This window comes from Corythoichthys intestinalis, chromosome 11 (genome assembly GCF_030265065.1).
Source record: "Corythoichthys intestinalis isolate RoL2023-P3 chromosome 11, ASM3026506v1, whole genome shotgun sequence".
Taxonomy (NCBI): Eukaryota; Metazoa; Chordata; class Actinopteri; order Syngnathiformes; family Syngnathidae; genus Corythoichthys; species Corythoichthys intestinalis.
In genome coordinates, this window is record NC_080405.1 from 8110010 (window position 1) to 8224818 (window position 114809).

General features: G+C 39.5%; 3 protein-coding genes across 5 annotated transcripts in view; 2 read left to right on the forward strand and 1 right to left on the reverse strand.

Annotated features, from left to right (window-relative positions):
* Positions 1-4382, forward strand: part of LOC130924430 (triple functional domain protein-like) — a 16828-nt gene extending 12446 nt beyond the window's left edge. Inside the window, exons 8-12 of the mRNA XM_057850998.1 lie at positions 52-163; positions 249-439; positions 513-599; positions 2202-2344; positions 4228-4382. Of these exons, the coding sequence (XP_057706981.1) occupies positions 52-163; positions 249-439; positions 513-599; positions 2202-2344; positions 4228-4240 (546 nt within the window). The 3' untranslated portion in view covers positions 4241-4382. The remainder of the gene's footprint in view (positions 1-51; positions 164-248; positions 440-512; positions 600-2201; positions 2345-4227) is intronic.
* A 20269-nt stretch (positions 4383-24651) lies between these two features.
* LOC130924457 (uncharacterized) lies at positions 24652-61797 on the reverse strand. 2 transcript variants are annotated; one of them, XM_057851055.1, is made up of 11 exons: positions 61660-61797; positions 61309-61363; positions 43711-43725; positions 43495-43625; positions 43283-43418; positions 38886-39170; positions 38450-38788; positions 31734-31915; positions 28505-28606; positions 28302-28424; positions 24652-25599 (listed from the first exon to the last, which is right to left on the reverse strand). In XM_057851055.1, exons 2-11 carry the CDS (start codon positions 61358-61360, stop codon positions 25384-25386), a joined length of 1581 nt encoding a protein of 526 aa, XP_057707038.1. In that variant the 5' UTR covers positions 61361-61363; positions 61660-61797; the 3' UTR covers positions 24652-25383. The 2 variants fall into 2 exon arrangements, with proteins under 2 accessions (XP_057707038.1, XP_057707039.1); XM_057851056.1 differs by having other exon boundaries at positions 43711-43811; positions 61660-61730.
* An 8839-nt stretch (positions 61798-70636) lies between these two features.
* Positions 70637-105416, forward strand: LOC130924167 (uncharacterized). Of its 2 annotated transcripts, XM_057850570.1 has the most exons (11): positions 70637-70728; positions 70822-70864; positions 76887-77029; positions 78968-79097; positions 85304-85573; positions 85714-86028; positions 86098-86258; positions 86328-86471; positions 91219-91269; positions 98087-98291; positions 98382-105416. In XM_057850570.1, the coding sequence occupies exons 2-10, from the start codon at positions 70825-70827 to the stop codon at positions 98258-98260; spliced, it is 1428 nt and encodes a 475-aa protein (XP_057706553.1). In that variant the 5' UTR covers positions 70637-70728; positions 70822-70824; the 3' UTR covers positions 98261-98291; positions 98382-105416. The 2 variants fall into 2 exon arrangements, with proteins under 2 accessions (XP_057706553.1, XP_057706552.1); XM_057850569.1 differs by lacking the exons at positions 70637-70728; positions 70822-70864 and adding an exon at positions 75524-76708.
* The last annotated feature ends 9393 nt before the right edge of the window (positions 105417-114809 follow it).

A 114809-nucleotide genomic window follows, 5' to 3' on the forward strand; every position in this document is an offset into this window, starting at 1 on the left:
TGTGGTAACAATGTCTTAATGCATTTTTAAGTGTATTTTCACTTATTTTAGAATCTCCTCGAGTGCTGCGAAGATGGGAAAGGAGTACTCAAGGAAGCTTTGGAGGTGACTCTCAGCATCCCTAAGAGAGCCAACGATGCCATTCATTGGTCCGTGCTAGAAGGTAATTTAACATGGGCAAGATGGTTGAAAATGCACTTGTTTTTTAGGCATAGTTTGTTTACATGACCTATTCTCTCCTCTGTCAGGTTTTGATGAGAGCGTTGAATCCCAAGGTGAGCTGCTCCAACAGGAGTCATTCAAAATGTGGGATTCAAAATTACCATTTTGCCGGGGGAAGAATATACACCTCTTTCTCCTAAAAAAGTCTTTAGTAGTCTGCAAGGTAGTCAGGGATGCCAAAGCCATGACAAAGTACATATGCAAGAGGAAACTCAACGTGAGTTATCTTTTACTTACTTTTTACCTATGCAATATTCTCAATAAACATGATAATTTAATTTCTTCCTTAGCCAACTGAGATAAAGCTGACAGAACACCACACGGGAGACCCTGTGAAGTTTATTCTTTGGATATCGAGCAAAAGAATTGTTCTTAAGGTAAGACATTCTTTCTTCTTTTCCTTAAAACAAAGTGAGATTCCCACACAAATTACAAGCAGGTTTTTGTAAGCCACTTTGACACAATGCCGAGCATTTGTGTCCACCTTGCGTTATTTTTTTTTTCTCTCTTTAGTTAGTTATTCTCTCGAATATGTTACTTTTAGCCTTGGCTATATGTCGTTTTCATTACGAATAAAAGTTAAACAAGTATTGGAACCAAAGAAAACAAAATCATATGTTAAAACTCCACCGAATAAGAGATGCTAACGTGGTTTGTTCAGACTTGTGGAAAAAGACGAATCATAGACTTCACTATCAGTTGACGGGACACATGGCTCAGGGTCGATCTGGAGGGGGCCTATTTTCAAAAATTTAAAATTCAAATATTTTCAAAACCAAAGCTGCCAGCGACCTAAAACCAAAACACGCACCTCCCTAAGGCATATATGAGTCTCCATGAGCAGCGACATCAAAAAATTCAAAGCCGTTCCTTAATAAAATCCTGATTATTTATTATTCGAGCATAACAAAATTTAAAATGTCTATAAAATTCTCAAATTTTACGCTAGATGCACAAAAATCCCCAAATGCAGAGATAATCCCTATATTTTCAGGCTCAACAGCAATATTTAAAATAATCCCCTATATTTTCAGGCTCAACAGCAATATTTAACATATATAGGTTTTTGCCCTAAATAGCAATTTAAATTTTTCAACAGCTAAGAAATCACTCGATTTTCAAATCAGTAACTTAATACTTGAGGAAAGCATGCAGAATCATCTTAATTTTACTCAACAAAAGCATAATTAGCATTTTTCTATATACAATCGCCACTTATTTAGGTTGAATTCCGCAATTGTGTAGAGATACAAAATCCAACATAGCGGCCATCACAAAACAAAGAGCTTTTTAAGTTAAAACTTTTGTAAATAAATGCTTAAATTGTGGAATTTTTACAGATATGAATGTGAAACAGTCTAGATTCTTGGTCAAAAGCAAAAAACGTGCAGTTATCGTTCATTTTACATAAACATTTCAAGCAAATGTTATGGTATTGTATAATCCAATTTGGCGGCCGTCACAAAACAGAGCTTTTGAAGTTGAAAATTCTTGTAAATAAATGCTTAAATCGCAGAATTTCTATAGATATGAACGTAAAGCAGTCTAGATTCTTGGTTAAAAGCAAAACAAAAACAGGCAGTCATCTTTCATTTTACCTAAATATTTCAAGCCAAAATTACACAAATTTTATCCGTTGATTTTTTTTTCACAACGTTTCAAAGTGCATGCATGGTGCTATTTCATATAATAATTACCTTGAATCCTAGACCAAATCACTCTTGAGACACTCCTGCCTGCTTGTATGAAGTAAAACCTCAGTCCTATTTCCACCTAAATCCAGCGTTAGAACGCAGCGTGTGTTTAAGGTTATCACAGTGAAAGCCAACTCAACGTTCTGCCTGAGTCGGCCACCTACGGGAAGGCGTGGTGGAATGTCTGTGGGCGTTATCTTGTCAACTGATGGTGGGGTCTATGGACTATGGAGTGTTTAAATTCCAAATGGCCTTCTAACCTTCGACTTTCCTCTTTCACAATAGGCGTCAACTATTCAAATCAAGCTGGACTGGATCGAGCATATCCATAAGCTAAACAAGGAACACACCCGCCACCTGACAGGGACACTCAAAGAGCCGATCAGTGTTCCTAAAGCCATCACAGCAAAGCTCTGCAAGAGCAAAAGGTAATCAGGGAAACTTCTACAACCCCTAGCAAAAAGTATGGAATCACCAGTCTTGGACGAGCACTCACTCAGACATTTTATTATGTAAATTATACTCAGATAAAAAGCTTGGAAAAATAATGAATTAATTTAAAAGTGCAACTCTTTAGCATTCAGAAACACTAAAAGAAATGAATAAAAAACATTGTGGTGGTCAGTAAATGTTATTTTTATAGAGCAAGTGCAGGGAAATATATATAGAATCACTTTATTCTGAGGAAACAAAATAATGGAATCATGAGAAACAAAGAAATAGCAATCAAAACACATCTCTAGTATTTAGTAGCGCCACCTCTGGCTTTTATGACAGCTTGCAGTCTCTGAGGCATGGACTTGAGGAGTATTCTTCATCAATTTGGTACCAACTCTCTTTGATTGCAGTTGCCAGATCATCCTTGTAGGTCGGAGCCTTGCTGTGGACCATTTTTTTCAATTTCCACCACAGATTTTCAATAGGGTTGAGATCTGGGTTATTTGCAGGCTATGACATTGAATGGATGAGTCTTTCTCCAATGAATGCTTTAACAGTTTTAGCTCTGTGGTATGATGCATTGTCATCTTGGAAAATGACATATTTTCAATTGAAGGGTTAAGGAAGCTGTCTAAAATTTCAATGTAAACTTGTGCATTTATTGAAGATTTAACCCAAGTGCCTTTGCCTGAAATGCAGCCCCATATCATCAAGGACTGAGGGAATTTTGATGTTTTCTTCAGGCAGTTATGTTTGTAAAACTCACTGGAACAGCACCAAACCAAAGTTCCAGCATCATCACCTTGTCAACAGCTGGAACTTTTGTTTGGTGCTGTTCCTTGATAATATGGGGTTGCATGTCAGGCAAAGGCACTGGGGAGATGCCTGTGGTTAAATCTTCAATAAATGCACAAGTTTACGTACATTGAAATTTTAGACAGCTATCTTAGCCCTTCAATTGAAAATATGTTTGTCATTTTCCAAGATGACAATGCATCATGCCACGGAGCTAAAACTGTTAAAGCATTCCTTGGAGAAAGACTCATCCCGTCAATGTCATGGCCCGCAAATAGCCCAGATCTCAACCCTATTGAAAACCTGTGGTGGAAATGGAAAAAAATGGTCCTCAGCAAGGCTTCGACCTGCAAGGATAATCTGGCAACTGCAATCAAACAGAGTTGGCACCGAATTGATAAAAAATACTCATCAAGTCCATGCCTCAGAGACTGCAAGCTGTCATAAAAGCCAGACGTGGTGCTACTAAATACTAAAGATGTGTTTTGATTGTTATGTCTTTGTTTGTTTGTTTCGTATGATTCCATACTTTTTTCCTCAGAATAGAGTGATTCCATATATATTTTCCTGCACTTGCTCTATAAAAGTAACATTTACTGACCACCACAATGTTTTTATTCATTTCTTTTAGTCTTTCTGAATGCTAAAGAGTTGCACTTTTGAACTAATTCATTATTTTTTAAAGATTTTTATCTAAGTTTGTTCTACATGATAAAATGTCTGCGTGAGTGCTCGTCAGAGATTGGGGATTTCATACTTTTTGCTAGGGGTTGTATACAATTCTGTGGTTTCTTGGTTTAAAAAAGTTGAAAAAGTGCCGCATTGATAAATGAGTGACTTGACTTAAAGGTTTTTCAAAACACAAGCCATTGTTTTGCCATTTATTTATTATAGACTTGAGGGTGTATGTTAGAGACATTTGTGCAGTGAATTTAACCCAATTTAGACTGCCACAAACAGTCCACAATTCTTTAAAAAAAAAAAAAAAAAACATAAGCAAAACATGTGACTTACATCTCTGATATTGAGCAAGAAAATATTAAAAACAGAATTGTTGTGTTTTGTTTTTTTTTTCTAGGTCAAGGGTGTGAACTGCAGTGGCTTCGAGTATTCCATCAAAGTGGCTCGGCGTCTGTTTTTCTTGTACTTTTTGCAACATTTGTTTATATGATTTCTTGTACATATTGTATATAATTATGTATTTGGTCAAATAAAATGTCATTGTTATTTGCACAGATTGTTTTTGGCCTTCTTTGTAATTTAAAATACAGAACATGTTATTGTGTGGGCATGAATTGGGAAAAGATATCAGAATATAGTTCTTAAAATTTGTTTTAGTTTTTTTTATTGATGCATTTGAAACCACTTTACAGAAATTTGTAATACATCACCGCGCTTTATACTGAAAATTTTCCAGGTTTTGATCTTTCATATAAAAAGACATACAGTGTTGGACCAAAGTATTGGCACCCCTGCAATTCCGTCAGAAAATTGCTCAATTTCTCCCAGAAAATGATTGCAATTACAAATGCTTTGGTAGTAATATCTTCATGTATTTTGCTTGCAATGAAAAAACACAAAAGAGAATGAAAACAAAAAATTAGATCATTATTGTTTTACACAAAACTCCAGAAAACCTCAGCCTAATACTTGGCAGCTCAACCTTTAGACAAAATAACTGCAAACAATCGCTTCTGGTATCCATTTCTTAAAATGCTCTGCTAGAATTTTAGACCATTCTTCTTTGGCCAACTGCTCCAGGTCTCTGAGATTTGAAGGGTGCCTTCTCCAAACTGCCATTTTCAGATCTCTCCACAGGATTCAGGTCTGGACTAATTGCTGGTCACTTTAGAAGTCTCCAGTGCTTTCTCTCAAACCATTCTATACTCCTTTTTGAAGTGTGTTTTGGGTCAATGTCCTGCTGGAAGACCCATGACCTCTGAGGGAGACCCAGCTTTCTCACACTGGGCCCTACATTATGCTGCAAAATTTGTTGGTAGTCTTCAGACTTCATAATGCCGTGCACATGGTCAAACAGTCCAGTGCCAGAGGAAGCAAAGCAACCCCAAAACATCAGGGAATCTCCACCATGTTTGACTGTGGGGACCTTGTTCTTTTCTTTGAAGGCCTCGCTTTTTTTTCTGTAAACTTTATGCTGATGCCTTTTCCCCAAAAGCTCTACTTTTGTCTTATCTGACCGGAGAACATTCTTCCAAAACAATTTTGGCTTTCTCAGGTAAGTTTTGGCAAACTCCAGTCAGGCTTTTTTATGTCTCTGCGTCAGAAGTGGGGTCTTCCCGGGTATTCTACCATAGAGTGCGTTTTCATTCAGATGCCGACGGATAGTATGGGTTGACACTGTTGTACCCTCGGACTGCAGGGCAGCTTGGACTTGTTTGGATGTTAGTCGAAGTTCTTTATCCACCATCCGCACAACCTTTCGTTGAAATCTCTCGTCAATTTTTCTTTTCCGTCCACATCTAGGGAGGTTAGCCACAGTGCCATGGGCTTTACACTTATTGATGACACTGCGCACGGTAGACACAGGAACATTCAGGTCTTTGGAGATGGACTTGTAGCCTTGAGATTGGCCATGCTTCCTCACAATTTTGCTTCTCAAGTCCTCAGACAGTTCTTTGGTCTTCTTTCTTTTCTCCATGCTCAATATGGTACACACAAGGACAGCTGACAGAGGTTGAGTAAACTTGAATCCATTTTAACTGGCTGCAAGTGTGATTTAATTATTGCTACCACCTGTAATGTGCCACAGGTAAGTAACATGTGCTGTTAATTACAAAAATTAGAGAAGCATCACATGATTTTTCAAAGGGTGTCAATACTTTTGTCTGGCCAATTTTGGAGTTTAGTGTAAAATGATAATGATTTTTTTCCCCATTCTCTATTGTGTTTTTTCATTGCATCCAAAATAAATGAAGATATTACTACCAAAGCATTTGTACCGTATTTTTCGGACTATAAGTCGCACCTGAGTATAAGTCGCACCAGCCCAAAACTGCGCAATGAAGAGGCAAAAAACAACAACATATAAGTTGCACCGGAGCATAAATCGCATTTTGGGGGGAAATTACTTGATAAAATCCAACACATAGAACATATATCATCTTGAAAGGCAATTTAAAATAAAAATACAACAGAGAACAACATGCTGAATAAGTATACAGTATGATAATGTTACATGATGCATGAACAACGAAATGCGATCGTGGCCGGTATGTTAACGTAACATCGCTATTAAGAGTTATTCAGATAACTATAGCATATTCAGTTTTGCTCTCGTTAAAATGTAAAAAGTTTTGTGCAACTGCTTTACATCGGATATGCATTCCATTAATTTAGTGAGAGCAGTTTGTACGTTGGTTCTCAGGCAAAGGCAAATTTACTTACTGTATATAGCGCAATTCAACACAAGGCAATTCAAAGTGCTTTACATCACATTAAGATCATAAAAATAACATTAAATCAATAGAATGTAAAAACAAAGACAATCGAAACAGGAAATAAAATGACACATATTAATCGCATTTAATCACGAATAGAATAAAAAAATAAAGATAAAAAAATACTACTACGCCTTCCTTTGAGGGAGCAGAGTCTGGGGACTGTGAGGTGGGCTCTTCGATCTCCGGGGTTGAAGTCACTGAGGCGGTTGGTAAGCTCCTCGGTGGCACGGCCCCAGGGGTAGATGAGATCCGCCCGGAGTTCCTAAAGGCTCTGGATGTTGTAGGGCTGTCATGGCTGACACGCCTCTACAACATTGCGTGGACATCAGGGACAGTGCCTCTGGATTGGCAGACCGGGGTGGTGGTCCCCCTTTTTAAAAAGGGGGACCGGAGGGTGTGTTCCAATTATAGAGGGATCACACTCCTCAGCCTCCCCGGTAAAGTCTATTCAGGGGTGCTGGAGAGGAGGGTCCGTCGGGAAGTCGAATCTCAGATTCAGGAGGAGCAGTGTGGTTTTCGTCCCGGCCGTGGAACAGTGGATCAGCTCTACACCCTCGGCAGGGTCCCCGAGGGTGCATGGGAGTTCGCCCAACCAGTCCACATGTGTTTTGTGGATTTGGAGAAGGCGTTCGACCGTGTGCCTAGGGGAGTCCTGTGGAGGGTGCCCCGGGAGTACGGGGTACCGAGCCCCTTGGTAAGGGCTGTTCGGTCCCTGTACGACCGGTGTCAGAGTCTGGTCCGCATTGCCGGCAGTAAGTCGAATTCGTTCCCAGTGAGGATTGGACTCCGCCAAGGCTGCCCTTTGTCACCAATTCTGTTCAGAATTTATATGGGCAGAATTTCTAGGCGCAGCCGAAGCGTTGAGGGTATCCGGTTTGGTGGCCTCAGCATTGCATCTCTGCTTTTCTCAGATGATGTGGTGCTGTTGTCATCAAGCCTTGACCTCCAACTCTCACTGGGGCGGTTCGCGGCCGAGTGTGAAGCGGTTGGGATGAAGATCAGCACCTCCAAATCCGAGACCATGGTCCTCAGCCGGAAAAGGGTGGAGTGCCCTCTCCGGGTCGGGGATGAGATCCTGCCCCAAGTGGAGGAGTTCAAGTATCTTGGGGTCTTGTTCACGAGTGAGGGTAGGAGGGAGCGGGAGGTGGATCGGTGCAGCGTCTGCAGTGATGCGGACTCTGCACCGGTCCGTTGTGGTGAAGAAGGAGCTGAGCCAAAAGGCGAAGCTCTCGATTTACCGGTCGATCTACGTTCCTACCCTCACCTATGGTCACGAGCTGTGGGTCGTGACCGAAAGAACAAGATCCCGGATACAAGCGGGCGAAATGAGTTTCCTCCGCAGGGTGTCCGGGCTCTCCCTTAGAGATAGGGTGAGAAGCTCGGTCATCCGGGAGGGGCTTGGTGTCGAGCTGCTACTCCTCCGCGTTGAGAGGAGCCAGTTGAGGTGGCTCAGGCATCTGGTTCGGATGCCTCCTGGACGCCTCCCTGGAGAGGTGTTCCGGGCATGTCTCACCGGCAGGAGGCCCCGGGGTCGACCCTGGACACGCTGGAGAGACTGTGTCGCTCGGCTGGCCTGGGAACGCCTTGGAATCCCGCCGGAGGAGCTGGCTGAAGTGGCTGGGGAGAGGGAAGTCTGGGCTTCCATGCTAAAGCTGCTGCCCCCGCGGCCCGACCACGGACTAAGCGGAAGATAATGGATGGGTGGATACTACTACTACAAATAATAATTGAAATCAGCAATGGAGACAAAGCACAAGAGGAATAGTAAGCAAATTGTTCGAAATACAGTATACAGACAGTTATGGATATGCAGTCAGTGCTAAACAAAAGCGTTTTTAGCCCTGATTTAAAGGAGATAACAGTTTAAGAATACTTCAGACCTTCAGGTAACTTGTTCCAAAGGTGAGGAGCATAATAACTAAATGCTGCCTCACCCTGCTTGGTTCTTGTTCTTGGAACATACAGGAGACCGGTTTCAGACGACCTTAGGGGTTTGGATGTTTCATAGGACTCTAACAAATCAAGCATGTATTTTGGTCCAAGGCCCTTAAGTGTTTTGTAGACAAGCAGTCGTATTTTATAGTCTATCCTTTGACTCACTGGAGGCCAATGTAACAATTTCAAAACCTGTGTCATGCGGTCCAGTTTCCTTGTATTTGTGAGGACTCTGGCTGCAGCGTTCTGTACTAGCTGCAGCTTCCTGACTGATTTTTTATCAAGACCTGTAAATATACCGTTGCAATTGTCCACTCTGCTGAAAATGAATGCATGCATAACTTTTTCCATGTCTTGTTGAGTCAGAAGCCCCTCAATTCTGGCTATATTTTTTAGGTAGTAATAAGAAAGATTTAGTGACGGACTTTAGATGGATGGAATTTTAGGTCTGAGTCAATAATTACGCCAAGGTTTCTGACTTGATTTGTAACTGTAAGTGACATTGTGCTAAGGTGCCTGCATATCTTTGACCTTTCCTTTTTTGGCCCAAAAATGATCACTTCTGTCTTCTCCACATTTAACTGGAGAAAATTCTGGCACATCCATTCATTTAATGAATGCATTTACTCAGGGAGACTAAGGGACTATAATTATGTGGGGAAACAGAAATGTAGACTTGTGTGTCATCTGCATGGGGCTGATAGGAGATGTAATACTGTTCCATAATCTGAGTTTGGGGAAGTATATAGATGTTAAATAAGAGTAGTCCAAGACTTGACCCCTTGAGGGACTCCACACGTGAATATGGTTAATTATGACTGATGGTTTCCGATTGACACAAAGAAATCCCTATCATGTAAATAAGATGTGAACCACTTAAGAACAGTGTCAGTAAGCCCTACCCACTGTTCCAATCTGCTGAGTAGTATGTTGGGGCAGATACAGCTGCAGGTCATCAGCATAAAAATGAAAAGAGATATTATGTTTTTATAAAAATTCATAAAATCCTAAAGGTAGGAGATAAAGTGCAAAGAGAACAGGCCCTAAAATCGAGCCTTGTGGCACCCCGCAAGACAGAGAAGTTTGTGAGGAGGAAAATTCCCCAATCATTCCTGAGAAGATCCAATGTTCCAGTTACGATTTAAACCATTGTAGAGCATTACCAAGGATACTTATGAAGTAGTAGTGGGAACCTCTTGGTACCTCACGATACGATACAATTTGCGATACAAAGCTCACGATAACGATGATCTGACGGTAAAACGATTATCAATACATTGGTCAGGAAATCATTCTCGGATATTCTACAAACAACTAATAAACAGAAAAACAAGCTTCTGCTGTGAATTGGAATGACTTAATCATTAGTAGACGTCCAATCCATTTGAACTGGGAGGGTGGCAGTGAATGAACATCCGTTCATTCGCTGCCATCCCTCTGTGCCTGTGGCTGGTAGTGGTAGCCATGGGCGGAGTTTGACTTTTGGGGCAGGGGGGGCACATCATGTTGATGACCCCAAAACGCACTGTCAGCAATAAAATTAATTTACAAGAATATTTATAATAATAAGTTGACAATGAGCGTTATTTGTTTCCCATCATTCTTGAGAGGAATTCTAAATCAGGCTGTTTAGGCAATACTTTTCACCAAGATTGTCAACCATTGAATATGGTACGCCCGCCGGTGTCGTGCCAGTGTAGTTACCCCAGTCAAAAATTGTATCCCCCTGGGCAGAGCCATATGGAGATAGATTTGTGTCTTTATGATTCAATCAAAACAAAGTTGCTTCAATCAAAATATATATTTTCAATCAAAAAAGTCGCTTCAATTAAAAAAAAAAAAAAAAAATGTGTTTGAGTGCAAAAATAAATTTGAAAGTTTAAAAAAAGGATGTGAAAGCTATTTTTCTTTGATTGATTTTTGGGGGGGGATTGAACCAACTTTTTTGATTGAAGTAATGTGGATTTGTGTTTGGGCCACATTTTGGCTAGGACGTTTTTGTCTTTATTATTCAATCAAAAAATAAGTTGCTTCAAAAAATATATATTTTCAAAAAGAAAAATCACTTCAGTCAAAATAAGAAAAAATTCAATCATAGAAAACATTTTTGAATGCGAAAAAATATTTGAGATTGATAAATTTGCATTTGAACACTTAATTTTTCATTGAAAAAGTTTTATTTGATTTAAGCAATCCTTTTTGTGTTCGGGCCATATTATGGGTAGGACATTTGTGTCTAAATCATTCAATCCCCCAAAAAGTTGCTTCAATCAAAAAAAATATTTTCAATCAAAGAAAAAAATCATTTGAAAAATAAAATTGCCCTCTCCTAATTTTTTAAATTTTTTTTTAAAAAATTATATGCAAAGTAAATGACCGTCTAAGGTGCTAGTCACATGATCTGTTCGAAAAATAATTTTGACCCATTATAAAAATGTATTTTGTTGTTCATTTCATTCATTTTTGTTGCAGTTATATTGCTTTACAACTTTTATATATATAGGAGTCATTTTCATGCAATGACACTTTTCGGCCACCGGGGGGGACTGCCCCCCCTTAAAATCCGCTTATGGTGGTAGCCAATGCCAGGCAATGAGGTAAATTTGGGCCATTTAAGGTCATTTACCTGTTAATTTTCAGTTACCTCCTGTTGATTTGGGGGTATTTTATGGGTCTCCTCCTGTTTATTTTGAGTTACAGAACAGGAAATGACCTGGGAATCACCCAAATGAATAGACAGTGACTCAAACTCATCAGAAAATGACCTGTAAATGCCCTAAAATGAACAGCAAGTGACCTGTAAATGCCATGAAAATCGGACAGAATTATGGTGGAAGATTTTGGTAGCAACTTGTTGGTTCATTTTTATTTTTAATTTTGGACATTGACACCTTTTCAAAACGGTATCTCGACTCTTGGCAGGGGCATATCGATAACCTTTTGGGGTACAAAGTATCACGATATATCACTAGGGTTGTTCGGATCATGTTTTTTTGCTCCCGATCCGATCCTGATCGTTTTAGTTTGAGTATCTGCCGATCCCGATATTTCCCGATCCGATTGCTTTTTTTTGCTCCCGATTCAATTCCAATCATTCCCGATAATTTTTCCCGATCATATACATTTTGGCAATGCATTAAGAAAAAAATGAATAAAACTCGGACGAATATACACATTCAACATACAGTACATAAGTACTGTATTTGTTTATTATGACAATAAATCCTCAAGATGGTGTTTACATTATTAACATTCTTTCTGTGAGAGGGATCCACGGATAGAAAGACTTGTGACTTTGTATATTGTGACTAAATATAGACCCTACTCACCAACGTCACAGAATGACGTGTCGCTGTATCCGGCCGCCATATTGTCCGTCATTGTTTATCCGTATTCTCAATGGTTTCAATTTGTCGTGCAATTTATAGCGCAATTCATGGAAGCCCCGGTGCTTTCAGACGCTGTAAACTCATTGGATGCGTTGCATAAAAGGCGTTATGTGGAAAAGCTTCAGTCTATCCATTCGCCAGATCCATATTTGATGCCTAAATCGATATTTTTTGACCCGCTGTCTTCGCCGTTTCTGCCTGACATCTGCTACCCTGATATCTACAACTGTCTTATCCACAGAAACTCAGCCTATTCTCACGAAACTTTGAAAAACTCTAAGAGCAGCACTCTAAGCAACATTACCCCGTGTGACTCTTTACTTCCAATTTTCTAAAATGGTGACAATCAAAAAAAAAAAAAAAAAAAAAAAAGTTGACTGCGATGGCCAACGCTTCAAGGATAGGTGGATATTGGACTATTTTTTCAATAAAATACGCAACAACTGTCTCTGCCTCATTTGCAAAGAGACAGTCGCTGTTTTCAAAGAGTTCGATGTGACGCGATATGAGCAAACAAGACACGCTGACATGTACGACAACATTACAAGGAAGATACTGAAGGAGAAACGATATCGTCATCGCACACACCATATAATTGTTTGCATTAGTCTAACACATATATAGTCTAACACATACATATGGTACAGGTTTTCGTAGGCACCGTCTAACTGTTTGCATTAGGCTAACACACGTAATATAATTAATCAGGAAATAGTATCATTTTCATATTTACGGTAGGACTACACTACTAATATAAAATAAATAGCACACCATAGTTTAATGAGAAGAAATAGAAGAGATACACAATGCCGTCTTATAACAAGAGTGACGCACCAACTCGGGTAATCTGCTCTCCCAGCAAACTCCAAGGACAAAGCGCTTTGTCCTAAAACAAGTACAACCAGCCTGGGCAGCAAAGTTGATAGCGGGCGTCCCAATCCGCGCACGAACCTAAGCCGCCCAAAACCGGCCACAGCGGGGGCGGCCCAAAAGCAACGCCCAGAAACGCCTTCGACAAGACCCGCATCAGCAAAGACTTCAAAAAGACTGGACACTGAGATAAGACAGATTTCTTCTGCTCGGAAACATGTAGCCTTGTTTTGGATCCAGAATTGTCCCTCCGTCGTCTGTTTTTGCCTTGTTTTTGACCATTGTGGACGAATAAATTGTCAACCTGTTTTCGGCGAGTGTTCTTCAAGCTTTTGAAACATGGAGTCAGTGTGCAAAGGGTTAACACAGGAACGCGCGGAGTTTGGCTTCCTCCTGGCCTGGCTCTTCGGGGGCGTCGAGTGGCGGAGCACATTTCCGTTTTGTTGCCGGCCTCCCCGTGGGGTTTGGGCTGGGAGCACTAAATTCCTTCAGTTGGCGACCCTACGTGATGGTTTGACGACGTGATAGGCCCAGACGACGGAGGGGATGGACGAACGGCTGCGGAAGAGTCAACTGGAGCCCTTTTAGGTGCACCGCTAAAAGTCGAAAAGGTAAAAATACGTTTTGTCATAATTTAAGGCGGGTGAAAGTTGACTTGAAGCGACCTTCGACCATTTTGTGTTTTGTCTAGCGGTGAATGTTGCATTCTGGCATATGGGGAATTAGTTTGGTAACAGTAGTCTTAACACTAGAGGGGTATTTTATAGATTTGTGCATGAAGTACAACATCCATTGCGTAGTTTAGGCTGGGCGAAAGATAGATAAAAAAAAGAAAATCAAAAAAACACAAAAAAACTTTAAAAAAAAACAAAAATAATTTTAAAAAAAAAGTAAAATAAAAGGACAAGTTAGGTTAGGAAGCGTGGTGTCCTCTGGAATCCGATTAAATTGCGAGAGACGGCAATTGAGAAGGGGTTGTGAGTCGCCCCCTCCCTCCCCAAACCCCAACCTTCCCTTCCAAATGCTGGTTGGCGTCTGGGCGACACAATCACCGGATTGTTGTTGTTTCCCGATTTGATTTGGTGGGACACACGTAATATAAGTTAGGTTAGGTAGCGTGGTGTCCTCTGGAAGCCGATTAAATTGCGAGAGACGGCAATTGAGAAGGGGTTGTGAGTCGCCCCCTCCCTCCCCAAACCCTAACCTTCCCTTCCAAATGCTGGTTGGCGTCTGGGCGACACAATCACCGGATTGTTGTTGTTTTCCCGATTTGATCTGGTGGGACACACGTAATATATACATGCGCATGTATGCATATACATATAAATATATGTGTATGGGATAGATATGGGCATATATATGGAATTGTAGATTAGATTGTAGATTAGTGCGTGACAACCCCCTCCGAGTGTTAGTAGGATCGCGAGGGATCGGCAGTTGCAAGCTCATTGTGACTGTTGGTTTCCGATCTGACAAGGGGGCTGTGGCCCGCAGTATGTGTATGCATATATATTAAGCTTGAGAACGATAAACCGATACGACCGGATATCCGGTTTTCCAGGTGAGAGATACAGATGTATCGATAGTAAAGTTACCATTCGACAGTAGTTAGCCATTAAATATTCAGTGAACCGATAATAGAGATAGAATTCGGCTATCGCGAGCACAAGAATCGGCTTCTAATGCCTAGTTCAATGCATTGCTTAATATGATAATTTAGCTTTTACTTCATATGCTGCGCTTGTGTCTTTCAGTGAATAGCACAAGTGCGCAACATTCTCCACATAGCGCACACTTAGATCGAGACCGCACGCAGGATATAATATGGACAAGCACTACTCACAGTCGTGGTTGCCAGAACTTCCCGTGCATTTCGGCAGAACCGCTACTAGTCGCCGTCATTACCCGATCGTCACGGAAGTGTCATAACAACGCGAGAGCTAACGAAACCACTGTAACGCACGCTCCGTTGCAATTTCTTCACAGCCCAAAACGAAACTAGTAGTGGCAATGAAGCAACATGCTAAAACAATGGACAGTCTAAACACCGACGGCAGCGACGTGCTGTGATTGATTTTCAACGCACCCAGGAAAACAAAAGTCGGACTTTGAAGTGATGAAGGCAGCCAGATCTGTTCGCATGGGACAGAGCTTGTGTGAAGTGTGGAGTGGTACAGAAATCGTGAGTTTTAACCCTGAAAAATAACCCACTACAATGCTGGAAAGGGTAGCATATTGCTTCCACGAAACGCAGTCTGCTTAAACATGAACATGTGGATTAGTTGATCTTGCTCAAGAAAAATCTGCCCTTCAAAAAAGATATGGTCAGTGATGAGCAATAAAAAATGAGGAAGCACAGGCATAAGTGAATGACTTTGCTGTGTATTAGGTTCAGGTAATGATTACTGACCTGTCTAAAATGCCATGTTTTTATTCCTCCAATTATACTAGTCGTAAAGCATAATTTATTATTTATTTATGTTAACACTAGCAGGTTTAATTTTTTTTCATGAGCTGCTGCATATAATTAATATTTTTTGTGTGTAAGATATTTACAGTGAAAGTTTGCACTTAAATTACTTACCTCTTGTGTTAAAAACACCAGGAAATACAGTAATTGAATTACTGCACTTTATTGTTATCTGTGACTGGAGTTTTATTGTATTATCAATCCCATCCAACAAAATGACAGTCATATAGTAAGCCTTATTTTTTTTCTCATAAAAAGATAAAACATAATATTGGTATGAAATTTTGTTAATTTTGCTATTAAAAAATGTGGTCTTTTTTATATTTTTAAAATACTGTACGAGCACACACAACAAATGTTTACTATCGTATCGTTTTCACTCTGTATCGAACCGTATCGTTCTTAAACTGTATCGAATCGTATCGAATCGCTCGGCCTTAAAAATATATCGTTTTTTAATCGAATCGTAACCTGTGTATCTAGATACATATCGAATCGGCTTCATGCCAGAGATTCCCAACCCTAATATATATATATGTGATTAATTGCGCATATATATTTATATGGATAGACATATACTTGTCCAAAGGAAGTGAATTGACTGGCGAGGCAGCGTCAGGCCGGGTCAAATTCGCCGGGACTGGAACGTGGCGGTTCCCCACCTCGTGTCTGACGAGGCGGAGGATTGTGAGCTGGGTGGCGGCGCCCTAGGGAGTGGTCCCTCCTTAAAAGGTGGGTGCAAGACCCGTCGGGAGGCACACTGTGGCGTCTTGAGCCACCTTTTGTGGCTCACGAGGGCCCCAGGTTCCTACGACAAAACACGATAGGTTAAGGCCGCGCTTGGAGTGACACCCAGCAGCAGAGAGAGCCTCGAGAGAATTTGCTGTGGTAGCAAAAACATGGCCATGAGTAGATTCGCCCAGCGGAAATATAGGTTAGGGACCCGGGATGGATGGTTGTACAAAGGCACTAAGATTGACCATGACAAAAAAAAAGACAATTAAAATGGGGAAGCCGGGGTGGACTGCCACTGTTGTTGTTCCACTGTTAAGTTGCTATGGTGTCGTGTAGTCTCTTGTTAAAGTAAGTGGACGTTTTGTTTTGCTTAGTGTCGTTCGAAATGAAGCCGAAAAAATAGGAAGCGCCCCTGCTAACGTTCTGGGAGACAGCCGTTGGCATGGCGCATGGAGTTGGGCAATCTGATTAGAAAAGAACACTGTGTTCAAGATAAGGAGTGCGGGCCGGCGGCGGCCCCTATTTGCAACATGGGGTCCTCGACGGCATCCGCTGGGTTTTTTGCCAAAATTGATTTTAAGGGGAGGCTAGAATTGAAGCTGGGAATTTTCCAGTCCTTGTTTAACAATTTAAGATAAAATTGAAAGCCAAATAGGGACAACATGTAAAAAATTCCCAAAAAATCAGTAGATCTGATTAGAAAAGGAACACAGTGTTCAAAATGAGGTGCGCGGGCCGATGGGCGGGAGGCCCCTCTTGCTCTTGTTCAGGCCAAGCAGAGCAAGGAGGGCTGAAGTCCCTGGATGTTTGGTAAAGTTATAGATTAAAAAAAAAAAAAAAAAAAAAAAGCTTTTCCTAACAAGATGTTTTTTACTCACAAAAGAATGTAGAGAAACAAAAGAATATTAAAGTGATGCGTTCAACCACGAACTTACAATTATTAGAATAACAAACATGCAAACAGAACAAGCAAAGAACACCTTAAAGTTAGTAACGGGGAATTGATATCATGGCTCGCTTCTAGTATAACGAATAGTTTGAAATTGAATTTTTAGGGGATTCGAGCATGATGAATATGGGGAAAGTGTCACTGTTGGATCACATGTTGATAGAATTGGCTGTCGTGAATTCAGCTGGGATCCAAAGAACAACAGGATAACTTTATTGATTTTAGTTTTGATATAAGAAGACAATTAAAATTGAACTAATTTTTGCTGTTATGAAAATAGAGTAGGAAATAAGTGGCCAACTTTGTCGAGACAGGCCATGACCAAAGTTAATTGACAAATTATCAAATAGGGTGCGACTATAAAACCTGTAACAATGCAATATAAGAATTGTAAATATTTGAGCTAATTGACATTCATAACACCCCTTAAAGTAACTAGAACATCTTTGAAAAAAAAAAAAAAAAGCAAATGGTTCTTTCATAACACTTATCACGATTCCAAATTTACATCGGAGATAACGTTCCCAGAATGAGATAAATTGTAAGTCTTATTAGTTTTTATTTTTATTTTAACTTGGATATTTGCTTTTCATTGTTGACCCTTGAAGGAAAAAATTTCATTTAGTATATTTTCTTTTCCTTTTGCACTTTCGTAAAACTGATTTTGGAGTTATTTTGTAGTTCCGTTTAATTTGGAGTCTATAGAAGCTAATTTAAGTTTGAGATGCCTTGCCTAAAGGGTTAAAGTTTAGGAAAGAGCAAAGTTTTAAAGTGGGTCATCTCAAGCTCAAGTCTCTGGTTGTTTTGGTAAAACAATAGATAAGACAGTCCTTCCCTAGCCACTATTGACTCCCGGAAGAATACGGAGGGAGAATCTCCTACATGTGTTAATTTTGATATACGGGACAATGGAAAAGTGGATTTAGGTTTTTAAAAAAGACTTGAAAATGCCAGATTTCACGAAAGCATAATCTTTTGGGTCACCTGCGGATAGAATGGGGCTATCCTTGCAAAAAATAAATCAAGAAATGAATAAAATAAAATAAAAAAGGGGAAAAGACATTTTCACCAATTTCATGATCGGGGATGAAAGGACAAGACCCATGTAGGTAAATTTTGTTGCTTTGAAATTATAGGGGAAATTAGCAACCAATTTTTTTTTTTTTTTTTTTTTTTTAGGAGAAGGACCACAGTAGAAATCGAATTAACAAATTACATAAGAGGGGAGGAATTAAAAAAGGGAGAACGTAAACAAACACGGGCATCGTGCCAAATGCAATTTATTATGCTGGGGAAATTGCTTATGTTAAAAGTTAAGAATAATACTCGACCGATACAACGATAATTAGATAGAATCTAGAGATGAGTTAATTTAATTTCAGAATACCTTTCTAAGTCTACTGCCTATAAATACAATTTCCCCAGTATAAGACAATTTTTATGTTTTCATTTTTGATTTTTGTTTTTGAGCTTTTGATAAATTACGCTCATGTGATATTTTTCCATTCCTTTGGACACCTTTATGGAACTGATTTTTTATTTTTAAGGACTTGAATAATCTTTCAAAAAAAAAAAAAAGGAGGAGTGGAGAAAGTGTGTTTTAGTTCCATGTCTGTGCTAACTGTATTTTTTTTTTTTTTTTTTTAGAATTTTTCTAAAAATTCTATTTATCTATTTCTATTCTTTTTCCATTTTTTATATAAAGTCAAACTGGTTGGCTTGCATTTATTCTATTGATCCTATTCACTGGGGGACCTAATTGTTTCACAAAAGGGGAGAAAGATACATATTTTGAACGACATAAGGAACAAAGGAAAAGGCATCACTTTCCAAGACATAAATATTGTAATTATTGCTAAGTGGCTTTGTTTTGGATCTGAATTGGACATGAGGGGTTTGTAAACTGGAAATGATAAGACATATAAATGTTTTTGTGTTGATTGTTGCATTGGTAACCATTGAACAGTTTAAACGTGTAGTAGACAACCACACACCGTAGTAATGAATGTTTAACTCCCATCTTTCGACAAAATGATTCCTTGTGACTAGGGTTGTTGACGATCAATATTATTTATCAAGCTTATTGGCAAAAAAAAAAAAAAAGAAGAGTTAGAATCTCAAATAATGGCATTTAGACCACCATAGGGGATAGTTTTTGATTTGGTCTAGATAATTGGGGTATCACACAAGTTGATGTAAATTGGGAATGATAACATGTACTGGGTATTCATAATGCACTTTGAGTAGTAGCTATGAGTGATATAGCCATGCTTACAATTGCAATTGTGGGCATGGCTAGAGGGGGTTAAGTGGGTCAAGATAACACCAACATTATTCCTGAAAGTTAATATGGATGCGGACAACTGTATATTTTTATTGACTTGTACAGTCTGTTCAACTCTAAACATACAGTACAGTTCTTAGGCCCAACAACCGTAAATTATTATAAACATAATACTATTCATAATCTCATCTAGACATATGGAGTTTCACACATTGCTTTAATAGCACGACACATATTAGGAGCACGCAGAGGCCATTACAACGATCTAAAGTTTTCCCTGACCACATTGTTTCCCAAAAGATTTCAAGGTTTAAGGATAATAATCTGTCACATCACATGTTGGAGTTTTGAGACGGGTGCTGTTGGGACGTTTCAGGCGGTAAGGTTACAAATAGGTCCAGTTATGATAAGTAAGTATGACAAATCGGCTATTCTTAAGTTTATCCTTATTTCTATTTATCGATCCCCTGAAACACCAGATGTGTATGTTGACAGGATGGGAGGACATTCACCCTGAACGCTAGCTGAGCTGGAGCTGGGTGTGACAAGCGGAGCCATCGCACCGGCACACGAACCACCGGTTGCGCGGGTGGGAGAAGGGATCGTCAATGGTTGGAGGATCAAAGGTTTGATTCCAGACCCCACCTATTCCCTCAGGGCTGTGACTGCGGTACCGCACGAGCCGTGAGCTGGTGGTTGTGTGAGAACAGGTGCTCACAAAATAATGGTTCATCGCCAAGGGACAGCCGTCACGACTGTCCCCACGGTTTTATACTCACCCCAGCTGACGATGCTGTGTTTCGTCGAGGTGAATGTTTTTCCGTCTTTTTGAGTTTGAGAGAGTATTTAAATGTTAGAGAGATTACCGTGCCTCAGACGTCTCGACAAGCAGTAGGCAAAAAAAACAAACTAAAACATGTAAGTACGTGACATATTTTAAGTACACCACAGTCCCAGATGTATTTGATTAAGATTCTTTACTTTTATTATTTTATTTTCACTTTCTAATGATTAACTTTCCTCTAGGTACCGCATTATATTTTAGACACCTTAAACTCATTATTTGGGTTCTACACAAAGGCAAAGTCGTTCTATGCTTTAATTAGGGAGTGTTTTAAAATATGTTGGAGGCTCTGTATTCTTTTGAGTTGAACAGATTACAGCTACACTAGGATCCACTCGGGGGGGGGGCAACCATGACGGATCCGGACTGGGAGAAAATAAACAAATTCCCATTCGACCCATGTACTAGGAAGCGACAATTGATTATAGAAATAAATAGGTTTAGTGTCATGGTCCCTGTCGCTATAGTGCTCTTGTTTATTTGTTCTTTTTTAATATTATTTTTCGCTAAAAGGTTTGGATTTTCTTTCCTTTTTCCCTTTTATTGATTTCACATGCGGATGTTGCTGTTAGAAATGTGGTGTGGAAAGGTGCCCCTGACGTTGTTGGTAAGTGGTGGGAATACACATTGTTTATGTAGTGGGGTTTATTTTTTCCGTCACATTTTTTCGATCTTTTGCAGTCACATTTGGGTTTTGTAATTCCTCGACACATGTCATATAAGTTCACTGGGTTGTTTTATATTTCCACAATCACCATAGATTCATTTTTGTTCTTGGGATTTTTGTTCAACGACTACTATTTTTTCGTTAGGTTCTAAATCATAGTACTCGGTAGATTTGTGCCGTTTTTAAATCCCAGTTTTTATTCTTTAGCCATATTTGTCATTTGGGGTGGAGAATATAACTTTTATTATTTTTATATATATACTTTTGATTAGGATATTTATTCATTTTTTGGTGAATGGGGCGGAATAAAGTTTTTCTTTAATTGGGGTGGAATAAAGTTTGCCTACAGGCGTCTGTGTCCATCATTTTCAACAACTGGTAAGGGGTGAAGACGTTTATTTCGAGTTTCGAGTTCATTGTGTCCAAATTTTTCTGTATTGCAACATTCCGCTTTTGTACAGTACCGCTTTTTCACCATTCTCTAGTCAATGGGGGAATGTTTTTGCTGTGTTATGTTTTTAGATGTAGTAGTTTGTCAGTGCTGTTCTTTTTCTTCATTTAAAAGCTGTTCTGAGATGTTTGACACACTGTTCCATTCCTTTTTCTTCAGGGCTGCGCACAGTTCCCTCTTACTACAGGTGGTGGTTGACCCTAACGTTACGGAAGTGAAAAGAGGGGCACTTAAATTTTAATTTACTGGACCAAATTTAACTCAGCACGGTTCTCACTTTTCCTAATTTAAAGGTTTTTATTCAATGGACCAAATTTAGCTTAGTGTGTCTCTCATTTTTCCTAACTAAAAATTAACTTTATTTTTATTTATGGGGCCAAATTTAACTGAATGTATATCTCATTTTTCCTAGCGACAGGACTAACTTGATGGGTAGCCCGTCTAATTGATCATGAAAAATCGGTTTCAATGCACCTGTACAAAGAAGGCACTGTGAGCTGATGCCTATAGCCACGGGACCAAAGACAACCAAGGATTAACCCTTTGAGGCGGTATCATATTGTTTTAAAGAGTACTTAACAGGAGTCCTGAGGGGGACAAATTTCGCACATCCCTGTTTAAACTGTTCATCAATTGCTACATTTCTTCCACCACTTGATAAAGCTAAGTTCTAAGGCCACATCCATGTTTTTACGATCCCCTGTCGGGGCTCGTGAGGGGGATTGAAGGAGAAACGATATCGTCATCGCACACACCATATAATTGTTTGCATTAGTCTAACACATATATAGTCTAACACATACATATGGTACAGGTTTTCGTAGGCACCGTCTAACTGTTTGCATTAGGCTAACACACGTAATATAATTAATCAGGAAATAGTATCATTTTCATATTTACGGTAGGACTACACTACTAATATAAAATAAATAGCACACCATAGTTTAATGAGAAGAAATAGAAGAGATACACAATGCCGTCTTATAACAAGAGTGACGCACCAACTCGGGTAATCTGCTCTCCCAGCAAACTCCAAGGACAAAGCGCTTTGTCCTAAAACAAGTACAACCAGCCTGGGCAGCAAAGTTGATAGCGGGCGTCCCAATCCGCGCACGAACCTAAGCTGCCCAAAACCGGCCACAGCAGGGGCGACCCAAAAGCAACGCCCAGAAACGCCTTCGACAAGACCCGCGTCAGCAAAGACTTCAAAAAGACTAGACACTGAGATAAGACAGTTTCTTCTGCTCGGAAACATGTAGCCTTGTTTTGGATCCAGAATTGTCCCTCCGTCGTCTGTTTTTGCCTTGTTTTTGACCATTGTGGACGAATAAATTGTCAACCTGTTTTCGGTGAGTGTTCTTCAAGCTTTTGAAACATGGAGTCAGTGTGCAAAGGGTTAACACAGGAACGCGCGGAGTTTGGCTTCCTCCTGGCCTGGCTCTTCGGGGGCGTCGAGCGGCGGAGCACATTTCCGTTTTGTTGCCGGCCTCCCCGTGGGGTTTGGGCTGGGAGGACTAAATTCCTTCAATACGCAGCGAGAAATTATAGCAACTTGAAGCTAGTTTAATTTCACAGCAGCAGTATTTCGCAAGAGCCCAAGTGTCGAAAGAGAACGCCAGACGAGACTATTGAAATTATGATAAAGCAAATGTGACACACCGAAGGGCTTGCTAAAATGTGTTTAAATATATTGTTCTACGTAAATCGGCCAAGGTACCCCCCACATTTTTACCACACCAAATCTGGCCCCCTTTGCAAAAAGTTTGGACACACCTGTTTAACTGATGATCCGGAGACGAGCCCAGCTTCTTTCACTTGGTACCAGCTAAATATTATTCAAAAAATAATGATGGCGGAAGAAATAAACATCTTGAATTTGAAACTGTATGTTCTCGGCGATTAGCCTCGCAATGATCTTAATTGTGCTTGTCAGCCCAAAACCCTCTAAATATATATTAAATGCATCTTACCAGATATAAAATGACTACTACATAATGTGGTGATTGTTTGGTGCCCAGTTTTCTCGTCGAATTGCAGCAGTCCATCTCGCTCTCCTCTCCCGGTCTCTCGGAATACGGTAGAACTTCAAGTCTATCCGTCTATCTTCTCTGTTACTGCAACCAACCGCCACACACGCCTTCACCATTTTGATTATTAATGTTAACGAGCAGAAAAACACGCCATAATAGGAGAAATTTACGTAGCGGTAATGCTTAAACCCGACGAACTGACGGACAATATGGCGCGGAGGCGTGGTTGTGACGTCATGTGAGTAGGGTCTATAGCCAACTAGTGTATTTGTTGAGCTAGCAGTAAATGATACTGTGGCCATGCCCAAATGCATGATGGGAAGTGGAAACATGACTGTGCGTAGTGCTACCAATTGATATATCTTCTCTGCGTTGAGAAATAACATAAGGTGTTAAGAAAAAGATCAATTGCTACCTTGCTTCCCCACATTGCCTCCCATGATATTTCTAATTGTAGGGAGAGGGATTGTAAGGCTTTAGCCAATTCATAAAAGGCTCCAAAGGCTGCCAAAATTCACTCTACTCATTTTATGCTGCCTTTTATTTCTCTATATAGGTAAATCGGCGGCATTACAGATTGAGCGCGACAATGCGTGAGTGGGTTGTGCAGCGCATGCATTAATTGCGTTAAATATTTTAACGTGATACATTTTAAAAAAAATTTATTACCACCGTTATTGGGATAAATCTGATAACCCTACCTTAAGCCTAAACTAAAGACTCTGGATGAGTGTAACATATTACGTCTGTAACGTTAAATACAATTAGAAAACGATTTAATTAAAAAAATATATATAAAAAAAAAGGCATGGCCGATATTTTTTTGCCGATTCCGATACTTTGAAAATGACGTGATCGGACCCGATCGATCGGCATCTATATATATATCACCATTTCGATATTTTGTCACAGCCCTACTATGAAGTGTTCTAAAGAAGATACAATGACTGTATGGTTGACTGTATCAAATTCTGCTGTGAGGTGTAGTAAAACAAGGATAGCTGGGTTTCCAATATCCACAGAAAGGGCAATGTCGTTGTGCACTTTTAACAGTGCTGACTCAGTGCTGTGTCTGGACCTGAAGCCTGATTGAAAGTTGTCAAGGGTGGCGTTTGTCTCTAAAAATGTTTGCAATTGAATAAAAACAACTTTTACTAAAACTTTGAAAAGGAAACACAAGTGGGAGACGGGTCTAAAATTGGACAGCACAGAGGAGTCGAGATTGGGTTATTTCAGAAGGGGTCTGACTACAGCCTGTTTGAAGGCAGCTGGGACAGAACCAGACTTGATCCGAGGCAACTAAAGACTTCCTTCAGCCTAGCTGGAATTACATCTAAGGGACAGTTATTGGGTTTCATGCCACTATTTCAGTGAGTGATGACAATGAAAGGAGATCAAATTGTTCAAAGACTGAGCAGTTCTGTAGGATCTAATAGCTATATATTTATTTTAAAAGGAATCATACATGATATAATACTGCAAAAATATTACAAGTTCAGCCATTTTTGTTATTTGAAGGGATTTGGAGGTCAATAGTTTGCTTTTGACAAGGTTTACAGGTTGTTTTGGTGTAATATTGATTTTTTGAAAAAGTTTTTTTTACATAACGTTAAAACAGTTGTACAGTGCCTCAATAATTATGATAAAATCACAATATTACATCACAGCCATTTAATAGGATTATTCTTTGCAGTTAGAAGAGGTTAACACGATGACAAGAATAAATGCCATTACTAAATTAGTACAGTAAGTCATTGTTCCCTTTTGCAAACACATATATCAAATTGCCTAATTTCTACTTATAGCCCTATATATGTGGCGAGCTCACTGAGCGCACACGCAAACACTCGGACAGATTCAGCAAATTTACAGTATACAGTGCATATCACGGTGGTCCTGAGGGTCTGGAGGTAGATAGCATCAGAGGACAGCGGAGACTTCAGAATCTCTGGGTGGAAAAAATGGATGAAGCAGGAAGGACAATATTCAGCTCATGCTGCAAAAATACCATTACACTGACAATAATGGCATGCAATATGGAGGTCAAACCACTGGAAGTACAACATAGGTTTCGTTGCAAAAGGCACAGGTGATTTTTTTTTCTTGTCTTGAATTTTGTCCACATGCTTCGCTGCCACCCCTCCATGCACTATAAGAAGTTCAGCTTCTCGGAAGTGTAGGTGCTGCAGGTTTCCGACGTATCTGTGTCTAGCGGCAGTGCGGTAAAATATTCATCGGTGTTGCTCCTTTTTTGAGCTGGTTCCTTCTGGATCTGGAATTGAACGCAACCTTCGGAGGACTGCAGACAATCTGATGCTCCTGCCACCGGAAACAAAATCCTCCTCTCGCCCTCATTAGATGTTTCCTGCAAATAGTTGATTTATGTACAGTTGTGGTCAAAAGTTTACATACACTTGTGAAGAACATAATGTCATGGCTCTCTTGAGTTTCCAGTTATTTCTACAACTCTGATTTTTCTCCGATAGAGTGATTGGAACAGATACTTCTTTGTAACAAAAAACATTCATGAAGTTTGGTTCTTTTATGACTTTATTATGGGTTAACAGAAAAAGTGATCAAATCTGCTGGTTCAAAAATATACATACAGCAACACGAATTAGCAATTTCTTGTGAGTGATTATTGACTTGAACAATCATTGACTTGAACAAGTCAGGAAAGTCACTTGGAGCCATTTCAAAGCAGCTGCAGGTCCCAAGAGCAACAGTGCAAACAATTGTTTGTAAGTATAAAGTGCATGGCACTGTTTTGTCACTGCCACGATCAGGAAGAAAACGCAAGCTGCTGAGAGAAAATTGGTCAGGAGGGTGAAGATTCAACCGAGAATCACCAAAAAGCAGATCTGCCAAGAATTAGAAGCTGCTGGAACACAGGTGTCAGTGTCCATAGTCAAGCGTGTTTCTCCATGGACTGAGAGGCTGCCGTGCAAGAAGGAAGCCCTTGCTCCAAAAGCGGCACCTTAAGGCTCGACTGAAGTTTGCTGCTGATCACATGGACAAAGATAAGACCTGGAGGAAAGTTCTGTGGTCAGACGAAAGAAAAATCGAGCTGTTTGGCCACAATGCCCACCAATATGTTTGGAGGAGAAAAGGTGAGGCCTTTAACCCCAAGTACACCATGCCTACCTTTAAGCACGGTGGTGGTAGTATTATGCTGTGGGGCTGTTTTGCTGCCAATGGAACTGGTGCTTTACAGAGAGTAAATGGGATAATGAAGAAGGAGAATTACCTTCAAATTCTTCAACATAGCCTAACGTCATCAGCCCGAAGATTGGGTCTTGGGCGCAGTTGGGTGTTCCAACAGGACAATGACCCCAAACACACATCAAAAGTGGTAATGGAATGGCTAAATCAGGCTAGAATTAAGGTTTTCGAATGGCCTTCCCAAAGTCCTGACTTAAACCCCATTGACAACTTGTGGACAATGCTGAAGAAACAAGTCCATGTCAGAAAGCCATCAAATTTAACTGAACGGCACCAATTCTGTCAAGAGGAGTGGTCAAAGATTCAACCAGAAGCTTGCCAGAAGCTTGTGGATGGCTAGCAAAAGCGCCTAATTGAAGTGAAAATGGCCAAGGGACATGTTACCAAATATTAGCGCTGCTGTATGTATATTTTTGACCCAGCAGATTTGATCACTTTTTCCTGGTCACCCATAATAAAGTCATAAAAGAACCAAACTTCATGAATGTTTTTTGTGACAAAGAAGTATCTGTTCCAATCACTCTATCAGAGAAAAATCAGAGTTGTAGAAATAACTGGAAACTCAAGAGAGCCATGACATTATGTTCTTCACAAGTGTATGTAAACTTTTGACCACAACTGTATAAAAGACATGGCTTTTTCCTGCAAATATCTAGCTTACATCTAGGGGTGTGCCATCTTAGGCACGCCACGATTCGATATGATTACGATTCAGGGTGCTACGATTCGATTTTTTGAACGATGATCCCGGTATTGACGATGATCACGGTTATCGCGATTATCACGATTATCGATGCATCATACATTACTGATAAATAAAGTAGCCAAACAAATTTCTGTTCATTATTTATTTAAAATATCCTTATGATTCAACAGGAACGATGGAAATATGCCCATACAACAAAAAGCTGCCCTTAAGCTGCTCTTTTATTTCTTTTATTTATATTTGACAAGAAAGTGCAAAATCATTAACCATTTTAAAGGGAGTACTTATTTCTCTCAATAATACAATAACATTTACACTGGTGGAATGAATTCCACATTTTCTGGACACAAACAAAGTGTCTTTAAAAATAAGACTTCTTTTAACCAATATACTTTGCTTTCACAGTGTTACCTCCCTTGTGTAACTCTTGGAGTGACAGGTGGGAATCACAACTGCTCTTGATCACTTTTAACTTGTGGCGTTTATTGCCGAGCACATAAAAAAACAACACCGCCACACACACACACTCATTACAGCGCGCATACTATTTCGCATGTTTGTAGTGTTACCGCTGTACTTAATCATGGTTTTACACGTTCTGCATATGAAATACACGTTAGAAAATTAGCTAATTAGCTTAGTGCTCGGCGCTAACTATTAACATCTAAAAAAAAAAACAACCATAAAGGCTAAACAGTACAAGACGGTTTGTGTACTCACCTCTTTTAGATGCACACAGGTCTTAGCAACACACTCAGGACATTTTTCAACTGAAATGCCTAAAAACTACTGCTGGACATCTGAAAGACAAGGAGCAATGAACTATCTCTCTTCCCCTCTCGCTCTAAAAAATAATTGGCGCAGGGTCGCGCTTCTGTCTCTGCCTGTTTCATGCACAAATTTATTTGCCAGTCTTTTAAAAAGGAGTAAATCTCTCTCCCAGTAACTGGGAGCATCCATCATAACGTTGTGCGTGCATCCGTTAATGGTGTCCGGGTGGCAGACGTGTCTTGAATTTCATTCCGCTACGAGCGGCTGTCATAAAGTTTTGAGTGAAAATCCTGGTTTTTGAACCTTTATGAATCGTAATCGAATCGTCACGTGTCGAATAATCGATTTTTTGGAACTCCTCTACTTACCTCAGTAGTAGAGTTGTGACAGGGGGAGCTCAAAGAAGTCGATCTTTGTCCATCATGATTTTCCAACCTCGCGTGAGCGGGAGAAAGCCGGGGAGGAGTTCCTACCATGACAGGAGTGTAACCCTGGAAAAACAAGCAGGCACGACAAGAAAAATGTGTGTATTTTGTTGTATCGTATATGTAAAGCGATAAAGCTTGCTTACAGTATGAACTGGACTGGCTCTCGGCGTCCATTTTCTCGGTGTCCCAAGCTGTTGACCGTGATTATAGTAACCTGCAGGCTGAGGGCTCGGCTGGCTGTAGTTCTACATGCAACACAAACAATAATCATGTTGCAATCGGGTAAAATATGTTAAGTGAACGATAACTCCCTCTTTCAAAATAGTACAATAGGAAGTTACTTTTACTTTGGCCGTATCCTCATCAGTGTTGTTTCCGTCATCGATGAAGACAACGAAAATATTTAGCCAACAAACACTTTTTTTCATGACGATCACGAGACGATGACAAGCTAAAAATGTGTTTTGGGAGACTAAAGCATAATAAGACGAATGCCAGTTTTCATCTGATGAGACGAGAACGAGACAAAAATGCGCAATAGTTTCCGTCATGTGTTCACAATGTTTGACATTTTACGTGTAGTTAGCCTCGATCGTAGCAGTGTCTTGTTGTTTCACTCGTGACAAGCTGTGCCCCCGACCCTTTCCCGACTCACCAGTGTGTCGTCGCCTGTCTCTAACCAGGCTTGCACACACAGTAAAATTTGTTTTCTTGGCCAGAGAGAATATGCAATGTTGCTTTAACCTTTATAGGTCTGTGCTGAGTGATCATCGTACACTGAATGTAACTTGTAGCGTTAGCATTAAGCTAGTGCTAACAGCGAGCGTCCTCTTAAACTCTCGGATCTTTTTACTCAAAGTTTGTGGCATCCAGGTGGGTATAATTAATTGAATATAATGTAGTTTTCTGGCTGAGTGTGTATTATCCAGGGTTCTTGTGCCCTTTTAAAAGTCAAATTTAATGCTTTTAAAGACATAGACATAATATCATTAAATGCCAAAACAAGTTTATTTCACTGGAAACACAGAGTTGCTGCCAAAGACTGGTGGTGTATTTCTCCTATCATGTGCAACTCGACGGCTTTGACCCCCCATTGTCCCAAACGAAAATGTCTTTTTGCAGACCTTTCGCTAGGGATGGGAACCTCTGGGTACCTCACGATACGATACAATTTGCGAAACGAGGCTCACGAGTACGATTATCCCAGGATATGGCGAAACAACAATTATCGATACATGGATTATTTTTTTACAGATGGACTAATAAACAGAAAAAAATAAGCTCTTTTCATCCTTCTGTTGTAAATTTGAATGGGTTTATGACTAGTAGACACGTATTTGGGAGGGTGACAGCAATGTTCATTTGCTGCCATCCCTCCCATTTCAAATGGATTGGACATCTATGGCCATCAGTGGCAGCCAATGCCAGGAGTTAATTTGGGGGGCATTTCACGCTATTTCCTGTCTATTTTCGGTCTATTTTCCTGTTGAAGTGTTTACAGGTCACATCCTGTTGATTTTGGTTCACTGAAAAGTAGGGGTGTAACGGTACACAAAAATCTCGGTTCGGTAGGTACCTCGATTTTGAGGGCACGGTTCAGTTCATTTTCGGTACAGTAAGAAAACAAAATGCAAAATATAAATGTGCTAGTTCTTTATTACACACTTTTGTGCTTTCAACAATAGGAACATTAGCCTATACAAAGATAGAATTCTGCTCAAAAAGTAGTGGGTATTTAAAGATAATCCAACAACAATTTGCCTTTCAGACCCTGCGTATTGGTCAGCTTTCTTTCTGAAAGAAAGAAGAAAAAAGGAGTCCTGTGCTAAAGAGAAAAGCAATCCCAATGACAAAGATTTTAACATGTATTTTACCAATGAAATGCCTCAATTAATCTTTTTTTTTCTTATGAACGGTTTTCAAAAGCTTTATTGGTGGATTTTCTCAAGTTAAAGCGCCACACATAAATTCATAAATTTAATTGTGTAAGCAGAATGTGTGTATTATTTTCATTATTTAATTACAGGTGTTTTAGCTCATTTCAATTTATTTGATTTAAATGGGCTATTATTTATTGTATTATGTGTTTATATTTTACAAATGTGATGTTGTATTCATTTATATTGTATATTTTATCTTGTATACCTTTAGTTCCTATGTGAATATTAGTTCCTACTTGTTTTGTTGTGGTAGGATGGTTTTATATTGAACACGGGGCCGTGTTGGTTATTATTATAGCAGAGAAGACTGCAGTAAATCAACAAAGACAAGTCAACTGTGCCCCGATCTACCACTAAGAGATCTGATGGACTCAAAAAGTAGGTTACGATTGCATATTAGTTTGAAAATCGACCGGATCCACCGTATTTTTACATGAGTGACTTCCGGCCCGATCCTAGCTACTGGTAGTAGTATTGACGCAGGAGGGCCGCGTCTCGCGTCAAATAATAAACTCTGCCGTTCTTTTCGCGTGCGTCGCGTTGAGCCGCTTCTGGGACGCATCTAACACGCGGCCGCACTGCGACTGGTGTGCATTGGCTGATTGTCTCTAACGCCCGTGTATCACTGCGTTCTCGCGGCGGCCACGTTGTCGCGCCGTTGACGTTTCTGGGTTATACTGTCCTACCGTGTTGGTCCTCATTATAGTAGAGAAGACGGAGTAAATATAATTTACACAAAGAAACTGTAACCCGATTGACTCACAGCCTCGAAAAGTAAGGGTTATATTAAGTCAGAAACTCGTTCGGTACGCGTCCGTTCCGAACCGAGCACCACGTACCGAAACGGTTCAATACTATTTTATGTACCGTTACACCCTTACTGAAAAGGAAATGACTCAAGAATGTGCCTAAATGAATAGTAAGTGATTCAAAATTTAACAGGAAGTAACCTGTAAATGCCTTAAAATGAACAGGACCTGTAAATGCCCACAAAAGACTGATAGTGAATGCTATGATTTTAGTGCCACTGACGGCGCTATAGACGTCCAATCCAGTGTTAGTTTCGTCAATGATGACGATAACGAAAATATTTTGTCAATGAACAATTTTGATGACGCGCTGTAAACATATCTGGGGATAGTAAATCCCCAAAACGCGGGACGGAGGCCAGTTGTTGTCTGAGGACACGCTAATGAGATGAAAATTCGCCATAGTTTCCATCATGAATTCACATTGTGTGATATTTTCTTATGTATGTGTATTTAGAACGCATCTAGCAGTGTTTGGTCGTGTCAGTCATGTGATGTGCTGTGCTGTGATGACGAAGACTAATAAGTATTATTGTCCAAAAGACTAAGACGAAAAGTAAAAGGGCTGCTAAAAACCACACTGATCCTTATTTAGTTCACCTTGATTATCTCAAAATGCCCACCTGGATGTTGACCCTCTGAGGCTGGGCTTGCGGTGTACGGTTTGTCCTGAGGCATGCGATGATCTGCGACAGACTGCAGTTGGGGTAGCGCTTCATGAACAGGATAAAACCAGCCAGTGACACAAACATGCCAGATGGGACAGTGATGGACTTCAGAAGAGCTCGCCATTTGCCTCCTCTTTCTGGTGAAATTACAGAGACGAGGTGGTTAGCAGAAGACAATAGGAACTGACCTTTCTCAAACCTCCTAAACAGCCATTGACCAACATATGTATGTCCTAGAGACCATTGTTAAGGGGATTGATCCGACAAACTCTCAGATGCCCTGTAACATATTTATGTCACACTGCTCTTGCCATAGTTGTGCGCTCCCTGTTGTTGTGGTATTACGGTAAAAAGAAACCTAAGTGATGAGTCGTGTGCACATGTGATGAGAAGCACACTGGATAAAGAAGTGCTGTTCCACTCAAGTCTCTTAAATATACTTAGACTGAGGAAGTACATAACACGCCCCATAATCTAACTGATTGATTTGGTGGTTTTGAGAACACCAAATGCCATAAAACTTTACGGAACAAAACAAAAAGGATCAACGTTCTGTGGACGTCAAAAATGGTGAAGCGATGCGAATATCTAAATCGGACACAAGGCACCATAGGTGTACAGTGGTACCACCACTTACGAACGTCTCCACAAGCACAATTTTCAGCTTAAGACAAACCTCAACAGGAAAAATGTTGCCTCTTGCTACGAATGAAATTTCAGGATACGAAACGCAAAAATACAGTATGGCTGATACTTGCAGCTACCAGAGTTTTGTGAACGTGAACGTAGATATCCCAGCGTTTTCTTCATTCGCCCCTTGTGTTCCGACAGCTTTAGATGAGTGCATTGACTTTTATTGTTGAGTATTTTTTTTTTACATTATGCACAACTCCGGTTTTATGTTTATTGTGCAATAATATAATTGTAACACATTTGTTACATGTTTTGATGCATTTTTATGCATTATAAAAGATTTATGTCTGAATTTTGGGGGTCTTGGAATGGACTGGAGCATTTACCTGAAAAGCCTCTCTCTACTTACAGAATTACAGAAAGTTACAAAACTTAATTCCAGAACCAATTAATTTCGTAAGTAGAGGTACAACTGTATATCAGTATGAATGCGGTTCTTTCCCTTCCCAAAGCCGAAAAAACAATAGGATTCCAATGGATTAAACAACGTCACTTTTAGCTAAATGTATAAACAAGCATAATGCGTTAAGCTAATGCGAGAGGCTAACTAGCGAGCAGTCTTGCCTAACTTGCATGTAGACGCAAGAACGTTCATAAAACTGGATATAGTTGTAGTTACTGTTACTGAATATTATATCTTACTAGGATGTTATTGCTATAACATCTAAGTATAGCCGTTTCATTAGTTAAAGTTAGTTAACGTCATGTCTTCGTTCACTGTCCTTCCAATGAGTGCACTAAACATTAAAGCGATTCTCTTTTGAAGGATTTGATTTAATTTCGTTTTTATTTTACATGTAACATTTTGTAAACGGACACCTTAGTATCCCAAACCATTGCTTTGCTGTAAGTGTTGAAACTGTATGCTTTTGCCTCGATAGCTTGCTACAAGTTTGAATATTTTCAATATAACCCTTGGCTACAAATTGTAAATCTTTTTGCTAAAATCTAGAGGATGTTGCACTGGTATTGTCCCCATAATGAATCACTTAAAGTTGCACAATATAGGATTTAAACTTCAATTATTCATGAAATGGCCATAATATTTCAATAGACATTTAAGAAACATGTTTTTTTGTAAATACTACTAAAACGGATCTCAATAGTTCAGTGGAAATGTTCCCATTTTAAAATACGATTTACGCGTCGTAAATTGTGTTCATCATCAGCAGATCAGGAGACCAGTTTCCAGTCTTCGTCTGGGTTGCCACAGCTCAGTAAACTAAGGCTGCGGCAACTTTGACAAACAGTGTGAATTATGAAAAAAACATCATTACGGATCTCAAACGAGTCAAAACAACAACAGAAGAAAAACAAGGATATGCATTCATTTGGCTTGGTTGTGCTACGTTATTTAGCATGTTGATCCTTTGACCGGTGCCATGGTATTTACCATGTCAATCCATTGATGGGGGCAAAGCTAGAGTCTTTACGAGTGTATACATTTAGTCGGTAATTGAAATTAAAATGAATGGCACAATTAAATGGATGCTGTGAAACGCTGAGAAAAGTAGCCCTCTCTCGCTTTGGTCATGGTGACATAAACTAACTTGGACCCCGTATCACGGCTCTTTTAGTCATCATGACGAAATGTTGGCATTATTACATTGAAAACATCTTGCATGAAAGCTACGATACACCGTAATTTTTGGAGTATACGCAACTACTTTTTTCCTTCATTTTGAGTCATGTGGCTTATAGTCCAGTGTGGCTTATTTGTTTATTTATTTGGATTATTAGGTAACACTTTATTTGTCAGCTGTGTCATAAGACCGTCATAATTTTGACATGGCGCTATCATGGGCATTACCGAATGCTTAAGACAGATGTCATTAGGTGTCATAAGGCAACTCCATTTATGTCCAGCTTGGATCTTTACATCCATTCAAAAGTGAGATAATTTGCCGGATAACACTAAATGACATCTGTTATAAGCATTCATTAATGCTCATGACAGTCTCATGTCATAATTATGATTGTCTAATGACAGTCTTATGGCGCCACTGTCAAATAAAGTGTCACCAAATACCATAACTATTAATTAATGAAACAACTGGAACAGTAACTGAAGAAATAATTAGCACAGAACATGAATTTTGATTGTTATTTACATCTATATGGCTGTGATGCATGCTCGGAGGCATGTTGGACAACAGTGTTGACAGCAGGTGGCACCAGAGGGAGCAGTGATGGCCAAATGAAGCTTCTTGAAGCAATTAAGCTTTGCAGCCAATTGATTCAAAGCTTCATGGTGGTTCATTTGGTCTTACGACAGCCGTATGATGCCGCTGTCAAATAAAGTGTTACCGGTTAAAATCTTTTGGTGTAAATATTCCATATTACAGTGAGGACAGCTGTGGCTTATACTCCAGTGCAGTTTATCTATGAACAAATGTCGTTTTCGTGTCAAATGGCGGCTTATAGTCATGTGCGCCTTATAATGCAAAAATTACGGTACCTTCTGCAGAGGACTCATCGCTTGCCAGTTTTTTCCCTACAGGCGCTCGAATGTGAAACGGTATTCTGGCAACCCGAACGGGGTGGACATTTTGTGCTAGTCAATATATTGATCTAGTTGCAGTACCATTTTTGGCCATCAATTTTAAATTGTGCACCTTTAAAACACTCCAGTATAAGTCTGCCTGCAATGACTGTGCTGTTGGAGTCACAAAGCTTGTTGGCAAGGCAACCGTAACTAAGGGGGTGAGGGGTTGTAAAAGGTGAATCATGTGATCGGGCGTTAGAAAGATGAGATCGGGTTTTTAAGATGTATTCATTTCTATTTCAAAAATGTTAGGGCTACAAAGCAACAAAATTATCAAAATATACAAGAATGTTGCTCAAAGAGACAAAAATGTTAGGTTTTCCTCTACGCAACATCGCAAAAAAAGCCGGAAACAGGGGAAGTGTAAGTAAACACTACTGGTAGGAAAACATTATGGTAGCTGTTGCGGGAAGCTAAAGGTAAGATACAGTGTATCATAAAAGTGAGTACACTCCTCGCATTTCTGCAGATATTTACTGTAAGTATATCTTTTCATGGGACAACACTGACAAAGTGACACTTTGACACAATGAAAAAAAGTCTGTGTATAGCTTATACGATAGAGTTCATTTATTTTCCCCTCAAAATAAAACTCAAAATATAGCCATTAATATCTAATCCCCTGGCAACTAAAGTTGCCAGGGGATTAGTGAAAGTTGTCAATATTAACATACAATATGTGAACTGTCAATATTTTGTGTGGCCACCACTATTATCCAGAACTGCTTTTACTCTCCTGGGCATGGAGTTGACCAGAGCTTCACAGGTTGCCACTAGAATGCTCTTCCACTCCTCCATGACGACGTTGCAGAGCTGCCGGATATTTGAGACTTTGCGCAACTCCAACGTCCGCTTGAGGATCCCCCAAAGATGTTCTATTGGGTTCAAGTCTGGAGACATGTTCGGCCAGTCCATCACCTTTACCCTCAGCCTCTTCAGTAAAGCAGTGGTCATCTTGGAGGTGTGTTTGGGGTCATTGTCATGCTGGAACACTGCCCTGCGGCCCAGTTTCTGGAGGGAGGGGATCATGCTCTGCTGCAGTATTTCACAGTACATGTTGGAGTTCATGTTTCCCTCAATGGAATGTAACTCTCCAACACCTGCAGCACTCATGCAGCTCCAGACCATGCTTGCTCCACCACCATGCGTGACTGTAGGCATGACACACTTATCTTTGTACTCCTCACGTGGTCGCCGCCAAACATGCTTGAGACCATCAGAACCAGACAAATTAATCTTCGTCTCATCAGACCATAGGGCATGGTTCCAGTAATCCATGTGCTTTGTTGACATGTCTTCAGCAAACTGTTTGCGGGCTTTCTTGTGTACCGTCTTCAGAAGGGGCTTCCTCCTGGGGTGACAGCCATGCACATAGGGCTGGGCGATATGGCCTTAAACATGTATCACGATAAATTGAGCAGATTTATCTCGATAACGATAAATGACGATAAATTCGCCCAAGCGGACTGTTATATAATTTGAAAATCTGAATCAATGCATGAAATACAGATTAACTTTTTCTTGTTGATTTATTTACCAGCATTCAATTTGATATACTCTATTTAACAATTGTACATGCAGTCTAAACATTAAGTTTATAAAAATGTATTGTAAGCAATAAGAATTCAAGTATGAACATTTATAACAGCGTGTATGACTTGAACAATGTACATTGTCAAAATCAATATGCCTGTGCAAACATGTAATTGTAACACAAATGACTTGCAGCTTGAACAATACACTTCAAAAAGACAACTTATTGTTAATGGCTGCTGTGACATAATTATTAAATACAAGTGTTTACTTTATGGTTTAAGGGTTTTTTTCCCCCCAGTGCATTTTTTTAATAAATGCACGTACAATAAAAATAGCTGGGGCCATTTCTCGGTCATTGTAAGTTTCGCCATTGGATTGTACTTTATGCTGAATGCTTTACCATCACAAAAGCTATCAGAGGAATCACACACAGACAGATACAAAATAACGCCACATAGTAATTGCTAGATGCAGTCCGTGCCCAATCCACTCATTAAGTTCAGCCGTTTCGACAAGGTTAGAGCCGCTATCCGACTCCATAACGTTCATTTGTAGCGTTAGCCGCTAGCTAGCGTTAGCCTGGCTACCAGTAGAAAGCACTGAAAGCACCATCTCCGGAAATCGTGAGAACAAAGGAGGACAGCGGGTGAAAGCCCGTTTGGATGCCAGCAAGAGTCAACTAAATGTCGGTTGAAAGTTTGGTGAACCTCCCTTAAGCCACACTCCATCACGTTTTGCTTGTAGCGTTAGCTGCTAGCGTTAGCTTACCGGGCTTTTGTTTGATTGGCTTCCTGATGATCACGTGACTCCCTACGTAAGCACATTCACTGCTTTCTTAAAGGGGAATGAACATAGACGAACAACACAGAATCAAAGCGGGATGAAAAGACTATATTTTCTTGTTTTACTAATTTACCGAATTTACCGACATGGTCAAAATTACGTCGGTCATCGTTAAGAATTTCGGTGACGGTAAATTTTCGGTTTACCGCCCTGCTCTACACACCAATTTGATGTTGAGTGCGGCTTATGGTCTGCCCCTCCCCACACCTCTTCAATCTCTGCAGCAATGCTGACAGTACTCCTGCGACGATCTTTCAAAGAAAGCATTTGGATGTGACGCTCAGCACGTGCGCTCAGCTTCTTTGGACAACCAACCCGAGGCCTGTTCTGAGTGGACCCTGCTCTTTTAAAATGCTGGATGATCTTAGCCACTGTGCTGCAGCTCAGTTTCAGGGTGTTGGCAATCTTCTTGTAGCCTTGGCCATCCTCATGTAGCGATACAATACGTCTTTTAATATCCTCAGAGAGTTCTTTGCCATGTGGTGCCATGTTGGAACTTTCAGTGACCAGTATGAGAGTGTGAGAGCTGCACTACAAATTTGAACACACCTGCTCCCTATGTACACTTGGACCTTGTAACACTAACACGTCATATGACATTTTGGAGGGAAAATGACAAGCAGTACTCAATTTGGACATTTAGGGATGTAGTTTCTAAGGGGTGTACTCACTTTTGTTGCCAGGGGTTTAGATATTAATGGCTATATTTTGAGTTAATTTGAAAGGAAAATAAATTAACTATTATACAGTATAAGCTGCACACAGACAAATTTTCATTGTGTAAAGTGTCATTTTGTCAGTGTTGTCCCATGAAAAGAAATACTTAAATATCAGCAGAAATGCGAGGGGTGTGCTCACTTTTGTGATACACTGTAGCATCACTAAGGGTGATGTTTGCAGTATTGAAATATTTGACATATGGAGGTGCTTTTTATATTGGACTGAGACTCGGTATCAACAGATCCTCAAAATCGGGTGCAAAAATATGTGATCGGGATATCCCTAGTAATAAATTATTTGTACTTTGTTACTGTTTGCCACGTGTGTTACTCACCTATCACCTGCAACAAGGTGGACGACACCAGGTTGCCATTTATGTCTCTGATCTCGTAGACGCCATCGTGTCTCGAGCTCAACCTCGCTATGACCACTTCATTGACAGAGCCGTTCCTGCTAACGGTGACCAGGCCCCTGTACCGTATGTCGTGGTCGGTTATGTGGCCCTCGCGCATTAACTGCACAGGACCGCGGGGAGGCTTGGAGTCAAAAGGACCCAACGAGGATTCATCGGGGTGTCGAGAAGGGGTAAAGATAAGGTAGGCACGTGGTACGGGTAGGAAGAGGGGGAGGATCAGAGACTCTTTGGTGAAGCGGGTCACGTTGAAAGTGTGTCCTATGCAGAAATGTGACAAAAGATTTTAAAACATTATCTGGTTAATCTTTTAAAACAATGACGATACGACTCATTCATTCTCTGAGTTGTCTCTCACCGCGGACAGTAAGGGTGCTGCGAGACAACGCTTTCCCCTCAACGTCCCTCACTGTGTAGTTGCCTTGGTCAGCTTGCGTCACTCTGTCGGCCACCCAGACCTTCTTATCTCGTAGCAGGCGGCCTCGGCCCACAACGCCGGTATCAGGGTCGGTCCTGTTCCACAGGACTATCGGCATCGCCTCAGACGGAGCGCCTCGGGGAGCAAACTCCAATACAAATCCATTCTCGGGGATACTGTGTTCATAGTTCTCGCCGTAGTTTCTGTGGTAGGACTTGATGCATTCTAATGTAGGGTGAAACGGTGATAGAAAAGAGACTTGAGTATGAGACGTGGGTGTTCTTGATGAAATGGTGGCACCTCAACATAGCATGATATACACATGCCACAAAGGTGATTTGAATGAAGCAAAGGGAAGGGGTTCGGGCTAATGTCGAATGTGCTGAAAATTTACTATTGCCTAAAAATATTACCATGGTGGAATGGTTTGTTGTTGTTGTTGTTGTTATTTTAAACCTGTCCTGTTCAGCTGTTTGACACGTAGAACTGAAGTCCGGTTGGTCTGAATAGTTTTAATGTTTCAAATTGAGAGTATGACATTCTCCCATTGTGATCATTCAACACCTCGTTTATTAGGAGAAAGCAGCGAACAGGAAGGGGTTATGGGGGAACAGAAGAAAAGAAACACAAGAAAAGAAAGAAAAGAAACACAACAACAAGAAATACATTGAACGCCTACACTATTAATATGTTGGTGCTATCGTCAGCTAGATGTATTTCCGGTTGACACCATGTGGGGGGCCTGTTGACCAGGGAAAGAAGGGGGGTGGCTCTATAAGCTAAGTGATTGGGAGGGGTAGAGTGTACACAAATCAGCTCTGTGATCTAGAACCCAGTAATCATGTGAATCCCTTGTGAGTGTAAGCTCGTTGGCAACCGACCCTACGCCGCACCACCGCCAATGCCGGCATCGGGACCCCCCACCCGAGCGCGCCCAATCACTTCCAGCCGCACGCGAGCCCCACCAAACGCGCGACTGCCACACAGACGAGCGGACACGCCAAGGACCACGGCCCCCACCCAGTCGGCCCAGGGAGGGAGGGTGGTCGGGGGGGGGGGGGGGGCTGCTCAGCCCATCCCTCCTCCCGCAGCTCAGCAAAGGAGCCATCGTAACCCACCCGGGACCCTGGGGGCCACCCGCGCTCCCATCAACCAGTCCTCAGGGATGAGAAGAGGGGACGCGCCTCATACACCACTCACCCCCAAACCAGTAGTGGAATGTAACGAACTAAAAGTAATTTGTGCTTGTACCTAAGTAGATTTTTGTGTATCCGTACTTTACTGGAGTACAAATATGAAGTGGTACTTTTTACTTTTACTTCACTACATTTTACAGCACGTATCTGTCCTTTTTACTCCACTACTTTTCAAACAGTCGCCTGCGTTACACGTTGTTTGTTTTCTCATTGTGAATTGATAGTTTCGCTTTCTTGCCTCCAATCGAGAAGCCCCATGTAACTATATCGTAAGTGAGCACTACAGGCAGCACCACGAGTACAAGTAAGATTAGGCAGGTGAACAAGATATTGACCAATAAAAACCACCACGCTCTTGTAGAGTAGGTGGCGCTATGCACGTAATAGTTGGTTGCAATCCGCTATTAAGCTAAGTTTTGGAGTTTTTGAGCTTGTTAACTTATGTTTACAGTCAATTTTTATTGCTTGTTTTTTCTATTCTGCATAGTCTTAAATAAAAATAAGCAGTCAATGAATTTTCTGGTTCTTTATCTGAATATTGACTCAGAACCCTGTATAAATATACAGTTGTGGTCAAAAGTTTACATACACTTGTGAAGAACATAATGTCATGGCTCTCTTGAGTTTCCAGTTATTTCTACAACTCTGATTTTTCTCCGATAGAGTGATTGGAACGGATACTTCTTTGTCACAAAAACATTCATGAAGTTTGGTTCTTTTATGACTTTATTATGGGTGAACAGAAAAAAGTGATCAAATCTGCTGGGTCAAAAATATACATACAGCAGCGCTAATATTTGGTAACATGTCCCTTGGCCATTTTCACTTCAATTAGGCGCTTTTGCTAGCCATCCACAAGCTTCTGGCAAGCTTCTGGTTGAATCTTTGACCACTCCTCTTGACAGAATTGGTGCAGTTCAGTTAAATTTGATGGCTTTCTGACATGGACTTGTTTCTTCAGCATTGTCCACAAGTTCTCAATGGGGTTTAAGTCAGGACTTTGGGAAGGCCATTCGAAAACCTTAATTCTAGCCTGATTTAGCCATTCCATTACCACTTTTGATGTGTTTTTGGGGTCATTGTCCTGTTGGAACACCCAACTGCGCCCAAGACCCAATCTTCGGGCTGATGACGTTAGGTTATCTTGAAGAATTTGAAGGTAATCCTCCTTCTTCATTATCCCATCTACTCTCTGTAAAGCACCAGTTCCATTGGCAGCAAAACAGCCCCACAGCATAATACTACCACCACCGTGCTTGACGGTAGGCATGGTGTACTTGAGGTTAAAGGCCTCACCTTTTCTCCTCCAAACATATTGCTGGGCATTGTGGCCAAACTGCTCGATTTTTGTTTCGTCTGACCACAGAACTTTCCTCCAGAAGGTCTTATCTTTGTCCATGTGATCAGCAGCAAACTTCAGTCGAGCCTTAAGGTGCCGCTTTTGGAGCAAGGACTTCCTTCTTGCACGGCAGCCTCTCAGTCCATGGAGATGCAAAACACGCTTGATTGTGGACACTGACACCTGTGTTCCAGCAGCTTCTAATTCTTGGCAGATCTGCTTTTTGGTGATTCTCGGTTGAATCTTCACCTTCCTGACCAATTTTCTCTCAGCATCAGGTTATAGATTGTGTTTTCTTCCTGATCGTGGCAGTGATAAAACAGTGCCATGCACTTTATACTTACAAACAATTGTTTGCACTGTTGCTCTTGGGACCTGCAGCTGCTTTGAAATGGCTCCAAGTGACGTTCCTGACTTGTTCAAGTCAATGATTCGCTATTTCAGATCCATGTATGTATATTTTTGACCCAGAAGATTTGATCACCTTTTCTGTTAACCCATAATAAAGTCATAAAAGAACCAAACTTCATGAATGTTTTTTGTGACAAAGAAGTATCCGTTCCAATCACTCTATCGGAGAAAAATCAGAGTTGTAGAAATAACTGGAAAGTCAAAAGAGCCATGACATTATGTTCTTCACAAGTGTATGTAAACTTTTGTAAACTTTATATATATATATATATATATATATATATGTATACAAAATACCAGATACACCCATCCCCGTGGCTCACTATACCCAGGTATGTAATAGCAACTCTCCTTGCATGCACTGCCAGCCGAGCCCAATTGAGTTTGCTGCTCCTAGGTGAAAGCTCCTATCACGCTGCTACAGAGGCGAGAAGCTGATACCTTTATTTTCATATTACATACATAGGCAGACACCATTACACAAAACCAATTGCCAGTACCGCGTGCAGCTATAGTGTGAAGGTGCGTTCACTGTACAGACGGTTTCTTTAGTAACTAACTGTTGTAAAGTAACTGTTTGTTCGTTGTTTGTTCAGTATGCACACTCAGCATACTGAACATGGACCAACAAGGCCAGAGTGAGGTCACTAGCCTGTGTCGTCGCTTGTGATGAAACACGCTAGGCTAATGTGGTGAGGCATGGGTTATGGACATCGGAGGGCTAATTACAAACATCGTGATTACCCATTGATTTCACCTGTTGTTGCCTTCTCCTTGTGTCTTGACCAATCCGCTGCCTCTTGTATCAACCACCTGTGTCTCGTTGTCTCATTACCCCATGTATCTATTAAGTTCCTAATGTACTGTCTGTTCTTGTTGGGTCTTTGTTTTTCCTTGTGTCGTTATCCTGCCAAAGACCTCGTGTTGATATTCCCAAGTAAATTACAATTCCTGGTCTTTTGTTTAATCCCCACTACTGTTGTTTGTACTTTGTTTTTGGTCAACTAACATTAAACGTTTTTAAGTTCATCGCTGCCCTGCCTTGCCTCCTGTGTTTTCCCTGCAAATGGCTCCTTCTTGCCCCCTGCGTCGTGACACTTTCGTACTTTTACTTGAGTAATTGTGTTTTTTAGACACTTTTACTTTTACTGACTTTTTTGCACATGTATCAGTACTTTTACTTAAGTAAAAAAAAAAATAGGAACTTCATCCACCACTGTGTATTACCTTGAAAAATATTGGTGTCAGTGAGTTTGATGTACACTCAGGACTACATGTAAAACTATTAATGGTAATTGTTAATGAATATTACCAATATACTGTAGAAGTCAGACAATACATCAATATGGAGAGCCATTGTCATAGCTAGAAAACAAAGAAAACTATCCAACCTGAAACTGTCAGACGAACAGTCTCATAGGTGAATCCAGAAGCCAGTTTGATAGAATAAAGACCCTGGTCGGCATGAGTCACATTTTTCAGGACCAGCATTTTATCTTTGGTCCACTCAAACCGAGGGTCATTCACCTAAAAAAAAAAAAAAAAGGGTATATTTGCTTTTTTTTCTAATCCACAAAAAAGCACAACTCGGTCTTGCCCTCACAATGGTCTTCTCGAGGAGCACCCGCCTCGGTCCTGCGGAATTCTGAGTAAAAGTCACGGTTCTAGATGTAGAAAAGACCGGTAAACGGAATTCTTGTCCGGCACAAACCATCTGGACTTCTTCTTTGTCACCTGTAAAAGTGGACAAGGTCGTCACAAAAATGTTTTCCCCATTTCCTAATAGAAATGAATTTGATGAACGCTTGTGTTGACTCACCTAGTACAACCCAACCTGTAAAGAAGCAAAATGATGTTTAGTGACCATACGTAAAGCACTAACCTGAAGTGTCATTCATCACTCTTTAAGACGTTGAGGGTCTACACAAACAAAATAGTAAATTAAAAACAATAATTATACACTAAATACCTCTAATAATTAAGGTACAAATTAGGGCTGTCAAACGATTAAAATTCTTAATCGTGTTAATCACAGCTTTAAAATTAATTAATCCTAATTAATTGCAATTCAAACCATCTCTAAAATATGCCATATTTTTCTTTAAATTGTTGTTGGAATGGAAATATAAGACACAAGACGGATATACTAGGGCTGTCAAAATTATTGCGTTAACGGGCGGTAATGAATTTTTTAAATTAATCACATTAAAATATTTGACACAATTAACGCACATGCCCCGCTCAAACAGATTACAATGACAGCACAGTGACATGTCCACTTGTTACTTGTGTTTTTTGTCTTATGGGTTTGAGCACAATGAGCATTGTGTAATTATTGACATCAACAATGGCGAGCTAGTTTATTTTTTGATCGAAAAGTTTACACATTTTATTAAAACGAAAACATTAAGAGGGGTTTTAATATAAAATTACTATAACTTGTACTAACATTTATCCTTTATGAACTACAAGTCTTTCTATCCATGGATCGCTTCAACAGAATGTTAATGTTAATGCCATCTTGTTGATTTATTGTTATAATAAACAAATACAGTATTTATGTACAGTATGTTGAATGTATATATCCGTCTTGTGTCTTATCTTTCCATTCCGACAATAATTTACAGAAAAATATGGCATATTTTATAGATGGTTTGAATTGCGATTAATTATGATTAATTAATTTATAAACTGTGATTAACTGGATTAAAAATTTTAATCGTTTCACAGCCCTAATATATACATTCAACATACTGTACATAAGTACTGTATTTGTTTATTATAACAATAAATCCACAAGATGGCTTTAACATTATTAACATTTTCTGTGTTAAAGGGATCCACGGATAGAAATACTTGTAGTTCTTAAAAGATAAATGTTAGTAAAACCTAATGTTTTCGTTCTAATAAAATTTGTAAAAATTTCAATCAAAAAATAAACTAGTAGCTCGCCATTGTTGATGTCGCCGAGCGGTGACATCAAATGGGCTCCCTGCCGTTCTTCCACAGTGTCTTTAACTACGTAAGGTAGTGATTGAAATACACCACAAGGTGTCAATGGCGAGTTTTAAATTACATAGAAATCAAGCCAATAGGTGTGTTTTGTCCCTCGACTGACGCCATAGTTCCCCGTTTACTGGTCCATCCACGGTCATTTGAGTGCTGACTTCACAACGTACGAGACCTCTGATAGTTTGTATATTGTGACTAATTATTGCCATCCAGTGTATTTGTTGACTTAAATGAAATGTTTAAATAGAGTTTGACCAAAGTCTGAGTAGGTTTTTATGTGTATTTTGCATAGATATTTTGATTGGGAATGCCAGTTCTCTTTGCATTGTTTCAAAGTCTGAGTAGGTTTTATGTGTATTTTGCATAGATATTTTGATTGGGAATGCCAGTTCTCTTTGCATTGTTTTTGTGAACACTATTTTTTGAGAGATAGGATTATTATTTTTGTTGTGCTTTCACTAAATGATACTTATGTTTGTTGTGAAGGAGTTGCCGAAGCTTATGCCAATAAACGGCGCGGTCCAATGAACGTCTGTGTCCACTGCCTTTCTCTGCCTCTTAGCTCTCAATGTGCAAAAAACAGCGTCATTGTAATCTGTATGAGGCAATGCATGAGAGGGTCATTCCGCGCATGCATTAAATGCGTAAAATATTTTAACGTGATTGATTAAAAAAAATTAATTACCGCCCATTAACGCGATAAATTTGACAGCACTAGTACAAATATGTGTTGTATCATATCTCGGTAATTGTAATTGCGAATAAATAGGTATTCTTAGCAAGCAGCTGCAGAGACATTTTGGAGGGCAGCTCATTTCTAAAATTAAGGGTGAAAAAAACTATGTGTTTACCCAATGTATAGTCTTGTCCTTGGGAGGAATACATGATATATACATATACAGTGCCTTGCAAAAGTATTCGGCCCCCTTGAATCTTGCAACTTTTACCCACATTTCAGGCTTCAAACATAAAGATATGAAATTTAATTTTTTTGTCAAGAATCAACAACAAGTGGGACACAATCGTGAAGTGGAACAACATTTATTGGATAATTTAAACTTTTTGTAATTCCAGACCTGAATCCAATCGAGAATCTGTGGAAAGAGCTGAAGACTGCTGTTCACAAACACTCTCCATCCAACCTCTCTGAGCTCGAGCTGTTTTGCAAGGAAGAATGGGCAAGAATGTCCGTCTCTCGATGTGCAAAACTGATAGAAACATACCCCAAGCGACTTGCAGCTGTAATTGGAGCAAAAGGTGGCGCTACAAAGTATTAACGCAAGGGGGCCGAATAATATTGCACGCCCCACTTTTCAGTTTTTTATTTGTTAAAAAAGTTTAAATTATCCAATAAATGTTGTTCCACTTCACGATTGTGTCCCACTTGTTGTTGATTCTTGACAAAAAATCAAATTTCATATCTTTATGTTTGAAGCCTGAAATGTGGCGAAAGGTTGCAAGATTCAAGGGGGCCGAATACTTTTGCAAGGCACTGTATATATATATATACAGTATATGTTTTTTTTTTTTTTTTTTATAATGATGAATAACCTGGACCTCTAGGGGCCAGGTTTGCGGGTCTAAAGGCTGCGTGGCTGGGCGAGGAGAGTGGCTAAAATATGATGCTACGGGAAGCTATAATATCGTACTTAAGTGGTAAAATCTCTCTGCGAGCAAAAAACTGCATACATTTCAAGTTAGAGCATTTGGATAGTAAGAGTATTTGGATATTTGGATCCTGGTGGAGGGTCCATGCGTCCCAAGTAACCAAGGAGCAAACTTAACCGACTAGACTACTATACCCGACTGCATGTCCAAAAACGGACCAATTGGCAGGCCTGGCTCAAACGGCCAATGGTTATGCGTCCTACGCAGACAATCGATAAGGGCGTTTTATTTATTCTACCTCACTATCCTTTTGCTACGCTACTTCTACTACTTTGTTAAATTCAGATTATCAGGAGGCTAGCATCAATAAAATGTGGAAATCATTTTACAGAGGTATAAAAAATGTATCTGAATCTGTTGGACTATCTCACATTTCTACATAAAATCACCATCAAACGTGATCTGCTCTTTGTCAAATTCACACAGATGAAAAAACAGTGTCTGCTTTAACTAAAACCACCCAAACATTTATAGGTTTTCATTTTTTATTATGATAGTATGCAAACAATGACAATAAAGTAAGTGAACCATCACATTTAATATTTTGTGCCCCCCCTCACCTCCCCCTCTGGCAGCAATAACTTCAACCAGATGCTTCATGTAGCTGCAGATCAGTCTGGCACATCGATCAGGACTAATCTTGGCCCATTGTTCTCTACGAAACTGCTGTAGTTCAGTCAGATTCCTGGGAGGTCTGGCATGAATCGCTCTCTTTAGGTCATGCCACAGCATCTCAATGGGGTTCAAGTCTGGACTTTGACTTGGCCACTCCAGAACGTGTATTTAGTTCTTCTGAAATCATTCTGAAAATGATTTACTCCTGTGTTTTGGATCATTGTCTTGTTGCAGCATCCATCCTTTTTTTAGCTTCACCTGACAGACAGACGGCCTCAGGTTTTCCTGCAAATCATCCTGATAAATGTTTGAATTCATTCTTCTATTAATGATTGCAAGTTGTCCAGGCCCTGAGGAAGCAAAACATCCCCAAATTGTTATGCTCCCTCTACCATGCTTCACAGTGGAGATGAGGTGTTGATGTTGGTGAGCTGTTCCATTTTTCCTCCACACATGACGTTGTGTGTTACTCCCAAAAAATTCAACTTTGGTTTCAAAAGTCCACAAAATATTTTGCCAAAACTTCTGTGGAGTGTCCAAGTGCCTTTTTGCGAACTTTAAACGAGCAACAATGTTTTTTTTAGACAGCAGTGGCTTCCTCTGTGGAGTCCTTCCATGAACACAATTCTTGGGCATAGTTTTACATATAGTTGATGTGTGCACAGAGATATTGGACTGTGCCAGTGATTTCTGAAAGTCTCTAGCAGACACTCTAGGGCAGGGGTCCCCATCCGCCGGGCCATGGACCGGTACTGGTATCGTCATAGAAATCCACTGATTGGATTGCAAGCAGTACATCTTGTTTTGTATATATAATATACCTATGTGCGCTTGTCCTCCATAACAACGTATAACTAAGCCCCGGGCGCAGCACATTTGTTCCCCCACATTAGTGAAAATGACTGGAAAACAGATGTCTTTGGGGAGATTTTTTACGGTGAAAAAGGGCACTTGATGAGCCAGAAGATGAGCCTATAACCTCGAAGACCCACGAACTGCGAAGGAGTGGATTCGTGACCCGTTTGTGAATAAACCGAGTGATTCGAGCATGTCTGTGCAACAGGAGGATCAGCTTGTAGAGATCGCAAATGACTGCGACCTTACACGTACATTTGAGACAATTAAAGTCATTCCCGGTCATATCCTGACAGCACTATGAGAACACTGAAAACCTTGCTACAATTTCCAACATCGCATCTTTGTGAAGTGGGCTTCTTAATTAATGCTAAACGACAAGGCGAAGGCGTTAACGGGGAGCTAGCAGTGTGCAGCTAACATGGCAGGATGGGTCTGAGGAGAACTTTAGTCCATCCACGATCAAACGTAAGTTAATATTCCTTTCTTTCAAGAAAGTTTGTAGTGTTTACTTTGGAATCGCTGCATTCGCGGCCATTTTTAATGTTACGCGCATGCACAGAACCATTTGTAGACAACTTCTATTAACTGTCGATTGATGAACATCCAGACTTTTAGAGATGGTTTTGTATCCTTTCCCAGCTTCATACAAATAAACAATCCTTGATGACAAGTCTTCAGACAGCTCTTTTGACCAAGCCATGATGTACATCAGACAATGCTTCTCACCAAGACAGTTCTTATCAGGTGTGTGTTTTATAGTGGGCAGGGCAGCTTTAAACCACTCATCGATGATTGGGCACACACCTGACTTAAAATGTTTGGTAAAAATTGGTTTCAATTGCTCTTTAAGTCTCCTCAGGCAGAGGGTTCACATACTTATCCCCCCCCCCCCCCCCTTCTGTCATTGCTTGCATGCTATCGTTATTAAAATATGAAAACCTATAAATGTTTGGGTGGTTTTAGTTAAAGCAGACAATGTATTTTCATCTGTGTGATTTTGACAAAGATCAGATCACATTTGATGGGGATTTTATGCAGAAATGTGAAAAATTCCAAAAGGTTCAAATACTTTTTCATATCACTGTAGATGAGGGCTTTCAGTTATGATTAAGGACGTCAAAAGAAGTTGAGCATCCATAAAATTTCGCAATTATTGCAGGTGAGGGTTATTAGCTTTTTCAGTACCATTGACGATGATAGACGTCCAATCATGTGGCTCTTTTCATCCTACAGTTCAGAATTTAAATGAGTTTGTCACTTGTAGACTTCCATTTCATTCCATTTCAAATGCACTGGACGTCCAGTGCTGTCAATGGCAATAGTTAGTGAACTTGAACCAGAAATTCAAAACAACACATCAGTTCATCCCCGAAATATGTCTGCTTTTTCTTTCTTAGTATTTACATTCGCAAAAACCAAAAAGCTTAGAGCAGTGTTTTTCAACCTTTTTTGAATCACGACACGTTTTTACATTGAAAAAAATCTCACGTCAAACCACAAACCAAAAATGTTACAAAATAATTTTCTGTACTGTATATTTAATTATAAAATAATTTCTCAGTATGTATACTTACTCAGTGGGAGCCTGTTTAGATGAACACAAAGTTTATATCCTTATTCTTCAACAGCTATCAGCCTTTCTCGGTTTTTATTTATTTATTTTTATAGCAGTTAGGCTTAAAAAAGCTCAGAATTATCAGACGGGGGACTTGAACAATGTCTTTAACCACATCTGGGCCGAGCATCTTGCAGACAATGGCTTTGCAGTCAGGTAGTATTAATGTCTGTCACGGTGTGGGACTTTTTGGATTTAGCATCAAGTTCAGCAACAAGGTAACTTGGCTTTGAGGGCTTTCTCATTTACCTTTGTAGTTTTTATCAGAAAAGTTGCCCGTTTCTCTGTGTTTTCACGAAGGCGAACAAAATAGTCCATCGACTTGTTTTGAAGCTACGGGTGTTTCGTTTGAAGATGATGTTTAAACTTGCATGGAACCATGGCGCTGTTGGATAGCTGCTCGTGTAGCGTTCAAGAACTGCTCGGATTTCTAGCCATTAGCCATTGTCCTCAACAATGTGTTGGAATAAAACATAGGGGAGGATTGACGGTCGTCACATAAGGATAAAATAGAAAGGACACTTTGAGTATATCGACACATGACTAGTCTAACCAAATAATGTGCAGTAGACGTGCTGGGGTCCACATTGTCGCGGACAGCAAGGTCGCTGATGGCTAGAAATCCGAGCAGCTCTTGAACGCGACACAAGAAATACCTCGCTCATTTGCACACGACCGAGAACTTTCTACCAACTCCTTTCTTCCTTCCTACTGCAACTCTGCCCGATGACGTAAAAGAAAAAGAAAAAAAAAAAACATATATATATATATATATATATATACATATACAGTGGGGAGAACAAATATTTGATACACAGTCAATGGGAAAACCCATTGGCAGTGTATCAAATACTTGTTTTCCCCACTGTACATATACACACATATATATATATATATATATATATATATATATATATATATACTCACCGGCCACAGGTACACATGTCCAATTGCTCGTTAACACTTAATTTCTAATCAGCCAATCACATGAGGCATGTAGACATGGTTTAAGACAATCTCCTGCAGTTCAAACCGAGCATCAGTATGGGTAAGAAAGGTGATTTGAGTGACTTTGAACGTGGCATGGTTGTTGGTGCCAGATGGGCTTGTCTGAGTATTTCAGAAACTGCTGATCTAATGGGATTTTCACGCACACACATCTTTAGGGTTTACAGAGAATGGTCCGAAAAAGAAAAAATATCCAGTGGGCGGCCGTTCTGTGGGCGGAAATGCCTTGTTGATGCCAGAGGTCAGAGGAGAATGGCCAGACTGGTTCGAGCTGATAGAAAGGCAACAGTGACTCAAATAACCACCCGTTACAACCAAGGTAGGCAGAAGAGCATCTCTGAACGCACAGTACATCCAACTTTGAGGCAGATGGGCTACAGCAGCAGAAGACCACGCCGGGTGCCACTCCTTTCAGCTAAGAACAGGAAACTGAGGCTGCAATTTGCACAAGCTCATCGAAATTGGACAATAGAAGATTGGAAAAACGTTGCCTGGTCTGATGAGTCTTGATTTCTGCTGCGACATTTGGATGGTAGGGTCAGAATTTGGCGCCAACAACATGAAAGCATGGATCCGTCCTGCCTTGTATCAACGGTTCAGGCTGGTGGTGGAGGTGTAATGGTGTGGGGAATATTTTCTTGGCACTCTTTGCGCCCCTTGGTACCAATTGAGCATCGTTGGAACGCCACAGCCTACCTGAGTATTGTTGCTGACCATGTCCATCCCTTTATGACCATAATGTACCCAACTTCTGATGGCTACTTTCAGTAGGATAATGCGCCATGTCATAAAGCTGGAATCATCTCAGACTGGTTTGTTGAACATGAAAATGAGTTCACTGTACTCAAATGGCCTCCACAGTCAGCAGATCTCAATCCAATAGAGCATCTTTGGGATGTGGTGGAACAGGAGATTCGCATCATGGATGTGCAGCCGACAAATCTGCACCAACTGTGTGATGCCATCATGTCAATATGGAACAAACTCTCTGAGGAATGCTTCCAGCAACTTGTTGAATCTATGCCACGAAGAATTGAGGCAGTTCTGAAGGCAAAAGGGGGTCCAACCCGTTACTAGCATGGTGTACCTAATAAAGTGGCCGGTGAGTGTATATAATATATTTATATGGCGGAAAACACAGACAAGGCTGAAAAAGCAGTTTCTGCTCTTGCACCTCTACTCTTTAAAATATACTTCTGTATTTTAAGCCAAAAGAACTGTTGTGTTTGATAGAACAAAATGTCTATATGCTGCCATAGCAGATTCATGGCGCATTAAGCCCACGAACTATTTTTAATTTTTCCGTTTTACCCTGGAAGCCCCCGTTTTCAGATGTCGCGCAATCGTTTTTGTTTCAACTTAGCAATAAAATGAAGGTATGTAATCGTATTTATTATTCGAAATGTCTGTCATTTTTAGCTTAGAATCATTAATTGATGTCTAATATTTAGTTATAGAAAAAAAAAAAAAACGACTTTCAAAAATTATTCACTGGCATATTTTAAACTCTTAAACAAATTATGTCACAATGAAATTATTGCCGTCTGTAAAACAGTCACGGATATCTACCTCATAACTATCGGTTATTTGTATTTGTTTTGTTACCTTCGCATTTTATCCGATATGTTAGATGATAAATAATGGATCCAAGCAAAGAAAAAATGGGGGGAATAAAACGTTTCAAAGGGTAAATATATGAAAAAGAAAATCTAAACCACACCTTGATGTCTGCGATTTCTGCATCGCGACCCTTGTTATATTACCATGTTTCACCCATAAAATCCCCCCAAAATCCAGCTGTGGCCATTCACAGCTGTGTCTTGACACTCGGTGATACATGCTACATGGAGTTTCTGGATCGAAACAATGTAAGTACGCGATAATATCTCGTTAAAGTCATGGCGTCTGTAATTCTGCTCTCGCGTGCTCTCACCTCCAGATAGGGTTTTGCTGTTTAAAAATTTTTTTTTTTAAATCAAATGCCCTCCTGTTCAAAATTGTTCTTCCCCCAGAAAATTGAGATTTTAAGCTTTCCAAAGATGTATCACACATGCATATCGGACAATTTTGAAAGTTGGCCAAATTGGGGGTCTTAGAGCGAAACTTCAAGTCACCCGAGTGTTTTCCGCCATATATATATGCGACATTGGATGATTTCTCGCGGCACAACTGGCGATCTCTCACGGCACACGTGCCGTGGCACACCTGTTGAAAACACTGGCTTAGAGCACCTGATATTTCCAGGCAGTTTCCACCCAAGTACTAAACAAGCCCAACCCTGCTTAGCTTCCAAGATCTGACGAGATCAAGCTTTCTCAGGCTAGTATGGCCGTAAGCTGACCATGATTTTAAACAGTACCTTTTTGGAAAAGAAATTACCTTTTTCGATCAACAGCTTTAGTAAATTAAGCGCACTTGGATAGTTACGGATTTTGCACCTTCCTTGTATCATTCCGTTATCCTGTGCAGGTTAATGCAGCAATGACATGCACACAATAGTGCGAGCGAAAGATATGTCCCGATCGCATACTTTTTGCACCCGAGTCCAGTCACCTGATTTTGAGAATCTGCCAAGACCGAGTCCTGATCCGATTATTTGAACAAAAGTTCCAAACATGTTACATTAATGTATTATTTATTTACAGTACTCCCTCTTCTGCTTTTTCCGGGAGTGTTGCATAGTATAAAATGTACAGTTGTACCTCTACCTACGAAATCAATTGGTTCTGGAAGTAGTTTCTTAACCTGAAAATTCTGTAAGTAGATGCGTTTTCCATGTCAATGCCCTAATCCATTTTTCATGGTAAATGGTGTTATACCTATATAGCGCTTTTGCACCTTTCAAGGCACTTTACACTATCTCGCCATCTACCAACTGGTGACGTAGCACCAGGAGCAACGTGGGGTTCAGTATCTTGCTCAAGGACACTTAGACGAGTTCATCAGGGCGGAGAATCGAACCCACAACCTCTGGTTTGGGGGACAACTACTCAACCACTGAGCCACTCCACCCCACGCATGCTTAAAAATACATCAAAACAAGTATCAAATTTGTGCATAAATTAAAAAAAAAAACAAGAATAAAGAATAAAAGTTAATACACTCAAGTAAAGCTGTCAGAACACGAGGGGTGGGATACCGACATACAGATACAGTAGAGGTTCCTCTTAGCCCTTTGGATGCCAGGAATGCTAGGCAATAGCCAATAGCAGGGCAGCTATAAGTATGTTACGTTCAGTTTTGCCTTTTATATCCTGAAATTTCTTTTGTAACGAGGCATTATTTTCCCCTTGAGGTGTGTCTTAACCTGAAAATTCTGTATGTAGAGACGTTCGTAAGTAGGGTTACCACTGTATGGATTATTTACTCTAACTGGGTATGTGCACTCAAAAAAATGAAAAATGATAATTATGCAAGAACCTTATTTCAAGTGTTTTCAGACATGGGTTTTAAGTAACTATAAATTTATGTAGTTAAATGAAAAATGCCTAAATGAATTAAGTGACTTAATAAACTACTTAAACAAGTTAATTCCCATTCAAACCTTTTACAATCAAAATATTTAACCACCTTTTGTCTTCTTACAATAGGAGTGTTAATTTTAAATATTCATTGTGGTGTTGTTAATATTCTGGATGCGTAGGGGAACCTAGTGCAGAACATGGGCCTAACTGGCAATTGTACCCTATTGTTGCGCTCGTGAGAGGTAACAGAGGGATTTTTGCATCCCTTAAAGTGCGAACAACAGGAGAAAAAAAAAGTTTAAATAGGATTATTATGTGAATTAGAATCATATTTTGTGACGATTCGACTATATATAAAAATTTAGCAAAGCGCAGATGACGAGAAATTAGTCACGGTTAGCCACGCCTACCACTATAGGGCTCTAGTGTCCATAAACAGGTGGATGACGTCAGCGGAGTAACGATTTCATTTGATTTAGTATGCAGCCCATTGAGGGGGAATTATTCACAATGAAGAAAACGCGACGAAGAGAGCCGCAAAATGTCATTGTTTCAGTCTTTCTACTCCAATATTTTTACAGGATATTCTTTTTATCCAAGTATTTTTCCCCAATGGCTAAATAAATGGCTTGAGAAGGACCAGTCAGCCCGTTGAGGGGGAATTATTCAGAACGAGGAAAACGCGACAAAGAGAGCTGCAAAATGTCATTGTTTCAGTCTCTCTACTTCAACATTTTTACAGGATATTCTTTTTATCCAAGTATTTTCCCCAATTCCTAAATAAATGGCATGGTCATGACATAACAGTCTTGTGCTAAATGGAATATGACATAATAAAAATGCATTTATTCAGGACGACATGGCAAAATTACTCCATAATGGCCAAAACTGTTGACTTCACCTTTACTGTCGCACCTCCCGAACAATATTTTATGACACCTAAACCGGGCTTATGTCATTTCTCTTCCCCGGCTTCGGAGAGTGTAAACAAACCAAAAGGCGTGACAGCTAGCCGACATGCTAACCCGAACCGAGTGATGTTTCAAAGTCTTCGAAGCGGAAAATCGCACATAACTTGCCCGGATCATTTCACATGACGACTGGGTTGTCGATTGTCTTCGCCGATCGGCAAACCCCCCGGCAGAGAGCAATTTACAGCTCGTTCCCCGGAGGAGGGCGGCTGCAGTTGTTGTGCAGCTAACGTGCAGCTAATGTACATGAGGAGAGCTTTTTACATGCCTATCCATGATCAAACGTAAGTAGTCCTTTATTTAAATAAAGTTTGTAGTGTTTACTTTGTAATCGCTGTATTCGCGGCTATTTTTAACACAAAGTTGCAATTTCTGATCAGTTGGAAAATTTGACAGAACACCGGGCACACCAAGAGGGCTCGCCCGGCGGTGGGATGTGCGACAAGCCGCCGGTCGTTTGCCAAGGGGACAAGGAGCATGTCAGCCACAAAATGCAATGATCCCAGTATTTGACATAATACAAAACACGATGTTTACTCACTTCCTCGTAAGTCCCATGGTCCCACAGTAGTAAGGCTTGTTATGGCCAATATCCATCCGTGAATGGGAACCTTTTGAAACTCCAAAAAGGCGCACACGCCTCTCCCTCATAAAGCAAGATTTTTCTGCAGCCGTTTGGCTGGCGTGGTGTGAAAAATCAATGTATTAATCCGCAAAATCAGCTGTATCCTTAGTCCTTCTCATACAACAGTATGGCTGTATAGTGAAGAGGACTCCTTCCTCCGTACGCGTCACAGCGCCCTCTTTCTCAACTCGAGACTGTTGCCGGAAGTCACTCATTTTCAAGGCACGGTATTCAAATAACTAAATAAATGTAGCGATTGCTTCCACACACATCCATGCGGTCCATTTCATTCAGGAGCATAAAATACTGCGTGTATTATGACATAAACATGCTTTTTCGTATCACAGGCACTTTAAGTAAGCATAGAATTCAGGCTCACTATTATGTGTTTTAGCAACCAACGACACACCGCCTATTTACAGACAACACTACTTACAGTCGTGGTGTCACTTCACCCACAAATCTTTGCAACTGCTTTGTTTTCTGAAACAAGCACTTAAACTGGGTGTGGCTGATTAACTCTGCTTGGACATCAGGGGCGTCACTAGGTTTTAAGAACAGGGGGCTTAGCCCCCAGGAGTTACAATGGATGCAAGTGAACGTAGCGTACAAGCACAAAAACACACAGCTAACAAAGACCGATAATTATATATATATACACAAATATTAAACGTTTTTAGTTCATAATTCAAAAAAAGTACATAATTCTACACATGGCCATTCATAGTTTTATTGCATTGAGTGAGAATTTACAATGTAAATAGTCATGAAAATAAAGAAAACGCACGAATGAGAAAGTGTGTCCCAACTTTCTGGCAACTTCATAGTGAATATGTCAGCATGTTTTTGCTTTGTTTTGTTTTTGTTTTTTATAAATAAAACACCAAATTATTATAGGCCTACCGACGCCACTGTTGTACATTCATTCATTTTCCATGCCGCTTTTCCTCACGAGGGTCGCGGAGGTGCTGGAGCCTATCCCAGCTAACTACGGGCAGTAGGCAGGGGACACCCTGAACTGGTTGCCAGCCAATCGCAGGGCACAAGGAGACATACAACCATTCACGCACACACTCATACCTACGGACAATTTAGAGTGTTCAATCAGCCCACCATGCATGTTTTTGGGATGTGGGAGGAAACCGGAGTTCCCGAAGGAAACCCACGCAGGCACGGGGAGAACATGCAAACTCCACACAGGAAGGCCGAAGCCCGGGATTGAACCCTTGATCTCAGAACTGTGAGGCAGACGTGCTAACCACTCAGCCACCGTGCCGCCACTATTGTACATTTAACCCCCAAATCAACACCGATCAACCAAAATAATTTACACTAAAAAATCAACTCCACAGATTTTGCTGTGTACGGCAACCTCAGAGGGACAAAAGTCATACAAAATATGCAATCACGTTACATATTAAGCAATGCTTTTTTTTCTAAGTGTTTTAATCGACTCTCTTACCTGATAAATACAACAATAGGTTCTGTAATTTGTAAAAACACAAAGCTCATATGTAAATACAATGAACAAAACCTATTTAAAATTTAATGTTATTTCATTTAATCACGTTACGCACATATTTCATTTAATCACGTTACACATATGTTAAGGAATTAATAAACGTTTTAATTGACTCTTACATTATTAATACAACAATGTATACCGTGAAGTTTACAAACGCAAAGCTAATTTGTATATACTGTACATTGAAAAACACCTATTTAAAAGTTAAAATCATTGACTACATAATATATTGACGGGACAAGGGGAGCGCGACCGATAAATAGGGGGCCTACATTTTTGGAGAGGCCGTCAAAGCTGACTGAGTGGAATCACAGACAAAGCTTTTTTTGTTGAAAATTCTTGAATAAACACTTAAATCCCTGAATTCTTTATAGATATGGATGTAAAACAGCCTCGATTCTTGGTTAAAAGCAAAAAACCCGTGCAGTTAGCATTTATTTTATGTAGATATGTTGAAGTACAATGCTAGTCTGTTACTAAATGTAGCTTGCGGCTGCCTGATGTAAATAGAGCTTTTCCGGTGACAATTCTTGTGAATAAATCCTCAAATCCCCGAATTCCTTATAGATATGGACACAAAACAGTCTTGATTCTTGGTTAAAAGCGGGAAAAAAAAAAAAAAACATGAAGTTAGCATTTATTTTACGTATGTCAAAGTACAATGCTAGTCTGTTAGTGAATGTAGCTAGCGGCCGCCTGATATAAACAGAGCTTTTCCGATGGACATTCTTGTGAATAAATGCTTAAATATCCGAATTTATTATAGATATGGCCGTAAAATAGTCTCGATTCTAGGTAAAAGCAAAAAAAAAAAAGTGCAGTTAGCATTTATTTTACGTAAATATTACAAACTATGATGCCAGAGCAGTAGCGGCTAATTTTCCCCATTGATTTTTCTCACGTTTCAAAATGCATGCATGGTACAAAAAATATAATAATTAACTTGAATCCTCGAACAAATCACTCCTGAGACAATCCTTCATGTTTGTATGCGCGGTACAGCTTTCGTACTTTTTTTCGACAGAAATCCGGCGTTAGATCGCTGCATGCCTGTGTTTGTGAATAGCTCCCCTTGATGTGGGCGGCCCCCGACTTGAATGCGAGGTGCAGTGCATGACCGCGCAGACCCGTCAATACATTATGAAGTCTATGTTAAAATCACGTTACGTATATATTGAGCAATGCTTATTCATCAGTGTTTTAATTGACTCTCTTACATGATAAATACAACAATAGATTCAGCAAGGGCATAGGTTTGGTCTCAACATTGGTAGGGATGATATAAGAGCATAACCTGCATGTACACTTATTGCTGGGGACGGGACATTTATAAGACCAAACAGATTGGGTGAACGGGGGTCTGGGATACACTTCTCACTAATAGGAACCTATGTAATTGATAGGCAAAATGATCAATGCAAAATAAATCTGGACTGACTTATACTAACTTTCAAATGTATTAGATCAAGTGATACAGCGTTCAATTCTAACCTTTGTTTTCAAAAACTACTAAAAAAAAACATTTTGAAAACTTCCAGAATAAATGTCTAGATTGTTGTTGCTGTTGTTGGTTAGCAAATTTAAATTGCAATATTTGAACATAATTTAAATTATATTAACATACACAATAATCACTTAACTATCCAGGAATGCAAAAAATAAACAATTGTTTTAAGACCACTCAACATTGTCTGTCTAAATATATTAAGTATAACTGAAAAATCATCTTAGTTAGGGAATACCAAAAATAAATAAAAATGGAACCTTCCTTCAAGTAAAACGCTACTGCTTTGGCCATAAACGCAACCAAACTCAACAAAAAAATGAAAGCTCCTTTCGGCTGCTTTAAGGCGACATAAATAAAATTAAAATAAATATTGGGAAGAAGGGGACACTTCTCTCTAAGCAGCTTCCTACTCGAGTTTTGCAGGTTAGCAAATTCACACGGTTTAATGTTATGCTAACAACAAATGCAGGTCGGACTTTCAGTCGCAAAATTAGTGTCTGATGCCGGTCGGACTTTCAGTCGCAAAATTACTGGTGTGTTCCACACCTACACAACATTGACGTCTTTTTACATTACTTACAGTGGTTGCTGCTGCTGCTGCTGGGTGTCATGTCATCAGCCAATCAAACACGTGTTTGAGGGGAAAAAATGGACTGGCACATTCAGCAAGTGAAAAGGGGTGAATGTCAGTCTGAACATAATGACGTAATTCACTTAATAATGGTGCGGTCAATTCAACATGTGGAAAGACAATATAAATTACCTATAGACCCCACTCACATTACGTCACAACCACGCCTCCGCGCCATATTGTCCGTCAGCTCGTCGTGTTTACGCATTACCGCTACGTAAATTCCTCCTATTATGGCGTGTTTTTCTGCTCGTTAACATTAATAATCAAAATGGTGAAGGCCTGTGTGGCGGTTGGTTGCAGTAACAGAGAAGATAGACGGAGAGACTTGAAGTTCTACTGTATTCCGAGAGACCCGGAGAGGAGAGCAAGATGGACTGCTGCAATTCGACGAGAAAACTGGGCACCAAACGATCACCACAGACTATGTAGTCGTCATTTTATACCTGGTAAGATGCATTTAATATATATTTAGAGGGTTTTGGGATGACAACCACAATTAAGATCATTGCGAGGCTATCGCCGACAACATACAGTTTCAAATTCAAGATGTTTATTTCTTCCGCCATCATTATTTTTTATAATATTTTTTATATTTTTATAATATTTTTATAATAAGTAATATTTAGCTGGTACCAAGTGAAAGAAGCTGGCCTCATCAACGGATCATCAGTTAAACAGGGGTGTCCAAACTGATTGCAAAGGGGGCCAGATTTGGTGTGGTAAAAATGTGGGGGCTACCTTGGCTGATTTACGTAGAACAATATATTTAAATAATTTTTAGCAAGCCCTTCTGTGTGTCAACTTTTTTTTTTATTGATTGTCGCCATTTTAGAAAATTGAAAGTAAAGGGTCACACGGGGTAATGTTGCTTAGAGTGCTGCTCTTAAAGTTTTTCAAAGTTTCGTGAGAATAGGCTGAGTTTCTGTGGACAAGATAGTTGTAGATATCAGGGTAGCAGATGTCAGGCAGAGACGGCGAAGACAGCGGGTCAAAAAATATTGATTTAGGCATCAAATATGGATCTGGCGAATGGATAGACTGAAGCTTTTCCACATAACGCCTTTTATGAAACGCATCCAATGAGTTTACAGCGTCTGAAAGCACCGGGGCTTCCATGAATTGCACTATAAATTGCACGACAAATTGAAACCATTGAGAATACGGATAAACAATGACAGACAATATGGTGGCCGGATACAGCGACACGTCATTGTGTGACGTTGGTGAGTGGGGTCTATATACCTGAAGTCATTATATAGTGCAAATAAGGTTGCTTAAAAGTTGGTGGGGACAATTTGAGTATCCTGAAAAGTTGGTAGTGTTATGTCCCTACCGTCCCTATGCAAACCTACGCCCTTGGGATTCAGTAATGTGTAAAAACACAAAACTAATGTGTGATGAATGTTCAATGAAAAACACCTATTTAAAAGTTAAAATAGTGCATGTGCATTTTTTTGTGTTTCTTAGAGAGCAGTCAAATCTATTTTAAGTCAAATATACACAGTATATACTGTCTAAACTGTAAATCCAATTACTAATTACCATTAGTCTCAAATTAGTAGCATTTTATATGCACTGTAAACAAGCCAAAGTTATTTGATGGCATGTCAAAATGTTATACTCCTTGACTCTCAATCAGCCTCCCAAACTTTATTGGGCCAAGACACATATTTTACAAGCTTAAAAGGGGATGAATGTGTTCGATTATGTTCCTTCTTCCAACTAATGTAAAAACATTTAGTTTCTCACTATAAATGATAAAATATTGGTGCCACAGCACAAGGGTTGGGAGTCGTTAATCTAGGGCAATTTATTAATGATAGCTATCCTAATTCGCCTTCAGTTTAAGCAAACGCTAACAGGTGCACAATGAGAGATCCCCTTCAGCAAGCATGATGATTACAGGATAACTCACCCACAGCAAGAGGGAGGCTGCAGAGCCCTGCGAGCAAGATGCAGGGGGACATCTCCTATAGGACAAACAAGAACAGGTTGAATTATCTACAAAGAAGTAACAATGCATACAAACACTACAGCATCCATCACAACTCATGTAGTAATCATGCTGCCAGATAGCGATCCTCCACGCACACCTGCATACATCGAGCAAGGTGAAGCAAATATGTCTAACAGGCGTCAGTGACGTGACGGCCTGATAGCTGATGACGCCCCGCTCACATAAACCATGTCCAACGATTCCGTGGATGATCACTTATTGATTATCTATACGTCAACAGGGTTTGAACTCAAACCAGCCCGAACTCACCTGCAGAATACGCGGGAAGCGAGTCCACGGGAAGATATTTGGGAATGTTTTACATGAATGAGGATAAACGAATATAAACGTAGATCCGCAGCACGCACGCGCAGTGGCTCGCTCCTGTTATTTATGGCAATGTGTCGGTTATATTCTCAAATGGTTTATACGCCAAATAAACCGCGCACGTCGTGACGTCGTTCGGCTCGAGGATACTGATGTACGCTCTTTGCGCAAACACTTTGCACGCTTACGAACGGCGCGGTCCATCCCTCGTTGCCTGCAGGGTTTTACGCCAACACTGAGCTTGATTGCAAAGGCCCATAAGAATAAAGAAATAAATAAAATCTCATCCTGATACTGCCAAACCAACAAAAGCTCCACATTTACAAGACCAGACGAAATTAGATCGCCATCAACTTGAGGCTTTAACAAAAGAATGTGTAATAACCATCTTTTCCCCTTCATGTCACTACTAATGTATGCTATACATAAGTGTTAAATTATTACTGTATAAGTAATTACCAATGTCCAACCAAAAGTATTAGCACTCCTGCAATTCTGTTAGATAATGCTCACTTTCTCCCAGAAAATGATTGCAATTACAAATGCTTTGGTAGTAATATCTTCGTTTATTTTGCTTGCAATGAAAAACATAAAACAGGAAAAAATTTAAATCATGATCATTTTATACAAAACTCCATGGGCCGGACAAAAGTATTGGCACCCTTTGAAAAATCATGTGATGCTTCTCTAATTTGTGTAATTAACAGCACCTGGTACTTACCTGTGGCACATAACAGGTGCTGGCAATGACTAAATTGTACTTGCAGCCAGTTAAAATGGATTAAAGTTGACTCAACCTCTGTCTTGTGACCTTGGGTGTACCACATTGAGCATGGAGAAAAAAAAGAAGACCAACGAACTGTCAGAGGACTTGAGAAGCAAAATTGTGAGGAAACATGGGTAATCTCAAGGTTACAAGTCCATCTCCAAAGACCTGAATGTTCCTGTGTCTACCGTGCGCAGTGTCATCAATAAGTGTAAAGCCCATGGCACCGTGGCTAACCTCCTTAGATGTGGACGGAAAAGAAAAGTTTACGAGAGATTTCAACGAAAGATTGTGCGGCTGGTGGATAAAGAACCTCGACTAACATCCAAACAAGTTCAAGCTGTCCTCCAGTCCGAGGGTGAAACAGTGTCAACCCGTACGATCCGTCAGCGTCTGAATGAAAAGGGACTCTATGGTAGGATACCCAGGAAGGACCCCACTTCTGACCCAGAGACATAAAAAAGCCAGGTTGGAGTTTGCCAAAACTTACCTGAGGAAGCCAAAAACGTTTTGGAATAATGTTCTCTGGTCAGATAAGAAAAAAAGTAGAGCTTTTTGGGAAAAGGCATCAACGTAGAGTTTACAGGGGGAAAAATGAGGCATTCAAAGAAAAGAACACAATCCCCACAGTCAAACATGGCAGAGGTTCCCTGATGTTTTGGAGTTGCTTCTGGCAATGGACTTTTTGACCTTCTCTTATTTAGACTTCTGCAATCTAAATAAATGAAGATATTACTACCAATGCATTTGTGATTGCAATCATTTTCTGGGAGAAACTGAGCATTAGCGGGGGTGCCAATACTTTTGGCCAGCAGTGTACAAGCAACACAGGTACCAATAAAAGTCCATGCGCTGTGTGCACTGTCCGTGCATGCCCTCTACTGACAAAATACTAAACTAAAGAAGGCTGCTCTCTACTGGTTAACTCCAATTATAATCCCGCAATTAATTAACCAATCAACCTTTATACAAAAAAAATAGAAAAAATCGGACTCTGAGGATTGAGGCACATGCTAAATAACTACCAAGTTTTAAGACGATCGGTTTTCATGGATAAGAGTAGTGCTGGACTTCAAAGTTCACAAAGTCCACAACAACACTGAATATCATTGTAATGGATATGTGAATAATAGATATGTGAATAAAACAAATCTATAAACTCATAATGTATGATCCGACCACCCTTATACAGTATTAAATTCCTTATACGATCATTATGGGCTTTTTCAGTGAACAAGTTTAAATAAACTACGACTGCTTGGCATGCTCCCAAAATTTCTATCTTATCAGTCAAGAAACATGATAAGCACACCCAAAGATCAAGGCTGCTCTCTAATGGCTAACCCAGAACCAACCAGTAACAATAAGTCTGCAATTAATTAAATGAACTAATCACGTTATAAATATAATCTCAGAGTGATATTCGATAACAGGCTTAACTTTGAAAAACAAATAAGTTCTGTTGTAAGAGCAAGTTTTTTCCAACTCCGTCTCTTAGCAAAAGTGAAGCCTTTTCTTAGTCGCCACGACCTTGAAAAAGCAATTCACGCTTTTATAGACCCTACCCACCGACGTCATAAAACCACGTGCTCGCTGTATGGTTCCGCCCACTTGTCCGTCATTTTGTCTCTGTATTAGCATTGGTTTCAATTGATCGAGGAATTTAAAATGCATTTCATGGAAGACCCGGTGCTTTCTGATGCCGTAAACTCACTGGATGTGTTGCATAAAAGGCGTTATGTGGAAAAGCTTCGTTCTATACAGTCGCCAGATCCATATTTGATGCCTAAATCGATGATTTTTGACCGGCTGCCTTCGCCGTCTCTGCCTGACCCTGATATTTACAACTATCTTGTCCACACAAAATCAGCCTATTCTCACGAAAGTTTGAAAAACTTTAAGAGCTTGGAGGCTTATAAATGCTACGTTGCTGGTTGGGTGAAACAGGTCCTCGTACACGAAAATTCGGCAGGAATCTTGTGCTCGGAAGGTGAGTTACGAAATTTTCAATTCAAAATCTTTTGTTCTTGCTAACATCCACTGTCAAGTCTAATGTATTTCATGTCATTTGTCAATGGAGCTAGGGCTTTTAATGTTTATATGGTTTAGCGATAGCACTCTCACTACATACATACGTGTATGTTGTCGGCGATTAGCCTAGCAATGATCTTAATTGTGGTTGTCAGCCCAAAACCCTCTAAATATATATTAAATGCATCTTACCAGATATAAAATGACTACTACATAATCTGTGGTAATCGTTTGGAGCCCAGTTTTCTCGTCGAATTGCAGCAGCCCATCTCGCTCTCTCCTCTCCGTGTCTCTCGGAATCCGGTAGAACTTCAAGTCTCTCCGTCTATCTTCTCTGTTATTGCAACCGACCGCCACACACGCCTTCACCATTTTGATTATTAATGTTAACGAGCAGAAAAACACGCCGTAAATAGGAGGAATGTACGTAGCCGTAACAGGTCAACACGATGTGTTGACGGACAAGTGGGCGGCACCAGTCAGGAGAGCGGAGTTGTGACGTCACGTGGGTAGGGTCTATAAGCTCAAGGCTGGACTACTGCAATGCACTTTATGTTGGCCTCCCCAAGTCCTCGATTTCTCGGCTGCAACTTGTTCAAAATGCTGCTGCTCGATTTTTAACAGGTACACCTAGACGTGAGCATATTACGCCTGTGCTATCATCACTCCACTGGCTTCCAGTCCATTTTAGAATTGATTTTAAACTTTTACTGTTTGTTTTCAATTCTATTAATGGCCAGGCTCCATCTTATTTATCGGAAATTTAAACTTTTCATAACTCTGGCAGGACTCTTCGCTCGACCGGCCAGCTTCTTTTAGATGTTCCGAGGTCAAAACATAAACACTAGGGAGACCGATCCTTTGCGGTTGCTGCCCCGAGGCTGTGGAATAGCCTTCCCCCCGAAATCCGCACCACCACGGATGTAGGTCTTTTTAAGTCTCGGCTAAAAACGCACCTTTTTAGACTCACCTTTCACACAGATTAGGATAGCCTGGTTTTATTTGCTTAAGGTTCTTTTTAAATGTCCTTGGATTTTATCGGTTTTATTGTTGTATTTGTTGGACTTTTATCGCGATGCGCCGTCTTTGTTGTATTTTTAGGGCCCGAGCGCACTTAGTGCGAAGGCCCTATTGGAATGCAAAGGATTTTTTTTTTTTTTCATGGCAAATGAAAATGGCCAATTTGAAGGCCTGAACATGCTCAAAAACTCACCAAATTTTGCACATACATGCGGCTTCGTGTAAATTTCGATAATTTAGCAACGTTACGAAAAAATGGCACAAAATGGCTCAGTGGCGCCCCCTTAAAATTTTAAAAATGCCTTTCCTTTGATGTTTTCCAACATAGAGCGATGAAATTTGGGGAGTCGATAGGTTGTCTAAAACTGCCTCAAAAAGTATGTAGGACCCATATTCCAAACCCAACAGGAAATCGGGTATTTAGGATTGAATGTTGAAAAACATGCCATTTTATTCGAAAACCAGGGTGCACGTTTGAAACCATTTCGCCGAGGCAGTTAGTTGGACCCTCCTCAGAATTGGTCAGACTGTTAAAGACACATATCAGATGTTAGGTTATGAAAATGGTGAGTTTTCATTCACGGGCCTGACCTGGGCGGGGTACCAAAGTCGGGCGTTTTTTTGGCAACACGCCAATTAAGTAAATGAGTAATTACTTCCTCATACAAGGTGCAATCCTTTTCATATCTGGCATGCATGTGAGGTGTCCCAGCCTAAACACGACTACATTGAAATATTACGCATTAGGCCTGGCGCCCCCTAGTGTGAGCAGGACACACCTTTTTTTACGAGCAAGGCTCCTCCTCCTCGGGAAAGTAATCAATTGATCAGGGGAGCCTTAAGATATGTGTTCAGGTATCTGATGAAAAAATATTGAGTTTTCGTTGAAGCGGCGGTGTCCAAACAGGAACGTGAAAAGACCCTCAACATTTTTTCTCAAAATGGCCAATTTGAAGGTCTTAACATGCTCGAAAACTCACCAAAATTTGCATTAACATGCGGCTTCACGTATATTTCGAAGATTTAGCAGCGTTGCAAAAATATGTAATAAAATGGCTCAGTGGCGCCCCCTTGAATTTTTCAAAATGGCCTAACCTATTAGTTTTTTTCAACGTAGAATGATGAAATTTGGGGATTCGATACATTGTGCAAAACTGCTCCAAAAAGTCTCTTGCACTCATATTCCAAACCCAAGAGGAAATCGGGTATTTTGGATTGAATGTTGCAAAACATGCCATTTTTGTCACAAACCAACGTGCACGTTTGAGATCATTACGCCCAGGCAATTAGTTGGACCCTCCTCAAAATTGGTCAGACTGTTGATGACACATATGAGATTTTAGGTTAGGAAAATGGTGAGTTTTCATTCACAGGCCTGACCTGGGCGGGGTACCAAAGTCGAGCGTTTTTTTGGCAACGCGCCAATTCAGTAATTGACTAATAACTTCCTAATACAAGTTGCAATCTATCTTTCATATCTGCCATGCATGTGAGGTATCCCAGCGTGAACATGACCTTATTGACATATTACCCATTACGCCTGGCGCCCCCTAGTGGGAACAAGATACACACTTTTTTTTAACGAAAAAGGCTACTCCTTCTCGGGGAAAAAAATCTATTGACCTCGAACTTGCATCAGGGGAGCCTTACGACATGTGTTCAGGTGCCTGTTGAAAAATGTTGTTTCGTTGACGCAGAGGGGTCCAATAGGAATGTCTAAATGACCGTCATCATTTTGTCTCGCCACAAATTCTGAACATTCAGACATCCAATATGTATCTGCGCCAACCTTCCCCTGCTTGGTGAGAGTCTCACCCTCATGAGTCCTGTAGTGTTCATTTGTATCAAGCCTACAGCGCCAACTACTGGCAACAGAGAGTCACTCATTTTACTTATACATGTCCACTTCTTTTAAGGTTAACCATTGTACTTTCAAGACCCTTTTAAATACTACATTTTAAGGCCCATGTCCACATTTCTCTGTCTGTTGTCGTGACCACTCTTTCTTTGCCATTAAGGGAAAGTATACTTTTTCCCGGACTTGGCCAGATTAGAGGGGGACGATCTGCCACCGCCCCAACCTGCGTACGTCCGAATTGCGCCATACCGCGAGGGCCTGTTCAGTCCTGCTTGCAGGGATTTTTTTTCATGGCAAATGAAAATGGCCAATTTGAAGGCCTGAACATGCTCAAAAACTCACCAAATTTTGCACATACATGCGGCTTCGCGTAAATTTCGATAATTTAGCAATGTTACGAAAAAATGGAACAAAATGGCTCAGTGGCGCCACCTTTAAATTTTAAAAATGCCATTTCCTTTGATGTTTTTTAACGTAGAGCGATGAAATTTGGGGAGTGGATACGTTGTCCAGAACCGCTTCAAAAAGTCTGCAGCACCCATATTCCAAACTGAACAGGAAATCGGATATTTTGGATTGAATGTTGAAAAACATGGCATTTTCGTGGAAAACCAGCATGCACGTTTCAGACCATTGCGCCAAGCCAGTACGTTGGATCTTTCTCAAAATTGGTGTAAGTCTTCATGAGACATATGAGATATTAAGTTCTGAAAATGATGAGTTTTCATCCACGGGCCTGACCTGGGCGGGGTACCAAAGTCGGGTGTTTTTTTGGCAACGCGCCAATTTCAGTAAATGACTAATAACTTCCTGATACAAGGTGCAATCTTTTTCATATTTGGCATGCGTGTAAGGTGTCTTAACCTGAACATGACTGCATTGAAATATTACCCATTAAGCCTGGCGCCCCCTACTGGGAACAGGAAACTGCCTTTTTTACGAGAAAGGCTCCTCCTCCTTGGGAAAAAAATCAATTGCACTCAAACCTGCATCAGGAATGCCTTAAGACATGTGTTCAGGTATCTGATGAAAAAAATTGAGTTTTCGTTGAAGCGGCGGGGTCCAAACAGGAAAGTAAAAGGACCCTCGGCATTGTTTCTCAAAATGGCCAATTTCAAGGTCTGAACATGCTCGAAAACTCACCAAAATGTGCACATACATGCGGCTTCATGTAAATTTCATGAATTTAGCAACTTTGCCAAAAGATGTAATAAAATGGCTCAGTGGCGCCCCCTTCCGTGTTTAAAAAAGGCCTGTCCTATTAGTTTTTTTCGACGTAGAGTGATGAAATTTGGGGAGTGGATACGTTGTGCAAAACTGCTCCAAAAAGTCTCTTGCACCCATATTCCAAACCCAACAGGAAATTGGGTATTTTGGATTGAATATGGCAGCATATGCCATTTTAGTCAAAAACCAGCATGCACGTTTGAGACCATTACGCTGAGGCAGTAAGTTGAATGCTCCTCAAAATTGGTCAGACTGTCAGACACATATGAGATGTTAGGTTGTCAAAATGGTGACCATTTTTGACAACACGCCAATTCAGTAAATGACTAATAACTTCCTGATTGAAGGTGCAATCTTTTTCATATCAGGTATGCATGTGAGGTATTTCAGCCTGAACATAACCTTAGTGAAATATTACCCATTACGCCTGCCGACCCCTAGTGGGAACAGGAAACACCTTTTTTTTTTTTTTTTTTTTTTTTTTTTACGAGAAAGGCTCCTGCTTCTCCGGGAAAATAATCAATTGACCTCAAACCTGAATCAGGGGAGCCTTAAGAAATGTTTTCAGGTGCCTGATGAACAATTTTCTTTCGTTGAAGCAGAGGGGTCAAATAGGAAAGTCATAATGACCGTCGCCATTTTGTCTCGCCACTAATTCTGAACATTCACACATGCAACCTATCTGCCTGTATATTTTGTTTTATTTTTTCAAATGTCATTGTATAATATTTTCCTGCCTTTTATTTATCTTGAGCCATGTTTTGTTTTAAAGCACTTTGAGGGCCTTTCGGGTTTTGTAAAGGGCTATATAAATAAATTTGATTGATTGATTGAAATACAGTATATTTTAAATACAAACACTAAAAGGTACCATAGAAATTCTCTCATTTTTTAAATTAAAAAAATGAATAAATATCCTTTTTTTTTTTTATAGTCAATTATTTTACAGAATTTTTGAGTCCATTAATAGCAAATATTCTGCTATATTTTTCCACTTTAAAATTAATCTATGATTTTAATAAATAAATAAATAAACAAAAAAGGGGGATAAAGTTAAAATGTGCTTTTTTAAAAATGAAAAACAGGAAAATAATCAATATTCCATTCATTTTTTTTTTACAGTTAAAAGGGGGGAAACAGTAATCATCCTTTTTTTTTTTAAAAAAAAAAAAGTTATTTTTATATTGTAAAACGGAAATAAGCAGTAAATATTCACTTGTTTATTTTTTTACACAAAAAACATTTATTTTTTTAAAGGGAAAAGAAACAGTATATATTCTCTCAGTGAGACTGAGGACTACAGAAATTTTATTTTTTATTTGTTTTCGCAAGAAACATGAAATCGAACACACACCATTTACCTCAGCAAGCCGCCTAAATTGTCGCAACCCAATGTGTGAGTGTCATTGATGTGAGCGGCGCATGCGTAGTACATGCACAAGCTCGCCGTGCATGCGTTGATTTGCGACGTTTTTACGACAATTTGGGTATGAGATGTGTTTTTTAAAACAATGTTTATTAATATTTGATAATAATACTAGTACTAATCATAATGGCTGTAATTTTAGTTATTTTGAGGGAACAAGAAGTTTATGCTGCTATATAAGCTGTACACTGACTACTTTTACCTGTGGAATAGTCATATTTTAAGTATGCTTCCATTAAAAGATATAATTAAATTCCTGCAGAAGTGTAAGGGGTGTACTCAATTGTTCATATTATTCGAAAACGTATTCATAGTTTCATACGATACATGCGAGAACAATTTAACAAATTCACTTTGGGTTGCGACATATAACACTATTATTTTGTAAAATAAATACGTAAAATTAGATAAACGTCCTTCGGTTCTTCGTCCTTTGGTTGCAACTCATCGGTTCAAACTTCCATGAATACATAAAGTGATATTATAATATATAATATCAAATATGATCAAAATTTCTGATGAAAAATGATATATTAATACTATTATTGCACCATGTGATTCGAGTTTGCGTATGTTTTACGCAGGAGTGACGCCCACATGTGAGGAAAGCCTCGCCCAGTTTGTGTTTTCTTGACCGTAAAACACATTTTATTCGGTGCGAAAAAAGGTCTGTTTGATAACCGAGTAAGTACACGTTTCAGTTTAATTGCCATACCTCGCAGCAGTTTTGTATGTGTGCATTGAAGGATTCCTAGTCGCCGTGTTGTTTCTGTACAGGTCATGTTTCTCGCATTCCTACTGCTCCCATGTTTTCTCTGGGGTGAGTAAAAGCAGCTCTGTCACACACACTAGCAACAACACAAGGGCGCTACGATGGAGAACCCAACGACTGTTTGGCGACTAGTGCTACAATTATCAGAGTTATTAAAACGAAGTTAAATCTTACGAATGCGACTTAAGTAACATTGCTGCACCCAACTAGTTGGCATTCGTCAAACTGTCTCATATAGTAGTAGCTTCTCAATTCAAGCTAGTATCACCAAAACGCCTACTACTATGCCAATGTCACCCACGTATGTGCAAAAAGGTCGTAGGATTGTTCTAAAAAAATGTTCCAAATGAATTACCGTGATCCAGCTCCATCTACTGGCTTATTCGGAACCTGCAGGCAACCATTAATTTAGTTAATGTAATTGGTTTTATTTTATATGGTGCCATTTGGGCATAACAGATTGGACACTAACAGAGGGGACATTTTGTACCATAGTAAGCCCTCAGCCTAACTTTGCTTGTATAATAGTGCACATTGTTTTAAAAAAATAGTCATCAGACTTCATGTTCATTTTGGCAGATCCGGCAGCTCTCGTGCATATAAAATAATATAAAAATGTTGGGGGGGAAAGAAGGAGATGAGTCGTTGATGGCTTTCTCCACTTTATTGTAGCAACAATAAGAAAACAAAATAATAGCGGACTGCGGCCACATTCGACCGCAAAGTTTTGCTTCTCGCTCATCTCCCCCTCGCCTCCGACTACTCACAGCTCTCCAGTCCCAGCGTCTCTTAAACGGATCATGCATAGTGTCTTGTTATGAGCTTTTTGTTGACAAAGGTATCGAACACATGACGTGCTGACAACTTTGTTTCTTTATTAACACATGGAGCTAACAGTACGAACACAGCTTGGGGCTCTCGGCAGGCTGTGCGGAGCAATAGATAGAGCCTGTGCCTCTCTATCACACTCCCGCATCACGTGACCAAAACAAGAGTAACGTTGCGTGCACTTCAGGGTGCCTCGAAAAACATTATATCAGAATATTACACGCAGTTACGACATTACTATACTAAGGGCGTAACGGTACATGTAATAGTATTGAACCGTTTCAGTACATGGTAGTCTGTTTGGAATGGACACGTAATGAACGAGTTTCTGACATAATATAACCCTTACTTTTCGAGGCTGTGAGTCGATCGGGTTACAGTTTCTTTGTGTAGATTATATTTACTCCATCTTCTCTACTATAATGATGACCAACACGGTAGGACAGTCCAGAAACGTCAACGGCGCGACAACGTGGCCGCCGCAAGAACGCAGTGAAACGTGTTCGTTAGAGTCAATCAGCCAATGCACACCAGTCGCAGTGCGACCGCGTGTTAGATGCGTCCCAGAAGCGGCTTAACGCGACGCACGCGAAAAGAACGACAGAGTTGATTATTTGACGCGAGACGCGGCCCTCCTGTGTCAACACTACTAGCTAGGATCAGGCCGGAAGTCACTCGTGTAATAATATGGTGGATCAGGTCGATTTTTCAAAATAATATGCAATCGTAACTTAAATTTTGAGTCCGTCAGATCTCTTGAGTGGTAGATCGGGGCACAGTTGACTTGTCTTTGTTGATTTACGGCTGTCTTCTCTGCTATAATAATAACCAACACGGCCCCGTGTTCAATACAAAGCCCTCCTCCCACAACAAAACAAGTAGGAACTAATATTTACATAGGAACTAAAGTTGTACAACATAAAATATACAATATAAATGAATACTACATCACATTTGTAAAATATAAACACATAATAAAATTAATAATAGCCAATGTAAATAAAATAAATTGAAATGAGCTAAAAAGCCTGTAATTAAATAATAAGAATAATACACACGTCCTGCTTACACAATTAAATTTATTAATTTTTTGTGTGGCGCTTTAACTTGAGAAAATCCACCAATAAAGCTTTTGAAAACCGTTCATAAGAAGAAAAAAAAATGTTTCATTGAGGCATTTCATTTGTAAAATAATGTACATGTTAAAATCTTTGTCATTGGGATTGCTTTTCTCTTTAGCACAGGACTTCTTCTTTCTTTCAGAAAGAAAGCTGACCAAAACGCGGGGTCTGAAAGGCAAATTGTTGTTGGATTATCTTTAAATACCCACTGCTTTTTAAGCAAAATTCTAGCTTTGTATAGGCTAATGTTCCTATTGTTGAAAGCACAAAAGTGTGTAATAAACAACTAGCACATTTATATTTTGCTTTTTTTACTGTACCGAAAATGAACCGAACCGTGACCTCAAAACCGAGGTATGTACCGAACCGAGATTTTTGTGTACCGTTACACATTACAGTATAAAATAAAATAATAATGGTGCACTGAGAAGCTGGACCAACAAATCACACTCCTGACATTAAAAAAAAAAAAAAAAAAAAAACTTGAAATTTGTGGCATCTTGGGAGCAAGCAGCCAGGATCAAACGGTATTTCAACATGCCAAAAAGACTGTATTTACTGTCTTTTTCAAAAAGAAGGAAGATGGTTCAAGCACATAGAAAAGAAAGAAAAAAAAGAAAGTCCCACAGCATGGCAAGTGGGCATTTGCGTTTTGTTTTCAGCACCATTTTCTGCATAATGTAATGTCCGTAACTGTGTGCGGGCCCGTGAAGGGGCCATCGGACAGCAGAGTGGTGACGTAGCGGGAAGTGAGGAGAAGAGTGCGGCGTGAGAGCGAAGTTGGCGGTCGCATGTTGCAGCAGTCCGCTGTTATTTTTGTTATTTAACTGTTGCCACAATAAAGTGAAGGAAGCCATCATTCACTCCTCTCCTTTCTATTTCCCTATTCAGGCTATTACAATATGTTCCGGGACCTGTCCACGTGCTGTCATCCCTGCGCTGTCATATGTACTTTGTGTTCCGGCACCTTATGATTTAAAAATTAAGCACTGTTCCACAACAGTAGGCAGCTCTGCTTTGACAAAGTCATCAGTCATCTAGCCAAAAATCACACTTACTTTTTTGCAAATCCTTGATCATAAGCAGACCGGTTGAGGAAGCAGGCATCTTCGAAGTCCTTGTAGCAGAGAACACGACTCGATGATGGTGTGAAATTCATTCGCTTAGTGTGAACAAAAGATGTCCATTTACGTGCCCTGCTATCCTTCAGCCACTCGTACAACTTTTCTTTAGATTGAGAACAATACGTCGCCACACACCGCCATGGCATCTTACTGGGAAGCAATGCAACAATACTGTGTGTATGGTGGACTTCCCTCGCAGTTCTCGGTGTAACGTCAATTCCAAAGATTTTCGAGGTTTTTTGTTGAAGAAAAGCATTTTCGTTGTCAAGGGCGTTGCTATGGGTTAAACAAAGAATCTGGAAGGGTTGGGTAAAAAAAAAAAAAAAAAAAAAAAAAAAACGAAAATATGCTTATAATTGTTTAGCCATTGATATTATTCAAAAACATGGATGGCCAACCTTAATTCACATTTGGCCTTTAAGTTTTTTTTTTTACCTCTTTTAATACACTTCTACATCGGCACCATTAGTTGCATGAAGCACATCAAGACGGTACTCGATTTCTTGCCATGTTCGCTGTAGCATAGCCTCATCAATTGTGGCAATGGCATCAGTAATCCTTCGCTTAAGGTCAGTAAAAGCACTTATCTTTGTTGGATACACGATATCTTTAACATAGCCCCATAGAAAGAAGTCCAGGGGAGTGATATCTGGTGAACGTGGCGGCCAAGGAATTGGCCCATCCCTTCCAATCCATCGGTCTGGAAATGTTTGATTGAGGAACCCACGAACATGCAGCCCCCAATGTGGTGGTGCACCATCTTGCTGAAAAATGATGGTTGGTTGAAGATCATTAAGTTGTGGTGCCACATAATCAGTTAAAAGATCAAGGTAAACATTTGCAAAAGAGTCATTTGTGCTTCGTGCAACTAATGGTGCCCATGTAGAAGTGTATTAAAAGAGGTAAAAAACAAATCTGAATAAAATATCTAATCAACTGCATTTTTACTACATTTTTGAAATGGTAAAGCGACTTTATGGACACCCTGTATAATTTGAAAGTCTGAATTAGAGCTGTCCCGACTAGTCGACATAGTCGACGTCATGGATGACTTAAATCCGTCGACGAGCACAACATCCCGTCGACGGTTAATGAAGGGTAAAAAAATATATGCGTGGAAAGTTCAGAATGTCGGACGCTCTGTATGCAAGCAGGAAAGCGGCACAAAGCCAAAAAAGTGCACCAGAGAGTCCAAAACATTTACTTATTTCAGAGAAACAAAGGAGGGTACACTCTTGTGTCCTGTCACTTCATTGCCAAGCTTGGCTGCACGTCGGCCGTGAATAAACACCTAAAGCGCCGTCACCCAGTTTGTAAGTCCATCTAACTAACTAACAACATGTTTTATTGAAGTTGCTAAGCCTGTCGCGATATGCAATGAGTCCATTATCGCACGGCAAATTTAAATGGGGGCGGTAATTTTCACGGCTGCCATTTATTGCTGCGCACGTGCGTGCATGCATACATTGGTGCGTGCGTGCTGATGGCATATGAGACTCCAGTTTCTTTCTCTAGTCAACACGCTGTAGAATTAAAGTTCAGGCATACAAAATAAGAAAACACATCTATATTAAACACTGTAACGTTAGCACTGCTACACTGAGGTGAATGGGGGGGGGGGGGGGAGGCAACTTACTTTAGCCTGCTATAAAACATTGGCAGTCGTCTCGTGAAAGCAAACTTGCGGTTAAAAGGTGACACTTCAAACATGAAAAATCGCCGGTTAACAGCATTTGCAAATGAAAAAAAATGACACCAAAAATCTATTACTGACACTACATGAAATGACAAAAAGTGCTTTTTTGCGGAGTGTAAAGCTGAAGTTACCGGTTTAGCGAACGTACTTCCGGTGAACATTTCAAAACAAAAGCATGTCATGTTCGTCATATAAATAGCGATTTCTGGAGTTAATCCCATATACTTCAGAATTCAGATTCTACACTAAGAATACCTTTAAAATGACGCCCTTTCTGAAAAACCTGATTGGCAATGAATAATTATTATAATACTATTATATATAGTACTATAATATTAATGCTAGGTGTTTTTTTAAGAATTGTTTTGAATCATGTTGGAAAGGCGAAGTCAGTGTTCTGAATCTGTTTACCTTCCATTCTTTTGCACTAGTTAATTCTATCAGCATTTGAACTCATTGTTTATTTTTTGATTTATTATTGTTATTTACGTGTTTATTTGTTCTTTAATAAATAATTTAAGTGTTCCAATATGTTTTTGTGAATTGATAAGCGTCAACAAAAATTTCATTGCTAAATTAGTGAAAAAAAAATTTTTTTTTTAATTATTCGATTAGTCGACTAATCGTAAAAATAGTCGGCTGACTAATCGGGAGAAAATTAGTCGTTTGGGACAGCCCTAGTCTGAATCAATGCGTGAACTACAAATTAACTGTTTCTCGTTGATTCATTTACCAGATTTCACTTTAACATATTTAAACGATTGTACATGTAGTCTAAACATTAAGTATATAAAATTTCTTGTAAACCATAAGAATTCAAGTATGAACATTTATAACAACGAACTTTTATAACAGCTTGTATGACAATGTACAACATTCTAAAAAACAATACGACGACTGTGCAAACATGTCAGTGTACCGGGCTTCTGTTTGTTTGAGTTTCTGATAACCACGTGACTTCATACGTCAGGACACTGACTGCTTTCTTAAAGGGGAATGAACATAGCCGGACAACACAGAGTCAAAGCGGGATGAAAAGACTATATTTTCTTGTTTTATTAAATTACCGAATTTACCAACATGGTCAAAATTACGTTGGTCATCGAGAAGAGTTTCGGTAATGGTAAATGTTCGGTATACAGCCCGGCTACATCGTACAAATATTCAGTTGTTCTACACTATTTCGAGTTTCATGATAACACTGGACTAAGCGCGTCCCTTGCAAGCTCAGTACGGGACGCTCACCTTCGTTTTTAAGCCTTGATCTCCACAACTTTGCTGTTCTTTGTCTCCAATTGCAGGTACCTTGGGTATGGAATATGAAGTGTGCTATGGTGCATCCTTTCGCCTTCCATATCAATATGCAGCACCTGGATTCACTGGGAAGCTTTACTTCTCTCCAAAGCATGGTGAAGGCAGAAGGCTATTGCTTGAAAATGGCAAGGTGGGGACTAAGCCCATGTTAGATTTTAAACCACATTCAAAGTCTGATAAAAACAAAACAAACAAATCTTGATTTAGATGACTTAAAGCTACAGTATGAACGCAGCTGTAAACAAATGGTAACGATCTCACAAATATTATTAAAACTAGGGTTGTTACGATCATGTTTTTTTGCTCCCGATCCGATCCCGATCGTTTTAGTTTGAGTATCTGCCGATCCCGATATTTCCGATCCTATTTTTGTTTTTTCTCTCCTGATTCAATTCCAATCATTCCCGATAATTTTTCCCGATCATATACATTTTGGCAATGCATTAAGAAAAAAATGAATAAAACTCGGACGAATATATACATTCAACATACATAAGTACAGTGATACCTCAGCTCACGAACGCTTAAGCTCACGAACTTTTCGCCTCAAGAACATTAAATTCGCGAGCATATAGTCTCTGCTGACGAACTAGTTTTCGGCGGACGAACCAATTGACGCGATCGAAAAGCGCCACGAGAAGCTGACGCACGCTCACGGCGTCCCAGTTCGTCCCCTCACTTTCGTTGAGTGCGGACGTGGTTTGTGTTTGATAGACATTTTGGACCATATTGAGTGTACTTTTGCTATTATGGGACCGAAAAAGAGTTACCTACAGTCCTTATGGAAGGTGACTCGTGTTACCAATTCGCCCTCGACTGGTAATTGGCGGTGCTTTCAGCTTCCCACCGTAGCGAGAAGTGGACCGGCGAGTCACGTTGGCTCGTTGTCGTCGGTTGTCTTCGGTTCGCCCAATTTCCTCTCCAGAAAGGTGGCGGCGTGCATTCAAACACCCAGAGGCGTCGGATGGCTTTTTGTGGGCACTTTTATTAACAACCAAAAGCATGTGGGGGGCACAGCAGTGGAGTCTACGCTAACTGCGCACTTTGCCGGTAACACTCTGCTTCCAAACAGTAACTCCCTCCCTCCCTCCTCCTCCCACTCCATTCCATCAAGCCATCAACTACCATCACAAAGGTAAATAAAACGACTTTATTATACAGTACAGTTGATTTCTTTAATTATAATACAATAGCACATTTATTATACATAAAATAAGGTATATTTTTGTGTAGTTTTAAGGCTTATTTAGTAGAAAATTATGTTTTATGGGGACCTGGGAACGGATTATTCTCATTTTAATGGTTCTAATGGGAAATAAATGTTCGGAAGACAAACTTTTCGCCTTACACACACTTTCAGGGAACCAATTATGTTCGTGAGCTGAGGTATCACTGTACTGTATTTGTTTATTATGACAATAAATCCTCAAGATGGCATTTACATTATTAACATTCTTTCTGTGAGAGGGATCCATGGATAGAAAGACTTGGGACTTTGTGTATTGTGAGTAAATATTGCCATCTAGTGTATTTGTTGAGCTTTCAGTAAATGATACTATTGCCACCTTGCTTCCCCACATTGCTTCCCATGATATTTCTAATCATAGGGAGAGGGATTGCATAGTATTAGCCAATTGAAGAAAGGCTTCAAAGGCTGCCAAGGTTCACTCTACTCATGTGGCGCTGCCTTTTATCTCTCTATTAAGATAAAACGGTGTCATTACAGATTGAGTGTGACAATGAGTGAGAGGATCATGTAGCGTATATATATATCAATAGCGTTAAATGATTATACGTGATTAACGTGACATGCCGCCGTTATTGGGATATTTTTGATAACCCTACGTTAAGCCTAAACTAAAAACTCTGGATGAGTGTAATATATTATGTCTGTAACGTTAAATACAATAAGAAAACGATTTAATTAAAAAAATATATATATATATTAAAAAAAAGGCATGGCCAATATTTTTTTGCCGATTCCGATACTTTGAAAATGACGTGATCGGACCCGATCGATCGGGACATCTCTAATTAAAACCTCTGTTTTTTCTTTTCTTCTACTCAGGCCGTTGACCCACGGGTGAAACTTAGCCATGGAACTCCTATTTTGTATCATGTGACGGAAAAAGACAACGGATATTTTTCCGTTCCTTTCGGCAACATGTTTTTGGATCGCACCTCACTCAAAGTTTTAGGTGAGATCATTTTACATTGACTCATTATCTGGTTAATAGCAGTGTTGCTTTCGGCCGCCATTTTAATTATCGTCTTAGTCTTTTGGACAAAAATACTTATTAGTTCTGGTCATACTTGAGTCATTCCCAGGGGTGGGCGGAGCATGTCATATTTGTGACAAGACCAAACACTGCTAAATGCTTGCTAACTACCCATACAATAAGAAAATATCACACATTGTGAATTTATGGCGGAAACTGTGGCGAATGTTCATCTTGTTCTCGTGTTGTCAAACGACAACTGGCATCCATCTCGTTATGTTTAAGTCTCCCAAGACATGTTTTCAGCGCGTCATGGTGACGTCATCGTCATGAAAAAATTGTCCATTGACGAAATATTTTTGTTGTCGTCGTCGTTGACTAATACAACACTGGTTGATAGAAAACAATCGTGAAACCGCTCTGTTCATGGAGGAAAGAGACTGATCTAGAGCAGTGTTTTTCAACCTTTTCTGAGTCACGGCACGGTATTACTTTGGAAAAAATCTCACGGCACACCACAAACCAAAAATGTTCCAAAATGTCCTTCTGTACAGTATATTGAATTGTAAAATAATTTCTCAATATTTATACTTACTCAGTGTGAAACTTGAACCTGTTTAGATGAACACAAAGCCAATATCCTGGCAGGAATCTTCGTCAACAGCGTTCAGTCGCTCTGTTTTTATTTTTAAATTGCAGTTAGACTTGAAAAGCTCAAAATGATCAGGCAGAGGGGACTTTAGCAATGTTGTATACCTCATCAGGGTTGAGCATCTCGCTGACAATGGGTTTGTGGGCAGGTAGTATTGAGGTCTCTGCCACAATATGGGACGTTTTGGATTTAGCAACAAGTTCAGTAATTGGCTTTTGAGGGCTTTCTCATTTACCTTTGTAGTTTTTCTCTAAAAAGTTCCCTTTTTCTCTGTGTTTACTTTACACAAAGGCGAACAAAATGGTCCATTGACACTTGTTTTAAAGCAACGGGTGTTTCGTTTTGGAGATAAAGTTTAGTATAGCTGCTCGTCTCGCGCTCAAGTACTGCTCGGATTTCTAACCATCAGCCACGTTGCTGTCCTCGACAATGTGTTGGAATTAAACATGGGGGGGATTGACGGTCATCATATAGGGATAAAATGGAAAGGACACTTTTGTGTATATTGACACTTGACGAGTCTGATTAAATGATGTACAGTAGACGTGCTAGGGTCCACATTGTCGCGCACAGCAAGGTGGCTGATGGCTAGTTCTTGAATGCGACATGCAGTACCTCTCTTTTCTGCACACGACTGCAAATTTCTACCTACTCCTTCCTTCCTACTGAAACTCCGCCCGACAACGTAAAAACTAAAAAATGCGAAATTGGAAAATTTTAGGGCTGTCCCAAACGACTAATTTTCTCCCGATTAGTCAGCCGACTATTTTTACGATTAGTCGACTAATCTAATACTGTAATTAATTATTTTATTTTATTTTATTTTTTACTAATTTAGCAATGAAATTTTTGTTGACGCTTATCAATTCACAAAAAACATATTGGAACACTCAAATTATTTATTAAAGTACAAATAAACACGTAAATAACAATAATAAATCACAAATAAACAATGAGTTCAAAAGCTGATAGAATTAACTAGTGTAGCATCCCGATTGAAAAGATGGTCTCTTAAACTGATGGTTTACAACTTTTATTCCATCCTTGATGTAAACACACCGTAAGAGCTACGGTGCACGCAAATAAAGCAACACAATTAGAAATTAACAAAAACTTTTCACCTTTTTCCTTTTAAACCTTATTTATATATCAATGAATTGCCTATATGAATTGCCTTTACCTTATTACCTTATCATTGACAATCTCTCCCTTGAGTGCAATGACTGTATATACTGTATATATTTATGACCTTTTAACCTTATATAATTTTCTATACATTAAAATAAACCATAACATGAAATAAACCTTTCAATTAGCATTAAGAACAATACTAATAGCACTTATAGGCCCATTGTCAATGAAACATTATTATTTAGTAAGGCGACAGCACCCTCTGGTGTACAAAAAATGAAGGGGAAAAAAATTTACAAACTGCGTGAAGGAGCTTGAGTTGTTTATTCACGGCCGACGCGCAGCCAAGCTTGGCACTGAAGAGACAGGACAGAAGAGTGTACTCTCCTTTGTTTCTTTGAAATAAGTCAATGTTTTGGACACTCTGGTGCGCTTTTTTTTTTGGCTTTGTGCCGCTTTCCCCGCTTGCAAACAGAGCATCCGACATTCTAACTTTCCACGCATATATTTTTTTAACCCTTCATTAACCGTCGACGGGATGTTGTGCTCGTCGACGGATTTACGTCATCGATGACGTTGACTATGTCGACTAGTCGGGACAGCTCTAGAAAATTTCTCAAGGCACACCTGACGATCTCTCATGGCACACTAGTATGAGGGGCCGTACAAGACATTTTTCATTCTGGCCCTCTCACACACATACATACATTCACCTTTCACATACATATATATATATATTCACTCTCACACACATATATTCTCCTCTCAAATTCATATATATTCTCCTCTCTCATTCATACATTTTCACTCTCACTTTCTACATTTTTACTTTCGCATTCATACATTTTTACTTTCGCATTCATTTTTGCTTTCACATTTATACATTTTTACTTTCGCATTCATACATTTTTACTTTCACATTAATTCATTTTCACTTTAACATTCATGTTTTTACTCACATTCATATATTTTCACATTCAAACATTTTTACTTTCACGTTCATTCATTTTCACTCTCATTTTCATATATTTTCACTCTCACATTCATACATTTTCACTCTGTGTGTGTGTGTGTAGGTATATAGAAAGAAAATATGTGTAAATGAGAGAAGAATATATCGGTACAAGAGTTATATATATGTATGTGTATATGTATGTATATATATGTATGTGTATATATGTATATGTGTGTGTGTGTGTGAGGGGAGAATATATGTATGTGTGAGTGAAAGTATAGTGGAAACTGAAGGTGGCCCTGATTGGCTAGCTCTGATTGGCTGAGAAGCTAAAGCAATTCCTGTTGAGGCGGGTCAACATGGAAGAGGAGACGTAAGCACTTCGGCAAGCAGTTGGGCTATTACGAAATATTTTGTCGACCTCTGAAACAGTCAAATCTTTGTCACGCTGTCTCGAGCGGCACAGGACAGGATCAGCTGCACCCAACTTCACTCATAATAACGCGGTTGAAAGTGAGATGAAAGAAATTTTCCGACGTAGCAACTCCCAAATCCCCTTAGCAGTCCAAGCGGGAGCTAACGTGGCACGTGCCCAAACTGGAGGATCGTCACGGCAGTTATTGCGATATCAGACACACCATTTTGACAGCTGCAACTCCCAGCAAACACTGGAAACACTGCGGTGAACTGAGCCGCGTTTTGTAATTCGAATATCATGGCTCTGATGACGCGCGTTAGAATGGTCCAGTGGTAAAGTTGGTCCTCTGTGGCTCGGACAATGCAGGTTCGAATCACGCAGGAGACCTAAATTTACTAGTATTTTTCTCAATAAAAAAATGAATGATGGCTGCCTGACTAATTGAGACAATATTGTAAAATCAAGCATGCACTTTCTATAATTGTGTCAAGTATTTTGACAGATCATATTCCATTTGTGCTATGATTTACAGCAACAAATAGAAAATGTGTAGCTGTCTTAATGATAAAAATATGTTCCACAAACAGCAAGGAGAGTTTTACGAATGTGCACTGATTAAAAAAAGGTCACTAGACCAATTTGCTATTCAAGTGAAAATGTAGTCAAAAAAATAAATGAATGAATAGAGCTAATTTGGAAAACTAAGAGGTGTGCTCCAACCTAAAAGAAGAGTAGTTCTACCCTGCACTGGTTTTGGGTCAAAAAGTCAAATGGTCTAGGGCAGCGGTCTCAAACCGACTCCACAAAGGGCCGCAGTGGGTCCTGGTTTTTGTTCCAACAGATCCAGCACAAACAGTTCAACCAATGAGGTTTCTACTAACATAAGCAGCACCTGATTGCAATCAACTGATTACACTTGTAAGAAACCAGATTGGTGAAAAGGTATTTGTCTCGTTTGGTTGGAATGAAATCCAGTACCCCCTGCGGCCCTTTGAGGACCGGTTTGAGACCACTGGTCTAGGGGCTATTGAAGTTTGAAGTTATTAAATAAATTTTTAAAAATCATTAAAAAATTATGAATACCGTATTTTTCGGACTATAAGTCGTTCCTGAGTATGTCGCACTAGCCATAAAATGCCCAACAAAGAGGAAAAAAACATATATAAGTCACACCGGAGTATAAGTCTCATTTTGGGGGGAAATTTACTTGATAAAATCCAACACATAGAACAGATATTTCATCTTGAAAGACAATTTTACAATAGAGAACAACATGCTGAATAAGTGTACAGTATGATAATGTTACATGATGCATGATGAACAACGAAATGCGAACATGGCCAGTATGTTAACATAACATAGCTATTAAGAGTTATTCAGATGACTATAGCATAAAGAACATGCTATCAAGTTCACCAAACAATCAGTGTCACTCCAAAACACCAAAATAACATGTGAAATGATATAATAATGTGTTAATAATTTCACACATAAGTCGCTCCAGAGTATAAGTCGCACCCCCAGCCCAGTATGTATGTGTATGAGTGAAATTTAGATGTATATGAGAGGAGAATGTATGAATGTGAGAGGAGTATATATGTGTGTGTGAGAGTGAATATATATGTATGTGAGAGAATATGTGTGTGTGTGTGTGTGTGTGTGAGTGAGAGAGAGAGAGAGAGTGAATATATGTATGTGAGAGGAGAATTATGAATGTACTGTATGTGAGAGGAGAATGTATGAATGTGAGATTGAAAATGTAGGAGTGTGAGAGTGAATATATGGCGGAAAACACAGACAAAACTGAAAAAGCAGTTTCTGCTCTTGCACTCCTCTTTAAAAGAAAATGCTGTATTTTAAGCCAAAAAAACTGTTGTGTTAAATAGAACAACATGTCTATATGTTGCCATAGCAGATTCATGGCGCATTAAGCCCCCGAACTATTTTTAATTTTATCCATTTTACCCTGAAAACCCATGTTTACAGACGTTGCGCAACCGCTTTTTTTTTTTTCAACCCAGCCATAAAACGAAGGTAATTAATTATATTTATTATTCAAAATGTCTGTCGTTTTAGCTTAGAATCATTAATTGATGTCTCATATTTCGTTTTAAAAAAAGACTAAAAAAATATTCACTCACATATTTTAAACTTTTTAAAAAATTATGTCACAATGAAAAAAATGGCGTCTGTAAAAAAGTCATGGATATCTACCTCATAACAATGGCTTAATTGTATTTTTTTTTTTTTGTTACTGTCGCATTTTCTCCGATATGTTAGATGATAAATAATCGATCCAAACAAAGAAAAATGGAAAAGAAAATCTCGACCTCTCCTTGATGTCTGCAATTTCTGCATGGCGACCCTTGTTATATTACCAAGTTTCACCCATAAAATCCCCAACACTTCAACGTGTGGCTCCCGGCAGGCTGTGTAGCGACACTGCCTCTCTCACTGCCGTGTCACATGAACAAAACAACACCGTTGCGTGTGCTTCATGGTGCCTCGGAAAACATCCAATCACAATATTACACATAGAACACCACAGCAGAAGCTACGAGGGGAAAAGTTTTCATTTGCCTAGATGCTTAAGTTATTTAGTGCAATTTTTTTTTCTTGAAAAATACATTTATTCTGTGTTTCTGTGCGGTATTGTTGTCTTTTACTTCAAAGAGGCATGGTCTATTGTTTTTAGTTGTGATTTCTTAAAAAGTATTTTCTAATTCAAGAGTAAACATTTATTGCGTTTAAATTGGTGTACTTGATCTATTAATATATGCTGTATTCTCACAGTGTTATTGTATTTTTTTTTTTTTGTAATTTGGGACGGGGCGCAATAATACCGCATATCATATAATAATTTAGGAAATAAATTATCGCACACTAAAATTTGTTATCGCCACAGGCCTAACTGTTACACTCTTAGTATGTTGTTATTCCGATGTATAGCAAAAGTTGCGGGTAGAAAAATTCTCCATAGTGGCATTTTAAGCAGACTAACCGTTATTTTCTGTCTTTTACTACTGCAGAGTGTGCTGACGCGGCGCAGAGGTATTACCATGCTACGTATCGCATCATTCTTCCCAGTCATGCAGAAATCCTGGAATTTTATCAAATTGACCAACCGGAGCTGGTAATCCTGTGGAATCGCAGCAACTCTCAGACTGGTGGCACATCCAGGGGCCGGATGAGAAATAATGCCTGGGAAATTTCAGAGCTTACACAGGCTGACAGTGGCTACTACAATGTTCGACAAAAAGACTACACTTTATTGTCGAGGAAAAAACTCACAGTCACAGGTGGGTATTGGTAGCAGATATAGATTACGGAACAATGTTAATTGAGCTAATTGCCTTAGCGTGCATCTGTTTTGGATAAATCGTTTCAGGCCCGTTTATATTGAAATTGCCTTAGATTCTCCTTTCTTCATCCCACACAGAGCACACAAAAAACTATGTACCCAAGGAGGAAACTCATTTCGTGATGCGATACCCACTGAGCTTTACTCCATGGGATGTCACCTTCGAACCGAGTAGGGACGACGATTACTACAACAAACCCAGAGTGTTGATGAAATCTGGACATCAGTACAAAAACAACGAAATATCATCAGGATCGTTTTTTGAGGAAAGAGTTTTCTTCGATGACGAGGGCATGCAAATTGATCCTATAAAGTTACACGATTCTGGCGTTTATAAATTCCGAGACACAGATGGAAACTTGGTGTTTTGGGCCAACGTGGAGGTCGAAGAGGGTGAGAAGTTTGGTTTTTCGTCTACATTTTTTGCCATATAACGCATTCGTCATCGCTCTGTTTTTACAGTACAAACGCCTGCGTATGTTTACGTTGTCCTTTTGGCGGCTCTTGCTGTTGCGGTGGGCATCTGCTGTTGCTGCGTAAGAAAATGCTGTTGTAAAAAGAAAACTTCCAAATCTCCTGCATCGACTCAGGAAGCGGCGGCAGCACCAGCTGTGTATTACCATGTAGGTACACCCTCAAACGAGCATACAGAATCACATGTCGGTTTTTAAAAGTCCTACTTCTAATTGCAGGGCACAAATCAATCTACAGGACCAGCTTACCCCCCGGCACCACCTACTGCAACGTACTCATACCAGCCGGCGAATTCAATCTTCCCAAGGCAACCGTCCCCTGCGCCTGCACGAACACCAGCGCCCGCCTCCTCAGGACCACCTGTAATGTCTTTATGGTGTTTATTAATGTGGTTGTAGCACTATATTGTAGCTTAAAAATTCTTAAAAAGTAAGCCTTTAGTTAAGGAAGCGTATCACTGCCACTCAAAAACAAAAAGGTCCAGTTTCCTGTTTTTACATGAGAACTGTTATGTGAAAACATGATAATTATCATGTAAAAACGAGAAAACTATTGTATAAAAACGTGATGACTATCATTTAAAAACATGAAAATTTATCACTTTGAAAGACTGAAAGAGGAAACTATCTGCAGAACGCATAATTTGAACAATTTGATTACATTTTATTTCATTCTTGGGTACAAAAAACATCTGCGCAAGTGTTGTCTTGTTACATTGATTAAATTTTAGTCACGTAGAAGTACTGGTGTAAAAATGTACTTAAATAAAAACGTAGTGGTTGTTCACTCAAAGTACACGTTACTCAGTTACTTTGCGCGCAGGTGGTAGAGGCAACTATACATACTGTATATACTAGTATGTATATACAGTGCCTTGCAAAAGTATTCGGCCCCCTTGAATCTTGCAACCTTTCGCCACATTTCAGGCTTCAAACATAAAGATATGAAATTTAATTTTTTTTGTCAAGAATCAACAACAAGTGGGACACAATCGTGAAGTGGAACAACATTTATTGGATAATTTAAACTTTTTTAACAAATAAAAAACTGAAAAGTGGGGCGTGCAATATTATTCGGCCCCTTTACTCTCAGTGCAGCAAATTCACTCCAGAAGTTCAGTGAGGATCTCTGAATGATCCAATGTTGTCCTAAATGACCGATGATGATAAATAGAATCCAAATGTGTGTAATCAAGTCTCCGTATAAATGCACCTGCTCTGTGATAGTCTCAGGGTTCTGTTTAAAGTGCAGAGAGCATTATGAAAACCAAGGAACACACCAGGCAGGTCCGAGATACTGTTGTGGAGAAGTTTAAAGCCGGATTTGGATACAAAAAGATTTCCCAAGCTTTAAACATCTCAAGGAGCACTGTGCAAGCCATCATATTGAAATGGAAGGAGCATCAGACCACTGCAAATCTACCAAGACCCGGCCGTCCTTCCAAACTTTCTTCTCAAACAAGGAGAAAACTGATCAGAGATGCAGCCAAGAGGCCCATGATCACTCTGGATGAACTGCAGAGATCTACAGCTGAGGTGGGAGAGTCTGTCCATAGGACAACAATCAGTCGTACACTGCACAAATCTGGCCTTTATGGAAGAGTGGCAAGAAGAAAGCCATTTCTCAAAGATATCCATAAAAAGTCTCGTTTAAAGTTTGCCACAAGCCACCTGGGAGACACACCAAACATGTGGAAGAAGGTGCTCTGATGAAACCATAATTGAACTTTTTGGCCACAATGCAAAACGATATGTTTGGCGTAAAAGCAACACAGCTCATCACCCTGAACACACCATCCCCACTGTCAAACCTGGTGGTGGCAGCATCATGGTTTGGGCCTGCTTTTCTTCAGCAGGGACAGGGAAGATGGTTAAAACTGACGGGAAGATGGATGCAGCCAAATACAGGAACATTCTGGAAGACAACCTGTTGGTATCTGCACAAGACCTGAGACTGGAACGGAGATTTATCTTCCAACAGGACAATGATCCAAAACATAAAGCCAAATCTACAATGGAATGGTTCAAAAATAAACGTATCCAGGTGTTTGAATGGCCAAGTCAAAGTCCAGACCTGAATCCAATCGAGAATCTGTGGAAAGAGCTGAAGACGGCTGTACACAAACACTCTCCATCCAACCTCACTGAGCTCGAGCTGTTTTGCAAGGAAGAATGGGCAAGAATGTCAGTCTCTCGATGTGCAAAACTGATAGAAACATACCCCAAGCGACTTGCAGCTGTAATTGGAGCAAAAGGTGGCGCTACAAAGTATTAACGCAAGGGGGCCGAATAATATTGCACGCCCCACTTTTCAGGTTTTTATTTGTTAAAAAAGTTTAAATTATCCAATAAATTTTGTTGCACTTCACGATTGTGTCCCACTTGTTGTTGATTCTTGACAAAAAATTAAAATTTTCTATCTTTATGTTTGAAGCCTGAAATGTGGCGAAAGGTTGCAAGGTTCAAGGGGGCCGAATACTTTTGCAAGGCACTGTACCTATACTGTGTATATATACAGTGGGGAGAACAAGTATTTGATACACTGCCAATGTGTTTTCCCATTGGCAGTGTATCAAACACTTGTTCTCCCCACTGATATATATATGTATATATATACTGTATATATAATGTGTGTGTATGTACAGTATATATATTAGGGATGTCCCGATCACATATTTTTGCACCCGAGTCACCTGATTTTGAGAATCTGCCGATACCAAGTCCCGATCCGATACTGAAAAAAAAAAAGTTTTTAAACATGTTACTGTCCCACCGTACCGCCTTCATAATGTGCATCATTTTTAAACAAGAATAACATACAAAAATGTTTGTTTTTATAAAAATGCTTCATTGAATGAGTCCTCTCAAATCCGCCCACTCTGCTAAGAACAGCCGCTCACTGACACAAACATTCAATGAGTTGCCACAGCACAGTACAGCTATTGTTTAACAAGCTAAATGATGATTGACACATTCGGCGCCTCTGAAGGTATCGCTACTAAGCTCTCTGGCAAGATCAAAGCTTCAAAGCCTGTCAATAATTGTTAACTTTAACAAGCAAATTCCAGTGCACTGCTGACCAAGAAAAGCAGCTGGAAGGAGAGTGAGAGGCTGTACGAGCATAAAGCAAAATAATTAAAAAAAAATTTTTTTTTTATTAAGAATCCGATCCATTACACCCGATTCTGATCTTCTGAAAAAGGGCACGATCAGCCTGATTTCCGATCACGTGGTCGAATCGGGATATCCCTTATACATATACAGTATTGTAATAGTAGCATATACATATACTTTTATATTTACTATGTCTGTGACGGTCATAGATATCACATATTTAAAGCTTGAAGTCTCCGTTTTCGACCGATTTTCAAACTGCCTGGTTTGTTTTAATTTTATACCTCGTCAGTAAATGCAGTAATTTTACTGCATACTTAAGAATATTTATTATTATTCTTAAAATGTTAAGGATGTCCTGATCGCATATTTTTGCACTCGAGTCCGAGTCACTTGATTTTGATCGGTTATCCAAAAAAAGTTCCAAACATGTTACTTTTACACCGTGCCACTTTCATAATGTGAATTATTTTTAAACAAGAATAACGTAGAAAACTGCTTCATTGAGTCCATTCAAATCCACTCACGCTTTGATGCTCACGCTGAGAACAGCCCCTCACTTACACAATGAGTTGCCACAGCACACTACCGCTAGTGTTTAATAGGCTAAATGATGATTGACACATTTCAGCTTTTGATTGTAGAGCGACGTACCAAGCAACTAAATGTACTTTAAGTGAAATTACTGATTTAATACAAATACAAAAAAAAAAATAAGTCACCAAAATACGGCTTACAGACAGTAACGAGAGTAATTTCCACCCCTGCAAATCTGTATGTACCGTTAGCTTTTTCTTAGGAGTAGAAGCTAGTTCTTGTAGCCGATATTCAATCAAAGCAGTGTTCTTTTTGGAAGCCCTTTTAATTTGTGTCTTAGTCTTTTGGACAATAATATTTATTAGCCTAATAAATATTTTAGTCTTCTCAAAATTGTCTTCGTCTAGTTTTTGTTGATGATGACTCAAAACTACTTTCGTCTAGTTTTAGTCGACGTTTACTAAAAATGTTTTCGTTTGTAAAATTCAAACATCCATCCATCCATCCATTATCTTCCGCTTAGTCCGGGGTCGGGTCGCGGGGGCAGCAGCTTTAGCAGGGAAGCCCAGACTTCCCTCTCCCCAGCCACTTCAGCCAGCTCCTCCGGCGGGTTTACTCCAAAAATAAATAAACAAAGGTTTCCAACTATTTCGAAGGAACAATGACAGAGGAGCACTTGTAGCGTCTACAAGGCCAACTTGGTGATGATACACGCTCAGCAAGAAAACACTATACTGTTTTCAATTAATTATACCCACTCGGACACCACGAAATGTATGTAAAAAGAGGTTCCCCAAGAGTATGAGGACGCTCGGTGTTAGCTTTAGCCTAATGTGAATGCTATGCTAACACTACGAGTTATATTTAGTGTGTGACGATCACTAGGCATCTCGTCTAGTCTGACGAAAACTGGCATTTTCTTCTACTTTATGCTAAAATGGTGATGGTAATAGGGTTGTGTGCATGTTGTCGGACACATGTTCCACAAATAATAAGTCATATCTGTAATTCTGTGTTTATTAAAACAAATGTTCTCACAGTTACAAAAGACAACAAAGAAACAAACTATCAAATACCAACAAAAATGACACAAATTAAATTTGAACTGTGTTATTCGAGATTCAATATGGTCATAAAAGATTTTTTAAAAGTCATTCGTTACTCATTTGTTATTTCAAAAAATATTTTCAAGCATTTTTTTTTTTTTTTAGATTTGGTGTCGACACAAGTGAATTTACTCAGAAATTGGAGGTATTAGGATTTTGTATGTGATGTATGTATTATTTAACATTTGAAAGCTGATCCTACAATCATGTGTTGCTCGTTTACTGCACTCATGGTATAATGCGGGTCTTTTACCAAAATTGATATGTCATAGTGCATCTTACTGGATAGTTGTAGCTTGTAAGTGCATATTCTCTTCAGCCCGGCAGTACTTAACACACAGTTTTGCTTTCAGGCGTACAACAGAGTGGATATCCATCCCGATCCAAACCCGACACAGCTTGAGGTAAACACCCACACGCTCATTCAACAATAGTGAGGTACTTCTGGGTAGCTCACGACACGATGTGAATTGCGATACAAGGCTCATGATAACGATTATCTCACAATATGGATATACAGTATATGAACATAGACTCCACCATCAGTTGACAAGAGAGCTCCTACAGACATTGCGCCACACCTTCCCGTAGGGGGCCGACCCAGGCAGAGCGTTGAGTTGGCTTTCACTGTGATAAACTCAAACGCACGCTGCGTTCTAACACCGGATTTAGGTGGAAATAGGGCGAAGGTTTTACTGCATACAAGCAGGCAGGAGTGGCTCAAAAGTGATTTCGTGGAAGGTTCAAGGTAATATTAAAATAGCACAATGCAGGCACTTAGAAACTTTGTGACAAACAATCAATGGATAACATTAGTGTAACTTTGGATCGTAAAATGAATGATAACTGCCCATTTTTTGCTTTTAACCAAGAATCTAGACTTTATGTTCGTATCTATAGAAATTCCGCGATTTAAGCATTTGTTTACAAGAATTTTCAACATTAAAAGCTCAGTTTCAAGACTGCCACCATGTTGGATTACACAATACCGTAACTATTGCTTGAAATATGAACGATAAACTGCCCGTTTTTTGCTTTTGACCAAGAATCTAGACTGTTTTACGTTCATATCTGTAAAAATTCCGTGATTTAAGCATTTATTTACAAGAATTTTCAACATTAAAAGCTCAGTTTCAAGACTGCCACCATGTTGGATTACACAATACCGTAACTATTGCTTGAAATATGAACGATAAACTGCCCGTTTTTTGCTTTTGACCAAGAATCTAAACTGTTTTACGTTCATATCTGTAAAAATTCCGTGATTTAAGCATTTATTTACAAGAATTTTCAACTTCAAAAGCTCTTTGTTTTGTGACGGCCGCCATGTTGGATTTTGTATCTCTACACAATAGCGGAATTCAACCTAAATAAGTTGTGATTTTATGCAGAAAAATGAAAATTTTGCTTGTTTTGAGTAAAATTAAGATGATTCTGCATGCTTTCCTCAAGTATTAAGTTTCCTATTTGAAAATTAGGTGATTTATTAGCGATTAGAAAAAAAAATTAAGTTGCTATTTTGGGCAAAAACTTATATTTTAAAAATTGCCATTGATCCTGAAAATATAGGTGATTATCTCTGGATGTTAAAAATTGCCGTTGATCCTGAAAATATAGGTGATTATCTCTGGATTTGGTGTTTTTTGTGCATCTAGCATATAATTTGAGAATTTTTCTAACTTTTATATATTTTAAGTTTTGTTATACTTGAATTAAAAAAAAAAAATTCGGGATTTTATTAGGGAATGACTTTGAATTTTTGATGTCGCTGCTCATGGAGACTCATATATCCCTAACCCATTTTGGTTTTGGGTTGCTCGTGGCTTTGGTTTCGAAAATATTTGAATTTTACGTTTTTGAAAATAGGCCCCCTACGGATCGACCCTGAGCCCCGTGTCCCGTCAACTGATAGTGAAGTCTACGATATCAATTATTGATACGTGGATCAGGAAATAATTCTACAGTATTTTACTGTGTGTATAAGTAATAAACAGAAACACCCTTCGGCGGTGAATTAATTAGTTTATCACGAGTAGACGTCCAAGTCATTTGAACTGGGAGGGCTACCATCCCTCCCACTTCAAATGGATTAGGTCAATGGCAACCAATGAATTTAATTTTTGGGCATTTGTGATTTGCTGTTGATTTTCAGTCAATTCCTGTTGATTTTTGAGCATTTATGGGTCACCTTCAGTTGATCTTGGGTTACGGAACACGTAGTGACCCGGGAATCTCTTCAAATGAGTAGGCTGTGACTCAAACTCAACAGGAAGTGACCTGTAAATGCCCTAAAATGAACAGAAAGGGACCTGTAAATGCCTCGAAAATTAAAAAGACTAGCTGTGAATACTCTGGTCCGAATGAACGAACGTTAATTCACCCCTCCCAGTCTAAGTGGACTGGGCGTCTAGCGACATCAATGGCAGCTATTGAGTTACAGTGGTATGAAAAAGTATCTGAACCTTTTGGAAATCCTCAAATTTCTGCATTAAAAAATAATCATCAAATGCGATCTGATCTTGGTCAAAATCACACAGATGAAAAAAACTGTCTGCTTCAACTAAAACCACCCAAACTTTTATAAGTTTTCATATTTTAACGAGGATAGTATGCAAACAATGACAGAAGGGGGGAAAAATAAGTAAGTTAACCATCACATTTAATATTTTGTGGCACCCCCCTTTGGCAGCAATAACTTCAAACAGAGGCTTCCTGTAGCTACAGATCAGTCTGGCACATCGATCAGGACTAATCTTGGCCCATTCTTTTCTACAAAACTGCCTTTGTTCAGTCAAATTCCTGGGATGTCTGTCATGAATCGCTGTCTTTAGGTCATGCCACAGCATCTCAATTGGGGTTCATGTCTGGACTTTGACTTGGCCACTCCAGAATGTGTATTTTGTTCTTCTGAAACCATTCTGAAATTGATATACTTCTGGTTTGGATCATTGTCTCGTTGCATCATCCATCCTCTTTTTAGCTTCAACTGTCTGACAGACTGCCTCGGGTTTTCCTGCAAAACATCCTGATAAACGTTTGAATTCATTCTTCCATTAATGATTGCAAGTTGTCCAGGCCCTGAGGCAACAAAACAGCCCAAAACTATGATGCTCCCTACACCATGCTTCACAGGTGGGATGAGGTGTTCATGTTGGTGAGGTGTCCCATTTTTCCTGCATACATGACGTTGTGTGTTACTCCCAAACAATTCAACTTTGGTTTCATCAGTCCACAAAATATTTTGCCAAAACCTCTGTGGAGTGTCCAAGTGCCTTTTGCGGACATTAAACGAGCAACAATGTTTTGTTTTTTTTAAACAGTAGTGGCTTCCTCCGTGGAGTTCTTCCATGACACCATTCTTGGCCATAGTTTTACATATAGTTGATGTGTGCACAGAGATATTTGACTTTGCCAGTGATTTCTGTAAGTCTTTAGCTGACACTCTAGAGTCCTTTTTTACCTTTCTGAGTATTCTGCACTGAACTCTTGGCGTCATCTTTGGTGGACGGCCACTCCTTGGGAGAGAAGCAGCAATGCCAAATTCTCTCCATTTGTAGACAACTTCTCTGACTGTCGATTAATGAACATCCAGACTTTTAGAGATGGTTTTGTGTCCTTTATACTAAGCTTGAGAACGATAAACCGATACGACCGGATATCCGGTTTTACAGGTGAGAGATACAGCTGTATCGATAGTAAAGTTACCATTCGACAGTAATTAGCCATTAAATAATCAATGAACCGATAGTAGACATAGAATTCGGCTGTCGCGAGCACAAGAATCTGCTTCTAATGCCTAGTTCAATGCATTGCTTAATACGATAATGATTTAGCTTTTACCTCACATGCTGCGCTTGTGTCATTCACCACACAGTGCACTTAGATTGTGACCACCGTCGTGGTTGCCTCAACTTCCCATTCATTTCAGCAGAACCGCTAGTAGTCGCCGTCATTACCCGATCGTCAAGGGCGTGTCATAACAACGCGAGAGCTAACAAAAGCACTGAAACGCACGCTCCGTAGCGTTTTCTTCACAGCCCAAAACGAAACTAGTAGTGACAACGAAGCAACATGCGAAAACAATGGACGGTTTGCGCACCACGCCAGCGACGTGCAGCGATTGATTTTCAATGCACCCAGAAAAACAAAAGTCGGACTTTGACGTGACGAAGGCAGCCAGACCTGTTCGCATGGGACAGAGCTAGTGTGAAGCGGTACAGACATCGTGTTTTTAACCCTGAAAAATAACCCACTACAATGGTGGAAAGGGCGGCATATTGTTTTCACGAAACGCAGTCTACTTAAACATGAACATGTGGATCAGTTGATCTTCCTCAAGAAAAATCTGCCCTTCAAAAAAGATATAGACAGTGATGAGGAATAAAAAAATGTGGAATCACAGGGATAAGACTTTGCTGTGTATAAGGTTAAAGTAATGATTATAGGCCCGTCTGTCTAAAATGCCATGTTTTTATTCCCCCATTTATACCAGTGGTAACGCATAATTTATTATTTATTTATGATAACACTAGCAGGTTTAATTATTTTTTTCTAGAGCTGCTGCATATAATGAATATTTTTTGCTTGCAAGATGTTTACGTTGAAAGTTTGTACTTAAATTACTTACCTATTGTGTTCAAAACACCAGGAAATGCAGTAATTAAATTACTGCACTTTATTGTTATCTGTCACTAGAGTTTTATTTTATTATCAATCCCATCCAACAAAATGACGGTCATATTGTAAGCTTTATTTTTTTTTCATAAAAAAATAAAACATAACATTGGTATGAAATTTTGTTTTTTAATTTAATCTTTTTTTATATGTTTAAAATACTGTACGAACACACACAAATGTTTACTATCGTATCGTTTTCACTCTGTATCGAACCGTATCGTTCTTAAACTATCGAATCGTATCGAATCGCTTGGCTTTAAAAATGTATCGTTTTTTAATCGAATCGTAACCTGTGTATCTAGATACATATCGAATCGGCTTCATGGCAGAGATTCCCAACCCTACTTTATACAAGCTTTATACAAGTCGACAATCCTTGATCGTAGGTCTTCAGACAGCTCTTTTGATCAAGCCATGATGCACATCAGACTATGCTTCTCATCAAGACAATTCTTACCAGGTGTGTGTTTTATAGGTGGCAGGGCAGCTTTAAACCACTCATCAGTGATTGGGCACACGCATGACTTAAATTGTTTGGTAAAAATTGGTTTCAATTGCTCTTTAAGTCCTATTAGGCAGAGGGTTCACTTACTTATTTTTCCCCCTTCTGTGATTTTTTTTTGCATGCTATTCTCATTAAAAAATGAAAACCCGTAAATGTTTGGGTGGTTTTAGTTAAAGCAGACACTGTTTTTTCATCTGTGTGATTTAGTCAAAGATCAGATCACATTTGATGGTGATTTTATGCAGAAATGTGAGAAACTCCAAAAGGTTCAGATACTTTTTCATACCACTGTAACAAAGACACAGGTGGTCCCCGGGTTACGACATACCTGACAGACGTGATTTCGACTTGTCTGCCATTTTGTCTCCAGTGGTCTTTTTTTGGGTTTTTTTTCCCCCACGTAAACAGTACCTCACAGTATCTTCCTTTTTACTTTATTTTATTAATATGACTGTTCTGCACTTTGCTGAAATGTGTATTTGATTATAATGTTTGGCGCAGGAAGGTAGCACTTACGCATGCGCACACAAATAAGAGCGCATTTGCTCCCACAAAGAAGTCGCGCACTCGAGAGAGGGAAATAGATACAGCTTAGCCCGCTGTCTAGCTAGCATTTAGCTCCAACGTCTTGCCGAGAACAGTACAATGACGTATAATACATGTTTTTGGATAGTTATTTTGAGATTTAGAGGGTATTTAAGGGTACTTAAAGGGTGAATTCATATTTACGCGGAAATACGGGTCACGTCACCAGCGTAGGAACGGAATTCGTTTGTAAATTAGGGACTACCTGTACTAGTCCTGCTCAAAAAATTAGCATATTGTGATAAAGTTCATTATTTTCTGTAATGTAACCATTTACCAGTGGTTTTGGCACTGTGAGCAGGTGCCAGGTCGTGCTGAAAAGTGAAATCTTCATCTACATAAAGCTTTTCAGCAGATTGAAGCATGAAGTGCTCCAAAAACTCCTGATAGCTAGCTGCATTGAGCCTGCCCTTGATAAAACACAGTAGACCAACACCAGCTGCTGACTTGGCACCTGGCATGCAAAATTTGCTTTCATCTGAAAAAAGTATTTTGGACCACTGAGCAACAGTCCAGTGCTACTTCTCTGTAGCCCAGGTCAGGTGCTTCTGCCGCTGTTTCAGGTTCAAAAGTGGCTTGACCTGGGGAATGCGGCACCTGTAGCCCATTTCCAGCACACGCCTGTGCACGGTGGCTCTGGATGTTTCTGCTCCAGACTCAGTCCATTGTTTCTGCAGGTCCCCCAAGGTCTGGAATCGGCCCTTCTCCACAATCTTTTTCAGGGTGCGGTCACCTCTTCTGGTTGTGGAGCGTTTCCTGCCACACTTTTTCCTTCTCTCAGACTTCCCACTGAGGTGCCTAGATACAGCACTCTGGGAACAGCCTATTCGCTCAGAAATTGCTTTCTGTGTCTTAGCCTCTTGCTTGAGGGTGTCAATGATGGCCTTCTGGACAGCAGTCAGGTCGGCAGTCTTGCCCATGATTGCGGTTTTGAGTAATGAACCAGGCTGGGAGCTTTTAAAAGCCTTAGGAAGCTTTCGCAAGGGTTTTGAGTTAATTCGTTGATTCAGATGATTAGGTTAGTAGCTTTTTTAGAGTACCTTTTCATGATATGCTAATTTTTTTAGATAGGGATTTTTGTTTCTTCTGGACTTTTTTTTTGCCAAAGTCATTAATATTAAAACATAAAACGTTTGAACTACATTTATCAGTTTGTATGTTTATCAGTACATTACAGAAAATAATGAACTTTATCACAATATGCTAATTTCTTTTAGAAGGACCAGTATATTGATTATTGGCAGGAGCATATCGATAATGTTTTGGGATACAAACTTTCACAATATATCACCATTTCAATATTTTGTCACACTCCTACTCAGCAACTGCATTTTTTTTGTGTCCAGTACCAGTACTTGACTTTTAATTTCATGTTATGGCCATATGTCTTAATTGAGTAAAAAATCTAATGCCAACCAATTTCTTCATTCGACCTGAAAAATGGTGTTTTACAGTCTTCCCAGCCTGGACATGAGGTCGCTCCTGCTCCGTCCGTGGCACTCGCTTTTCCGCCTTCGGATGACGACCCCAAGTTTGAGCTGAAAGGGTTTCGCTTTTCCTCCGACCCTCCGCTCTCGTCTGACTCCACTTTCGCCAGTGTTTACACCTCCGATAAGCTGAACTTCTGAGAAGCTTGCGACGACTACTACACTACTGCAGGTACTCATCACGAGGTGCATGCTTCCCATCAGACGAAAAACTAAACACTGTCAAGTGTACCTGAAAGTATGTGTGGCTTTCTTTCAACAGGGAAAACATGGCCGTGTCATCAGTGTCAATTCGTTTCGTGACGTGTTGTCTGGCGCAGCATCGGTGGATCCCAGACATACAAAAAGGAACTAAAGGGATGTTGCAGGTGGTCTTCGTATCGTATCAGGAAAAAAAAAGTAGTCCCTCATCTCACAAACGCGGTCAGAAAGACGCAGAGCAGAATTGGTGCACGTGTTCTGTAAGAAAATAGATTAAGAAATGAAACACTGCTGTGCGATAAATGTTAAAGACAGAAAATCAGCACATTTTCCTATGCAAATCCCACCTAAGAAGGCCAAAACTGTGAGTCGTACGTTAAAGGTGCTACGAAATGGTGACCATGTCAAAAAATGACTGTACTCTTGCTGTCTTTTACCATTTCATAGGTATTCCATGCAAAACAATGCCTCAGGGAACGCCCACTTTTTGTCAGCAACTGACCTTTCGCAAACTCCACCTCCTAAACGGCCATTGACCAATCATACATTCTAGAGACCGTTGTTAGGCTGCGTTCAGACTGCAGGCATGTCTGATTCCAATCGGATTCCTGCTCAAATTTGATTTTCAAGGCTGATTGTTCACACTATCTTTAGCAAGTTTCCAAATCAGATTTGGGCCTGTCCAGACTGGGCATATTATTGACACACCTGACAAGTGGCTGTGGCAACGAAGGGTGCTGTGGCAGCAGAGAGTGACGTCATAAACGGTAAAAACTGGACTTGTCCGATAATTACTTTACCAGTAGCTGATATCCCGATATTATCCAACTCGAGGGTTGCGGCTATCGTTTAATCTATCAATTAGTTAGTTCAAATAATCGAGTAACCGGATTATGAGCATTTAATGCGTTGCAGAATAAATTTTAGAATATGTTAAACAAACAAGTGTTTATGTTAGCAATAATAGTTGTTTTGTCTTGTTAAGATTACACTTTCAAAAGCGCATTAGATGCGAATGCAAAATAAAATTCCTTAGTGTTTTTTTTTTTTCAAACGATGCAGAACTGCTCTTTTATTTCACATGAGCAATAAAAGCATTTATAAACAAAACACCTGACCCTAGCCTCAAATGATACAAAAATAAATAAATAAATGAGGTTCTATGTACAACAAAGAACAATTGGCTAACTTGCAAAGCAAAATTCCTCTAGCTTAAATGCTAAAAAAAAAAAATTATGCTCTTAATAAATCGTTGAAACACATATTCCCACTAAATCCAAACTAAATAACAAATGTCGTGCTGCAGCTATCGATTATTTTTGTAGACAATTAATCTATCAACTAGTTAGTTCCAATATTCAAGTAATCGGATTAGGAACATTTAATGCGTTGCAGAATAAATTTTAGGAGATGTTAAACAAAGGCTTGCTAAGTTTGCACATTCAAAAGAGCATTAAAGACGTATACAAGATAAAATTCAAGAGTGTTTCTTCATAGTGCAGAATTGTACTTGGATTTTAACATAAAATACCTGAGATTAGCATTAAACAGTATTTGAAAAAAAAAAATCAATGAGGACTCAATGACAACAAAAGAACAAAGAACTGGCTAACTTCGACAAAGTCTGCTAGCTTAAATGCAATAAAATGCTTACTTTTTTTTTTTTTTAACAAAACTTTTAACAAATTGTTCAAACACATAGTCCCTCAAAAACGGCAAAATATACCTAACTAATACGTAACTAAAATACGAATGTAGTTTTATTATATATTATTTAGCTTATATTGGTCTTAACAGGGAGCAGCTTAATTCAGCCATGTTAAATGAGTTATGCCATATTCACTGTTGCCACTAGATGCTAGCACTTTCAAAACAAACCATTACAATGCCACTCTTAATTAAACGAGTAATCGAAGGAGCAAAATTTTGATTCAAAGCTTTTTCCTAATCGAATTCCTCAAGTTAATCGATTAATCATTGCAGCACTAAACAAATGCATAAACAAACATATTAGCTCAAACAAAAACATACCTTGTGTTTGTTCTTAACAGGGACCAGCTGGATTCCGCCATGTTAGACGAGTTATGGCAAATTTACTGTTGCTATTAGAGGGCAGTGTATCCACTCAAAAAAAAACTAAATGCAACACTTCCTAATCAAACAATTATAACATCACGCTAAGTAAACAAATCCTCAAAGCAGCAAAATTTGATTCAGGGATTTTTCCGAATCAAATTAGTCGAGTTAATTCATTGTTGCAACGCTATCCAACTCCAAAATTACGATGCAGATATCAAATTGTTGCAGTCCATTCTATAAATCAGCTAACATTAAAATGCGATGCTTCCACTATTTAAATAAACATAGCGTCCTAATAAGCGCGTTGAATATATTTTGTTTTTATTTTTCATGTAACAATTTGTGAAGGGACACCTTAGTATCCCAACCGTTTGCCTCGATAGATAGATTTTGCCTAATTTTGGAGGATGTTGCACTTGTTTTGCTCCAGGATAAATCACTTAAAACACTCCGGTTTACGTCTAGGGTCACAAAGCTTGCCAGCTTAGGAGCTGTAATTAATGGATGGGGGTGGGGTGGGGTCTTTTGTCAATGAATTTGAAGGTCAATTGATGATCATGCCCAGCTTTCTAGTACTGCGTTAGCTAGTACATGTTGACAGAATGACAGAATGTTCAGTGGTAACAAGAAAATAGAAAGCCTATGGATTAGCGTGCTAGCAGACAGCAAAAGCTGCAGCTTGTCCTCGGTGTGACATCAATCCTTTTGGAGATTTTTTAGAAGGTGGGGCCGAGGCAGCCGAGAAAGGAAGACTACTTTCGTTTTTATTTTGGTGGATTTGTGTCAAAAATATGGTCTGCTATCATTTTAAAGTCACTTGTTTATCATTTCATAGCACCTTTCAAACTCTCAACTGTGAGGCAAATATGCTAAACACTTGGACCACTGTGCTGCCGCTTTGTGTTCATACAGCAGGTAAATGTGTCGGTTGACTTTAACTCAACAAGTGTCATTGATCTCAAAAGCTGTCAGTGGCATGGGATGAGCTAAAATGAGCGGTGATCCTAAGCGTAATCACGTTACCGTCAAGTGTTGCTTCATGTTGGAATGTAAAATGTGTTCTTGTTCATGCTAACTTTCTGAGGCCTCAGGTCACATTTGCCGAGCTCGTTTATGAGCACTGCTCTCAAATCACTACCGTGAAGTTGGCCCCCCATCTAACGCTAATTTTTATAAAAATGATGTGAATCGTTTGTGCTGTAAAAAGTTTCGTTTATGCTATCATCATTTTTAAGATATATACTGTATATATATACAGTAATTCTTCTGTAGGTCAATCTGAGGTCAACCAGCCCCCCATTTTGATTAAAAATGGCTAAAAATTGTGTCACTTGCTTCGTTTGTTCTGGTTTGAACTGTAAGAAGTTTTGTTTTTGCTGCTATAGTTATTGAGATATAAATTTTGAGTGATGACATCACGCAGCCCCCCCGCCCCCATTTATTGCAAAGTGGACCCGAAATGGTGCCATCCATTTATGCTTGTTTGTTCTGTAAAAATTTTCGTTTGTGCTGCTATTGTTTTATAGCTATTGAGATATTGTTTTCGAGTGATGACGTCAATTGCAGCCCCTCTGTCGCAGCTGACGGAGTGTAAGAACTCTCTCAAAAACAGAGGGGTATCCCAACAACAAGTGCAAACGAATGGCACCCCTATGGGTCCATTTTGTGGTAAATGGGGGGATGCGAGTCACGTTATCACTCCAAAATAATATCTCAAGCCCCCATTTACAGCAAAATGGACCTGAAGGCATGCCATTTGCGACGTTTGCGCAGAAGTGGTTAGAGTAGCCAAAACCTTTACACGAAGTTATCTATATGAACTGTTATTATTATAATGTACTATAACCTATTACTAAGGTAGTGCCAAAAAATCAATTATTAGATGCATCGCGATTCGACACGCGACGATTCGATTACGATTCATACTGTAAATGTTCAAAAACGATGATTTTCCCCAATAACGTAACCTTTAACGGACGCACGCACAACATTATGATGGATGCTGCTGGTTACTGAGCGAGAGATTTACCGTAATTTCCCGAATATAAGGCGCACCCGTGTATAATGGGCACTCCAAATTTACTTGTAAAATCTAGGGGAAATTATTGTACCCGTTTATAACGCGCACCCTAGTATTAGCACCAATAAATAGAAGAATACAAGAAAACAAGAGCTTGTGTACAGATACAGAAATGTCATTTTACTGACTGTTGAAACACAGCACAAGCATAGCACATTGGTAGTTCAAAACATTACCTTAAACTGACATTAGTTACGGTAATAATATGATTTGACAACTTCTCCAGCTTACCAGAATCTAGGAGAAAACAAAAAAGATGTGACTTTTCTTTTAAAGGCTGCTGTATAACTTGCTCGTTTCATCATGATGAATAAGTGTTTCTTCCATGGAGTGATACGGTAAAATGAAAGTGAGAACGTAAGTCGGAAATCTGTGAGAGCTCATCGCTGTCAACGCGACAGTAACAATAGGAACTATTGTTATTTGGGTTTGAGTTTCCCGAGGGACAGATATAGTTGACGGACACAGGAAGTCTGTGCTTTGTTACGGTCCGAGTTGCGGAGCTGCAATAAACGTTGACTCAAATGAGTCCAAGAAACTAAATTCTGTGCTTTATGAAGAGTGAAAAAAGCTGAATTTCACACAGATGAAATCATTCAGCCGATCAGAGTAAATTATCTTATATTTGTATTATATAGTGGTTGGCAGCGGGTCGCTGCATACGTTTCTTCAACACAACGTGGCCGTGTCAATAAAAAAAAATCGGTTTATGTATATATATATATATATATATATATATATATATATATATATATATATATATATATATATATATATATATATATATATATAATGTGTAATATATATGTATATTTCTGTCTCCATCCATTTCCCCGTTTATAATGCGCATCATGATTTTACAAGTTGATTTTGGGGGGAAAAAGTGCGCGTTATATTGGAGAAATTACGGTACTCCTTTTCAGAACCCTGGGAAATAAATTTGTGTATGAGACAGGCAGGGATCCTGCGGTTGCGCTTCTGTGCGCAAGTTATTTTTTAGAGGGAGAGAGAAAGAGAAATAGTTTGTTGCTCCTTGTCTTTCAGTTGTTCAGCAGTAGGTTCAAGTCGTGTTAATTGGAAAAAGTCCTAAGTGTTTTGCTAAGTCCCATGTCCATCTATCAGAGGTGAGTACACGGACCCTCTTGAAACTGTTTAGCCTTTATTGTTGTCGTTTTTGAGATGTTACTAGTTAGCGCCAAGCGCTATGCTAATTAGCGACTTCGCTAACATGTATTTCCATGTCAAGTTGTGCATTGTTGGTGGTGTACATAAGTTACTCGAAGTTAAGTACAACAGTAACAGTTTAAGGGCAGCTTTTCGTCATATGGGCATGTTTCCATTGTTCCTGTTGAATCATTTGGATATTTTAAATAAATCCTGGGCATAAATTTGTTTGGCTTTATTAATAAGCAATGTATGATGTATGGATAACCGTGATCATCGTCAATACCGCGATCATGTGTCAATAATCGAATCGTAGCATCCTCTCTGGAAAAAAAGGTCAAATCTAATATCTAGAATAAAGAGGAAAAATGTAATTAATAATTTTGCCTAAAGTAGCGGAGTAAGAGTAGCGTTTCTTCTTCCCAGATCTACTCAAAGAAAAGTAAAAAGTGTGGCTACTCTTAGAAATACATTGTTTTCAAAATGTTACTCAAGTAAATGTAACTGAGTAAACGTAACGCGTTACTACACACCTCTACGTTTGCGGTAGTTGATGGGACACCCCTCGCTTATTGAGAGAGTTGGTACGCTCCGTCAGCCGTGGGAGTTGGATACGGAAAAGCTGCGATTTACGTCATCACTCGAAATTAACATTTCAATAGCTATAAAACGGTAGAACAAACGAAAAGTTTTACAGCACAAACTTAGCATACACGAATAGCACAATTTTGGGTCCATTTTGAAATGAAATCGGGGCTGCGTGACGTCATCACTCCCAATTACAACCTCAATAACGAAGGAGCACAAACCAGCACAAACGAAGCCTAAACGATTGACATGATTTTTAGCCATTTTTCTTCAAAATGGGTGGCTGGTTGACCTCAGATTGACCATAAAGGAATTTGTAAATATCTAAAACAGGATCGCAGCACAAACAAAACTTTTTACAGCACAAGTGATTGACATCATTTAATATAAATTTGCGTCTGATTAGGGGCCAACTTCACGGTGGTCTCAAATTGGCCTCAGCACTGCACTTCGTATCACTTCGTATTCATGTACTTTGGTTTTGGGTGCCTTAGAGCCTAAGCTAGTGTCATGTCTGTGCGATCTTCAACTTCTCTTAGGAAAGAAAATGCATTTTGTTTGTTGTATGATCTTGTATGCTGACACTTTTTAGAAATACCACTTGTATTTTACTCTGTAAATGTCGTCATTTTGGTACCAACGTAAATGTGTACTTAAATTGTTTTGAGTATACGAAAGTAGAAATTGTTACTCTAACATTGTTTTGATGTCAAAAGCAAAATCCTCAGATGCATCGGACCAATGTTGTTTAACCAAATCAACAATACCTGTGCCTGATTTTACAAAAAGAAAAGTAGCGAACAGCGTCTCATTATTATTTAATGGACTTTAAAAAGCCATTGTCGAACGTGGAAAGGCTTAAATCAGACATTTTAAGCCTTGAGTGAACAGAACACGCCTCATACGAAGTCAAGTTTAGGAATGAACATACTACCTCATCTTTGGAAAAAGTTACTGGTCTTTTCTTTCTTTTTAAATCAAAACCAAAACCTTACTGCCTTTTCATAACAAATGCCGTTGACTCGTTAAATTTCTCTTTTCGCTATTGTAAATGCTCTCAAAATATATCTTGTGCTTGCATGTGCACTATTTGCTTTCATTTGCTTGGGACTGTTTTTGTGGAAAGATGTTTCATGGTGAAATGTTTTATCTAACAAAAGTGTACATTAAAGCTACTAAGGCCCGTTGGCTTCTCAATTTTGGGGGTCCTTTCACACACTGTGTATGAATCTCACCTTACTGTGCTATAAAGCTCAGCTGTTCAGATCATTTAATTTGACCATAGAATGCATAAAAAAAATACAATTTAGATTTAATTCATTGTGGAGCTAACAGTTTTGACTTTTTTTTTAACCTTTTCAGGGACACGACCGTGGACATCAACTCAAACGTTAGCATTAGCTTAACTCATTCACCGCTAGCCCAGGTCACATAGTATGTGTCGCAAAAGTTGGTAAAAGAGAAAAATTGAGGTAAAAAACAAATACCTACAGTATTGACAGCATAAAACGTCCAATTGAATAGCGTACTGCACGAATGCTAATTTTAGACCACAAGGCTGCATGACGTCACTATCGTAAACCAGCAGTGGGTCAACATAGAAGTGCGCTCGCGTACAACCAATGCTAGTACTGCTTGTTTTTTGTCGGTAATCTTTCAAAAAGGAACATGCCGAGCAAACACTGCTGCTGTAGTACTTGTAGAAACGACTCTCGACATTACAACCGTCCAGATATGAAGGATGTTTTCTTCATACGTTTTCCGATGCCAAAAATTGGAAAAAGTGCGAACAATGGATCAACTTGTGCGGTATGGGGCGCCGTTTGTAAAGCAGCACATGCTGAAAATTACAGCATATACTCACATTTAATGCCACATAGTGTTTAAAATGTGGTGAGAAAATTTTAGTCACTTTTTTCTTTTTTTTGCACATTTATAAGATTATTTAGCAAGTTAAATATTTATTGTTAAATAATAAGTATTAGACCTGAATGTTTAAATCCAGAACTAAATATTTAATTAAAATCTTAGACATAAATCTTAAATCTAAATATTAAATGTAAATCTTAAATATATAATCTTGCAATCTAAAATATATATGGCGCAAAACACTCAGGGGACTTGAAGTTCCGCTCGGAGTCCCCCAATTTGGCCAAACTTCTCGTATATGCATGTCTGTTACATCATTGGAAAGCTTAAAATCTCATTTTTGGGAGAAGAAAAATTTTGAACAGGAGGGCATTTAAATTTTTTTTTTTTTTTTAAATGGCAAAACCCGAACTGGAGGTGAGTGCATAATTAAAGACTCCATGATTTTAACAAGATATTATCGCGCACTTACCTCTTTTCGATCCAAAAACTCCATGTAGCATGTATCACCGAGTGTGAAGACACAGCTGTGAATGGCCACAGCCGGATTTTTGGGGGATTTTATGGGTGAAACATGGTCATATAACAAGGGTCACGTTGCAGAGGTCGCAGACATCGAGGAGTAGTCAAGATTTTCTTTTTCATGTATTTACCCATTTAAACGTCCCTTTTTTAATTTTTTCATTTTTTGGATCAATTATTTATCATCTAAAATATTGGGGAAAATGCGACGGGGAACAAAAAAATACAATTAAGTGATAGTTATGTGGGAGATATCCGCAACCTTTTTACAGACATCATTTTTCTCATTGTGATGTAATTTGTTTAAAAGTTTAAAATATGCGAGTGAATAATATTTTAAATACTTTTTTTTAATTTTAACTGAATATTAGGCATCAATCAATGATTCTATGCTCGAAATGACAGACATTTCGAATAATAAATATAACTAGGCCTGCAAGCAGGACTGAACGGGCCCTCGCAATCTAGCACAACTCAGACGTCACGCAACTCGGACAGTGTGCAGGTTAGGGTGGTGGCAGATCCTCCTCTCTAATCATCTCATTAGAACCTAACATGCTCAAAAGTCGCCTCTTTACATTCACCCACCTAAGAGATAAAAACCCCTATTGGAGAGAGTACTACAAAAAAGGAGCCACTACAGAGCTGTGCAGCGAACCCTTATTCAAAGCCCTTATTCAAAACCAAAATGAATCTTCTAACTGGGCCAATTCGACCAAGTGTGCCAAATTCTGTGGCTCTATAAGCTGCCAGAGTCTCTGAAAAAAAATCTTTCCTTTTAATGGCGAACAAAGGGTCGTCACGGCAACAGAGACATGTGGACATGGGCCGTAAAATAAGTATTTCAAAAGGTGTTGAAACTACAATGACCAACCTGAAAAGAACTGGACATGTATTCGAAAAATGAGTGACTTTCTATTGCCACTAGTTGGTGCTGTGGGGTTGATGCAAATGACCCCTACAGCACCCTTCAGAGTATGACTCAACAAGCACGAGATGTTTGGCGCAGATATGTTGTAGATCTTCCAAGTTATGACTGTTCAAAACTTGTGGTGAGACGAAATGGCTTCAGTCATGTTCACTTCTCCTGTTGGACCCTTCTGCTTCAACCAAACCTCGGTATTTTTCATCAGGCACCTCAACACATGTCTTATGGCTCCCCTGATGCAGGTTTCAGGTGAATAGATTTTTTTTCCTTGCTCTCTTGCCTCTTTCATAAAAAAAGGCATTTCCTGTTCCCACTAGGGGGCACTAGGCCTAATGGTTAATATTTCATTCATTCATGTCATTTTGCCAAAAAAATGGCCGACTTTGGCACCACGCCCAGGTCAGACCCATGAATGAAAACGCACCATTTTGAAAATTTTAGATCTCCTATGTCTCCTGAATAGTCTCACCAATTTTGAAGATGATCCAACTAACTCCTTCTGTGACAAGGTCTCAAATGTGCACCCTGTTAATTGATAAAAATTTCACATTCGATCCAAAATACCTGATTTCCTGTTGGGTTTGGAATATGGGTTCAAGAGACTTTTTGGAGCAGTTTTGCATTGACATTTTGTATCGACTCCCCAAATTTCATTGCTCTACGTTAAAAAAACCTAATGGGAAACTCCTTTTAGAAAAATTCAACGGGGCGCCACTGAGCCATTTAGTTACATTTTTTGGTAACGTCGCAAGATTATCGAAATCTATGCAAAGCCGCATGTACAGTGCCTTGCAAAAGTATTCGGCCCCCTTGAATCTTGCAACCTTTCGCCACATTTCAGGCTTCAAACATAAAGATATGAAATTTAATTTTTTTGTCAAGAATCAACAACAAGTGGGACACAATCGTGAAGTGGAACAACAGTTATTGGATAATTTAAACTTTTTTAACAAATAAATTACTGAAAAGTGGTGCGTGCAATATTATTCGGCCCCTTTACTTTCAGTGCAGCAAACTCACTCCAGAAGTTCAGTGAGGATCTCTGAATGATCCAATGTTGTCCTAAATGACCGATGATGATAAATAGAATCCACCTGTGTGTAATCAAGTCTCCGTATAAATGCACCTGCTCTGTGATAGTCTCAGGGTTGTGTTTAAAGTGCAGAGAGCATTATCAAAACCAAGGAACACACCAGGCAGGTCCGAGAAACTGTTGTGGAGAAGTTTAAAGCTGGATTTGGATACAAAAAGATTTCCCAAGCTTTAAACATCTCAAGGAGCACTGTGCAAGCCATCATATTGAAATGGAAGGAGCATCAGACCACTGCAAATCTACCAAGACCCGGCCATCCTTCCAAACTTTCTTCTCAAACAAGGAGAAAACTGATCAGAGATGCAGCCAAGAGGCCCATGATCACTCTGGATGAACTGCAGAGATCTACAGCTGAGGTGGGAGAGTCTGTCCATAGGACAACAATCAGTCGTACACTGCACAAATCTGGCCTTTATGGAAGAGTGACAAGAAGAAAGCCATTTCTCAAAGATATCCATAAAAAGTCTCGTTTAAAGTTTGCCACAAGCCACCTGGGAGACACACCAAACATGTGGAAGAAGGTGCTCTGGTCAGATGAAACCAAAATTGAACTTTTTGGCCACAATGCAAAACGATATGTTTGGCATAAAAGTCCCACAGCTCATCACCCTGAACACACCATCCCCACTGTCAAACATGGTGGTGGCAGCATCATGGTTTGGGCCTGCTTTTCTTCAGCAGGGACAGGGAAGATGGTTAAAATTGACGGGAAGATGGATGCAGCCAAATACAGGAACATTCTGGAAGAAAACCTGTTGGTATCTGCACATGACCTGAGACTGGGACGGAGATTTATATTCCAACAGGACAATGATCCAAAACATAAAGCCAAATCTACAATGGAATGGTTCAAAAATAAACATATCCAGGTGTTAGAATGGCCAAGTCAAAGTCCAGACCTGAATCCAATCGAGAATCTGTGGAAAGAGCTGAAGACTGCTATTCACAAACACTCTCCATCCAACCTCACTGAGCTTGAGCTGTTTTGCAAGGAAGAATGGGCAAGAATGTCAGTCTCTCGATGTGCAAAACTGATAGAAACATACCCCAAGCGACTTGCAGCTGTAATTGGAGCAAAAGGTGGCGCTGCAAAGTATTAACGCAAGGGGGCCGAATAATATTGCACGCCCCACTTTTCAGTTTTTCATTTGTTAAAAAAGTTTAAATTATCCAATAAATTTTGTTCCACTTCACGATTGTGTCCCACTTGTTGTTGATTCTTGACAAAAAATTCAAATTTTATATCTTTATGTTTGAAGCCTGAAATGTGGCGAAAGGTTGCAAGGTTCAAGGGGGCGGAATACTTTTGCAAGGCACTGTATGTGCAAAATTTGGTGAGTTTTCGTGCATGTTCAGGCCCCCAAATGTAAACTATACTACAAATGGATAAAAATTTCATATTCGATCCAAAATACCCGATTTCTGTTGGATTTGGAAAATGGGTGCAAGAGACTTTTTGGAACAGTTTTGCATAAGGTATGGACTCCCCAAATTTCATTGCTCTACGTTGAAAAAACCCTATAGGAAAGGCCTTTTTTGAAACTCCTTTCTGTTGCCACTAGTTGGCACTGTAGAGTTGATGCAAATGACCCCTACAAGACCCTTCAGGGTATGACTCTCAACAAGCACGGGAAGTTTGGCGCAGATATGTTGTATAGCTGCCGAGTTATGACTGTTCAAAGTTTTTTGCGAGACAAATTGTTGACGGTCATTTTCACTTTCCTGTTTGGACCCCTCCGCTTCAATGAAACCTCAATATTTTTCATCAGGCACCTGAACACAGGTCTTTAGGCTCCCCTGGTACAAACTTGAGGTCAACAGATTTTTTTTCCTTGGAGGAGGAACCTGTCTCGTAAAAAAAAAGGCATTTACTGTTCTCACTAGGAGGCGCTAGGCCTAATGGGTAATATTTCAATGCACTCGCGTTAAGGGTGGGATACCGCACATACAAGCCAGATATGAAAAAGATTGAACGTTGTGTCAAGGAACTATTAGTCATTTACTGAATTTGTCATTTTGCCGAAAAAATGGCCGACTTTGGCACCACGCCCAGGTGAGACCCGTGAATGAAAACGCACCATTGTAAAAACTTAAGATCTCATATGTCTCCTGAACAGTCTCACCAATTTTGAAGATGATCCAACTAACTCCCTTGGCAAAAAGGTCTCAAATGTGCACCCTGTAAATCGATAAAAATAACAGATTTCCTGTTGGGTTTGGAATATGGGTGCCAATGCTTATTTTTGGAGCAGTTATGGACAAGGTGTAGACTCCCCAAATTTCATTGCTTTACGCTGACAGACCCTGATGTTATAGGCCAATTTTAAAAATTCAAGGGGGCGCCACTGAGCCATTTTGTTACATTTTTTTGCAAAGTTGCAAAATTATCGAAGTTTACAATTTTCCGCACGTATGTGCAAATTTTGGTGACTTTTCGTGCATGTTCAGGCCTCCAAATTTGCCGTTTTCATTTGCTCTGAGGGGAAAAAAATAAATAAATTTAAAAAATAATAATAATAATCCTTTGCAAAACAATAGAGCCTTCGCACGCTTAGTGCTCGGGCCCTACAAAAAAAAAAAAAATCCTTTGCAAAACAATAGGGCCTCCGCACGCTTAGTGCTCGGGCCCTAATTACTGAGCTTCTTTTTATTGCTGGGTTGAAACAAAGCGGTTGCGCGACGTCTGTAAACGGGAGTTTGTTGGGTAAAACGGACAATTTAGAATAGTTCGGGGGCTTAATGCGCCATGAATCTGCTATTGCAGCATATAGACCTATTGTTCTATGAAACACAACAGTTCTTTTGGCTTAAAATACATTAGTTTATTTTAAAGAGGCGTGCGGCAGAAACTGCTTTTTCAGACTTGTCTGTGTTTAAGCCATATCTTAAATGTAAATCTTAAATTTGTATTCTTAATGTAAATCTTAAATATAAATACTAAATTTAAATGGTAATTCTGTAAGTGGGTGAAAGTAAATATTTAGCTAATATGCAAATTCACATTACTGGGGACCGCAAGTAACAAAATAAAAGCTGGAGCAACTCGGACTGTTGGCTGTTTTTGCAGTTGAAGTTAGAGAAGTCAAGATTGCTGTCCAGTCCAACAGAGACCCCACAAGGCTATTCATAGTAAACGTTACACGGCTCAAGTACGTAAAAGTGACACGTAAAACACAAAATACTCTTTTAAATAAAGTTTCTCCTGAATGTGTATTTTGCCTAGATATTGTTATTATCACAATGGTCCATTTCCAAGAGCCGAATGCCACCGTTGAGTAGGTTTTATTCATTTTCAAGCATAAACAAACACAGACTGAGCTGCTCCAGCTTTTATTTTGTTACTTCCAGTCCCCAGTCATGTGAATTTGCATATTAGTTAAATATTTAGTTTCACACTGTTGGAATTGCCTCCCGCCAAGCCACACGGAAAACGGCGACAGCTGGACGAAGTGGTGCTCCGCTGTTTACCGCTTCCGTGCGCCCCCTGGGAGGGCGGATATTCCGCGCATTCTTATGATAACCCTTTGACTCCATGTTCCAAAAGAAGAAGACTCGCCGAAAGTATGTTGACAATTTATTCATCGACAATGGTCAAAAAACAAGGCAAAAACAGACGACGGAGGAACAATGCTAAATCCAAAATAAGGCTACATAGAAAATGTTTCCGAGCAGCAAATCTGTGTTATCTCAGTGTCCAGTGTTTTTTAAGTCCGTGGCGGAATAGGCAGGGCCGAAGGTGTGTCCGGGCGTTGCTTTTGGGACCTTCCCTCTGTGGCCGGTTTTGGGCGGTTTAGGTTCGTGCGCAGATGGGACGTGGTTGCCACAGCGACCGACGCTGGTCTTGACGTCCCAAGCGCCCGCTATCAACTTTGTTATCCGAGCTGGCTCTACTTGTTTTAGGACAAAGCGCGCTGCTCTTTGTCCTTGCAGAACTGATTGCAAGTTTTGGTGCATCAATCTTGCTCGTGACGTACACGTTGGGCTTCTATGATAAGATGGCGTTGTGTATCTATTCTGCTTTTCATTGAACTATTGTGTGCTATTTATTTTATATTAGGTGTGTTTAGAGTAGTTCAGTCCTACAGTAAATATGAGAAATGATACTATTCCCTGATTAATTATATTACGTGTTCGAGTAATGCAAACAGTTAGACGGTGCCTACAAGAAGCGGTAACATTTTTCCATTTCTCTTCAATCCCCCTCACGAGCCCCGACAGGGGATTGTAAAAACATGGATATGGCCTTAGAACTTAGCTTTAGCAAGTGGTGGAAAAAATTTAGCAATTGATGAGCAGTTCAAACAGGGGATGGGTGAAATTTGCAAGTCTCCCTCAGGACTGTTAAACAATTTAAAACAATTTACTCCCGCTTCAAAGGGTTAATCCTTGGTTTGTTTCTGGTCCCGTGGCTATAGGCATCAGCTCACAGTGACCTCTTTGTATAGGTGTATTAAGGAAGATTTTTTCATGATCAATGAGATGGGCTACCAATCAAGTTAGTCCTGAATTTTAGAAAAATTAAGATATACACTGAGTTAAATTTGGCCCCATAGATAAAAATCAAGTTTAGTCTTTCGTTAGGAAAAAATGAAAACCACACCAAGTTAAATTTGGTCCAGTAAATAAAAACCCTTACATTAGGAAAAAGTGAGAAACTTGGCCCAGTAGATTAAAGTTTAAGTACCCCCCTTGTCAACTTCCGTAACGTTAAGGTCAAACACCACCTATAGTAAGAGGGAACTGTGCGCAGTCCTGAACGAACGCAACAGAGTACATTGTGTCAAAAACCTCCGAATAAGGAGGAAAAGAAGAACATCACTGACAAACTGTTACATCTAAAAACATAGTACAGCAGAAAACCATTCCCCATTGACTAGAGAATGGTAAAAAGTCTGTACCTTACAAAAGCGGAATGTTGCAATACAGAAAAACTTGGACACAATGAAACTCGAAATAAACATCTTCACCCCTTACCAGTTGTTGAAAATGATGGACACATGCCTGAAGGAAAACTTTATTCCACCCCGATTAAAGAAAAACTTTATTCCACCCCATTTACCAAAAAAATGAATAAAATATCCGAATTAAAATTTAAAATAATAAAATGTATATCCCCCATCCTAAATGACAAAAATGCAGGCTAAAGAATAAAAACTGGGACTTAAAAATAGTCAAAATCTACCGAGTACTATGATTCAAAACCTAACGAAAAAGTAGTAGTCTTTGAACAAAAATCCCGACCGGTAAAGGAATTTACAAAAATGAATCTATTGTGATTGTGGAACTATAAAACAACCCAGTGAACTTATATGACATGTATGAGGAATTACAGAACCCAAATGTGAGTGCAAAAGATGGAAAAAATGTGACGGAAAAAATAAAACCCTACTACATAAACAATGTGTATTCCCACCACTTACCAACAAAGTCAGGGGCACCTCTCAACACCACACCACACCACACCACACCACATTCCTAACAGCAACATCCGCATGTGAAATCAATAAAAGGGAAAAAAGGAAAGAAAATCTAAACTTTTTTGTGAAAAATAATATAGAAAAGAACAAATAATCAAAAGCCCTATAGCGACAGGGACCATGACGCTAACCTATTTATTTCCCTAATCAATTATCGCTTTCTAGGATATGGGTCAAATGGGAATGGGAAAGGGTTAGATGATACTTGACAACACAGTATCAGTAAGACAATCCATTAAATGTATTGAAATCAATTTATCATTCATATTGCAAATTCAAAATATCTAAAGAGCATGAAAAACTACTATAATAACTAATAGTATGGCTAATACAATGATAATTAAACCAATCAATAAACTAATAGAATGAAAACTGATAGTAAAATTAACCTTAAAACCTAGATAGATTAGACACTTAGATAGGCATAAGGTAATACAAACCAGGCCATACCCGTTACCCCTATCTTTATTTTCTCCCAGTCCAGATCAGTCATGGTTGCCCCCCCTTGAGTAGATCCCAGTGTAGCTGCAATCTGTTCAACTCAAAAGAATACAGAGCTGCCAACATACTTTAAACCACTCACCAATTAAAGCATAGAACAACTTAGCCTACCTATGTGTAGAACACAAACAATGAGTTTAAAGTGTCTAAAATATAATGTTAATCATTAGTAAGTGAAAATGAAATAA

Bases quoted from the DNA above. Each gene is read 5' to 3' on its own strand.
- LOC130924457 (XM_057851055.1), bottom strand. From the start codon at position 61,360: ATGTCCCCCTGCATCTTGCTCGCAGGGCTCTGCAGCCTCCCTCTTGCT. The intron at 43,419-43,494 runs GTGAGGGCAAGA...TTTTTTTTTTAG, and splicing joins TGCTCCTCGAGAAGACCATT to GTGAATGACCCTCGGTTTGA. The intron at 38,789-38,885 runs GTGAGAGACAAC...ATTTCTGCATAG, and splicing joins CAGCACCCTTACTGTCCGCG to GACACACTTTCAACGTGACC.
- LOC130924167 (XM_057850569.1), top strand. From the start codon at position 76,666: ATGGTCAAAATTACGTTGGTCATCGAGAAGAGTTTCGGTAATG. The intron at 86,259-86,327 runs GTAGGTACACCC...TTCTAATTGCAG, and splicing joins CACCAGCTGTGTATTACCAT to GGCACAAATCAATCTACAGG. The intron at 86,472-91,218 runs GTAATGTCTTTA...TTTTGCTTTCAG, and splicing joins CCGCCTCCTCAGGACCACCT to GCGTACAACAGAGTGGATAT.